Consider the following 132,042-nt stretch of genomic DNA (forward strand, 5'->3'; position numbering starts at 1 on the left):
GTGGCATCAGGTAATTTGCGTCTAGTATTGAGGCTTCTGCAAAGAATGCTTTTATTACACGTCATTTCGCCCTATCTTCAGCGTTACCTTGTTGGAGTCGGGATTTATTACTCGAAGCACGCATGTACGCATGTACTCCGTATCAGCGGTTACGAAAGCCACAAATGCAGTACAGTACGCAATAACGCCACTATTCGCAATACTTGGACAACCCACTCTTACCTAGTGCTTAGGTGGCTTGGGATGGCATCATTGGCCTAATTAAACCCGGACTTGCCAGCCTGCTTACCTACCTAGGTACCAATCTACCTCCAGCCGTGCTCCAGAAATGACTCCTATCGCACACCACCAGCGGGAATAACGATGCCCTTGATACACGAGTTCCGGGTGATGGAAACGATCATCGAATCCTACCAGTTATGCGGTTCCAGCCGCAACGGTCGGATACACAAGTATCCTGCAAAGCATACCTACCTACTTACTTGCTTACCTTAGGTAGGTACATACCTACAGGTAGTTAGTATCTTGAACCAACATGTTGAGTTCGCTACCCAGGTACCAAATAGGAAAAACATTCGTAGCCAGCCGACACATTTACTTACCGTGGACTCGCAGCGGATCCTAAGACGCCTATTACGATATGAAAGCCGTGTTATGAATATTATTAAATATGCTAATACATAAAAGATGAGGAATAATAATGCCTCGGTACCGAGTGGTAGGTACAAAGGAATTACGAAGACACCCACTAATAAGAATACAATAGCGCGACATATACCCTCGCTTATGAGATGATGCTGGGAAATAAATGAATAAAAAAAATCAAAAGGTCCTAGGTTGTCATTTAAGTTACCCAGCAGTCTGGGCTGGTCCCCTCTCTGCCGAAGGGTTCCGTATCTGGATCTGGAGATTGAATTGGTAGGGGGGATGGGCTGGTCGTTCTCGCGTGTTTCCCTTGGAGAATCCTTCTAAGATTCTGGAAAAATGTGTCATGTATGGCATGCAGAGCATAGCTGCAGCTCATAATGGATAGGCTGCAGCCTGCAAGACCGGGGAACAGGGGTCAAAACATCACAGTACGGCTTTCGTTGAAATATGGCTTCATAACCGGCTTCGCCCTAGCTTCCAAGGCTTTGAAATGCAACGTAAAACCGACTCGTCACTTTTCTCGTCACTTTCCTCGCATACGTTCCCATCCACTCTTCAAAGACATGGGGTACGAATTTTCACTAGTCTGACCGGTTGAGGGCTTGAAGAGGAGGAGGGAGGAGGAGGAAGTTAGGAAGAGATGCAATACAGGTCCAGATGATCTGCTATCCTAGGCGACATTGGCATCAGCGGTGAGCCACTAATCCACTTCACGCAACCGGGTTTCCTCATACGCTCACAGGTTCATACGGAGTGCTAAGTACCAGTACGGGAACATGTCACGACGATGTGTACCACGTAGTACTACTTGTGGTAGTACTAGTCGCAGCTTGCACGATTCCGCTTCCCTCGTGTCTCGTCGACACATGGCTAGCATGCCTCCTCACCCTTAAACCCCCACAGTCGAAGGATGTCTCGTGCTACGGAGCTACGTGCACTCCCTATAATATCGCTATTATTATCACCATCATCAGTGCCGATGCAATGATACACAGATTGTCGAAGACAATCGCTACCGAACCTACGCACGGTGATCCGCCTTCTATGACTTTTGAGCTATTATTACTATTATTACGAAGCTCTGTCAGTCTAGAAGCCCAGGAAATACATAATCGATCAATCACCGCCCCCCGACCGGTCTTGACAAGGATTTCGCGGTGTACAGCCAACCATTGTTATGGCACTAGAAGCTAAGTGGACCGTTCTCGCGCGTCATTTATTACTTTTAACTTCTAATAAACAGTGCCTATTACCATGGTTATCTCTCTTCCTTGTCTTCGATTCTGCTTTTTTTTTTTTTTTCCTTTTCTACGAGATGGGGTGTGTGGAACAAGATTCTGGAAGACTTACCCGCATCAGTCTATGATCATGTGGTTCGTCAGTTATGGCGGCTTTTGCAGCATACAGATGGCCGAGCGGAACGGCTCGAATCCACACATGCAAACATGTCAACCTCTTTCTTAACTCTTTCAAGTTCGTCAGTTCGTCAGTTCAGCTAAATTGTCTTGGCTAGATCCATCGTTACCGCTAGCTAGCCAAGTCCAGATCTCCAGAGTCTGTCGTCTTCGTGGACGATAAACGACCGCTTGTTGGATTCCGGATGGGGTGCATATTGCATGCACATGACGCACCCGACGCCTGAAGCTCTCGTGAACAGACTAGTGGACTTACTGTCCCAAAAGGAAAATCCGTTCCTTCACGATGCCTACACCGACAAGTTTTTGCTCGCATACCTTGCCTCCTTTTTTTTTCTCTCACCTGCATCCCTAATCCATCGTCCCCTCAATGAACCCCATTCCCTATCTACAACCAAATAGCTTCTTCCACGCACTTGGTTGTCGTGGATCCTTGCGATTCGTAACAAGCGGTCACCAACCCGCAAGACGGGTCTGCTGAATGCGGATTCTACATAACTAATGACAGCAATCGCCTCCCTATTTTGGGCAATTGCTCCTTTTTACAACCACCCAGAAAAAGCTACGTGCGTAGACTGGACCACATCGTGTGGTGGCATGTCATTTTTCTCTTTTTGTAAAGCGAAAAAAAAAGTAGTCGGCTGGGCTGCCGATTATCGCAGCGGTGCAGGCACATATGACAACTCGATTCCTTAATATTCATATGTCAAATAGGATATTGGTTTTTTATCTGCGTTAAGTAGCGTGGAAACCAACACTTTCATGCAGCACAACATTTGGAGTCGTTCCCGTTGTATGTCGTCTCAAGTGAGCTGCATCCTAGCTTCTTTAGACGATATGCATCTAAATTTCATCACAATCTCTAGTTCAAGAACGCGTCATCTATCCGGTATTTACGCACATTAAATACTAGTATACATTTATGTAGGTAAGTATATGTCGTATTCGATGACGGGTCATATTCATCCGTTAGGCGAGGGGAGTAAGTTGAAAGAAATAGCCGCGACAGAAAGCCCCTCGAAATTTAGAACCATGAGGCCTATTAAGCCGTAGAATAATTAGACGAGGACATCGACCTCTGTTCTTGCGGTTAATAGGCCCGCCTTCCGTAAATTTCGCGATAGAGTCTAAGTTTTCGTAATGTTCTTTATTTACTTTTTCTAACTATCGTAGTTTGTTTAAAATGAGTTGGGTATTTCTCCTACCCATCAGTAATTATCTACTGATAACTAGTAGGTAGGTAGTTACCAAGGACATTGCGTGTAATACAGCTCTGGAGCCTCTGGTAACCTTTCACGAACCGCTAGAGGTATCACTAAGAAGGAGCTAGCAGCAGCTAGCTACACCACTATAGTTCCGAACCGAGTCCCGCTATAAACGCCTGTACCGACCCGGTGCGAACGAATCTCCAAACTCCTCATTAAATTCCGAGACACGCAAATCATCTAATTCTCCGTCAACCAACACGCAGCAGCCACACAAGCAAGGGGGCCTCTCTATCCTGATTCCTCAAAGTCCGAGCGCCTAACACAACAAAATAAAGAAATAAGAGGAAAAAAAGAAAGCTGGAGATACGGAGAAACTCCCAATCCTAGAAATGTCTAGCACCGCCGAGACCAACCCCTCTCTGCAGCGATGGCGCGTGACGGAGCCGTACCTGAACCTGCACTGCGGGCTCGGCGAGGGTCCGTATTATGAGTCCGCAACACACCATCTGCGCTTCGTCGACATCAAGAAAAAGCGTGTGCACATCGTCGACCTCTCCAAACCCAATCCTGAGTCCGCGGTTGAAACCATCCAACTCGACACCCCGGTGACGGTCACAGCGGACATCGACGGAACTGATCCCCGCGAGCGCATCGCCATCGGCGCCAAATACGGGGTCGCGGTGCTGGACCGGCGTTCCGGGAAGTACGAGTATGTCTCACGCTTTGGCTCTGCAAGTGATGGTGGTAGCGACGACGAGCGCATACGCAGCAACGACGGCGCCATCGACCCCCACGGCCGCTTCTGGCTCGGGACTATGACCGACATCGGTCTAGACCTTCGACCTGAAGGTGAGTTCTTTTCTCTTTCAGTTTAGTCCTTATTCATAAATTTACTGTGGTTCCCATCCTGCGTCTTCTTCACACCAATCATTGTTAAGATTATTACCCGCATACTCCCTATTCCTCCAGTCTATAAACAAACACTGCAGCTTTCAGCTCCAGGGGTCACAGGCGCCTCGTCTAGCCTAGCCTAGCCGGCTAAGGACCTAAGAGCGGAGGGACCGCCGCGGGGACGCTTAGCGGAAGGATCCCGCGCGCTTGCTCATTTCGCGCCTCACGAATTATTTATTTTTTTTCTCCTACCTCCGTCCGCTTCTTTTCCAAGGGTACCGTCGATTTTTTCCGTCTCTTCTAGAACCCATAAGTGGTCCTTGCATTACATGCCCGCCTAGTCCGCCGGAAGGGGAAAGGAGCCCCGTGGACTATTGATTTTTCGTGTTTATTCCCGGCGGGCACCCTGCTCCTCTCGCAATATGCCGGACCTGGCCTCCGGCAGCCGCGAATACTCTCCTCCAGCTACGTGCCGGGGAATTTTAAAAAACCAGAAAAAATTTTAATAGTCCTGGTCCTTTTTTGTCTTATATCGTTACAACGTCCGGTGCTACATATCACAAAACCTGTCTCCGTCATATGGATGTGATATGCTAGCGCCTTGATCCACACGGGGACGTGACGGCAGGAAATAGTAGTATGGTCTAGCGTCTATACTACGATACTATGTAATATACGCGGTATATCACACACATACATACTATGTACACCCACACAAACTCACGATGGTAGCAAAACCCAACAAAAGGACATGAGTGGACTCACTAAAGCCATCACTAAAACCACTACGCGGCGGAAGTCAGCCGCGGAATAAAAAAAATCACTTAAACTATAAAGAGTTAAGGCCAAGACAAACCAACCAAACTCACCTAACCAATGCACACACAGGCTCCCTCTTCCTCATCAACGGCACCACGCGCGCGGTGCAATCAATCCGGCACCCAGTGACGATCCCGAACTCAATCGGGTGGTCGCCGGACCAGCAGACGCTGTACTTCACGGACTCAGTCGCGCGGACGATCTTCGCGCGGACATACGACGCGCGCACCGGCGACGTCTCCGCCGAGCGCGTCTTCTACGTGCACTCCGGCCCCGGCGAGCCCGACGGCCACCGCGTCGATGTCGAGGGGAACCTGTGGCAGGCCGTGTACGGCGAGGGGCGCGTGTTGAAGATCTCGCCTGAGGGGAAGTTGGTAGGGGAGATTACGCTGCCGACGAGGAATATCACGTGTCCGCAGTTCGTGGGCACGGAGTTGTTTATTACGACTGCGGGGATGGAGGAGGGGGAGGGGACGCCGGAGGAGGTTGAGCTTAGTGGTGCGGTGTTTAGGGTTGATGTTGGTGTGAAGGGGTTGGAGCCGTATTTGTTTAAGTTGAGTTAGGGCGATGGAGATGTTTAAGTAGGAGCTGGTATGGGACGTGAGATGATGTATTTTCACTTGTTGCTCTATAGGTACATAATGTATATAAGACCGACACACCAATATCAATATCAATCTCAATCAAATATTCAATTGTTTTTTTTTTTTGGCATTTTTTGCTGAATTACGTCGTCTTGGGTTTAAGTGCGTACATGCGCACCGGATACAGGTCGTGAGGGAACCCGTTCTGTAGCTCCGTTCTGACTATACTCAATCCCGCGTCCTCAAAAATCCGCCGAAACGTTTCGTCTCGCCTATAACAATAGCTTGTCAATCAAACCTTCCACTAACAAAAACATTAGGAATAACATACCTCGTAACACTACTATCCATCTCATCGAACAGATCCACAGTAGTAGTACTCAAGTTCTCCTTGACCACAACAACGCCCTTCGTCTTTCCATCCTCGCCCACGCTCAGCGCAGCAGCACAGCGCTTCAAGTACGCCACAAGCTGCAGGTCGGTCAGGTGTCCCAGACACCACTGGTTCCAGACCAGATCATACGCCACGCCGTCCTCGGGCCGCCAGTCTTCGAGCCCGACATTGTACACCCGGCCCACGCCCGCGCGGCCCTCCAGCGCGGCGGTGAACTTGGCGATCGGCTCGACTATGTCGACGCTCTCGGCGACGTCGAGGAGGAGCCCTTCGGTTATGCGTCCGATGCTGTGGCCGGTATCACTTAGCTACTATGTATGTATGTATGTATGTATGTATGCAATTCTCGTTTCTTTATTTGGTATTCCGGGCGCCCGCATATACACCTGCGTCATCGTGCCTACCGCAATCCTGAATAACCCTGTTGGGGATGTGCGGGGCAGGTACACAGGCGCTTAGAGCGAGAAAGGAGTGGTGAAAATAGATTGACCGGTGTAGGGTTGGGGGTTGGGGAATGGGGGTAGGGGGGGGTATGAATGACATGATGCGGTTGGAATATGTATGTTCGCACGGGTATTGGACGTGAAAAGTAGAAGATGAAATGAGAAATGGAGATATAGAACATACCCAGCACCGCCTTCTAACGCTCTCTTCACGTTCTTCGCGCCCTTGGTGCGGCCGAGCCCGAGTTTGGCGAGGAAGCTCCCCGATGACCGGAGGTCGATGCGGGAGACGGCGGGGAAGCCGCCTAGCATACCGTTGACGTCGGGTTCAACACCCGACCAGTACCGGCGGCCGTCATCGGCGCTGATTAGCGAGTCTGGCACTACGGGGGGTATTCCGGAGCTCGACATCTTGTGGCCCATTTAATTCCGTCTTTACAAACTCTTCGGTGATGTCTCCCGCGGAGTAATCGTCTAGGGGAGCGGGAAGGGTTGAGAAGAGAAAAAATTGAGTAGCGGGGTTAAACAGAAACGCAAGATCAGGCAGCGAAGGAGAAATTATATATACAGCGATGTGTTATTGACAATCCATGTTGTTTCATCTAACAAACATGATTTCCGCGACGTTTTCGTAATGGTGGTGAGTTTTTCTACAAAGGAGGGAGCCACCAAAGGTTGATGTTCTCTTGGTTATCACGTGGTTGGCGTCCTTTTTTTATAGTGGGAACTCTCCAGCAGCTAAGCACCTGTATACTTTAAGGGTAGATCTGGTGTAACCCTACCCCTTGATGTGCAACTCCTAACTCCAAATTAACGTCGCAGTTCCTGTCATTTTCGATCCCGATTTCCTAATGGGGAATGTACCTACGCAAATCTACCAACGTCGTCATCGATCACTGGATAAGGCTGAAACCCCTTTTAGGAAGGTGTTTTGCATATTCTGCTCTATAGACGGCTTAGGTAATTATCAAGTGTAGCTCATTTGTAAAGGCTTATATCTTCTAATTGAAAAAGTGAGAGAAATAATCCATAAAATTTTTTAAAAATTTGTCAGTAAGTGAAAGAATTAAGGGGTGTAATTTTCTCGTCAATTATTAAAAATTTTCGATGCTATGAGGAGGCGATGCACAGGAGGAACGGCATTATTTCATTAAATACTAGGTATGTAGGTAGGAATATGACGTATGATCAATTGTGCTGTTTAGTCGCGAGGATATCCCCAACCAGGTCCGTAGCGGTGGTGGTACCAGTCGTTGTCTGGCCAATATCCACCGTCGCCTCTCTTGCTCTTGCCCCAACCGTTGCCATATCCTCCGCGGTATCCGCCGTAACCTCCACCGTAGCCACCATAGTGCTGGTCTTCTGCTTGTCCATCTTCATTCATGTCTCGACGGGCCTTGACGCGAGGTTAGTATTAGTGTCCTTACGATCCTATCATGTCTGAGGCGTGTTGGAATACATACTTTGGGGTGGTAACCACCGTAGCCACCATATCCACCATATCCGCCATAGCCGTGGTGGCCGTACCAGTCTTCATTAGCCTGAGGCTCATCAGGTGACTTCTTATCGACGACATTCTAGATGAAAGTTAGAGATGATATACTCATGTAGGAGCATTAGGATCACTAACGTCAGGTGTGTCACGCTTGATAGCGGGCGCTGCGGTTTCTGGTGCAGTCGGGGCAGCTAGAACCCCTGGACCGACTAGCAGGACTGCTGCTAATAGAGATTTGACTTGCATCGTAACAAGATAGGCGTGGATGTATTAAGTTATGTTGTATGATACTGATATGAGTCCGAATTGAAGACTAAAGTTCTCATTTGATAGATATATTGTAAGGAACTGTTTAGAGAAGTGAGATTAGCCATTGACGAGGACCGGATAGGCATTCTTATATCCATTCCGACTCTACGGTAGAAGAGCACGCGGCAAAAGGCTCGGCTCTTCGCGTTTATGATCGAAACAGATTGAGTTCGTTATTGACGACAACGATATTCTATCACCACGGCGTTATTCACATGTATCTGCTTAAGACCGGGACGCCAATGCAAGGAGCACCGTTTATTCCGCACCATATGACGCGACCTCTATCTCAAGTCCATCGAGTTGATGATGAAATGAGGTCGATTACAGTAACGGCAACATGGCCACTAGGTCGCATACTAAGGGGACTTTTGAGGAATCGGTTACCGTCATCCGAACGGAAGGAACATCAGAAAACATGGCAAGATACCAAGTCCAAGGTCGCGGGAAAACACGCTTTGCCAGTTGGGACGGTCGGTTGGGTCGATTAATAATACGAGACAAGTTTCCGAAATATCCGCCTCCTATTAGAGTTGATTAGAGTTGTAGATTTAAAGCGATGTGAAGTCATCACTGCTCTGCCACGAGGAGGGACCCTGCGTCCAGGTAAACTTAATATATTAATTGGGACGTTCGTCCGGCTGGATCTCAGGTCTCATCCAGAGAGCTGGGCTCCTCACATATATTGTGACGTGAGTATGAGGTTATAAGATGAAGACCAACTTAGAACGGACGCAGATGACGATGAAAATTAGCTTATAAATCACGAAATGGCCTAGATTTATCATTTTCGACTCTTCCAGAAACCTTGATGGAGAAAATATCTGCCAATTTAGTTTGAAACTTTGCTTGTCGTTCATTAATTCCCACTTCTTTATTGACCACCGAAACCACCAGTGTTGCTCCAAGCCAATCACGAAGTACTTGAATCATATTGAAGTTCGGGTCGTTGATTTATGAATAAGAAGAGACTAAGTACGGTGAGCTCGCGCGGCTCGCATTGATAAGCAGTGAATGGTTGTAACCAGGGATCACCTTTCGAATTGAGTCTATAAATCATTAATATTTCTTTTTAAGAACAAAATACGCCACAAGAGGGTATCAATCCTGGTTTAAGAAACGAGGAACCCGATAAGGGTATCGTCCTAACACAGCTGAAAAATACGGCGTGAGCCAACAATGACGTCCGCGACAGAAGCAAGTCTTTTGCGCACCGGTATATCCGTCAAATCCCCCATTAATCGCCAATTTTTTGTCTTCCGAGCTGCATATCTATGGGTGCTCCGTCCATCGGATGAGGAATTATCGTATCCGTTTTAGGGTGCTTGAGACGCTGATTAGGTAGTCTATAGCACGTAGCCGTTGGCACTGACACAATTCCATTCGCGGGCACCCATTCCCTCTTCGAGCTCCACACACCACCAAAGCACATCTTTAGCTTTATCTGGCTGCCCGCTGTCTTCGTGTGCCCTAGCTAAGGCGAACCATGCGTCTGAGTAATTCCATCCTGTGCCTAATTTAGTAAGACCAGACAACAATCCATAAGCTCTATCCCTGGCAGCGAGTCGATCAACAAGAGGCAAAGAAACGGCCTTGTAGGGGGGCGGAAGCTCTTCCGCTGAAAGGTCGTTGGTTTCATGTAGAGGGGTGCCGGGCTTATCGGATTCTAGCGAGTTACCTCCTAGCCCCAATGGTGTTGACGGTAGTGCTATGATGTCTCCTGTTTTATTAGAGCTGGCCCGGGGCCTCTGAGGGCTAGAACTTGCTGGCATCATATTGGTTGATTGCCCATCAGGTAGAGTAATGCTAGGAATTGCGGCAGGTGGCAAAAGCGTCTCGTTATAGACGTCAAGAAGAATGTTAGATAACCCAACAATAGCTGAAGGGTGATCTGGGTAGTGCATTAAAGCTTCCTCAAAGTGGTCCCTTGCTATGTCATGTGCATTTTCGGCGAGGGCAAGATAACCCAGCTGTATTGTGTTAGCAAGCATCGTTTAACTGGATATTCGACCTCATACCTCACTCTGAACGTCACCCCAAAGTTCTTCGACAGATTTCTTCCCGCCCCAACCGGGATCCCGCAATGTTACAGAGCCGCTTGTGTCTTTCGCGACCTCGCCTTCTAGGCCGTCAACCAAGCTGACCGCCTCATCGATTGCTCCCTTTGCATCACTATACATCTTGGCACGGCGGTAGAATGTGGCAATCATCAACCATACTTTAACAAGCACAGTCTGCCTCTGTCGTTTGACCTGTTCCTTCGCAAATAGCACCACGGGAAGCGAGCTTGGCGCCGAGAGCGTATTGAGGCCCTCGGCAGCAGATCCAGATCCTCTTGTTGAAGAAGCAGAAGAATCAAATCGGAGGAGTCCACGACCTTTCGAAAAAGATTGTTGCCTAGCCACCTCGCCTTTGCTACTCCACGTGAAGAAGTCTGCGCGTTCCTGTGCTGTACCATCCACTGCAGGGGTGTAGAAGTCTTCACCATCCACGTTCGTAGGTGTATGCGATGCGCTTGCATTACTAGTGGTTCGTTTTGGTTGAGCGCTCGGTTCCCGTTTTCTTAAACTATTTCGTCTTCCTGAGTCACTACGTCGTGAGCGAACACTCGATGACCTCCTCGACCGCCGCGAATCACCAGCCTCTCCATTAACTTGTATAGTGGGGGCTGTCGTAGCAGTAGTAGAAACGCTAACAGCTGTCTGCGTGGTTTGGGGCCTCTCTGGCACAATAGTAGCCCTGCCGCTTTCTCCTGTGCCAACTCGGGCTAAGCCGCGAGGAGGGGTCTTTTCTGACTTGCTGCCAAAGATACCACCACGCACAGTCCTGATTGTACCGGCTGAGCTCTTGGGAACTTCCATTGGTGCTTTTTGAGTTGTGGCGGGCGCTTTGGGTGGTTGGGTGCCGCTAAAAAGTCTTGCATACAGCACTAACAATTCGTGGCTTGCATTTACCGCAACCTCCGGACCTTCTAATAGTTCTAAAAGAGCAAGCTGGGTCATTTTCACTTCAATCATCCCCTCTTTTTCGAGATCGTCCATTTCGTCGACGAGCCCCTTTGCCTGGGCCTTTTCATCCCTAGCCTCGGCCTCGTTCAGGTGTTCGCTGCGGAATGTGCCCTGTAGATTTTGTGAGCCGAACAGAACGGTTGGATCATCGAATTGTTCAAATGCTCCCTCACAAGCCCTAGCAGCCATTATGAAATCCTGTCTAGCGCTTAGAAGGAGTGCAAGCAGGTGCCATAAAGGTATCAGTGAGCGCTCTCGCCAGTATGACCCAGATTCAGCCTGTTCCGCGGTTTTCTTATTAGACATAAGCGCCGCTTTAACAATGTCAATGGCTGCAGCTAGCTCTCTTTGCTCAGCTAATAAGAGACCGAGAGTGAACAGAGTTCTGACGTCCGTAGGGTTCCCATTATCTGGCGACAACGATTTCTGAAAACTTCGAATGGCCTTTGACTGAGATTCTGTCCGGACGGGGGAATCAAAAGTTGTTCGGGACCACTGTGCTTGCGAGATACCGATTGCCTGCCATGATAAAGCGTAGACCCTGGATGATATTCTTGGATGTAGTATGACACCATTCCCATCCTCTTCATCCAGTGTAGTGATATTATCCTGAGAATTAGGAAGCGGCGCTGGCAATTTTTGCAATATTCCTTCTAATTCAACTCCCAGGCTGTGAGCTTTTTCGGCAGCGTCCCCGAAGCCATATTTGCAGAGAGCAGTGATCGCTTGAGAAATAATTTCCAAGACTGTCGCATCGTCATCCAGGCTTGGCTCCGGATGTCCGGTCTTGTCAACTCGAGCCTTTCCTTTCTTAACTATCTCTAGGTATGAATCGAAAGCATGGAAAGCTAGATCAAATTCAGCAACCGAAAGATGAACCGTAAATAGATATCGCAATATTGCCGTAGAATGATATGTTTTAGTGGCGGCTCGGTAAAGGATATCCAATATCCCACGACTAAGGCCTTCTTTACCACCAGGCCCGAGGTCTTGTTCATGCCAAAAACGACTATTCAAGACACTCCAGTTCTTCATCACAGCCGCAACAAAGTCTTCTATTTCCTGCCTTTGCTCTTCTGCTCGTGGGAAAGAGGTTTCGTGTAGAAGCAATCCTTCGTAGGCTATTTCAACCTTTTTTAGCTCGGCCCGAAGCTGATTGTAAGCCGATGCTTCGTTAGTGACATCTACGAATCCCGTTGGAAATGGCAAGTCTTGTTGAAGGATTCCCGATATAGCAGCATAATATTCGTTCCACACTCTCCTTCTCGGTACGGCCCCGCGAAAACCATAACCGCCAGTAAGAGCAGAGCCTTGGGCCTTGGAAACTTCCCAGTACTTTGCCCAGGAGCGGAAGGGTGCCAATGAGTTAGGATCTTCGAGAGTTTTCTCGCCTTTTTCTAGAGCCTGGGATTGCAACATGCAAAATTCGGTCAAAAAGAGCTCGACCCAAAAACGCAACTGCTTGCGACCCTTCTCGCCCGACCATACATACGATAACGAAGCTAGTGCTGATTCGAAGATAGCAAGTGCAGCGATCCTCTCATTATTCCGTGCAAGACAATTTGCCTTCAAGTACGCAGCCTTGATAGAACATACTCTTGTCCATTCCGAAACGCTACTCGGTTGATCACCTTGACCTAATTCGTTCTCGAGATTCTGCGGTAACCGGACAGAGGCTTCGGTATAGTCGCCGACAGTCCAATGAAGCCATCCAACGCAGACTTGGGCTTGGTATTTATCTTCGCTAGCTGATGTCTCGGCCTCGATCGCACCAAGTAATCTAGGTACCAATTGTGCAACGTCTAAGTCTTTCAAAGAGACGGCGGTAGCTGGTCTTGAACCGGGACGCTGCTTCTGAGAAGCTTTGATGATGGCATATTCGGTCTCGGCAGTCGTCGTTAAGCCTACAGATAAGACGGGGTATTAGAAGTGGCTTTGGTGAAAGCGAGGCTAGTCGGGATCATACATATCCTATCGGTGGCATGTTTTCGGATTTTTCGTACTAATTCTGGCACATCATCCCATTTACCATCACATCTTGCATCTTCCAGTCTTGCCAAATACTGCGCTGCCTTGCCCGATCTCTATTGCATGTTCTGTAAGCAAATATAATGACATTAGATTGGGTAAATAGGGGGGTACCTACACTCATCCTGAGTATTGCTCTCCTAATACGAGCCTACGAACCAACGGAGGTCTGAGCAATCGAGCTATTGATCAGTAGGACTCTCGTATATCATCTCGGACGCATGCGTAATATGTGATAGAACCGTCGGCGTCATATGCCAGAGCGTTGGAAGTATACCCGGGATTAGGTTGTTTGGAAGTAAACGGTCCCAAGCGTCGTCACGACCGCCAAATAATAAACTTCTTGGCGAAACAGGGGAAACTATGTCATGACCTCGTTAAAAACAATTTGTTTCATCTAATTTCCATAATATGCTTGTACAAGGTATATAACCTGCAGGTCCTATAAAAGCTGCGTTAAATGCATGGGTCCACTAAAAAGTTAATCGATAATGAAAAGTTCATGAAGCCTTCATTCTGTTTCTCATTATAATCTCTTTACTTTCGAAGAAATATCGATTCTATGATCGACAGCTCATTTTAAGTGCTCTAGTATCATATAAACTAGGCCCAGCAATCTGATATAAGAGACTCTTTCTCTCAACTTAACCACTCCTTTCCTACAGATCCAATTGATCGCCCGAGAACTAAGAAGATTTATATAAGACCGTCAGAGCTACAAACCGTCCAATAAAACTTCAGCACGGAATAGCTACTTACGAAAGTTCTTCTCAATATTTCAAATAATTGACAACGTCTACACTACAAAGAGACAGGTTACAAGAAAGACGTCTCAAAACCATGGCATTTTCCTCTCTTCCACCCGAGCTACGCAGTCTATGCCGCAGACTGACGGCGACCAAGGTAGAGCAACTTCCAGCTCTGCTACCTTCCCTTCTCAAAGATTTATTGCGTTGCCAAGAACCACTTTCAAGACCCCAAGAAGTGAAGACTTCTGAGAACTCCTCGGAATCAGCTGTGCTCGTACATAAGTTGAAGACTCAAATATCTACGCTTCTAAATAGCAGAACCACCCAAGGTCGCTTTGTCGGAGTTGCACTGGTAAAAGGTGTGATAGAGACTGGCGGCTGGGAATGTCTTCGAACATCTGAGTTGTGGGTCCGTGGGATACTTTCTATCCTTCAGGTAAGATTTTTATTCCATTGAGTTGAAAAAGGTGTTGCTTACAAAAAGTAGAGAAAAGACCCTGCTGTTGTCAAAGACTTGTGTATTGTAATCATAGTCAAGATATACACATTAATGCATGCGTATCCGACTTTGGTACGAGAGATCGTTACACCTACCCTTCCTACGTTTGCGACAGCATGCCTTCAGGGTTTGAAGCCACCTGCGTCTAGCAAAGCTGCCAAGATACCTAATAGTCTCGTTGAACACATCTTCGAAGCTTTTTCTACGATAATTCCATTGTATCCAACTACTTTGCGCCAGTTTGCATCTAAATTTAGGGCCGAGATACGACCCTATATTGCACCGACCATCTCAGATGGCACAATAATACCTGCATCTTTACAGGCAAGCAGTCGACGTCTAGCCATAAAATTGCATATGACAGCTGTAAAAGGTGGAGACTCGTCTGAATGGGCGAAGCATCTAGATGGGCTCATCAAGACGTTCCATGCTACAGCTGACCAAGTTTTCCGAGCTGTCCAAGAGAGCTGGGAGTCAACATCTGGTCATATACCGGGTTCTATGCTTCAACAGATAGACTTCGACAAGGAACCTCAGGGTGGTAGTACCAATCCAGACCAATTACCACCATGGATTGGCATTTATGCAGGCAGCGAAAGGATCATTGCCTTGCTGGATTTTATCGGGGAGTATCTTCGCTGCCGTACAAAAACAGTCGTCACTATTCCAGTTAGTGCGATTGTTGATATTATTACAAGAATATCTTCAATTTTACCACCAGGTCAAAGTGGGGAGAAATCAACGTCAATTCAAATGAATCCGGCTGTCGGCAGAGAAGAGAAGGACGAATTATGGACAGTATTTCCGGATATCCAGCTTGCAGCAATAAAGTTGCTGCATACTGTAGCCCGACGTCTAGGAAGAAATTTTATGCCAGTAGCCCAGGAGTCACTTGAGCAATTACTTCGGATGTTTGAATCAAGCTATCGTCTACCTGATATTCGAACTGCGACATTCCTCTTGACAAAGGATATACTTCAGCTCTGCGGACCAACAATGGCAAAGCTTACTGTTGAGAGCCTAAGTCTCGTCGCCAAAGCGTGTTGTCGTGACCTCTTGGGATCCTCAGGCCATCTTAAGCGTCCTAAGCAATCGGCTTCCGCTACTCAGGTCGGGCAAAAGAATAAATCCATCAGCCAAAACGTCGACGCGTTTCTCAGCAACAAAGCTGAAGATGAGTCTATTTCGACTAGCCTAAGCGGAGACCACATTTCCGCGGCGGTGGCGCTCTTAACCGCTCTTTTCAGCCATGCGCCTCAACAACTGTTACCTTCCTCCCTTCGAGCTCAAATGCTCAAAACGGCCATCCTATGCCAAAGCAAAGATGCACAGGTCGCAAGCGTGCTGCATCCAGCACGAGACAAAAGCGGCAGAACACCACAAGTCATATTACCCTACCTCACCCAGCAATTCCCTCATGACGAGAGCGTGGAAATATTACGCTTCAACTTCCGACCTATGGCAACCGGGTCTAGAAATGACATTATGGACGTAGACGACGATGAACCTACAGCAGATGAACCAGAGGACCAACCCTCAAGCAACGGACCATCATTCGGCCAGCCATCCGCTTCTGGGCTCACGAGTTTCTATGATTTCCCAGCCTCCAAGGCCACCGAAGCTCATAGAAGTCCTTCCCCCGCACGAGCCGTCGAGACCATAGCCAAAATCCCTAACCCATTCATCCCCAAGCCAGCGTCAGAAACAGTCGTTAGGTCTGAAGAGGAACGCATCACTACAACCCAACCGTCGCCGCCGACAATACCCCTCAAGCGAAAGAACGAAGACGCAGATATCGCCGCATCGAAACGAATTGAAATCGACAAAGCTCCAGCTATCAGAGCCCCGGCACCCCCCGCGCCCACCCCCGCAGCAGACAAGGCAATAGCCACAACCCCCTCCGAAGACGACTCGGACAGCGACGACGCGAGCGTGCACCTAAACATGGACCTCGATTCCGACGATGATGACGACGACGACGAGTAGGGAATCTAGGGGTCCCACGAATGGGAGTCCGAACCGAATACTCGCGTACGCGCCGTCGCACTCGGTAAGCCGGCGAGCCCGCCGCCCTGTTCCGGATAAATAGATCACACATGGCCCTGCACCTGCTCGCGTGGGTAGAAGCGAATGATACATACATACGTACATACCCAGCACGTAGTTAATAGTTGGAGAAAGGGCGTTAATTGACTTGCCTTGTCGTGCAGATGCAAGGCACGTAGGTCGCTTCGGTGTAGATATAAATTGCACAAGAACCGACCGCGTAAGCTGGTTTATATTAGACTCCGTGGGGGTTTTGGTCGATACCTATGTATGTAAGGGGAATTCGGACGTCACGCGAGCGTGGGGTGGAGTCTTGACTCCGTTGTATATTTCGAGATAGGCGCTTCCTTGGTGTTTTATGTGTGAATATATTGTGTCAGCCAGACTTTGCAAAACTCTAGATCTTGATATGTGTGGTTTCTTGTTGTGATATACCCTATCTAAGCGAACTCGGTGAGGTCCAGTTCTGAACCTAGATCATCCCGTAGACCGAACGGGAGCGTTCATTCATTAACTCGGCATCAGGATACATCGTACGGTATCTATAGATCAAGACGGACCGGACAGCCCTCAATACTCGAAATAGCGACGGAAGTGGCTCCTAACAAATAGGATAACCCGCGACGAACCAGCCACACACAATCAATCCCATACCAAAATATTTTTAAGAAGCGATTTATCATTTGGGGTATATAATCCGAGCGAAATGCAACGTAAGAACGAGTTTGATCTAGGCAGGCTCCGTCCAAGCTCACCTAGGATGAGACTTCTAGAACAAGCCGAGCCAACGTCTCCAGGAAAATGCAATGCATCCATGCTTTCATATGCCATCTACCTTCCGTCTTCCCCTGTACGCGAACCGCAACCAACGCCGTTTACTCGATGCACAATGCAGCCCTCCGCCCCTTCAATCCGGTCTACCGGTTTCCCCTCTTCCATCAAACACGTGGTCCTACTGCCAGCGAAGGTAGGTACCCAGGCATGTAGTGACTAGGTTATGCTAGTCTCTCAACCACGCCCGCCGCTTCTCCTCCTTCTTCGCTCGACGCTTCTCCTTGAACTGCTTGAGCTCGGCCTTCGTCGGCTTCTTGCCCGACCGCTCTGCCTTCAAGCTGCGGCCGTCGTGCGAATTAGCCGCGGCGTCGACGTCGAAGAAGGCGTTCATCTGCCGCCGCGACTTCGCCTCGTCGTTATACCGTTCCGTGGTCTGCTCCGCGGCCTGCCAGCCACCCGTGAACCGATTGAATGTGCCCATAGACGCGTACGCCGCCGACGGGTCTACCGCGACTGCATCTTGATCGGATTTCTTCTCGTCTGTCTGCGCGTACCACGCATTCGGGTCGTAGTCGCCGTGTATGGCAGGGTTGTAGCCTCCAGCGGGTGGTTTCTCGTTTTTCGGAGGTTCGGGGGCGCTGGAGGCGGTGATTTCCGATTGCGCTGTCGAGGCTTCTGTTGCTAATCGGGGATTTTCCCAAGTAGTCTGGTTGGTATATCTGTTGTGAAAAAAGTATGCTTGGCTTGTCGCATCCCAATGGAAGTCCCAGCCGTCATCCTCGGTCGCTGGTGGTGGTTCGTTGGGTAGCGGTGGAGCGCTAGACTCGGCAGCTGCAGAGTCAGCAGATGGGATAGGCGAAGCCTCGCCGGATTCTTGCGATTGAGATGATTGAGAAGATTTCGGAGATTCTAGCGCAGCGCTATTTGTCTTGTCCAGAGACTTGTGCTCGACGGATTTCTCCTGATTGACATCTTGAGACTTCGGTTCAGCATCAACCGACAGGGATTCGTCGCGATCCTTGGGCTGATCGGCAGCCACATCGGACGAACTAGGTGACGTAGGCTGCGCCGACATGTTTTGCGACCAGAATAAATATTCGGAGCCTTTGTCTATTAAGAAATGTTATTAGGAATCGCTACGGCTGAGTCGATAAATGGGAGTCGAAAGGATACATTTTGGCTGGAGAGTCACGTCACGGCTAATTCGGCTTTATAAGGGGGTTACCGTCAATTGAATCGATTCTGAGACGAAGCCAAGTCTGAATTGTAATAGTAACGATGCATCATAAAGCTCCTTACCAGCTGATGCGAGTTCTCTTTCCGGAATTCTGTTATCGGTTATCGGAACGGCAAATAATCGGACAATTTGTTGTCTTCTTCTGGAAGGTTGGGACGAACAAATGTATCTAAGTACCTAAGTACCTTCCTTTGTCTACTCCGGATTTATGTTCATCCAAGGACCAAAGGATATCCCGGCTTTCACGTGCACAGACACCTGGCATGATCAGCGATCTACAGATCCGTCCCGGTGTTCGTGCTAAACTGGCTATGAAAAAGTAAAGTGTTACGTTCGGAAGTTTAGGTAGTAACAAGTCATCACTCACTATTGAGAAACTTGTAGCAATATTTCCAATATTACGTTGAGGTGCTTACTAGGTACCAGTATAATCGATGTCTCTAATCAAAAAGACTTAATGGGTTAATTATTGCTCTATTATGTCATCGGATATTTTAACGTTTCGCATGAGCTGATAATTTATGTAAGGATCGATGCGTGGGCATTCTAACCTCTCGTAGCCCTAACCTTAAGCATTCTATATTTACCTAGGTATGATATATGACAGCTGGAACCTTGAATCGAGTTTGACCCAAAACCATGGCATCAATTTCAGTTTGACAACTAACCAAGCTCAGCCCGGCGCTTGAGTTCCGATCAAATGAGAATTCTAAACTTCAGCTAATTTTTTAAGTCTATCCCAGGCCATGTCTTGAAGCTAATGCAAGGGTAGGTACCTAGATCCTAGGTAGGTATTTTAAACTCCAGTGTCATTTGAAGTTTAACACATATGGAACAAGCTCATGGCTAACTTCAAACCTCTAGTCAATACGTAGCGTACTCTTATTTCAACCCAAGCAATCAATACATATGCATTCTCCATGCATCCATATGTTTTTATTCTTTTTACTTCCCATCTTCTCGTCTTCCACGAGCGGGCATAAGCGAAGAGCTATGGAACGCCACGACACCTAGAAGTCACTAGTCAATTTATCTCATTCGTCCATTCGCTGACCATAATGTGGCTTAAGATGGCGGTTCATTAATCCCGCTGTTGTACGACATGCATATATTGGCCCTCACATAAACGAGTTAGGCCTCCCGTTCCACTTTTGTACCTACTCGAAGCCCTCCAGAGGCTCTTGGCTCTCTTTTTCACAATAATAAATCCTCTTGAGCATGTTGCCAAGCGAGCACGCCACAACTGTCGGCCGAATGCTACTTTAAGGAACCGTAGGTAAGCGTTGTCTGTGGATATCATGGATATCGTGGGTAGCTCACCGCGATGCAACTGATACCTCACGATACTACCTGAACACCAGGTAAAGCTGTATCGTCGCACGCCGGCCGCTGTCAGATATCTCCTATTCCCTGCCCCCTGTTTTCTATATTATTTGTGATCCTCCGATCCAGTCATTCTGTAAGGGTTTCGCGGACATCAAAGTTGACTTCACTCGAAGCCTAATATGAACACATAGTTTCACTTCCCAGTTTAGTAACTCAAGTGCTCTTCTCTATCTCTAGGGAGACTATGGGCGTAATACCTAGTGGCTCCTTGTTTCTTACGGAGGCCCAAGAGTCTGAATTCAAAATAATAATATAACAACTTTCTCTCCAACAACATGCCACAGCGTCGCATTCGTACTATTTACCCACGGAGGAACCTAGCGGTTATTATCTAGACACACATAGGCTAGAATATAGCTAGCCTGGTGAACCTCGAGTTTTCAGATGTGCATTGATAGCATATGCTGCTGATCCAGCATTCCTTTCCTCATTTAGCCCTACTACCTTAGACCATACTCACATCATTGATCATAGCACCGCTTTCCCGGGTTCCTCTTCCGCAGCCAGTCGTAATCACAACCTTTTATTCGGCCCTGCATACATATCTCAAACTCCTGGATGATCTTATCCTTGTGTCCGTGTCACTCTGGGCGCGTCTCTTTCTCTGGGGGAGATACCTATAGTCCAGTCGATACATAATTTGTGTCTCTGTCCCCTTTCTCCTTCAGCCCGATTTTTTCGCTTCCAGGTCTTCCTTCGCCATTGGGTCGGTTCTGCCATGTTTTTCTCAGATATACGAGATCTCAACCACACGTGATCATCACTACCGGACCACCCTTTCCAAATCGAACCTAGCTCCTTTGAAGTCGGCGCATACACACGCATATAATATTGGGCATCTTAGTTTTCAGTAGTGGAATAGGTTGAGGTTGGACCGTACGAAAACCAGGGATAAGAGACGCCGGGATGGTTCACCTACGGCTCCTTCGACCACTCGTGGTCGTTTCCAGTTTAGTTCCGTTAGCCTTGGCCGATTACCCTGAGGTTAACAGCGATCAGTGTAACTGCTATCTCACCAACGGAAGTAGCGGCCACTACTTTACAACTCACAAATTCTTCGATTTCCGAGACAAGTCAGATGTCGCCGGAGTGCCAGCTCTCATTCCTGACCCCGAGGAGAGCGGTGAATCGGGGGTGTCCAGCGAGTACTTTTCTTCCGACGAGTGGTCAGACTATTGGACATTACAAAGTTGGAATAACTCTGCCTCATTAAGAAGCAACGAGAGCGATTCTTCTGTATTAATGATTCATTCGCTAAACAATGTCTATATCGAGGAGAATAGGGACCCCGATGCCGATTCACAAACATTCCTAACCCTACGGACGGCTCGTCTAAGGGACTATCAGTCATCATGCGAGTTCGAGTCTGCTATTCGTGATTATCACTTCCTATCAGTAAGAATGTACGCAAGAACGTTAGGCGCGCCGGGTGCCGTGACAGCAATGTTCACATATAAGGATCCGAGCGGCGATGCAACACTGGCTACGGTACAGGAATCCGATCTAGAAATCAGGACAGTCGACCCACCTGATCACATTCAATATACAAACCAGCCCTCGTATAGTTCGATGGGCCTCAGTGTTCAGGATGCCACCCGCAATGTCACTATCCCGAATAAAAGAGACTGGACGAATTGGGCGGCGTATCGAATGGATTGGACCCCGGATGACACGACTTGGTACATAGATGGTGATCAAGTAGCCTCCATCTCCTTCCAGACGCCCCGTGATCCTAGCATGGTCATATTTAACGCGTGGTCAGAGTAAGTTTTTACTCTTGAAACTTGATATGCAAAGAAACTAGCTGCTAACGTAACACAGCGGCGGATCTTGGACTGGCAACATGAGTGTAGGGACGGAAGCCCGTCTCCAGGTCCAATGGATCGAACTCGTCTATAATACGACCGGCGAGGCTCCGCATAAGCGCGATCTGAACGACATGCCGGGATATTTCGAAAAGAGAGGTGATGATTCCTGCGCCAACATCTGTAGTATCGACCAGACGACGAAGACAGGAACCGTGGTTTTGTTGCAAGGTGGCGCGTCAAGAATGCTAGGCCAGGACGGAGTTTTCGGCGGAATTTGCTTTTGGGTTTCTATTTTAGCTATGGCGTTGGCCTTTTGGTAAATGGCGGCTAGCCTCGGAGTCTTTTAAAAGTAGCAGAACTTGGGCCTATCGATTTTGATACCCTAGATGCCCATTCTCTTGAACCTAGAGTTGTAATAAGTTGTTAGTTAATATCAGAATGTATATTCCTTTTAATATCACTTCAACCAGTTGTTGCCCATATCCCTGTGAGCTATAGCATGCTAGGTACCTAGTCTCGTGGCATACATAGCAGCTCCAGCGAGGTAAGCTCGATAAACAATCACAACTCCATCGCATGCTCTAACTCTTCTCCTAAGCTCAAGCAACACATAAGGTACGGGGATGTGAAAGCTTGTTCCGAGGAAGCAATGAGAAATCGTGTGGTTCCAGACGTCGGCTTCCTAAATCCGGGGCGCAGCGTGAAGACGCCACGACGTAGAGCGGTACCGGACAGCATGAACTAGGTGGACGATGGCAATGCAATGCAACATGTACGAAGGAACTATTGTTTACAATTAGAACTTGGTAAATTATGTAATGAACATGAAGTTTTGAGGGTATACCGGTTATGAAAATCGACGGTTACACGGCATTTCAGCTTCGGTGTGCTGGTCCTGCTGGACTAGATAAGTCAGGTCATTTCCTATATGGGTTAGCGGAGCGGTAACGAATACTTGTGATTGGCCATGCCAGCCACGCCGGGCGGGAACGGAGCATCGTGTCCAACCGGACATGCAGAATCAGAAGGAAGGCGCTGGTGATGAATTTTCTTGACGTCAGATTACGCCCTGGCGTTTCTGTCTAGGAAATACCTAACGGAAGAGGCGCTGTAGCCAGTACCTACCTGTAGCTATCCACCGGATCTTAGGCTAGGCCTTGGCAAGTTCAAGCAAGAGCCTTATTCGTTCCTGTTGTATTATTGCGTTATGTGAATACAGCAATATCCCATATTGTATTTCAGAATACTAAGTATTCCATCACAATTAGAAAACTTGGCCTCGTCAACAATATTGCGTTAGTGAAATACCAATATATTACAGATCTAAATCTCTTGCAATACTTCCTACCATATGTATAGCAGGGGTTCTGTTACATCTAGATTGACGTTGCAGCTGTAATGTCATGCATACCAGACCCCTGCCCTCGAGGTCAAAGACCACACCTGCCTCCGAACATTGCCTATTCCGTCCACGACGATGCCTCGTTTCAGATCGCCACAGGGTTGTCAACCTTGTTTCCAGCTCCGCAGCCCCGGATGCGAGGTTGACATCCGGGTAAAAAGCTAGTCTACCGTGGCCAAAAGAGCTCCTCAACCTCCTTAACTACCCATGAGAAGGTATGGGTATATAAACGATCAGCAACATATCGTCTTGCCTAGGGGCTCCTAGATATCCTATTCCAACGGCCCGAATCGAAGCATTGGCATCTCCGCAACAAAGATCAGCAAAATGAAGGTCTCAACACCCCTCCTCTTCGCCTCAGGCGTCCTCGCAGCCCCGTCGGGAGACCTAGAAACCCGCCAGTCCTGCGCCAAGGTCCACGTCTTCGGCGCGCGCGAATCGACCGTTCCACAGGGCTACGGCTCATCGCAGGCCATGATCCAGTTAATCCAAGGGGCGTACTCAGGCACGACATCCGAAGCCATCGTGTGTAAGTCAAGAATCTTTCACACCTACCTACCCAACATAGCGCACGCTAACCAGCACCACCAACCCCAGACCCCGCAGCAGGCGGCAACGCCTACGGCTCCTCAGTAACAGCCGGCATCAGCGCCGTCGTGAACCAAGTCTCCGCGTACGCGAAGAAGTGTCCGGACAGCGCGATCGTGATGGTGGGGTACTCGCAGGGCGGACAGATCACCGACGATGCGTTCTGCGGGGGCCCGGATGGGAGTAGTATGAGCGGGAGCGCGTCGCCGTTGCCCGCGGAGGTAGGCACGCATGTGAAAGCCATTATTCTGATGGGCGACCCGCGTAATGTGCCGGGTTTGGCTTATAATGTGGGCACGGCGAAGGCTGGTGGTGTAAGTCTGCTTCCTTTCCTCTTTCTCCTTTTTTTCATACTACCTCGTCTGCTCTTCTGAAAAGGGTTTAAGGATGTGGACGATGAGAGACTATGCTGACCTGGCCTAAATAGTTCGCCGCGCGCCCCTCGGGCTACACGTGCCCCGTATACGCGGACCGTATCAAGTCGTACTGCGACGCCGAAGACCCGTACTGTTCCAACGGCAACAACGCGCAGCACCACCAGCAATATGTCCAGATATACGGACAGCAGGCTTTGTCTTTCGTCAAGTCAAAGGTGGGATCCGTATAAAAAGGGGGTTTCCCGAATCGAATATCCGATCGAGAGGCCGACATGTAGTTACTATTTAGGATCCTGTATATATAATATCAAAAATAGGAGTGTGGTAAAAAGTTATTTTGCTCATCTATATCGCGATATCCACAAGTAGAACACGTCGTGTACAATGTTTAAACAATTGCTAATAATATAGTCTATCACTGCTTCCATGTCGACATTACAGGCTCTATAGGTACAGCGTTATCCCCCCTTTCTCTTTTTCTTATAAGACAAGGCTGCCTGGATTTACCTCTAGTACGGCCTTTACTTTTTGCAGGAAAGCCTTGGCTCTAAGCTCCTCGGCCTTCGGTACGGTAAGACTAAGCGTGCTAAAGCTACCGGTAACCTTGGGAGAAGAGCTTATCCTCGGCGCTTTTGGTGTGGGCTTCGCCGGGCCTGCAAGGAAATCGATTATGTCGACCTTGGATTTCGGCTTGGGAGCAACGCCGGTGAAAGACGGTGATGGCACGGCAGTCATTTGTGGGATGTAATGACCCCGAGAACCTTTCAGTGTAACATTTTTCAGCCCTAAGACCTCGTTGAAGAGCTCATCAGCAGTCGGCTTGTAGTTTGCTGCTAATGGTAGGTTGTCATTGGCTAATTCCGCAGCCCTCTCGATGAACACAGATAATGGAATAAAGGTGTCGAACGTATCTTGGACCTTTTTCTGTGCCTGGATCACCGACTTCAGGAGGATAGGTAATGATATTGTTAAGTCTTCTGGAACAGGGACCTCTAGCGCTGCAGCCTTTTCCGCCTTCTTCGGTGCCTCCTTAGGAGCAGCGATCTTGATGTTGGATAGATCGAGATGTGCGTTGTGGTCAAAACGTGCCTTAATCTCTTCCGGTCTGCTAGAAGACACGCTGCCGAGATAGGCGAGTACATCGCCCTTGAGCAATCGTCCAGCTGGACCCGTGGGCATTATCTCGCTAATAACTGACTCGTCCAACTTGTGCTCCTTTATTAGGTGCTCAACTGACGGGTAGAGAGGATATTTTTGCGGAGGTGCCTTCTGGCCAGTCTTCTTGGGTCCACTGGGTTGTTTCTCTGGTGCGCTTCCCTGAGAAGCCTTCTGCGATGAGGGTTCCTCCTTCTTAGCATCTTTCTGCGCAGGCTTCTCGTCTGCGGGGATCTCTAGTGTGCTAAGATCGTCTCCTGGCTCGGCAACGACACCGATCCGAACGCCAACTTGAACATTTTTGCTCCCGTCGCCCTGCATTATTTTAAATAAAACACCATCGTCTTGCGCCTCAACATCCATAGTCGCCTTGTCGGTTTCGATCTCGAGCAGGACATCTCCGGCGGAGAACGAGTCTCCTTCTTTAATTTTCCAGCTTGCGATATTGCCTTCCGTCATGGTTGGCGATAGGGCAGGCATGGTAAAGTTTTGCGCCGCGAACGAAGCAGCGGATGTGCGAAAACCTGAAGTCCCAACATTAGCCAAGCCAGACCTGGTTGAATTTCAAGAATAAAATAGCAAAATACCTCGAGTTGTGGCATCTTGGGCAGCCCGTCGGCTTACGAGCCGTGTGGATAGACGGGTGGCTGTCGCGAAAGATGCCATTGTTCGCTTTCGGAGTAGAAAAGTGAAGCTCAATTGAGCTTTTTTCTCTCGTTAAGGTTCGATCCCTCAATTCGGAGCTTATGAATAATTACAACGGTCAAGCTTGTTGGGGATTCTCCGGTCTCAACCGAATAATCAATTTCCATCGGAAATAGAAGGGACGCTGTAAAGTTTTACCGTTTCCAGCTCCGACAACTGCCCGGACTTCCAGGGCGGCTGGGCAGTTACAAGGGTCACAATTCTTATTTAATGGGTCTCGAAAATACCCACCTTCCCACGATACACTATCGATAAGAACTCCACCAAAGCTCTATCAATTTATTTTAAGTCTACTCCAGTTGTGGACCCGATACATGATTCTATACTTTGAAGACCATGATCTCGTAACTATTCATTTTACCAGGCCAATTGGCTAGTGTTTTACATTTGAGCTTGTAGGATATAATGTCGACACTAACTCCAATATGTCGAGGCTGTTCGCGCCCTATATTGTTGCTTCGAAACTCCTTGCAATCTATCAAACCATATAATCAAACAACCCGAGTCCCGCAATGGCTACAGCCAAATTGCGCTCGAATAAGCCGTCGATCGTACGCGATGAAAGTCCCGCCGCCGTATAAAGCGACTGTCGGTAAAATCCCACCCAAGTCCACGAAGTTGAAATCAGGGCAGGAAACCGCCAAGACTCTTCCCCAGCCTATCCGCTCTGAGAAACCGACCGTTGTGTCGCATCCAGTAGTTCCACAGTTGGGCTTTGCGAAAGGGCTCGCGAACAACCCTAAGCCAACGACATTATACGAAGCAGCGTCTCAGAGGATGTTCTTATTCTCTAGCTACTTGGCCGGTTTTAGTTGCTTACTAGGTGCTGCCACCAATATCATAGTGAACGTGTATAATATTCCGGAAGGAATGCACTTTCTCATGCCTGTCGCATTTGGTGCGGTGGGGATAATAATGGCCATCATAGGCACCAGGTTCGCCTTGATTCCAGCAGGTGTCGTACGGTATATCAAAGTGCTGCCAGCCCAATCCATCAAGAGCTCGAACCCGGCTATGAAATCAACTCCAGTGTCAAGCCTACCTGTCCGGCTCGAGATCGAAGTACGTCGTAGCTTGCCTTTCATGTACCGACGCTTCGAAGTCGACCCTAAAGACGTCGTTATGGTCGCGCCCATGTATTACATGGCAGCACATGATCAACCGGACCAATCTCTTCTACCCCGTGACGGCCTGTTCAAAAATATCCGTCGCGGGATAACGGGTGAGGGTCTCGCGCCTATCATGATTAACGATGTCAAGTATAAGTTGGATATCACATCGGCCTACGTGCTGGATGAAGGGCGAGCTTTAGACAGGATCGTAAGAATCGAGAAGACTCCCGCAGTAGAGCGCCTACTTGCTCAGAAGAAGAGTCCCTGAATTACCCTGTTATATGATATGAGATTCAATGGCTGGCCTTGCGCTCTTTAAGGTACAGCACAACATTACAGATCAGCAAGCTTCGAAGCAGAATCCCTATCATCTTCTCCATCCACGTGGAGAGGCAATCTTCGGCATATCTAAGCGACTGGAAATTTTATCCTACGGCAGCATTAAGCGCCAAGAGGACTTATACTCCTGAAGTTATCTTGTCTTGTTTGGTGGTTACTGGAATCCTCAGATCCAAAATAGGCAAGAGAAGAGCCAGGTCGGATGATTCCGGACTGAAGATCGGGGGAAATCGAATCGAGCGAATTATATCCCTATAGAGACGATTCTTGCGAAATAAAATCTCACATAGGTTTAATTGTATATAGCCGTGAGGCACCATATATATATGAATACTATATATTTATCATATTTCATCTTTCTTTTCTAAATCTAGGGAAAGTTACGGCTCATAAGATGAAGGTGCTAATTTTAGGAATGCCTCGCACAGGCACCCAATGTGTGTTCATCCATTGACCCTTGATCCCTCACGAAAAGAGACATACGAGCTTACACCTAATTATATCTATAAAGCCCTCGCGGATGCGCTTGGACGACTAGGAATCGCGCCTGTGTATCACATGCGCGAGGTGGGCAAGAACAAGCACCAAACCCTCTGGATCGATGCTCTGGACTCCAAGTTTGAGGGTAAAGGAGAGTCTTTCAATCGCGAAAAGTTCGATCGGATCCTTGGGCCTTACGAGGTACGCCTTCCGATGCTTCAACTCGGTCTAAAACTGTATATTATCTATTCTATGTATACCTACCAGAGAATCCCTCAACTGGATTAAATCGTTTGGTTTGTAAAATAGCTTCTCACAGAGTTCATATCTCTAGGCCCTAGCCGACTACCCAGCAGCAATCTTCCCAGAGGAGCTCATGGCTGCGTACCCAGAGGCATCCGTCATCCTCTCAGTACGGCGCTCAGAGGATCAATGGCTGGCTTCGATGGAATTAACACTCGTATGTGATGGCGAAATTTCCCTTTACCACCTCGTCCTCACTACTAATACTAGGAACTAACCCTAAATCTCCACCCAGTGGCACGCCCACACCCACGCTCCTTCCCCTAACCCTTCCCCCATGGCCCCTTTATCTGAGAAATATCACCGCCACTGCTGGAACAACGATCTCCCCGCTTTCGGACGTGCCGCTTACCGCGCCCACAACGAGCTTGTGCGCCGGCTAGTCAGTGATCAGGGACGGCGGTACCTCGAGTACACTCCTGGGGATGGGTGGGCGCCGCTTTGCGCATTTTTGGGCGTGGAAGAGGGGATGGTGCCTGGAGCCGAGGAACCGTTCCCGAGAAGCGATGATTGGATCGAGTACAAGAGGGAGGTGATGAAAGAGCAGGGGGGAGAGAGGAAGGGGGGCTAAGAGAGTGATTACTATACAATAAAAAATTTCTGGCAGTGTAAAAGCTAATCTCTAAGTGCTCGACGGCGGTGTTTCAGTTCTGTAGGACGACTCAGGAGCTTAAGGGGGTACTCTAGCTCTCTGATGAAAGGCTTAGGTGAGTAGGAAGGAATATGGATGACTCGACATAATCCGACTTCGGTTTATCTATTTTTTTATATCATAGGATACTATGTAGTATACGAAAAGCAAACCACAACATGATTGGGTCGAGTTATTTCACATGGCATTCTAGAATTAGCTCAGTAAATATTTTACAGTATCCTAATGACTTACGACCTCCTGAGATAAATTCAGAGTATAGTTTCAATAATGAATCTAGCCTCAAATCGAATATATACTAAAATTAATCTCCAAGATATTATTGTGATGGAACTGCCATGGGAGCGGTCGTTCTAGACTACCAAGCTCTTCATTAACTGGAGATAGTACCTACTGCTATTCTAGCAAGTTCCCAATTTTTCATTTCAAACTATTCCGTGTTATCATTATAGACTCATATCAAGCCTCTTAATATGCAGCAATAAATATGTACTTTATCTAATACATGACTACACCATCCACATCAGCTAAGACCCTGAATCGCCATCCCTCCTGCATGGCTCCCGCAGGATTAGTCAGGGTCAGCGTGAACGGGAAAACGGCATCATGTGCATCTAAGCTTAGAAGACGGCCGACCACCCATAAATATTTATGATAGATAACTATTACCTAGTCAGCATCGAAACAAGATATTTTTCGGCCGGAGAAAAAAACTTCGAGATAAGAGCTCTCCGATCTAGAATCCCGCTGTCACTGGATAAAGAGGCTAACAAACAGCTTTTTCTAGCAAACAGGTCTAAATTAAACCGAACGAGCGCTTAGCTTTAGATTACATTGCTAGGTAAATGAACGGTGGCTGTCTGGCGTATCCGCCACCTTGGGTATTTCAATATATTTTTTACTAGTACCTGACTAGGGGGATGCTTTTTTCTGGATATGCGCTTGAGGCTGGCTGCTAACGGCTCCCGTCGGCGCGGTCTAGTGTGGTAGGTAAGGATAGCTATAAGTAGAGAGACGGGCTATGCAAGCCATCTAGACTCATATCCATAATTCCAAGCCCATGGGAAGTCCGAATTACTAAGATAACGATCAAGGCCACGAAACACCTCAGAATGTGGCAGATACACGAGAGCGCGCAACAAAGCTTCTCGAACCTGCTCGATTCCGCATCACGGAAACTCGGCATCTACGCCTGGGCGACGGATAGTAGCACGAGGGGATAAGATTTCCCAGTCGGTTCGTGGCGTTCGGCAGCCAGGCAACGAGCAGAAAAGCCTCATCAGATCCCGGGCATTAGATAACGGTTGGATTACTCCGTAACACAAAGTGTTTGCATACGTCCGGTTTCAGAAGTAACTAACACCGCGGAATATCTGAAAAACTACTCGACAAGCTGCCCAATCTCAAGCAAACATTAATCGCCCGACATTTAGGATGATGACGCCGGTTGAGCCCAAAAAATAACCTTGAAAGACACGTGTATGCAGAGCCGCTGCGGGACATCGTGATGGTATCCAAATTGTCTGAAATGACAAGTATCTGGGGTAGCACGCAAAGTCAGCGACACCCCGTCAAATACATGTTCCTATACATAGACACTCGTGATACTTGGAATTTAGTAGCATTCTAGACACAGATAATTATATCCAATTATCTGGTACCACTTCACACTCAAAATTCTTCTTGTGATAAACAGATTGCCGATAACATTTATGGATCTTTGCCCCAGAGGAATGGTACGAAGATCACGCGACAGCATCGAGCATTGAATCCATATGAGTGAAAAGGGGAATACCAAAATGGGCTGATACGCCCAGAGAAATTCCAAATTAAGGCGTTTTGATAAGTTGCCAACTCACATATCGCCGTTGACCGGACCTGCCACTACCTCCTTGGTGCTTATAAGGCGGCAACCTACATCAAAAGCCGACCGTTCTGGCGTAATTTTAGGAGTCGTAGAACGGAGGCCTTTCTCGGTAACTTGCCGACGACAGCCTGTTGCGGATTGTCCGACGGACCCAGGGCGCCACACTTCGGCGTGTAACAAGTGAAATTTTTTTGATAGATTTGACTGTTCGACGTGAAGTCTTCGAGATGACCATGTCATCAGGACATTTACCCTCACGGCTGAACGTTCAAGTTGAACCTCAGCATACAAATATTAAGGCCGTATAATCCAATTGGGTCAAATTTTCAACTCTGACCTACCTGAATAGCCCTAGGATGAAGTATTGCCTCTGATTGTAGAGCTCTAGACGAAAATTGAAACAAACTGGATCGAAATAAAGGATACAGCCTAGACTTCTTGGCGCCTAAGAGAGTAGTCGAGGTCGGCACAAGCACCATGCTGTATAACAACCGGCCATGATCGAAAGTTGTGTGTTTCGTAGCACAGCATATCTTCTGTGTTGCTGGCGCTGGCGACTGAGGAGGTGAGGTGAGGTCCAAGGCTGCCAAACATATCCATCAATGCGGTCAGCCGCGCATGTAATGTTCGTTATGAGTGGTCAGATGATTCCCCCACGCGATCGAAGTTGAGATCCAAGTGGTGATCCTTGTCGCCCCTCATTTTTGGCATTGCCTTTGCGGCCTGCCTCATTAGCCGATATGTATGTACGAAGGGATTAGGGATTGGACCGACTATCGCCTATCGTATTGACAGGGATACCATCTTAAGGTTGGTTTACGCAGTATTAGTTAGGTCTTATTTTCTGAAGTGACCCTCTCTGCATTACATACGACGTACAATCAACAACACCAATGAGGAAGTAGTATCAAATTTTTTAACGTCTTCACCGCAAGATAGATATCTCTGCAACGGCACGGCGAAGAGGAAGACGAAAGAGAGAGAGATCGACATGGGTGTCGGACTCTCTCTTTAGCATCAACTTACCTGCGGCATCTGAATCCCATGGAGTTGCAGAAAATGATAGATTATCGGACGGATTGCCAGGGTTACTACCCTTGGCTAAATGCGAGTGAGTAAATCAGTAAATCAGTGAATCGATGAACATGCAAGCCCGAGAACTGGATGCTGCAAGTGCAATCTGCGGAAGAAAATTTGATCGAAAGAAGTTGAAGTTCGGCGAGGCGGTGAGCGTCGAATTGGCGTATGGTTATCCGAGAAGACAAGATGCGACAGTGTTTGGAACGACGAAGCGCCAGGCTCTTTAGCTGCGAGGCAAGGCAGTCAAGGCAGGTCATCCGTTTGGCCGTCAGGGTTTCCAAGGTTCCATCCCAGTATCGGATATGGTTGGGGGGGAGTTTATGAACGATGAGCAATGAACGGATCGGTGTGCCGTTTAACTGGTCAGTTGATCTAAGGTGTCGTTGGTTGAGAAGTGGGCAAATATTCAAGGTGGGGGGTAAGGGTTATTGACAGAAATGATGGAAATGATGGAATTTGGAAAGAAAAGGAGGGGGAGGGGTTCAAGAAAGACATCTGGATAAGGGACGATAAGTACTAAAGATACAAGAGATACCCCGGTCCTTTTTAGATTTCTATTTTTGCCCTAGTAACTTGGTGTGGCTCGAACGACGTAAGGGTGCAGATTTAAGCACCAGATAAAGTCTACTGGTGGGTGGTCTGTGCCAACTTCGATTTGTAGAACAACCGCAGATAGCGCAAGATAGTGCTCTCCATTTCTGTTATCTTTCAAAAGTAATGTTATCAAAATCTAAAACATTTAAACTTCAAGTCTCTAAGAAACGAAAGACATCCATCTTTCAATGCGCGGATTCGCAATCATGGTGTTTTACATTGTGGCTTGCTGCTCAATGCCCAATTCTGAAGATTCTAGATCACGATTCTACTACTCTTACTTCTATTAAAATCTAGACGTCATGCTGTGCTTGCTGCAACTTTCGAGGTCGTTCGCCAATAAAGTCTTCGCAACTGCGGATTCCGCGCGGTAGAGATGCATTCGGCACAGCCCACGGACCACATATACCACTGGCCATTAACATCATGGGTATAAGCGGACAATAGTAAGAAAAAATTCTCCTCGATAATACTATGTATGCAGAGGATAGGTCTTATAAAACCTGCATGTGTAAGTAGCAACGAGTATGGTAACACGACAGTCTGATTAAGGATGTTACCACTCTGGGGATTCCGGCATTAAAACATTGGATGGCGTACTGCTATTAGAAGGCTAGCGAGTCCCAGCCTTGGCCGGCACTATCTTGTTAGCTGCCAACCCCAGACACTGCTCAGACAAGCCTCTCAGATCTTTAAGGTCGCCCATACCATTCTTGTAATAGGCGTAAAGGGATTGCGTCGTCCACCGCCTTCTCGCACTTTCTTTTTCACCCATCTCCGAACAGAGGTTCCTGCAGTGCACCCAATTTAGCGACAGCAGACAAGGAAGGGACACCTTAGCCTTTTGACGCTGATATCTACTAGAACTAGTCTTGTCAAACTAGCATCGTGTAGGATGAGCTAAACGTCTCACCAGACTTGTGATGACGAAGGGTATCAAGACTGAGGCTGACGACTTGGAAATGTGGACTTGTCACATACGCATAATACTCTCAAGTCGTTATCCCACGTGAAACTAGATCTGCTACTAGGTACCTGGTAGTTGGGTGTCTAGTGTATATCTTACAACATTGAAATGTTGAATTCTCTACAGTCAGCAAGGTCGCCCCCAAGCGCTAGGAATCGCGCCGGCGCTACGATCTAAAGCGGTGTGAGACATCAAGTAAGAAGAGAGGGAAAAAGTTGGATGTCGTCCTCAATTCAAGAAGAGAGAAAGAAAAAAAGACGGACGAGCATGTTGCGAAGCGGTGTGACTGTTAGATTCCAGTTATTCTGTAGCGCTTCTCAAAAGATGATTGAGGTTGCCGAGAGACATGGTCTATACCCAGGTGGTCTTTTTAAAATGGAGGTATAGAACCTGGGAAGTACAGTACGCCCGTCATCAGTAGCACACATCCCACAGATTGTGGCACACCAGCAGGGTTCTCTACATTGCCTAGCATACCCAAGAATGTCGTTGAAGGGATACAAACTGCACATCATACTTGATGCCAAACAGAAGAGATCTATCGATTGCCCTCTTATAGACTTGCTCTATCCAGACTGAGTCAGGTCGTGTCGCACTAGAGGCGGAGCGGCACGCCATATTACTAAACTCTCGCTCCGGAAGTGAAGTTGCTGAATATCATTGCCGTGAGAGAATAAGTCGATAGACGGAAGGGATCGTTCTAGTTTTCTTCTTTCGAACGTGCAATCAAGCCTCCCCCCGCCGACATTACCCCTCTCGTCGATTATCCCCAGCCATCAAATTCGACATGAGATAGACCGACCAACCAACCATCCCATACGATTAGCACGCCACTCGGGAAGTCATTCACATTATCTGAAACACATGCAAAAAAGCAGCCACGCGGTTGTGGTGATCTTGGTGATCATGTTCGTATGTAAACGTACGTAGTACGGTAGTATAGAGAGTAAGTTAGTGGGGCCGAAAGCCACGCCGCGGGGTCGTTTCGAAAGCAGAATGACATTTGCTCTAAGCCACTACACCTATGAACGGTTCACGATGCGATCGTGGTTATAGTCCGGTGGAGTCCATGACATAATTTCTCCCCAAGCTCGGGGAGAACATACACTTGGTAAAGAGGGGTCTTCGGGATCTAGATACCTAGCCATGCCAACTTTGGTGTGTGATAGATAGCTATAGATAGCTAATCTTATTACTTTAGTTCGGTGTTGTTTGATGCACAAGGTATGAGGGATGCAAGTCTCGGGAGACCACCAATCATTTAACGCCATTGTTATAAACGATATCTACCTACTACGTAGTCGAACAGAGATCAACTCGACTCCCAGGCGGCAACATGGTTTTCTGAAGGGGTATTGTTGGCAATGTTGAATCGAATGAATAAGAGAATAAAGGGGCGAGCGAGTGAACGGGTAGTTTAAATGGAGCGACACCTAAGATCAGCGGATAACTAGCCGATTCATCAGTATCAAAATGTCCTAGAAGTAGAAATGAGCTGCGGATAAGTTGTGTACCTAGCTACAGTGGCGTGCATATCTAAATATTTGATTATATACCTATAATATAAGTCTTTGTATAGGCAGTCGAGACATGAGGCTATTCAGATATGCTTGATTGACTTATACATATGCCATATGTAGGTCACTACCGATACAGGTTTTAAGGAGTTGATAGAGGTTCGAAAGTGGAATGGCCTTGTAGCACGAAGCATCCATGGAGTTGCACAGACAATTAATGGCCTATGCTTCACCTTTGTACTGTACCAAAGGCTAGCGGAAGTAAACGGGTTGGGTTTATGACGATCAGATACGAAGGATGCGAGATGAAGGAATGACAAGGGTCCCATGAAAGGACCCTGATATCTGAAAGTGGGCAAATTCAATTCGAAGAGCCTAAGGGATCTAAGGGACTTTATTACCTAAGCTCGCCTAACAGTTTCAAGGTCCACAAAGGAATAGGCGCTGACCTAACGATATATCACTTGGGCAGCTGCGACCGGCAACCCTGATAATACATGTGTACCTAAGCATATACACAGTAAGTCTAATGTCCGAGAGAGGCGCTTCGCTGAAGAAAGTAAACAAAACACAGTACACAGTAAACAAATAATATAAAAAATAAAAGGGGTACGGCTGCAACACGACGGAGTTCGATAGGTTAGAGATTTAAGAAAGGATAACTTAATTTTACTTGTACTGCATGTCACGGAGGTATATGTGAGACCTGTTGGATATGATATGCATATATGATTGGGAGGTAATTGAATGTGTAAAAGTGGCTGTAAAAAGCACATTCGGACTGATAAACTTACAGCTAAAACGGACCATAATAAATACATCGCAATTGTGCAGTCTCTATTTAAAAAGCTTAGATTATGTTTCAGAACATGCCCTTTTGAAAGAGGCAGTAAAAAAGAGGCAGTAAACCATGAGATTGAAAGCTGCACTTACGCTGTAGACGGTTCATCTCATAATTGAAGCTGTTGACAAGCTGTAAAAATTGCTGCGCTACCAAAACGAACATTGATGCCAAAGTTAAAGTTTCCACGATATTGACAGGGGGGCAATTAGCATACCCAATGATTAGAACCCATATCCTTGACAGAGTCTCGAGCACCGGGGCTAACCTGGCCATGTTCGCTGCATGGGGGCGCATCCCTGGTTTGTCGATACGCTCTGACGCTTTAGCTGTCGTTGCTGGGCATCGACGACTTATTCCGCAACTTTCTATGGACCTCATTTTATTCGTGATGGTATCCATTGTCAAGGCTTGTTTTACAATACTATGTAGTTTTAGTACCGTCTACCATCGCCAACGAGAGCTGCGTGCACTCGGATAGTTGTTGGGAGTGTGATATTATTTGTTCGGATTGAGAGTAGGCCTCTTCCCCTTATTCCCCTTAAGGGCCTCCTAGGCACTCCTTTAAAATGATTGATCGGTGCATATGGAAAGGAATCCCATACATATGTAAGCCATGCATGATTGTCTCGTAGCGATGATCGATATCCTGGCTCGGTCGATCATGAACGGACATTCCGTACACGGTTAGGCTACCACAGCTACATAGTACCAAACGGCGAAGGACGGATGCTGTGTTGCAACTAACTTGTATCGAGATTGTATTGTAGGTCGCGATTCACCTATTGCAAAAACAGGTAAGTGATGTCAATGGTACTTCGAATATACGGACTCTGCATCTTTTCGTCTTCTCTTTTTCGTACAGAATATTAATAGTCAATCTTAATGCAGACATCGCCCCGTAAAGCATAATGCAGCTGTCAAACGGGCAAAGACCGAAGATGAGAGAGAAGGAGAAAAAAAGTTGTGGTTGGCCATCGCACATTGGCTGAATGGCTGATCAGATCAAGTGTGACCTATTGACTGGTCAAAAGGGCATTAAGTGAAATGAGTCCACGCCCATCTGACACTGGCGCCAAAATCTTGTCTGAGCCGCGCCGGTCGAAGAGAAGTTGCGGAACATTGTTCTCCAAATGTTTGTGAACGGTTGTAGAAAGGTAGTGGGGGGATTTGGTGGAATCGAGTGCTATATCACTCGCTGATAGATGTTCGATATGCTAGAAACACGCACTAAGATTTCCATAGCGCAGTGACCATGAGAGAGCCACGAGTACCTATACCCAGCACGTAATTTTGCCCCAATTCGCTTGTCCAGGTGGACACCAGGTATCCACACTTGACCGAGAACACCCCAGCAGTCGCTACCCACCATACCAATTTTGGATGGGGACGCAATGGCTTGGCATTTTGCATGTGGGCTGAGTGGGTACTTCCTAGGGAAAGTGAAAGTCTGGTAAGTCAGGAAAGTTACAAGGAAGTAGCACGGAAGTTGCAAGGCAAGTGGGCAGTTTCTGGCCTACATCAAAGTACATGGCATGGATGTTCGTAGTAGCACCAGTAGCACCAGTAGTACCCATTGACCACCAATTTTAATATTTTGGTATATCTCTTGACATCTCCCCGACAATCGCGCCAAACTTCCTACTCCCTCCTTTAGCACTTTGTTCGACACCCTCTTCAACCTGGGTGCAGTGCCGAAAAGTCGAGGGTTAGGAGATAGCTTTGCCGTTAGCTATCGACTCTTCTTTTTTTCTCTCGTCTCCAGTCTCTTCTCAATACTCCCTCCAAGAGAGACTCGGATCACATTCTCCCTTTCTTGCTCTCTTTTTAATAATAATAATCATAGTGTTTTTACACATTCCTGAGACGACCTCATTTTTTGTCTCGAGGAGGAATTTTATATTTATAATAAAGAGGTACGTATGTATATTACCATATACACTTCTCATTCATACATCCATCCTACGCCCTGTTATGTCCCGCTCTCTCAAACACAAAACACCTATCCTGTCCGAAAATGCCTTGTCCACATCATGCTGCTTTGTATTTGCCCGGACCGTGACGCACGTCTTTTTGACCGAAGTTGCCTTGTTATCTTGGCCCTGATATACTTACTCATATGTGCTGTGTTATTATCTCTGTGACTCGATGCGAGAATCTCTTCGTTCTATCGAAGTGGCTTAATTTCACATTGTTGGTTTCCATGTGGAAATATAATATCGAGATAACGAGTCAACAACCTTGAATTTCCCCTACGAGTCATTAGCACTTCCATCCTCACCACACCACTTGTTTCACAGCTAGTTAGCTGCCTGACCCGCGGACATTGTAGATAGACTACTAGGACGCTTAGAATAAATGCACGTTTCAACTACCGGGACTAACACTACTCAATACAGTCTAGAAAGGTCGTTGGACTATAGAGGCACTTCTCGAAGTCCTCTTCTAAATACAAGAATCGGACGACCCGAATTCTCAGAAGACCTTCGGCAGTCTTCCGAGATAAATAAAACCGAGTTGTATTACGAATTCCTACCTCAAACTAACCCCATGTCTCCCTTCCGATAAAAGAAAAGATGGATTCAGAAGACGGGGAGCTGTACATCAAGGTATGATGATATCTGGTATTATAATGGTTAGGATGATGGACTAACATTGAAAAGCGCCTGGCCGTCTATGTGCGAACGCACGAGAAGGCGCTGGCCAACGCCATACAAGTCCGAAGGTCGCCCGGCCCTCGACATGGCCCTAGTCAAAGTGTTTCCTCTATACAGGTCCCGAACTCGCCGACCGCCTTACCGGAACGCCCTGCTACCTCTGCCTCAGCTGCAGGTCCTCTCGCGGCAGCTTTATCGCTTGGCTCGTTAAGTTTAACATCTAATAATATTAAATCAGCGAGGTTAAGTCTTACGCCGCATCATCTATTCTACTTATTATCTCGCTTTGAAGAGCTAGGAATACATGTTGGGCCTATGAAAGTACGTTTGGAAAACTTACACGATACGTCAGCCGCGGCCAACTACGTATCATTCTTGAGTTCGTCTCAACATACCAAGAGTCGAAGTTCCGATGCGATATCGATCCGTTCCGTATCCAGCATTCGAAGTGTGGTTTCGGGGATGTCCTCCCTGTGGAATAGTTTTGGGATAGGGTCAAGTATATCTGCCGCTCGGATGGAAAGACAAAAAGCTGCCCTCCAAGCGGATATGAAATATCTTTACTCGGCATTCACAAAGATACCGTGCCTCCGACTTGCACCGGACTGGAGGACGAAGCTGATCAAGGGATTCGAGGAGTTCCCCTTCGACTCAGCAGTACCATTATACGTTTTTAAGAATCTGCAATCATTAGAAGTCAATGGTGTCGACTTCAGACAGTTCTTCGGCTGGGACCGAGTGGCGGACCAGATTAAATCTCTGACCCTCAAGCGCGCCAGCATCGAAGACCCCGCCGATATATTGATTGATATCGTATTGGATGATATGGACAAGAGGCGACGTCGATCTGCGAAGGCACAATCATCCCCTACTGGCACATACTCACGCGCATCCCATCCAAGACGGAGTCCTTCTACCCCCTATGGCGGTTCACATGGATCTGGAAGTATGCTACCGCCAGAGATCCCGGGACGTCGATATTCGGTAGCAGACATTCTTGTAGGATCTATGAGTACCGAATCGACTGAAAGTACGTCGGCTCAGGATTCTCGCCGCCCCTCCGTTTCTAGGATCGAGACGGACGAGCCAAAGTCCAATAAGTCCTCTCGACCTAGGAGTCATTCTCCCAACCGCCCTGCCACCGCTCGTAACCATACATCCGCTTCAAGGGGCTCCCATAAAGTTAAGCGTTCTGGCTCCGGTAGCTCACAATCAAGCTTATCCGACTCGTGGCATAATCCAAGAAATAGTGCTTCCAACCTATTGGCAATGGGTATAATCCCGCCATCCAAGTGGCGATTCTTAAGACATCTAAGCTTGGCAGACAACTCTCTCACAGTGATACCAGCGGCCAGTCTTTCTCCTTTGGCCAACACCTTAGCTTCCCTGGATCTCTCTACAAATCTCTTCACACAAATCCCCGATAGCCTGGCAACTCTTACCGCACTCCGTGCTCTAAACCTTTCGCATTGCATGATAGATTCTCTCCACTCCCTGCTTCGCAATCCTCTACCAGCTATCAGCGCCTTGAATCTCCGAGCCAACCGCCTTCAATCGATTGCGGGGATTGAGAAGCTCTATCCGCTTGAAAGATTAGACCTCAGAGATAACCGCCTGACTGATCCGATGGAGTTAGCTCGCCTAACTGGAATTCCAGACATCCATGAAGTATACGTCGAAGGGAATCCTTTTACACGATCTCATCGAGACTACCGAATCACCATTTTTAACCTCTTCCGCAACACACCTGGGTATACAGAGGATATTGTCATTGACGGTTCCGGGCCATCCATGTCCGAAAGGAGATATCTCGTAGACCGCGTTGCTGTACCTGCCGCTGTCCCTGTAGTGAAGCCTGCTGTCCCGGAAATGCCTGCGGTAGATGTAAGCAAGCCAGCTATCATCCAAGAGACTCCAAGGGAGCCTGCAGTTCTGCGCAAGGAGAGGCCGTCACGTCCTACACCGAAGGCAGTCGCTAGCGAGATCAACACAACATCCACAAGGCGTCGGCGTACCCCAAAACGCAGGATAGTTGATCTGGCTACAAACGACCGTGTTGGAGACAACGAGCACCAAACAGCTGGCGTCGACAAGACTGTTCTTGACTCGTCTCCAACAGTGGTTGAGTCGGAAAGTAGTTACCGTGTCTCTCAGCCCCCAGAGATACGAGATGTGCCTGTTAGAGCGTTCTCCGAGACGAAACTTAACAACACCTCCAACCCACCAGAGGTGCCGCGTATTAATACTAGCGCTGTCTTGCAGCCTCCGGTGTCCTTCCTTGGTAGTCCAGAGACACCGGATATGTGGAAGGAGGCTCAAGATTGGAATGTCAGTGGCGAAATCTACCGACAAAAGATTGAAGCACTACGAGACAAGGTTGGAAATGGTTACCTAAGCGTCCTTAATGAGGAGAGTTGGGAATCATCTCGTCCGACATACGTCCCCGGAGACTTTAGTCCCACCTCGACGATCCGACCTAGCTCTGTTACTCGCACCCCAAGTGCTCAAGCTATTCCTAGCGCTGGCTCTATGTGCTGATCAGAACATTCATATGAATAGTCATATTTTTCTTTCCGCCTTAGAAGCAGCCTTCTTTGGCATTATCACATACCCCTATTGTCGCTGTGGTTTTCGATATACCAGTACCCATTGTAGGGTATCAGTTTAGTCATGCCTGATGTCTTATGGAGCATAGCGTTTCGGCGTTCAACGGAAGGAATTCATGGTCTTTTGCATCGACCAGGTCTGTGATACCATCGCAGCTTAGGTCTTTTTTCAGTTTTCCCTTGATGCCGCGGAGGCGGCGGAGAGGATTCTGTCTTGTGAATCACGTTAGTGCATAGGAGGAGGGATGGAATACAGGTACACCTGTAAAGAAAGAGATTTCGGATCGAGCAACCTTTAGACCGAACACCTGAGATTGGAACGGAATAAGAGCATGGTTATGAAATGGCTTGTTATTTTTCTCCCTTTTATATCCCTATTCGCGATTCTTGCTTTTGCGCGCATGTGTTTTTTTGGTAGGCGTTTCGAGGTTAAGAGATGCCGGAACCATCGGCCGAGAGGGATTTTTATTTCGTTGTTCATATCATACCTTTTTTCCGACGCTTCCTCTTCCTCGTCCTCGTCCTCCATTTTTTTCTTCTTTCCTCCGGCTCCTCTCTACTCATGACGGGGGTCTCGCGGCATCGGAGTGCGCGTCCGTCTTCTGCATTTCGAAAACGGGGGTTGGTGACGGCGGTGGTGGGGGTGGTTCACGATAGAGGGGGGAGTGCTGGCGGTTGGGGATGGGGATGGTTAATGAAAAAACGTGCATTTTCCGCTGTCTTCCTGAAGATACTGTTTTTTATGACTTGTGTTGTGATTTGTGCTGTGACTGTTGTGTTGTATATCCCTATGCGTACCTGTTTGTAGATTAGATGATTCGGATACGCTGTAAGATCGGGGCCTGGTGGGCCGTAGGGATTACGAACATATTCCAAGGTTCTCATGAGGCCTTAAAGGGTGTTGAGGGCTCTTCCTAAATATAACCTAGGTAATCAGCAATGCTTCCTGGTGCTAGTTAGATAATGCGAGTCCGCTTCATGCGAGTGCCTAGACCTATCAATGTGCTACTTCTCAGATGTACAATTCGTACCATAACATGATATCTGATAAACGCACTAAGTACTAAATTTCTCTCGCTCTTTCAGGAATATTGCCGAGTACACTTATGGCTCTTATGATGAACAAGAAAGCGAGTGATTTCTGCGCACTATCTGGTAACTCGCTCGGTAGTCTAGTTTTGGAGCAGGTCCGGCCGCCCGTAACACTAGGGGGAAACGATGGTTCTACGAAATAAATAGCGAATCTAGCGTACCTAGGTATACAAATATCATAGCAGGTTATTTAAGTTGGAATATCATACGAATAAATCCGATAATATAGAAGAAAGTTGTTGTTGCGGTGTGTAGTTCTGGTGGAGTGGTAAGAAAGGTTGAAGCCGCATTCAAGTAAGCAATATGTGGAGGTCGATTCTGCCATTGATATCAATGAGTTTACATACAAATTATATCATTCTAAACATGGTTTTCATACGAAGGATAAGATATGATTTATATATAGGTAGAAAGAGAACATACTCTTTCAGCGATGATATTGGCGATAGTCTCCTGAGGGACAACCATGCAATGAAAGCAGTGTGATTCTAATGAAATACCTGTAAAAATGTCAGCGGATAAAATTGTATTCCCTCCGCTGAAGATGAAACGTGATTTGACGAATGCGAAGATGCTCTAAGCGCCGAAGATGGCAGTCAAGTCAGTATGTCGATACTTTGACAATATTATCGGTGAAGCTCTGAGGAGATACTACAACTGGTCCGAGTACAGTCTGGGCACTTCTAGATCGTCAACTTAGGACGTAGGGATATATGAGAAACATTTAGTTGCGTGAAATGCCCCCTTTTGAGCAAGATCCGTGAATGTTCTATCAGATATAGTTCCGGTTAAGTTGGTTGAGTGTTGAGAGTCTATGTTCATCATGATAGGATACGATATGCTCACCGAACACTGTGCGACGTACAACCGGTATATAAAGATCCCGATAGGACGGATACGCGAACGTAGTGAGAATATCTTCCTTGAAGCAGGCATGATGTATGATTTGGACAAGTCTCGTGGGTATGTGCATTGATCGTTGATTTCCCTAGCCATACACTTGGCGCCCAATTCAGTCACTATGTAAATGTAATGCTTGTAGACCGTAGGATCTCGACCGGAAAAATAGTTGAGAGTCAACAGGTGGAAAGCTGGTTAGAGAGACCCAGTCTGTGAAATACAGTGTTAACCGGGTGTCTGGGGGGCTTCGTAAGCTGATGCAACCCAGGTAACGTATAGTTACGCCTCGGATTTCGGTGATTATAATAAGGAGCAGGCGTTGGCTTGTTTATAAGCTGCCGACCTGAAAATGTGCATACTAGGCTAGGTGTCCCGCGATAAGAGCCCCTTAGAACTAGCTGCTATTATACGGAAATTTATTCGGAGGAATATATGAGTGTAGAAGTTTCTTGAGACACAAACAGTTTGCTTCTCTGCCCCCGTGAGTGACCTCACACGAGCCTTGGCTTTTTACCGAGTCGCCGTCCAGTCGGTCGGGTGTAAGAAGGTAGATAAGCATCTAAATACTCTCTGTAAAGTCAGTAAAATTGTGCATAGGGCATTGATATGGCAATGCTTTGCGTACATACAACGAATCAAAGGAAGGGTCGTGTTCTACGTAGAATCTGATTCGACGCGAACGGGATAGATCGTAGGTCTTGACAGGAACTTTTGAGGACTCCACATTTGGGATTGTCGCAGGATCCCTTCGACAAGTCCGTTGTAGCAAATACTACCCAGAACCTGGTATGACCTCAAAAATGGCAAACTACTTGGAATATAATAGAGAAATAGAATGTGAATTCAATGATAGTCATTTTATGTGCGATGTAACTGATTAAAGATGCTGTATTGGCGAGTGTCTAGTCGGCTGAGAAAAAATCGGAAGTCGTGCAAAGGGGGACATTTTCGCAGATCCCGAGAAGCCTTTCGGTGTAGATTCCCTCGCACTAATGCTAGACAACCTAGTATATCATGATAATCATTGTCGCTGCTGGTAAGAAATATCTGAACTTATCAAGATACGCTGGACACGATAATATACGTCCAATGGGATTCAATGAATTTTCGCCCCATTACAAGACAAATGGAAATTCGGTAATATACCTATATATAATTACCATGGCTGCTCGATTAGAAGTTTTTAAGAATTAATTGTAGCGGATTCTTGGTGATCAACACGAAATCATATGCATCGTGACCTCATATAGTAGGTAGCATGCGGCGTGGGCTGTAAGCCTAACGTGGCCGCCGACCTCGAGGCCGATATTCTGCCCAACGAAGTGCATCTCGGTTCGCGGATCCAATGGGTTCCTAGAAAGTCAAAATATAATATTAACCACTTCTATAGACTAGTGAACTAGTGGGATCTCGAAAAACAATTCCCACTAGAGCAATCCAAGGGATTATCTACCTAGGCAGTTAGATTAAGTTGACCGATAGCCGAAATCCGGTTGACATGATCAAGATCGATGGTCTAAGACTCGAGATAGATCTCGGGCAGTCACTCGAATATCGCGATCTTGCGGTATACACAAACACCAAGGACCCGAATGGAGCGAGGATTGGATTGGCTCGATGGTGTGATTACTTAGAATGACGAAGGGGGCCAAGCTACCACGATGGGAATGCATGCAGACCCGGTAGACCCGATAGACCCGGTATGACGGCATTTGCGAAATGTTTGATCGGGGAAAGATCTAGATCGTCAGGAACAGCATTGGGAACAAGGGCGCTACCGAATTAGCAGATTGGCTATGACTTGGTAAACTCGGTGTTCGCCCGGTAGGGCTGAATCTAGAATCTAGAAATAGAAAGCTACCCCTTGGTCTAATGGGCCAATGTGTGAGACCCCACCCCTTTTTGGAATGTGTGTCTGTGTTTGATTGGTGCGCAGAATTGTAGATGTCTTCTCGAGGAGGACAATACCTTACTAGTTACTTTGTCGAATAATACCAGATCATCCTTTCCTTTCGCAAACAATCCTATGATTCAATTGATTGAAGGACAAATTCGAAAGTACAAATATGTGAAAAAAATCAAATGTATGAGTCACCCTCGTTTAATATTAATATTCTATACGTCGAGTATTCGTACTGGTAAGTGTTGTTTGTGAAAGTAAAATATATTTCAAAGGTTCAATGCGCACATGACATAGATTCATCTGAAGGAACTGTGATAAAGTGGATACGATCTACGCAATATGACTGGTCCATCCAAGGATTCGGGGTGTCACAACTGATAATGGTCCGGGGTGGGGAGGGGCTACTTTAAGCTTACGTAACTGTGGCGCGTTAAACTTTTCCTTTTAGGGGCTAGGGCCGACTTCTCCAGCCGACTTCAACAGCGCGTCCTGACTACCTTTTCGACCTTTCTCAACCATCTTTTCTCAACTTCAACTGTAGAAAACGACACTTTTCGTTAAGCAAAGAACACTCCGACCACCCAAGTGTTATTGCGAACCATTCGTTTTATCTGACTGATACTTCTCAAATGCCTGTTTGCCGACTTGATCCGCATGATAAACCCCCTCGCCTCCTTCTTGCGACGCGCTGATTAGGGCCATCTTATCATCATATTATTCACCTTATAATTCATCTGAATACGCTAAAAACGATGGCACCGAGTCCAAGGACACCGAGACAATCAGCCCTCTCACGCCCGCGCGGTCGACCCAAAGGCTCTTTTAACACTGTGCGACGCGTCCGAGATGGCAGCATTGTAGCCGCCACAGAGCCTCCTTCGAAGCGAAGACGATATACGACTAATGGCCCTGGAAGTGCTAGCAGATTCGCCGATCATGCGAGCAATGAAAATGGCGACTTGACTATCGCGACAACTAGCCGCTCGAGAGCGCGACACAGTTCGCAAAACGGTGCGGCATCCCCCGCTATCTACCCTAGACGCGAGCGTAGTACCCGAACTCGACACGCAACCCGAATTCAGCCAGACGACGATATGCAGATCAGTTCTGCAGCCGCAGTAGCCGCGGTCGTCCAAAGCGAGGGGTATAAGCCCAGAGAAGAACGAGGCTGGGAAGAATTCCACCCGAATCTCGATATAGATGGCACTTTCATGATGTTTCATGCCGAGGATGTCGATGGAACCGCAAAGCCAATACCGGATACACCGTTAGCTAAGATAACTGGCGTCGATAATAACGATGTTGGCAGTCCTTCCAAGGACCCCAATGCTACAGGCTCTTCTCTCCTAAATGCACCGAACGCTATAATAAGTACCGTCACAACTCCCACCGCTCCATTTACCACTCCAAGGAGACGTGGTGGCCGATTACCACGAGGGGAATCCCTATATGCAACTCGTGGAGATCAGCAAATGCCGCCAAATACACCTACCCCTCTCCCCATCCATGGCCAGAATAATAAGGAGAAACTCGATCTCAAGCAACCTTCCTATCGAAAAACAGACCGCATATTGCTTTTCGAGAGCAAGACATTTGGCCAAGCTCGATATGTCGATAAGGCCATGATGAATGTCGGGTACCAAGAGAGCGATAATTTCATTCGGCCGGATAGAAAATTGATCAAGGCGAGCGATGCAAACATTGAGGACGAAGCAGATCAGGCAGCTGTTGTCAAGGTCGATGGAGAACCGATGCCGCAGCCAAATATATTGGGTCGTGTCGAATATGACATGGATGAACAAGATGATATGTGGCTAGAGGCATATAATGCACATAGAAAGTCGCAGGGTTGGAATCCGGTTACTCGCGAGGTTTTCGAGATCACCATTACAAAGATCGAGAAGGAGTGGCACGCATTGGAAAAAAGAATTCCGAAGCCCAATCCAAAGCCACCGCAGACTCACCGACCCCGATCTAGTTCAGCTGCAGCGGTGAATGGCGAGCCTCAAGCGGGTGAGGAACAAGACAGCAAGTGCGCAATATGCGACGATGGGGACTGTGAGAACACAAACGCAATTGTTTTTTGTGACGGATGCGATCTCGCGGTCCACCAAGAGTGCTATGGCGTTCCATTTATTCCGGAGGGTCAATGGCTTTGTCGGAAGTGCCAGCTCATTGGTCGTGGCATCCCGGTCAGTTCCTTTAGTCCCGCTCTACTTAAAGCCCTCGTGCTAACAACAGTCAGACTTGTATTTTCTGCCCCAACTCAGATGGTGCTTTCAAACAGACGAATTCATCGAAATGGGCACATTTGCTCTGCGCCATGTGGATTCCAGAGGTGACATTGGGCAACCACACCTTTATGGAGCCGGTCATGGACGTGGATAAGGTCCCGAAGAGCCGCTGGAAGTTAACCTGCTACATCTGCAATCAGCAAATGGGTGCCTGCATACAATGCGGCAACAAAGTATGTTATCAGGCCTTCCACGTAACATGTGCCAGACGAGCTCGTCTGTTTTTGAAAATGAAGAATAGTTCGGGGGCTTTGGATGTTCTTGATGGGAGCACAAACCTGAAAGCGCTTTGCGACAAACATTGTCCCTCCGAATATGCAAAGGAGAATGACGTAGTTCGAGCTACTAAAAAGGCCAAGAAATTCTACAAAAAGACAATGAAGGATCGCATATGGGCCAATAGTCAAGCTAAAGCTATGACTATTGCAGCGTCGCACCGGAATGCGATAACTGAACACCCACCAGACGAATCCCAGATGACCGGTGCTAAGCTCTCTGCTGTCCTCGGGGATAAGAAAGGTCAGGCTGGAAAATCCATATGGAAGTTACCATCTGGAGCTCCCGTCATACCGCAAGCTGTATTCGAGAATGTTGAAGCCTCTCTGCAGCGATTCAATTTCCTTAAGCGCAAGGAATTTGTTAGCGATGCTTGTCGTTACTGGACGTTGAAACGCGAGATGCGTCGTGGTGCTGCATTGCTCAAGCGCTTGCAGCTACAAATGGAATCATTTTCCTCCATGGAGCTCACCCGACGTAACTTCGCGGCTATGGGTCCCTCCGGAAAGGCTCGGCTGTCAAGACGAATTGAATTTGCACAGACCCTTATCGAGGATTTGGAGCAGCTCAAGGCCTTATCGGAGTCGATAGTCCAGAGAGAGCAGAGCAAGCTCGAGGCTGCGGAAATGGAACAAGAATTCGTCGATACGTGTTACTTTCCGATTCACAAGATGCTCCCCCCTATCGTGGAGAAAGCTATCACGTAAGTCAACGAACAATTAGTCATGGTTCCTATAGGGTGCTAACTATATCATTAGGCTAGACAAGAACCTGTTCCACGAAGGACTGCTGAGGCTGTCTAATAGAATCGATGAACGATTTTACACCACAACCTTAGCTTTCACTCACGACCTCTGTGAGGTAATCAATATCGGAATCAACACCGAGCCTAAGTTGCAATCTGAAACACAACAGAAAGCAGGCCTTGTCGCCCCGGCCGTGTCCAAATCTGACTTTTCTGATTTTCGGGATCGGAAGAAGCTGGGTAAAAGAATTCTTAAGTCGGTTCAACCACAGCTAGAGACGGCACTTCGTCTCGAGTCAGAAGCTGCTCACAAGCCGCCGGAGGCGATGAAACAAGAACTAGAGGCTATGATGGAAGCTAGCCTCGAACTACGACAACAAGTCGTTAATCAAGGCAATGGGGAATCTGAGCGAAGCCGGGACGTGATCATGGTCGATTCGTCCGCCCCAGAAATTACCGTTGGCGGAGAAGCGGACGGCTCCGTTGCCACAGGAGAAACCTTGGCGGATGTTCCTATGACCGGAGTTGGCATTATTGGTGGTAGCGGTAGTATCGAAGTCAACACATCTGGTTTGAATGGGGACGAGATGGATGGCGTTGAAGCAACCACCAGTACTCTGTCCTTCCGAGAAGTGCCAGTCGCCGAAAGTAAACCAGAGGCATTGTTAGCTGATGGTATGCAAGAAATAGACACACCACCGGCGACAAACGGTTACGTGGGTGCAACGCCTTCGTTGCAGCCTACTCCTCCTACACCTCCGCAATCCAATGGGAGTTTAGGACGCCAACCACCTGATCCGTTAACCGATGGCGGCGTCGTGTGGTATTTACACGACTTCGAACCAGACGGAACCTCGGCTACTCAGGAACAGTGGCAAGGAAGGGATGCTGTCCGTAGCCTTAGCGAGGAGCTTTCTGAGATTGACGAAGATGAGCTGAAGGGTCTCGGTGTGGAGATCAACGAAGATAGTATCACGGCATCCCCAGCGAACACCGCCGAGACGGTAGAACCAGCTCCTACCGTCACCGCTAGCCCTTCGAAGAAGGCGACACCTAGGGCAAGGAAGCGTAAGGCGACTGCCAGGAGACGGTAATGCGGAGGACCTTTAATAATGTATTCATATTCATATTCTAATCCCCCTTTTTTGCTTTTCTTTGATTCCCCCCATACACTGTATTTGCAAATTCGAGGACCCGGCTCAGGCTAGGTTCATTCGTCAAGTTCATTATATCGGCTATTGCTTTTTTTAACGCAGCACATTTCACGCGGTGGATTATAGGAAGGCCGGATGGGAATGTGCTTCGGAGTTGGGGGGGAGTCGGCGCGACTTTTCACCACAGACATGCTAGCCTTGTTGATCGATGGGCGCTTTTTTTTACCAGGTACTAAAGGCGTAAGAGAAGTGGATGGGTTTATTAGTGTGTGCGTGCGTGCGTATGGAATTTTTCGATTTTAGAGAGGCTCTTCTGGGCTCGTCTCGGGTCTATTACAGTGGTTCACTATGTGTGTTATGGCGAGAGCCCGTTTAAGAGACTAGTTTAAGTACCTAGCTTAACTACTGGTTCATTGCTCTTAGGAGTTTTTGTGTTGAGGTTGAAGTGATTTGGTTGGAAAAGAGGATAGATTGGTAGGCAATTGCATGTCTTGAATGTGTAAGTGGTTACCATACAGAAGTGGCTATGGCCTAGTAGGTATTGCAAGGAGTCATGATGATCTAACATCGCTATGGGGGCTCAAGCTACACGCTAGGTATAGGTTGACTCATCCAAACCAGCGTAGGCAAATACACGCTGCCTACTCAGACTACTCATCGCACCTAATACCAAGCCATCAGAGGTTTATGTTTCCTCTCATGATCTAGTTAAACTTGCATTCATCCGACACACACATCCCCATTGGAGTATTTGGCAAGACGTTCCAACGTACCTATGAGTACCTACATACCTATATTGCTCAGAAGCTCCTGCTTGGGCATTTCCAACATCCGAAGTCTAGACCAACAAGCACCCAGGTTCTTTGCTCTAGGTAGAGGCAGCTCCTTCCTCAAGATGTCAGTGTGGATACTTCAACCAACCGAAGCGAAAACTCATTTGCTCTTTAAGTTATAAGTTATTATTAAGAAGTGACTAGTATCTATCAGCATTGCGATACTGAACTCAACGCAAGATGAGAGTCGCGTGGTCTAAAGGTTATGATTTCTCGTTTACAGTCTCCTGTAAGCTCCGAGACGGTTCCGTGTTCGATCCACGGCGTGACTATATTTTTTTCTTGCCTACCCTATGTAGCACGGTGGCTAGGTTTTTTGAAGGTCGTGTTGATTATGAGATTGAACAGGGTTGATAAAGTATATTGGTTTAAATAACGAGTCCCCGTGGCATTGTCGCCTAATATTTTGCGCAGGTAAAGTATCTTTTATCAGGAGAGGACCTATGCTTCATAACCTCTTCTTCTCTCTTGGGATATTATTTGCGTAGGGCACGGCACGGTTTATCTATAGGGATTTAGCGTTGTCAGTCACAACTAAGTTACATGAACTACCCCTAGATAGAAATCGTGATAGACAGGCAAAAAATAAGTATTATGGTCCTGGAGAGAATTGAACTCTCAGCCTTCGCATTTACGTAATATTTCTATCAAGCCTAATATTAGTACGACGCTCTAACCAATTGAGCTACGAGACCTAGCCATTAAGCCTTCATGAAAGGGTGGGTAGGTAGTTAGGTGTTAAGTGCGATTTAGATACCTAGGTATCTATGAGACTGATAGGTATAGAGGCGGTGATTGAGTTGGCTTGTTTGTCTACCTAGGCATCTTGCCTCTTTGACTGTGTCTCATATAGGTGAGAAAGAGTAGATGTTTGTTTGAAGTGATATACTTGCCGATGTAAGAAGAGCCTATATACCATACATATCATCATGTCGGTTAAAGGAGAGACTGTAAAATAGATACCAGGCAAGTGTGTAGAAGCTAAGATGGGCATTACGTATAACTAGAACCAAAGAAACGAGAGATGATGACACTTAGCTATGGCCATTGACCTAGATAAACTGAAGAAAGGTTGACCATCGATAAGGGTAGATTCAAGGATAAAAACACGCTGAGGCTGCCCGATGAAAGTCTAGCTATATATCTATATATTTATCTTCTCTGTACCTCTTACTATTGAGGTTATCACTTCTCTTGTTACTGGAAACCATCGCTTGTGCTATATAGCCTCTCCACGTGTTATATGCCAAAAGTATCAAGAGGTCCTTGAATCCTATTACCGATTATTGGCGCCTATGATTGTAACCGTAACGCGCAACCTACTGGTTTCCGCCAAGATACCTGTCCTTCGAGCAGTCGTAAATGCTTATCTTAGTAAAAGTATAGGTTGGTGTTATCTCCACGAGAAAAATCATACTCACAACCGTCCGCAATAGAATGCCGTGAAAGGAAGACTTGAAGTCGAGACCTAGGTCCCCGATAACCTGATATTCCCCAAATTGAACACACGGAGTACGCAAATGTATATTCTATCGTGAGATAGGTAGAAGGAACTGGGCCGACACAGCTCATTTCCAATCGTCAACCACTGCCGCCATCGAGAGAGCGGTTTTGCTGAATTAGAACGATCACAATATGTTTGTGGAAAGTTTGTTTTGAATGCTTGGGCCAGCTTCGGAGTCTGTGCCGGAATGACCGGATCCCCTAAACGGAGGTATATCGGGTTCTGTTCTGCTCACTCGCTTTCCGTAATTCGAAAGCTCCAGCTTACCTAGGTAGGTAAGTTAAATCCACACTAGAAAGGATACTTAGAATGATTGTATCGCACACTGTGATAATCAATCCAGACTCTCCTTGTGCGAAGACTAGAGCGCGACATCACTAGACATATGCACTGTTGGGCGACGACTATTTGGCTCACTAGACTCTAGCACTGAGAAGTCACTCCCGGTCGGATTCTAGCCTAAGTATGTGCTCTAAGTGTTCGGTAGTGAAAAGGCTACTTCTTGGTAGGGCTATGAGGATCGTCGCCGAGACATGTTTTGGCGACCTGGCCAACATGTTTTCTATGTCGGCGAGTGGAGCCGGAGGCGGTATATCTCAACGCAAATTTCCTTTGGCAACGTTGAGAAAAACTCGGACATTTCGCCTTCGGTATCAGAGGAAGGGCCGTTGGCGGATAATTCTCGTCTAATATCTCTTGGGAGCGGGAGATAGGAAAATACTCATTAGGTAGGGAATCGTGACTTACGGAGTTTAAGCGAATGTTTAATATCATTGGTGATATGTTCTATCTTGACGCGTCGGCTGTGCTAGGCATGACAAGACGGAAGATGATGAATTATCGATAGCCGAAATTGATTCGCTTCTGCGAGTACTTATTAAATCCCCAGATGGTAGGGAACCTACAACGTGTCATCCAGTAACCCTGGATTGGTAGGCTGTAGATGTAAGCTGTTCTACCTGAATATTGGTTTATTCCCACGGTGGGAATGTGGCCTTCTGAGATCTAACAAAATTCATGTCGTCGCAATGATGACACGCTTTAAACCGGGGGAATGGGGGCGGTTGAGTCGAGTTCTATGTTACCCGGTCTGCCGGCTTCCCGTTACCTCGGTTGGGTGCTGATTTACGATAATTACAGCTCGGTTTGCTTCGCGGATAAGTGACATTGATTAGTACCTTGTCTTTTATGCGTAATATCTGTGTAAAGACCCTTTATCGCGGCTCGGTGTCTTGAAGGTTGCTTCATCAAAAGCTGACGTCACCGTGGCACTTCTCGGGTTCAAGACGTCTATGCGCATTCAGTGATGGCTGAGTCATCATACTTGTCAGGAACCGCAAAGACACGACCAATCAGCAATATCATGACGAACCTACAACAGTAACATGCTTGAGGCTGACGATATCTTGCGTCCAGACCTCAATCATGTGACTTGGTCGCGAGATGACTCCTTAAAAGGCTAACAGGTTGTCGCAATCAGAGACAGCAAAACGTCATGCTGCAAAAGGGTTCGTTGTCGTATAACCCAGCTATAATATTCCACGAATTGTGAGCTCACTGTAGCTTACAAATGGTATCAAACGGTACCTAATTCGAGGTTACGGTTGTGGGCTGTTGCACAAGCGATTCTCCTCGCTTATAAATCAGCCACCACTTGACGACGGCGCTGTAAGTAATGCTGTAGTTTGCGCCATATCCTGGTAGTGGTTTCGGTTCTAGATGAGGCGACCGGTGTGGGATACTGGTTAGCCACAGGCGGCTGAGGGGACGAATGAGAAAATAAAGCTGGCGTCGGCAAGGGGTTGATCTTGTAATCTCTTATCTCTAACAGATGAGAAACGAGAAGCGAGAGATGTAGAGCTGAATGATCGATACGGACCAAAAGCTTGACCTGCCACGCTTTCACAAGGGCGTTCAAATCGCCGACCCGAAACGTAGACGCTGTGTCTGGAAACCGACCTCGCCAATGTTAGCAAGGAAATGAATTGGGGCATCGTTAAAGCCTACGAATTACTTACTTCGACGTCTGCTATTGGAATCGGGTATCTTCTGCCCACCTGCTTATACGGGTATCCACGTCTCCACGTCATTGACCCCTGAATGCATGCACGAATTGACCGAAAGCTGTTTATAACATCCTAAAAATTTGATACTGCAGCGTGGTGGTTGTAGTCGATGCTGCGGCCGGCTTGGGAAGGAGAAGGGGAAAAAAGATTCTTACATATAAGTCGACTTGCATCATCAAAGTGCCGTACGGCTGTTGTCCTTGGCAGTTTGAAGTTTAGCCAAACCATCAAATCTGGGGGAAAATCATACCTTCGCCAGCTATACAGTAACGTTGCGTACATATTATAGAAGCCGTGATGCTTCGATGCGTAGTCTCTAATGACAAAAATGACAAGTTGACAAGAATGGCAGAATTGATAGAACTTGGCGGAGACACCACTGGAGTGGATTAAGCAAATCGTGGGTATACTGAAGGCTTCTTGGGTTGGAGACAAAGCGGTGCCAGGTCCCATCTGCGGAAGGCGACAAGCCCCCTTTTCCGAACACCGTGTTGAACTCCCGGTGGGCTAGTAAAAAACTTAATAAATGCGTGGCTCTATGGAATAACCGCCAAATAGGCGTATGGTACTTTGAACGACATGAAGCTAGCTGGTAGCAGTTTGTAAGAAAACATATAAAAGACGATTTAAGTGGGAGACACGGCCACGCGTGTCTGGAGTATACCTGAAGATCTGATCTCTTTAGTATCTCTTCAGTAACACCAGCCAATCTTCTTCTTATCCAAATCCGTAAAATAGGCGATCTGTATGAGTATGGAGTGCAAGTGAAATGAGCCAGTTAAACGAAGGAGAGTGAGACCAAGAGAATAAGACCAAAGGTTTAGGCATTGCCATACATATTAGTACTAGGTGAGGTAGGGTTGGTACACAAATCGGCTCGTGGGAGGGTTAGGGTATCGTGACTCGAACATACTACCGAAGAAGAAAAAAAACAAAGAGATCGCTCGGAGTTGCAGTGACAAGAGACAAGAATCAAGCGAAGGAAATTGGAGCAATATATAAAGTCTAGGAAATGTTGGAGTTGTTTTAATAAATGGTTGACGAGAGTTAGGCTCAGAATGTTTGATATTGAATGTACCTACCTACTCAGTGCTCCTGCAGTTTACGACATTAAGGTACTAGTACCATACTAGTGAATTGGTAAAATGTACCGGGCAGTTGCCGGATATGCGATCTAATATCGAACCTGGTTGGACAACCGTACCTTTCGTATCGTGCCTTCCTTGCTTTTCAGCGCGTTGGCGGTTGGTAATTGCCATTTGAGATGGATAGATACCCAAGTACCATTGGGTATCGAGGTAGGTACGGATTTTCTCAATTGTCCCTAGCGCTTTTAGCTTGCACTGCCTCAACCCCGCCAATCAGAATCTCAAATCTGAAACCCCACCTGCTCACCTGCCTAGCATTCTTCTCCCCTTAGACCTACAAGATACGACCGTATTGACACTCGAGCCCCCCTTAGCCTGCCCGGTCTGTTCCTTCTCCTAGACGCCCCCCAGCTTGGTTTAGCAGCTCTAGTTTGTTTAGGTCTCTAAATTCCTTGAACATTTAGATATTCCGGGTACCTGTCGAAGAATAAACCACAGCTCTGGAGAGCCCTGAAGAGCCCGTAGAGCCCGATTAGCACCAGGGCAATTCCATACACGCCCAGGACTTTTTTTTTCAATGCTAAATGCACTCCACTTTAAGGACTCTAACAATAGTAGAGTCTGCTTCTGGCGGATTTGATTGAGCCGGATTGGATTCTTCTGACGTTTCCATCGGCTTTGACCCTTTTTCATCTCCTTCCCTCCCTTCATTTTTTTTTTCTTGTCCAGGACACCCCGCGACAACGGCGACGCATTCCGTTACATTTATTTTTTCCCCCCCCAACCACGAATTCTAATCGCCATTTGTATTTTTGCGGCCTGCATAACCTACTTACGGTGACCTGCGAGCGAGAACAATTCTAGTTCTCCTTCACATCCAAACTTTACATCACGACGAAAAAAAAAAGACGATCCGGTTTTCCGCGTTGTTTTGAAACTCGCATCAGCCAACGCCTATTAAGACACCTGTTGGTTCGGGTTGTCTCCATTACCGTACCCGTACAATTTGACAATCGCCTCCGACTGGCAATTAGAAAACACCTAGAATTGCGCGCTTTGTGTTTTTGCACCAACAAAAACAACATCCCGTGCAGCCATTTTTACGACACCCCGACGATTTATCCATCGCGACGAACGACACCTATTGTCAACTTCCTCTTCCTAAATCCTTTCGCTATCACTCTTCATCTCCCTACGGCTTTTCACACGACCTCTGATACACACAACCGGCGAAGCATCGAGTCCTAAAATAGGGCCGATCAATAACAATACGAGTATCTTGAACTACGATTTCTTCTTTTTATAAGAGCGACACAACGACGATTCAAAATAAAAAGATTGCATATCCTTTAATTTTCCCTCTGCCGACCGACTTCGATTCCTCTACGAAGCACCAACGGGATCATTTTCGCAGCCAAGCAAGGCGCATAACAAGTAGGAGACGAAGCACTCTCGGTTTCATATCGAGATTGTAAAAACGATTTAGATACCAAAGTAAAGGATCACCACCGGACTCTTTGTACCTGAATTTAGCAGGGAATTTTTTAAGCTTTCTCTTTAGAAAGCTCCGTCACTGGTTGAGATCACTTCATCGTGAGTTTTTTCCGTCTCCCTTTTTTGGGGTTTTGGTTTTTGATAATCCACCGCGGCCCCTCTTCCCCACTCTCCTTGTCGTCACCTCAGCTTTAATCCGTCGTATTCTGTACCTTCTCTACCAAGATCTCCCCATCTTATCGACCCCAAACCGTTTAGTTTCTTTTCTCTTTGTTCCATGTATCAATAATTATCCTTGTTTGCTAATACATCGAGGCACGAGTAGGCCTAAGAAGTGCATCATTCTCTAATATCGGGCTCCACCGTATTTCCCTAGATCCCGGCCCTCTACAACCCTAGGGCCCTGATCTCTCACAACTTCCGAGTTTCGCGGCCAACTACCTGGCAGGTCTGGAACCTACAATGGCGGACCAACACGACGTCGACTTGGACTCTATCATCGACCGCCTCCTAGAGGTGCGCGGTAGCAGACCTGGAAAGCAAGTTCAGCTTTTGGAAACCGAGATCCGATATCTCTGCACGAAAGCTAGAGAGATCTTCATCAGCCAGCCAATCTTACTCGAGCTAGAAGCTCCTATCAAGGTATGCAAATCCCCTGTCCATAATATAATGGACCCTCCACTCGGTGGAAATCGAGCCACTGATATTTTTGGCTTTTTTTCACCCTCTAGATCTGCGGTGATATCCACGGTCAATATTATGATCTTTTACGTCTCTTCGAATATGGTGGCTTCCCGCCAGAGGCAAACTATCTCTTCCTCGGCGACTACGTAGATCGTGGCAAGCAGTCGCTAGAGACCATCTGCCTTCTACTCGCCTACAAAATCAAGTACCCCGAGAACTTCTTTATCCTAAGAGGTAACCACGAGTGTGCGTCCATCAACCGTATCTATGGTTTCTACGACGAGTGCAAGCGCCGTTACAACATCAAGCTATGGAAGACATTCACCGACTGCTTCAACTGCTTGCCCATCGCCGCTATCATTGACGAGAAGATCTTCACCATGCACGGTGGCCTAAGTCCCGATCTCAACTCGATGGAGCAGATCCGTCGAGTCATGCGCCCAACCGATGTAAGATAACCCCTCTTCCGAACCAATACCATTCTTGTTCCGCCTGCATTGGCACGAGCCAATACTAACATGATTGCTCCAGATTCCTGATTGTGGCCTGCTCTGCGATTTATTATGGTCCGATCCCGATAAGGACATTACAGGCTGGAGCGAGAACGACCGTGGCGTGTCATTCACGTTCGGTCCCGACGTTGTTTCTCGGTTCCTGCAAAAACACGACATGGACCTGATCTGTCGTGCCCATCAAGTCGTTGAAGACGGGTACGAGTTCTTCTCGAAGCGCCAACTAGTTACCCTGTTTAGTGCGCCCAATTACTGCGGTGAATTCGACAATGCCGGTGCTATGATGAGTGTCGACGAGAGCTTGTTATGTTCCTTCCAGGTTTGTTTCCCCCCAACCCCTATCTGCTATATGCAGTGTTGAATTATTCGCTAACCGTGCCGCCTTTTAGATTCTCAAACCTGCTGAGAAGAAACAAAAGTACGTCCATGGCGGCCTCGGAGGCAGCGGTTTCGCATCTCCAAGAAAGCAATCATCCAAGTCTTAAGCAGAAAGAGTATTCATACCGACTTCCTCGTCTTCTAGGTTCGGCCGCAACCGATAAATTGCTACGACGCACACCTCACCCGGTACTCGAGCTTCGATTTTGTCCTCGCCCAACGATCCCATTGGAATCTTGCTTGCGCCTTCGACCGTCGCCAACGGCACCAAATACCCTCCGACCGCCAACGGGCGTTTTGATGATGCAGACCCTCGAGTACAACCTTTATGACCCGCCGCTTCCTCCGCGAAATACACATGCCCTTGTGACCTCACTTTACCTCAGAACGGATGACACACACAGAAGAGATGATGATGGATGGTTGTTGTTATTACACGAGAAAAGAAATAAAATCAGGTTTTTCATTTGGAATGGTCTCCACGAGTGTCCTCAGCCCACCTCAGCGTGGCCATGGTGACAGGGGAGAAGTCTAGACAGTTAATTTTGTTTCCCCGAGACGTGAAACTTACGAATTCATGCAATGATCTGCTCTCACGGTTCGTGCTTTGCTGCTTTGCCTTGTTTAGTTGTCAAGTGAATTGATACGACTAATAAATTTTTATGTTGCTTTCTGTACATTGCGTGCAAGGGTACTAACAGTTGAAGAAGCTTGACCTTTAGTGTTAACTTTCTATAGGTTCCTATTTACTAACCCTTATATGTAGCATTGACTGTATGCCTAGGTAGGCAGGTTCTCTAGACATGCCGTTGACTTGGAGTATGGAATTAGCTCCTCTAGAGATAGTGTAAAAATAGGGGGGAGAAGGAGGTTAGCTGAATCATAAATATCAGGGGCTTATCTAAAAGGGGACTGCTTTAACTGGATATTTTGTTTGACGATGGTTATATATTACACCTATCCTACTACATCACCTAAATAGCAGTTCCTATGTCACCCCTAGAATATAGTGGAGTATTGCTATCTGTACACTTACCCAAGTCCTTACCCAAGTATATCCAGCTTCTCAACGACCTCTTGTCAGATGTGACAGCTATCCTACAGATCGAATCGATCTTGCTATGTAGCCTCTCCCTCCACATTATAAGAGGGGAAGATACATAGGCGATCATGAATCCACGGGTAGGTTCTCTCATTTACAGTCCTCGCACTCAGCCTCTATCCGCACATTCGTCGCCACGCTCTCCGTCCCCGGCCGGCACGCCCCGCCGATATTCTCGTCCGGGTGCGTGTTCAGCCCCAGCGCATTGTCCTTCTCGATCTTCGCTAGACTCGCCCGCCGCTCCTCTTTCGCCCGCATCCGCGCCGCCTCTTCTTCTCCCCGCGTGGGCGAGGGGAGATTGGTCGGCGCCGGCGCGGCGTAGTCTCTGTCCACGTGCCCGAGGTTCCGCCCCGGCTCGATCGCGTCACGGACCCGTCGCTTGAGTTCTTTGGTCTCGGGGAACCCGCCGTCTGTCTTGCGGTCCCAGAGAACGCGTTTTTGGATCGTGGGGGTGGGGGTGGTGGAGGAGGGAGAGGGGGAAGGGGAAGGCTGCGCGAAGACGATCGAGACGATGAAGGTCCCGCCTGTGGAGGGCTGCAGCGCTACTTCGCCGAGGGAGGTCGAGAAGGTCGAGAGGAGCTCCTGCGCGAACTGAGGCGGTTTCGGGGCTCGTGTTAGCTGGGATGCGTACGTAATCGCCGTGGCTCGACGTAATTCGTACGTATGTAAGAAGAAAGAAAAAGCAAGTGTGAATAGGTAGGTAGATAGTAGTAAGCTATGGCTGGACGGGACGGTGATAAGAACGGATGGCGGGGTTCGTGGGGTGGTGGCTGATGTGATATGCCACTAGAGCAAAGACATGGTCTCGGGAACGACGAATCCCGGAAGGAATGTGCAGAGGGTATAGGAATTGGGGGACGACGAGGGATTATAATACGAGGTTCTTGATATAGACGGAAGACGAGCTGATGGGATAAGACTTACGTAGGCGGCTCTGAGCATCCATTTACACTGCGTACAGAATTGGATGGTGACACGGGGTAGCGGATATGGAGAGTCCGGAACTGCGCCGGCTGAAGTCGTGGTGAACGTCTCCGCCATGATTAGGTAGTTAGGTACTAGGTAGAGAATAGAACCTTGGAAACAACTACCTGTATAGTATCGCTTTAGGTAAGTATAACAATTAACTATGCTTTTTGGATCGTGACTGCAGACAGCTCACTAGACGTGGGGTGCTATGACGATGTTCTGAAGCGAAGTACCTAGATACATGAGCTCAATGATATGAGCTAAGATAAGATCAAACCGAGCTCTGCGACTTGCTGTTCAAACTTTCGCGACTACCATTGAGTTAACCGGTGCTGTCAACGCTGATTGGGCGATACTTTCCAAGCCTACGGTTCGCGGCGGTCTTTCAGCTCTGGCACCTACCCGTTTAGAATATACCACGCCGTATTAATGCCTCTAAAACTTTTCCACGCATATCGAAGTTTTCTTCAAAATTTTTTTATATATAACGACCTTTTGTTTCCTCCTTAGCTCCTTATCCACCTTTGAAGATCCTCCTTTAGATATAATATTAGGGGGTCGATTAGGAAGCTACTAAAATCTAGATCCGCCCTCAGATTATAATGGCGAGACCCGCGATGTTACATCGACGCCTTGAGTCTTCGGAACCGAATAGGTGATTTGCCGTTTCTGCGGCACGCTAGATCCGTAAGCAATCGCCTGCAGATTTTAGCACCCCAAAGTCCATAGGCATTTTCAAGTATGAGCGAACCATACTGGGTAGGTCAGCAGCCTTCTGGTCAGACCGCTAGTTTATCTGCACGGTAAAAGTTGGAGGCCATAAACTTGTGAATTGGGTAAGATATGAATGGATGGGAGAATGATTAAAGGTCCCAAAGGGAGAGATGGGAGGATCCTTCATGCTAGCCTCATTACCCGCGATCTACAACTAGGATCGCGGAGAATGAATTAAGTAGATACTGCTGCTGTACGGACCCGAATGAACTATTCTTAACATGAAACTTGGAGCACAATATCAGAATCCAGGTTGGACGATCACTCGTTCTGTTGAAATGCGAGTCTTATAAATAGACTGTAGATGGTAATCGTAACAAGGAAATATTGTCATTCATCGAGTACCGACAGAGTCGACAAAGGAAAACGGAAGAACAATACAGTCATGAACGAACAAATATTACATGTTGACGAGTTTCTTCCCAGGACTCCTTTTCTTCTCCGTAATGGACCGCCCGTCCAGAAAAAACCAACCAACACATATACGGATTGAAGTATTGTCGGTTGTTGTATTATCGTAACACGGCCGATAGTGATCGAGCCTCGGGTATTGTAGTAGTAGTAGTGTAGTAGTAGTAATAGCCTTTTCGGTTTCCATCCCCCGTTTAGCTTTTATCTTTCCCTTCAAAAGCTCCCGTTTTCAGCAGTGTGCGTATGAAGAATTAAGTTCTGCGCGGGGCGTCGATGAACGAAGCAAAAAGGCTGCCCATCGCTGAAATCAGGTTCCAAAGTTTACAAGCCTCATCGCAACGAAAACCCCACAGAACACGTTATTACACACGATATGGGCCAGGTAGTGCGCTCCTATAGCAGGCCTTGCTGGCTTGTGGTATCCCCAATTTACATTACCAGGCAGCATCCGCCGTTCTGAGGAGGCGCGTACGGGTCCTCTCCCCGGGGGACGGCTCCCCATACCGACGGAACCATGTAATCTCTTGTGCTATTGCAGTATGCGATGATGCTGCGCGACGTGTTAATTAAGCCATCCATGATTAGATTTTCCTATTGACTGTGTCCTCTCACCTTCTTGCTGCCTGCGACACGGGAATTCGCTCTCGTTCTAAGTCCTCCCGTAGCCTGCTGTTGAGCTCGGTAAGGCGTCGTAACTTGAGGTCGGCCATAGATTGCTTGTTTTTCTTGATCTGCGACGGGTCGCCGACGTCCCGAGAAGTGTATTGAGGCATATTGATGGCCGGGTTGGAAGAATCGATGGAGTCGAAGGTCCCTGATCGAGTTCCTACGGGCTGTGGCTGTGTGCTTGGACCACTTGCAGCGCCTCCCTCAGTCTGAGAATCGTGAATCTCTATCGAAGACATAACCTTAGTCAGTACAGAAAGCTCCTAAGAGTCATGTCTCATTGGCGATTGATCGGCTCGCGAGCGGTAGAGATGGGTATATTCTCGTTCGCGTCTCACTGCTCCCGTTACCCCCTATCGGAAGGGAGGGATGCAAGGAGCTAAGCCAATTTCCAATTCGTCCGTATCGGGGATCAGAAAATCGGGAACTATTTCAATCGAGATAGTTGGCGATGAAGAGGCTGGAAAAAAGACTTACAAAACAAGGCGATCTTAAGAAGAAAAGGTTTTATAGATTAAACTTCGAAGGCGACGAAGGGGGCGCGACGTCAGGACGTGGTTGGTTCGTCGAGTAAGAAGACGTGAAGGAGAGACTATGGGCTGGAAGCTGGGGAATAAGGTAAAAAGAAGAGTTGGCTGGGCGAGTTAAGGTTAGTACGAAAAACGAAAGTACTGAACCACGGCGTAGCACCGGGCAAAGTCCTATCTCGCTCTCAATTGGCCAGAAGGATTAGAATATGGGGTTCTTTCCAGGGCTCTTCTTGCAGGCTGGGAAATTGGGAAATTGGGACCCGTTTCGAAGGATGGTTCGCTAAAAGTGAATAAATTTTGGAGCACTGGCCACAGGATTTCAATGAATCAATTGAGCTCTTTCCCTGGTTGTTTTGGTTGTCTTCTTCACTAAACTTTAATGACAGCGGCCCTTTAGGGCTCCCTTTTGCACGGCCAGGCCAGACCTGTCAAGGACTCAGGAGGTACATGCGTACTAGGTACCTGGTATTCTATCCACATCCACTCAGGCATCTTACGTGTAGGCCTCGCTGCAATTGGAAACCCTCTAGAATCCAAGCAAGGCTTACCTTACACATGCATATTAAAATCTGTATTATTCATTGATAGCGGGGCTTTATTTAAAATCCCCTAAACAAGACAGCAATCGCAGCATATCATTCTATGAACTATGAACTGTTCGAAATAATCATGTCACGTTGGGTATATGCGTCGATATTCAAACCAATACTATCTACTAGGTAGGTATGCATTACTACCTGGGCTCCAAGTAAAAGGACTATTCTGTACCCCCTAATTCGGGGACTAACCTGTCTGATCCCGGGATTGGTGGACTACTACCTCACGGACTCGTTATCCAGGCAATCGGGAAGCTTTGTTTTTTTTTCTTCTTTGATCGGATGCGCTGACGTGAGAGGATTGTTAGATTGTTATTCGAGTAAGTTGAGGAGGCAAGTAAGTTCGGGAAGTCAAACAATTGAGTAACGACTACTCATATAGATGACTGCAGTATTATATGTTCGGCAGGTAGGTAGTTACCTACTCAATAGCCTACTTATGCCTAGCAGCCTAGTAGGTGTTTAGAAGGTTTCGATCCGATTGTAACATCAACGTGTAATTGTCAAAGTTCGCTGGTCATTTAAGAACCAGGCATATGGTGTATGAGGATGTCATTTCGTATACATCATTACATATGATGGCGAATATCAATGAAAAGTGAATCGATCCTAATTCCTAGCTTTAAGCATAACCTTAAACAACTTTAACGGTCGGCTCGTTGCGAGATAGAGATAAGAGTACGATAAGGCTTTGCGTTATTTGGTACGTGCACGCGTCGGGAGTAACGGATTTACGTTGTACTATCCCTAAAAATTTAGGCATCCCATCCCTCCTACGGTCCTACCCTTCAAACTAAAAATCATGTGACTGCGAAAATTAGCCCGTGCCCCTCGCCTTCCTAAACCCACACAAGTGGCACAAATCTAAAATCTTCACATCATCAGACTTTCTTCGCGGTTTTTTTTTCCTAACCCAACGTCACCCGGCCGCTTCGATCTCCTCAAGCCATTTTTATCTAGGAGATTGCCCAAGATGCCGCCTCCTCCGCATCAAAAGCCTGAGAACGTTCTCAAGCGTGCTCAGGAGCTCATCGGTGTCAATCAGGCTCCTGCCGCCCTCAATCTTCTTCATGATCATATTACGTCCAAACGTTCGCGAAATGTTCCCATCGTATCCTTGGAGCCCGTGATGCTCCTCCTAGTCGAATTATCTGTCGAACAGAAGAAGGGAAAACTAGCCAAGGATGCGCTCTACTCCTACAAAAATATCGCCCAGAATACCAATATCAGCACCATCGAGCTCGTTCTAAAGAAGTTTATCGAGTTAGCCGCGGAAAAGGTTACAGAGGCACAGAAGAAAGCGGATGAATTGCAGTCAAGCATTGAGGCAACTGCAACCTCTAGTATCGATGATTTAGAGGCCAGCGAGACGCCCGAATCCATTCTGTTGGCCACAGTCTCCGGCGAGCAATCTAGAGATCGTACCGAGCGTGCGGTCGTCACGCCATGGCTCAAGTTCCTCTGGGAAGCTTACCGAACTGTCCTCGACATCCTGCGAAACAATGCGAGATTGGAAATACTCTATCAGAGCACGGCCATGCAAGCATTCGACTTTTGCCTCAAGTATCAGCGAAAGACAGAGTTCCGACGACTCTGCGAACTCCTACGTAATCATGTCCAGACCGCTGCCAAATATTCGAGCCAAATGCACGCTATCAACCTCAACGACCCAGACACCCTACAGCGGCATCTAGAAACCCGCTTTCAACAATTAAATGTCGCCGTTGAGCTTGAACTTTGGCAAGAAGCATTCCGAAGTGTCGAGGATATCCACACTCTCCTCAATCTCAGCAAGCGTCCTCCAAAGAACATTATGATGGCCAACTACTACGAGAAACTCACTCGTATCTTCCTTGTTGGTGAGAACTACTTGTTCCACGCTGCTGCTTGGTCCCGATATTATACTCTTCTTCGACAGTCCGCGGCCCTTGTAGCTACCGGCCAGAGCAAGAAATCTGATAACCCATCCGCCACGGATGTCGATCTTCAAAAGGCCGCTTCCTTCGTCCTTCTATCGGCTCTCTCCATTCCCGTCATTAGCACTTCGCGATCGCGGGGTGCCATGGTCGATTTCGATGAGGCTAAAAAGAACAAGAATTCTCGTCTTACTCATCTCTTAGGCATGTCTACTGCGCCTACTCGTGCTGGTTTGTTCCGCGATGCACTCTCTAAGTCACTCCTAAAGCGTGCGCGCCCGGAGATCAAGGATCTCTACAATATTCTCGAAGTTGACTTTCACCCTCTCTCTATCTGTCAGAAGATATCCCCCATCTTGACCAAGATCGGCGCCGACTCTGAAATGGAAAAGTACATCTTGCCTCTCCAGCAAGTCATTCTAACTCGACTCTTTCAACAACTGTCCCAAGTGTATGAGTCTGTTGACTTAGCATTCGTTGAGAGTCTCGCAAAGTTCCCAGACCCCTTCCAAATCACTCGTGGAACTATAGAGAAATTCATTATGAACGGTAATAAGAAGGGGGATCTTTCTATCCGCATGGATCATGCTACTGGAATCCTCAATTTCGATAAGGATGTGTTCGCGTCCTCGAAGGCCGTCCATGCCGGATCGGCGGCTGGTTCTGCCGAAAGCCCGGTTGGATCTGTGCAACGCCTCCAAAGCACTCCTTCGGAGATCGTTCGGTCGCAGCTTAGTCGACTTTCGACTACTTTGTACACTACATGTTTCTATGTTGATCCAACTATCCGACAACGCCAGCTAGAGGCCCAGCAAGCTGCGCTAGCCAGAGCTAAGGCTGGCGCCGAGCAGGAACAACGTGAAACCCTAGCTCGCAAGGAAGTCATTCAGAAGCGAAAGGAGGAGGCTTCTGAGCTCCAAGCAAAGAGAGAAAAGGAGAAGGCGAGACAGAAGCGTCTACAGGAGCAAGCATTGGCAGAGGCCGAGGAGCGACGACTCGCTCAAGAGCAAAAAGATCGCGAGGAGAAGCGTCTCAAAGATGAGAGAGATCGTGTTCGAAGAGAAGAGCTCAAGAAGCAGATTGCTGATCTCAAGATTGGACCGAATGCTCTTGACATTGATCTTGAGAACATCGACGATCTTGATAGCAACCGACTTCGTGCCATGAAGCTTGCCCAACTCGAGCGGGAAAAGAATGACATCAACGAGAAGCTCCGCATTACCGGAAAGCGCATTGATCATCTTGAGCGTGCTTTCAGGAAGGAGGAAGTCAAGAAGCTCGCTGACGACTATGCTAAGCAACGTGAGCGTGACTTGGCCGCATACGAGCAAATGAAAGAAGAGACTCTCCGTGAGTCGAAGGAGAAGCACAAGGAGAGCGTTGAGTTGAAACATCGCCTAAGCCGTCTCATGCCGCAGTATGAGACGTTCAGGAAGTCTCTACATGACCGTCGTCGCGACGAGTTTGAGAAGCGCCAACGTGACGCGGAGAGGGAGCTTGAGAAGCAAATCACAACCCGTAAGAAGGAATACCGTGAACGCAAGTTGCGGGAGAAACGAGAGCGGGAAGAGAAGGAGAGGGCATTACGAGAGGCAGAGGAACGTGCTGAGAGAGAGAAGAAGGAGCAGGATCAGCGTGCCGAAGAGAAGCGCCTGGAGTCGGCCAGGCAGAAGGAGATGCGAGAAAAGGAGCGCCAAGAAACTCTGGAGAAGGTTGCCCTCCAGCAGAGACGAGAAGAAGAGGCGATGGCCAGAAAGAAAGAAAAGGAGCGCGCACCAATCAAACGCGAAGCGGCCCCCGTGGACCGTACGGACTCGCCCTCCAACGACCGGCCTTCTGGAGCACCGCGTCTTCAACTTGCCGGTGCCAAACCGTCTTGGCGTGATCGCGAGGCATCGAAGTCCTCCGCTCCTCCTGCCGCGAGCAGCAACGGGCCACCAAGCCGCTCCAGCACACCCATGGAGCGCACGGATTCCAACGAGCGCTCCTCAGGGCCGCCACGTCTCCAACTTGTCGGAGCCAAGTCCTCCTGGCGTGACCGTGAGGCTGCCAAGGTGGCCCAAGGTCCTTCTGGTGGTGGAAGTGGTTCCAGGGACGCTAAGGACTCTCGGGATACCAGAGACTCCCGTGATGCCAGAGACTCTAGGGACACTAGAGACTCTCGAGACACTAGAGACACGAGGGGCCCCCGAGATTCTCGGGACAGGGATAATGCATCGGCACAGGCTCCCGCTGAGCCTCTGAAGCCCTCCGGTGCTCCTGGAAAGTGGGTACCTCGACATCTCCGAGAGAGTAAAAGCTAGAGGCATTGAAGGACCGGCGTTTAGGGGGTTTCGGGTTTAGTACGTGACTCGTGTGTAACTTAGTGAAGCACAGGAAGTAAAATGCTGTTAATTTGCCACTACAGCCAGAGTCACAAAGCTGAGTCTTTAGTTACTAAAATTCTACTTGTCTATGCTTTCAACTGCACGTATCATGAAGCTGCAAGCTACTAAGTACATGTGCAATAGTATGCCTCTAGAATCAGACGATAGTTGTGATTAGTTTCATTATCTACCTCGGCGAAGTTCGTCGTTTTCGCAGTTACTATCGCCAACCTTTCCACAACGTCACCCGGCCCCGGCTCACGTCCATACATAATATACAATAACCAGTAGTTCATGTCTACTGTAATTCCCATCAATCGCAACTTAACCACCACCCCGATAAGGTTAACTCCACCTCCATCGAACTGCTCGTTGTCGGCAATTACTTCCATTTTGCACCTCTATCCCGTCTCTCCTATAGCCTTTCTAGTTTCGGATGTGGTGTGCCATCTCACGAGTACTCCATAAAACTCGTAGAAGGCTTGATCCTTTTAGATTACTAGAAGAGAGCGATTTAGTGGATGTTCATTGAGGGCGCGTTTGGGGCTTATATTACGTTCGGGTCATTGTCCGGGGATATGAGCCGTTCAAGTCGTCGATCCATCGATCTTCGAATCGGCTAGCCGTGTATATGCCGCTCAATCGTAGGTACTAGGTAGGTGAAGTGCCTATAATATTCGGAAGCCCCTTCTCTCTCTCTCCCCGGCACTTTTATTGTATTATTTACTTCTGGTCTTCGACAGACCTGCATATTCCTATGACCATCATCACCTCGACAGCGCACGAGGCAATATCGGGGTCTCGATGTCCGCATACCGCGGCAACGCGTTGGCGCAGAGCTCCGCGGGCCGCTCTTGCGTCGGCAGTTCTCTTATGCGCTCGAATCCCGATAGCGTGTACTCGGTCGGCAGCTCGCTTAGCGGCTTGCCTTCTAATTGCACTTTGTCGGCCTCCGCCGTATTATTAGCCGGAGAATCAGGTTTCGGCCCCCCATTGCCGCTGCCGCTTTCTTGCTGGCCCCCCGTCTCCGCCTCGGCCTCTTCTTTCTTCCGTTGCGAGTGGTTCCGCCCGAGCCGGAAGGCGAAGAGTAGGAGACCCCCGGTGATTGAGATCACCCCGATCACGCCGCCGACGGCTATTCCGGCTATGGCGCCGCCGCTTAGTCCGCTGTGACTACCGCCTCCTGAGGCTGGCGCGTTTGGTGAGTTCTCGGCTTCGCCTGTGGGGGCGAGGGTTGTGGACGATGTAGTCGCTGTTGACATGCCGGTTGCGGTGCTCGCTACGGTTACCGTTACGCTTGATCCCCACGAGCCGCCCCCGAAGCCCCCGGCACCCCATCCGAAGCTCGGTATCGCGGTCGCCGACGGCGCCACCGAGACATCGGCCGCGCTGCAGTATTTTACGTACCCGGACCGGAGTTCGGCTGGACGTAATGGTTTAGTTCTGGGGCTGTTGGTGTTGATGATGTGGTGGAATATATAAGTAACTCACTTGCGACTTGCTCTGTGGAGTTGCCACATGCTGCTGATGCGCAGGATACCGACCCGATCCCGATGGTCCGCATGTTGTTGCATAGACATTGCGAGTCTTCCGGCCCGGCGCAGGTCCCGTTTAGGGACTTCGTGACGCAGTCTTGTGCGCATTCTGGGACGTAGGTTAGGAGGCTCGTGGCGGCGATGGTGAGAGCTAGACATCCGAGGATAGGGAGGAGGAGTCGTAGGGACGCCATTATGCTACGCTGGTTTTCGTCGGGCGTTTTCGTCGAGCCAACACGGAGTGAAGCACTACGTTTTGTGGCGTTTTTGCGTGAAGGACATAGGTTAGGACGATCGGGGTGATGGGGGGCTCGACATCGATGGGTAGGAGACGGGAAAAGAAGTTTTTTTTTGTGGGAGATGGGGGCGGGTTTGGCCTAGGCGTGCCCGGTAGGGCTACCCGGAGGATCAAATAACATCGCGATGGCAGGTTAACCTTAAACGGGCGAATATCTATATGATCTGACCTGACATCTGATCTAACTTGCCTTGGAGGGAAAAAATCTGAGGTCGCAATATGCCATGGGTTTCCTCGGGGGGTAGCGCCTATGGGTGGTGATTACTGGGGCTATGAGAATCTACCGATTGGAAAGGGGGCGGAAGGATCGTAGTATGGCCGGGACACTGCGCCGCTCTGATACGGCGGCTGCTCCTGCTCATCTTCCTATTCCGGGACAGGTGGATAGGAGGTTCCGGATTAGTATCGGCAGCGCAATTATGTATGTGTCATCACTCGCTCGCGAGATTTTTGCAGTTTCTTCTTCAGGGAGTACGCTGGCACACTGGCTCCAAATAGAGCGATTAGCATGAAGATGCTATCTTACTACTGGCTCGTCTAGAACGCCACCTTAATGGAAGTGCAGGCATTAGACGTAGCCTGCTTCTCTTCATATGTCCAGGGTTGCAATGGGGCTGCAACGAGGCGGGGTGTGCAGCAAGACTATTTGCGTCGCTAGAAATACTACAGGGCACCGTAGTAGCCTGTAATGTATTTATCCTTGGGTTGCCATGGATTTGCTTATGGGATCGACCCTGGAACGTATTTGATATAAATGACAGGTCAGGTCTTTTGACCGCTGACCAAAAGAGCATTTGTGCGACGGTACCGAAGACTCGACTCAAGCCCGATAGCAGCGAATGCTACTTCGACATATATATCTATATTATTCAGCCACATGTGCAGTTGTTTAGGAATGTTGATCGATGATGGCGTCAACAACCTCAGTCTGGTCCTTCACATAAGGCGGAATCGGCATGTTTGTACGATCGTAATTTAATGACTATATTTACTTATCCAAGATCCTGATTATAATTATCTCAATTAATGACTTAAGATGCCTCGATGGAGTTACACAAAACGTGTTAATTAACCCTGATAGTTGTCAGTTTGTTTTCAACGTAGGCAAGTGTACCACAATAAAGTACCTATCTAGGCATATAAAGACCAGCAACTCACATGATTACCTAGATACAGTCTATCTTGAAGTCATCATAGTTACAATATGATATCATCCATGAAGACCCCTAATAGCGAAGAAATGGACACTCATGGAAAACGAGTGATTGAATAAGATGCCCATAATGTTTGTAAGGCTGGTACTACAGTTAACTACAGAATGATACAGCCATTAAACTTGGAAATCCCCAATTGAGGATACCTCAAGTTTGACGGCAAACTAACCTAGGTATCCAAGACCTGCCCTGTTCACTTCCCAGGCGAGCCTATCCCAGAGATACTGCTATCAACTGTGTGGTTATACATGACATAGACAGCAATCAGCCACTCTGTTAACTGCGTAGCAATCAACTCTGATGATACTCCCTACAACCATATGCGATGAGTTATTCACCCCTCTGCCAATCTACGTATTCACACACACGTCTTGAATACGTGTATAGTTGACTGCTATGTTTAGATAAACGACATCAGGGACTGTAACTCATCAAGTTTTTAGTTTTGTATTTAAACATGCTTCGGTCAACATTCAGAGTGCTCTTCGCAGATGATCAACTCACCATTAACTTTCACTACAGAGACAGACCATTATATGATCATATTTTCTTCTACCCCAAAATGAAGTCTCTCACTGACGAGGAGATCTCGGAATTTATCGCACACGATGTGGAGCCATATACAATCTTTGTGCTCCTGACAAACTGCCAAGGTCAGTAATAAAAAATATCGAAGCTCTTGGGTACCTAATAAATGTTAGGAACGAGACAGCAAAATAGCAATAAGATATAGCAAGATAACAACTAACAGTTGATGGTATCTAGGAACATGGCCTGATACAGGATTGGGGGGTGTTCTTAAGAGATCCTATCCGGCTGCGTACGGCCGGTACAAAGGCCACTGTGCCGAGAAGAATGGTCCGGATGGGCATCCCACAGAGGCTCTAGCGGGATCTTGCCATATAAGTATGATATCCGAGTCTTCCCCGATTAGCTTGGAGCCATCTCCCTTCCATTGGTAGTATTCCTAACTGCGAGTCTTAGTTCCTCCAATTTCCGTTGATCACGTTAATCGTCCCGTTCCGCCCGCCTATATCGCTTGCATATTCTCTAGCTTCGGGGACGGCCACCGAAACTGGTTCAATACTGACAAGCCGGGCCGGAGCTCCAAGGCGCTGATCCGATTACAGACTGCCGACGGTTTTGGCGAACTGAAAAAATTACTCAGGGAAATGGGATTGAACCGTGCCCAGGAGACAAGCTGCTCGGATGAAATAGAGAGTACAAGTGAAAGCCCACAGAAACCCAACTGGACGGAGAATGGCCTGAACATGAAAGTCTGCCTATATGAACAGAATGGCAAAGACTTCCAAATGCAGTGGAAAGAGGTAGATGGTATAAGTCAAGGGGGGGTGTTTTCGGATGCCCTTAGTTATCGGCTCCCTGCAAGGCTTTAGCTGTTTCGGGTATGGCGGGGGCCGCTTTGGGTATAACGCGGTACATTCAAAGAATGACAAGAAAGATGCTAGCTCATGATTGGCTAAGAGTGTCCGAGTCACCACTTTGAGCATAGCTTGGCCGGACTTGCAAATTAAGCTATCCTCTAGCTGTAAATAGGCTTAGTCGCTGAGCTAGCTTTATCCTAATTGGCCAGATATAGTTAAGGTCGGGCTCGGATTAACTTTAATTCGCTTAACCGAAGCGCTAACTACTTCAGGCTTTATAGCTAACTTATGTAATAGCTACGAATATATTAATATTTGAAAAGTAATAATTTAATTGGTTAATAAAATTATACTTTTATACATCTTTATGAATTATGAAATCAAATCGTCCAGTGAGAAGACTTTGTTTCCACAAAAAATATATCGATAAGAATAAAATTTCTTGATTGGTTCAAAACGGTACATCAGACTTAGTCTCCAAAAGGTCTGCGCCATACCAGAAACAGTTAAAGCCTTGCAGGGAGCCGATAACTAAGGGCATCCGAAAACACCCCCCCTTGACTTAATCAAAGACTGCTTCCGGGGTTGGCAGGGTCGGTGGATTTTCCCAGAGAAGCGGCCTGAACCTCTCCCCAAACCTCTCCCCAAACCTAGGCCAGTCTCCAGTTCTGGTCACAAACATAAGTACGAATATGATAGTACGCCTCATGTTCACCATTCCAGTCATCATGGTGGTGGGCATACTGGCAGTGATTCCCATTCTCATGGGCATTCATCTACTAGTCACTCGATGGGTGGGGGTGGCATGTAATAATAACACGATGGGTACCATGTCTTGATATATATTTCCACATTTTTATCAAATCGTTGAGTTTTGAAAGTGGAAGATGTTTATCATCTGCTCCTAATAGACTGATAAAAAACCGTTTGAACATATAAATCTGCGTAGATACTACACATAGGCACTAAGAAAGTAAATATATGTAGCGTCCCCACCCCTATTTCTAAGCTGATGTTACCAATCCAGACAAGGTCGTTGTTTCCTTGGACGGACTATTGACTTTATGATTAGTCGATAACTTTAAATAGACCACGGGATCTCAGCTGTCAACCTAATACTGCGGGGCAAGTCAACTTCTTCCAACTTTCTTCATTCCCTCAATCTTCAAGATATATTTAACAGTACCTAGAACTACCTATCAAGCATGACTGTTGGGGTTCGGAACACCGACGACGTCGACCCATCCGGATTTGCCGTTGAGTGACTGGTTGATCGATATCTGAAGAACAGGATGCGATGGCTATTATTCCCGCCCTATTCCCGAGGGGGAAATTCACCTTCTGGACGGAAACAGCTGGCTTCCTCAACTCCGGGGTAGAACAGAGTGGACATTCAACGGGAACTGGCATAAGGTGTACATTCGATACCGTAGTCGGTCAGCGTACCGACGTTGGAATGTCTGAGAAGACGGCAACTCGCACGATTCTCTTACCTACCGGCCGAATCAGCTCACACCGTGGATATGCATGTCTCAGATATATCTCACGTAAGCTGACCACATGGACAAGACATTAGTGTCTATTATTGCAACTTAAACAGGAATAGTTGAGTAACACAAACCAATGCCGTGTTCGAATGCAACATCAACTCAAATTCTGCTGTCAGGAACTCTACTAACGAGACCCCCCTAACATAAGGAACATAGATAGCTACCCGTCCGTCTAACGAGATGTTGCCGAGAGGACATGGGTATGTATGAAGCGAAGTAGTTCAATGCTAACTATATTCCTTATAGTTAAAAAAAAATAGATATCAACAAAGTATATATCCTGGAAGCAAGGTACAAAACCCCTCGCGAATACCCGCCACGCTCGACGCCCGGACGCCACCTTTTTAATGCTATGCCGTGTTGTGAGAGCTCTCTATTTTATGGCTGGCTATCTTCGGCCGCTTGCCAATTTCATCGAATATCATTAGTTTTATTATATTAGTCCCCCGCGGAGATCTCCGTGCTTCGACCTTCTCTCAACAAAGGGAAATCATCCTGTTCCGTGGTGGTGCGTATATCCGTGTTCGTGGTACGGGCTATATGACATCGGACTCACAGTCGGAGTGGGAGGCGATCTTGGAGGATAAACTACTTCGGCCGGTAGCTCGACGGCGTATGTGGGTATAGGTGAGACCGGGGTATTCCCACGCGTCTCCTCGTGTCCTAGTTCCGCCGCCAGGAGTGGGACGTCGGATGTGCGTTTATGGCTTCCATCGTCGGCCTTCACATGGTCGTAATTGTCTGCCGGAAGTTCCTTCCACTCTTGGTGCGTGTCCCCTAGCTCCGCAGCTGCAAACTGTGTGTTGTGGTGCGCGTATGCGACATGCGGCGATGCCATCGACGAAACGAAGCTTTGGTTGCCGGGCATATTACTGTTCGAAAGCTCAACATCGTGGTTTGTCCCGTTTGCCGAGGGAGGGGGAGGGGTTTGTGATCGCCGCCTTTTTGAGTATAACCATATGAACCACGCTAGCAACCCCAACCCGACGGTACCGATGCCGATGCCAGCGCCTAACCCGATCTTTGCGCCTGTCGAGATGCTGCTCTGTGCTACGGGGCTCAGACTTTGTGTCGCTTCGGGCGAGCTCGTCGACGTTGGCGATCCAGGTGATGAAGTAGCTGCCGCAGCCTGTGATAAGAATGCTTCCTTAGACACGGCTATTGTTACACCAGTGCCCTGACAGTTATTTTGCATGGTATCATAGACAGCATTTAGATCGCCGGGGCTCTCGTTTGCGACACACATGGCCGTGTTATAAATGAAATTCCCCTTGTTCCTACACAAGCACTGGTTCAACTCTTGTCCCGTACTCCCCGAACATTGTGTCTGGTTTGCCGCGTCGGTAATGCATTCTTGCGAGCCTTCAGGGTATGCCGAAAAGTCATTCTCGAGTTGGGCCGCCGAGCTCCGTGCCTGGAGGGTGATGCTGAGAAGCAGCGAGGTCGGCAGCGCCAGGAACTTCATGCCGGGGTTTCCCTCGTGGGTAGACGACAATAGGGGATGCTTAAGTCTTCCAGAATGGGCTCACGTCTATAGGCAGTCGGCTGTCCAGAGGTATCCGAGTTGGTAATTACATTCGCCCTCGATGGTGGTGGTGAGTTGCCACTTGGTCCCGGATGATTTACGGTTACGGATGAAGAAAAAAAAAGGGAGGGAAAAGAAAAAACCGTGCACGAATTTGGCCAGAAGGCCCATCACAGACGGAAGGGTACATTATGTAATTTGCTTTTTGATCAGCCTCATGGATCTCCCGCCCAATGATGGACAGGATCCTCGCATGATCGAAACAGCACCCCTGGGGCTAGCAGAAGTTCAAGCCTGGAACACTAGGGCGGTCAACATTTTGGGAAATCCTGGGCAGCACGGATTTTTAATGCTATGTATAATCGGTATGATACCTTATGCTATGGAGGTCTTTCAGGCTCTCGTTGTGTCCTGTATAAATTCGTCTACGAGTCTTACAGCGGATTTCGCTTCAGACGCGCTTGTCGTGTGAAGATTTGATAGCACTGCGGCACGTATCCAGCTCTACGGTCGAGGGAGCCGGCTATCCCATCAGCCCAACATGACAATATCGTCTGCCGTCTGGGGTCCTCGTACGCTAGATCGTTGTTAATTTGTCGATGCTACGACAGGTCCCAGTGCCGGGCACCAATGAAAACGCGCCAATGCCTTGTCGTTAGAGATTTGCACGCCCAGACCATGCCACCATCGCGGTCGATGTATGCAAAATGTGGGTTATCGTTCATTAGCACTTTTCATTAGCACCCTTCTGGCACTTCGTTTTATGTATTCTATACAATACAGACCGGGGGAGCGAAGATTCCGCAATACGAAGTAGCCTATTACCCTAGCCTAGCCCCCCTCCATCTCCGTCGATCATTCCCGTCGGATTGCGGTGTTTAGAAAAGGCTGGAACTGGAACGGGCAGGACGGAAAAGAGCGACGAGTTTTAGCGTGAAGAACACTGATACATACGTTGAGCGGGAAAAAAGGGAGAAGAATTGGGAAGGAAAAAAAAGTAAAATAAACTAAGACTCGTACACGTGTAGCTACATACATACATGCGCAGCTGGGACGTTGTTGTTTTTTTCTTTCTTTTCTCGTACAACATGTGCCGTGTCCGTGTCTCTCCGCCGCGCGCGCCGTGGCTAATCCAACACTAGGTACTAATGACACTACTATGTACGCTGTATGTACACAGCACCAACACCGACACCGACACTAAAGCCAACACTAATAATCAACGTATCTAACGGCAGCCACGCGCCCCGATTCCTCGTCCATACGTCCTATTAGGAAAGCGTGCGGAAACGGTTTGCTGTTGTTTGCTATGCTATCCTTTCTTTTTCTGCTTATCTGTCCTTGATTATACATACAATGTACACACATAATATGTACACAGGACTTCCAGATTTCCAAAGACGTGCGCGCTCGCTGGCGGCCTCCACCGTTAGGGCTGGTTTTGTATGGTCCGGTTATGGATTTGTCTTCGGGCTAGCGTGTCGTTTAGCGTTATCAGGGTTAAGAGTTAAGAAGTCTTGGCTGGCTAAGGGGTGCGAAAAAAAAAAAGCGCGAAGGTCCGATATGCGATCTGCCGCCGCCTACTATTGGGTGACGTGAGATTCCTATCTGACGTCGTTTATCGTATTGATGCACCACCGTCGTCATCTATCTCCTAACGTGCATTGTGACCTAGACACTATCAGGATGAGAGAGAAGAAAGACTCGAGTAAGGTCGTGTTATAATAGAGAGTCGTAAAAATAGACTGTGTTAGGTGTTAGGTGAAAGTATCGGATCATTTCGAAATTCTAGGTCTGATCACTGTTTCGTATGTGAAGTATTGTTCCTCGAAGAATGTGTCACTTCTTGAGAATAAGAGATCCCTGATCAAGCAGTTTGTTGGACTTTGCTGAACTAGCTTCAGGGGTATCATCGAATCATACAAATGTATTCCACACGAGATCTCGAGTGGTGTTATTTTGGTTGTGGAACACTGTTAAGCGTTCCGGTCATAAATGTATATACCTGCAACTGGGGAGTATCTAGTCGTAATCCGCATTCCTCTCTCGACCCCTCTTTCTGGCACCGGCATCTGCAAATCAGAACAAATACGCCGACATTGGAAGAGCAAATTCTTGGAGTTGGAATCCAAGATCGAAAGCTTCCGTTCACATTGCCAGCCAATCGAAGAGCCAAAAATAAACTCCATCCATGAAGCCAGGTGATGATATACGTGAGTATTTGCCTGTTTTTTTCAAGCCGTCCTCGTCAATTCCGTGACAAAAAAAAGAAGCCCATAACTATGGGAATAAGAATCATTTGGGTATGAGTAAACTCGACGTCGCTGAAATCGATGCCTTAATATCGTAGAAGGACAAGGAAACGCGAAGATGTAATGACGAGTGATTTTACGGCAATGATGTGTTAATTAATTGGTTAATGACCTCCTAAGCTATCCCCGTTAATCCCGTTAGTCGGGTGTCTATCTGGGGAGCCTTGGGTGCTCTTGACGCCATTAACTTGTGTAGTCCGCGGTGATTTGGTAGAAGGGGACAAGTTCTCGCTAGTGTAATCTAGAGGCTCATTCGACACCATGCTCCGGGGTGTCAAGTGAGTAGCGTTTTGCATAGCTAATTTTTGTTCGTCGTTGAGAAGGTGAACTAGACCTTGCTCGAAGCATATGCGCGCATAGTCGGGGTCGTCCGGTGAGACCGCAATAAGGCCTCTTCTTGGGACACGGTGCTCTGGAAATGGAGTTTTGCTTGGCTGATATCGTCCCGGCTTGTCTTCGCCTACCAACTGCCCATTTATATAATGCTTGGATCTCGGCGCAAATCCGCCTCGGCTGTCGGCATCTGGATCCTGTCTCCACTTTGCTGGAGTGCTGAAGGTTGCTAGAGCCGATTCATTTTCCGGGAGCTCGCAGTAGCAAATTGACAATTTGACGTTGCGAAGATGGGGTATGGTGGGTACAATGTACAGGAAGTCCGATTCCTTTTGTTCAAGTTAGTTTTACTTCAATAGGATTGGTTGTACTAAGGAATTTAGTAAACTTACTTTGACAAAGAACATGTTATCCATATCGAAGAAAAGTTTTGCCGCTTCACCACGAAGCTGTTCAAGTCTCCTGTAACCGACTGTTCGGGGATTACCTCCGTAATAATCAGGCATTTGTTCACCTAGATGGTAGATTTTGCTTTGCGTTAGAGAGTATCTGTCTTGTTCGAGACGCCAGATAACTCTTTTCGCTATTTGCGATACTGGAAGACGATCCCACGCAGTGTCTGGAAATTGGTTAGGTATGATCATACCCTCGTATAAATTTTAAGCAACTTACATCTGGAGAGTTGAGTGTCCTTCTCGCCCAAAAGCAGTGCAACTTGCGTATTGAGTAGCCACTGTTCACGTCCGTTTGGGTTCCTAGTCGCCGACGGATTGATCGTGTCGTATCGAACCCCTAGGGCCTTCGAAAAGAGCTCAGCTATGTCCTTCTGCTTTGGGTCCGGACACGCATCGAGCCATCGTAGCAAGGGAGGCAATTTGGACACGCGAATTCTTTCCAACTCTTCCTGGCGGGCTCGATGTATCTCCGCTTCACGTGCGGCTCGCTCTACGCGTTTTCGCTCTCGCTCCTCTTCCTCTCGCAGGCGTCGAGCTTCCTCTTCAGCAGCCTCCTTTTCTCGGCGGATTCTAGCTTCTTCCTGTTGCTTGAGTTCCTCCTCCTTTCGTTTCATTTCAGCTTCTTGTGCTTTTCTTTCTCGTTCCTTTCTTTCCTGCTCCTCCTTCTGCTTCCGCTTCTGTTCCTCCTCCTCCAGGCGTGCCTTCTCCTCCTCTTCTTTACGTTTCTTCTCTTCCATCTCGAGGCGAGCTCGCTCTTCTTCCTGGAGTCGCTTCTTCTCAGCCTCCTGTTTCTTGGCTTCTGCCTCTTGCTTCTTCTTTCTTTCTGCTTCTTGCCTCTTCATTTCGGCCTCTTGCTGTTGTCGCTCGGCTTCTTTCCTTGCTTCTTCTGCGGCAATCGCATCTGCTTCAGCTTGTCGTCGCTTGGCTTCTTTGCGCTCGCGCTCACGCTCACGCTCAATTTGAGCCTCGCTATGATCAGCAGCATGCGATTGAGGCGCGTCGCGCATCTCAACATCAATGTCGTCAGAAGCCACAGTGATACTCTCCTTGCGGTCGCGGTTTGCCTTCTTGGCTTTGGGAGCTTCCTTGCGATCGGCTTCTAGAGGTCGCTGCCGCTTAGTAGAATCACGTGACACATCTCGTTTCTGTTGACGATTCTCTGGAGAAGAAGTGTGTAATTGACGTCGTTCTTTGCCCTCTTGGTCAAGTTTTCGTCGTTTGATAGGAACCTCGCTATCGTTGTCTCCTAGCCCGTGTCGAGGTGGCGTGACACTAGATCGATGTCTCTTGGCTGAGCCTTCGCCAATAGATAGTCTATCATTAGACTCATCACGTTTAATGGCCTTTGTCCGGTCATGGTACTTCTCCGAAAGTCGATCTGGCCGTTTCTCGTGTCCATCGTCATTCTTCGAATCACCGCGATCCGTGGTAGAATTATTTGACGCCATGCTCGCACGTCGCTGTTTCTCTCGGTGTCCCTTCAAATCTTTACCCGAGATGAGTTTCCTTCGAGGCTTCACCGCTTCGGTATCAGAAGAACCACCAGCAAGATCGGAATCAACTAGTTTTGACCGTGTTGGTTGTTGTTTGGCTACGTGCGGAGACGGTTCTCGATCTGATGTGGTAATGTGTAACACTCGTTCTTCCTTCTTCGGACGACCGGGCCCACGTTTCGGGGAAGTTTGTTCGTCGTGATTGCCAAAAGAAAGCGAGCGCCTCTTTTCTTTGGGACTTCCTGAAACCTTAGTAGGATTAGGTTTCTTCTTGGCACTGGCGTCAGCATCACGCGAGGGGCTCGATTGTCGACGCTTGAGTTGAGTTTTGGTATCTAGGTTAGATTCATTGCGATTAGCACGTCGGGTTTCGTGGTCGATCTCACGATCACGCTCCCGTTTGCCAGGGGACTTCGTCTTAGAACCTTTGGGTGCCTTCTTAAATTCGTCAAAAGCGTTCTTCAGAAGATGTTCCTCATCCTTCCACTGAGGCCCCTCTCGACGCCTAGCTATTTCGTAGTACGTCTGTCCCTTAAAACGACGTGTCGGGTCGAAATTAGATGCGTTGAGTAAGAGCTTGATAACCTCAATATTCTCCCCACCAATAGCTGCCAACATCGGTGTGCCATATTCTGTTGGGAGGCTAGGGACCGGGCGCGGGTCAGGATTAGCGCCTCCTAGGGCGAGAAGAAGCTCGACAACAAAACTATGGCCGCCACGAGCCGCATTAACTAAAGCCTCAGGATCATCACAGCGTTCCTTGACCTGGAGCACACGAGTCACCGTCTCATTATCGCCTCGCGCTGCAGCTTGTCTGAGCGTCTTGTCATCAAGGTTCATATACAGTAGATGGTTACTGGTCTTGGTCGATCGCACAGCACCACCGCGGCGTTGTGCGGCCAATGAACTACTGCCTGGTGCCGTGGGCGAGCGTCGGGGGCTCTCAGGTCCGTGAGACGAAAGAGTATCTGGTAAGTCATGAGGCTGGTGGTCTTCAGACGTTCGGCGCAGCTCCCCAACTTTCTCCTTTGCTTCCCTTAAAGCGGCTCGGATCTCTTCTGCGTTCTCTAGGTCGTCGGGTACTTTCTCAAGTGGCTCGTGTCCTTCAGCATCGGCTTTGCGAGGATTTACACCGGCTTTCAACAATAGCTTCACAACACCCAAATGTCCATTCTCTACAGCATCCAGCAATGGTGTCTCCTTGTCGCTGTTCCGACAATCTAGATTGCATCCCGCATCGATTAGAAGTTGAACAATTGGCTCATGTCCGTTTAGCGATGCAACTTGAAGTGGTGTGTTGCCAGCGTAGTCAGCAAAATTGAGATCTTCAGGTCGCTCAGTTAGTCGTTTCTTAGCGGCATCATATTCGCCTTTCGCACAAGCCTTGGCTAGCAAAGTCTGCCCGTGGTTGTCAACGTGTTTCTTATGAGCTGGCATCCTTGCGGGAGATATTGTCGATTCGCCAGTGACTGGAGTGGCGATGCTTCTCAACTTCGAGCTGCGGGGATGGGGGCTTCCACTGGCGGAAGAATCGTCGGAATGATAATCGGTAGACTGAAGCGGGGCAGGGCGTCTTTTCTTGATACCATTTGAAGACTGTGATGGAAGTTGAGTGGATTGGCTTCGCCGATGAATACGGTTGTGCGGTGAGAGTGAGCGATTTCGAGACGTTGAATGTTTATCGTGGGGTATTCTAGCAGATGCAGATTTGGGGTCTTTTTCTCTCGCGCCAGCAAGGTGTTCGAGGCTTGTATCTGAGATGCGTGGACGACGAATTTTGCGTGACTCACTCTCATCATCAGATTCAGCTTTGGGTGCCTTACGTTTACCTGGTAGCAATCTGTCTACAGATTTTGACTTGTTTTTTATGGGATCTTTCGAGGATTTGGATTTGGATGACTCTGACCCAGACTCGGAAGGGACATCACCGGACCTGCGACGCCGATGGAGCTGGTCGTGGTTGCTGCGACGATGGGGAGGCGGAGATGCGGGTGCAGAACTCAGCCCACTCGAAGCATCTTTATTGCGTGGTTGCTTCTCCTTAGTAAAGAGCCGTTTTTTCTTCTCCAGTGAGGAAGCAACAGCAGCAGCAGCGTCGGAAGGTACACCATTGCGATCGCCATCTTTACCATCTTTACCATCCTTCAAACTCTTCCTCGAGGGCGGTAACGCATCAATCTCACCATCGCTCTTATCTTCGTGCTTGATCACCTTACGTGGTTTTGATGGAGAGACGCCATCTTTCCCTGGAAGGACGATTGTTTCAGCATCTGAGTGCTGGTCAAGGTCGACATCATCATCCCGCGCGCTAATAACCGTCGTCGCAGGCCGTGACTCTTTGGATGAAGAAGAGGTTTTGGCGGTCAAAGGAAGTTTAACGTTATTCGTCGTGTTGTTATTCGCTGTCACCGTTGTCTTTGGATCATCAGACTCAGCGACTCCCCGCTTTGGAGAAGCGGCCTGTTTCGTGTTTGCGGACTCGACAGCATTCTGCGCATCCATAGCATTCAATTCATATACCGAAATATAATACAGTGCACCATGATGGCCACTCGTGGGTGACTTTAAGGAAGAAGGTTCGTGGTGGAAACGCTATACAGACTTGGCGAATACCTAGGTAAAGTCTACTCTACGACGAGACGAGATGATACGATACGAGTACGAGTTTTAACGGTCGGTCGCGGGTCAAACAGCTGGAGTGGATGAGCTTGACGGGATGTGAGAGGCGAGTTCGGACGGGTTTGGATTGGATCTTGTGGACACTAAACGGGATTCAAACAAATTGAGTGTTTGCTAATATATCGCTTATGAACAGAAGTCGTCGCGAATAATGACCAGAATCAATTGTGAATAATTTTGAATTTTGGAGTAGGGAAATTATTTGCAAAAATTGAATGACACGGTAAAGGTTGGAAGGATGCAGCAACCAAAGCACAGTTTAAGGGAAAATACGCTAGCTAACGAGAGCAAGAGCAATAACAATCCATGGATCCTAGAACCTAGTACATAGCAATAGATAGGCAGATAGGCAAGCAGGCAAGGCAGGCAATGGCAAAGCGCATAACGAAGGAAACGACACTGAAGACTTGACCCAGCAAGCCCAGGTGGAAAAGGAAGGCCAGACTGCCAAATCGCCTACACAAAAAGGAAAGAGAACGGGTACGAGAGTACTTGATGTAGGCTATGCTCAAAGATAGACTAGCGTGGTTTGTTAGTGTGGTGACACTAGGACTGGTTTCCCTGCGAAGCCAGTGACGATCAATTTCAGAGATCAGTCTAACAAGCCGCGAACGTGTCTGATTGGTCGATAGATTGGATACGGATGGGTCGGGTGGCCGGTATTTCCGCAAATTTGCAGAGTGAGCAAGAGTGAGCCAGTGAGAAGGCGGGTGAGATGAGGACCTAAGTTTTCTCTTCGCCCCCCGACAGCGGCTACCCCTGCTTGTTTTGCCCTACTTGCACTCAATTATGCTTTATTGTCTCGTCTGCCTATCCAACCTATCCAGCCTATCCCAGGCAGGCTATGCAGCTACTGTGCAGCTACTATGCAGAATGTACGGCGTACTACTTGTTTAATGTTGTTTTCCGCCCCTCACTCCCATTTCTTTCCCAGCTTTTCCTTCGCTACGACTCGTCCAATTTTCTTCTCTTGTTCTCTTAACAGGACTCAATTATTGATTGTTACTAAATAAATTGCACATCTCCTGCGAGTCTTGATCTTTTCAACCCGAGATTCTTTCTGGCTACCCAGTATTATCCAGCAATCAGCAATCAGCGACGCAGCCTGACCATCCTACGGTCTGACCACTCTTCTCCTTTTTAAACGGATTGCTCAACCCACCTTCTTGTCTGATAAGCCATCCCACGTTGATCGGCTTTTCCAGGTCCATGAACCAACCCGTCTATTCTATTTATCTCAAACGAGTTCGAAATTATTGATGCGCAGCCCTAGCCTTATGTATTGCTCTGTGGATTAGTTACACACGCGATCACTTTTCGCTTTTCATCTTCGATGGCGAATCGTATCATATTTAATATTCTCTAACCAATCTTTTGCAGCAAAACTTCGCTACCATTAGGCATCTCTAGGTTGACGCCCAATTCGCCAGTTCTCGACAGTATTACAAGTACTGTAGTTTAGATCTTGCAGTCGAAACCCACCGAGCCTGTCGGTGGCCACTCATCATCTCATCATGGCTGGAGACTTGATGGATTCCACATCCACTAATTTGACCCTCCCCGAATCTCTCGACCAAGTCCGAATTGCAGCTTTACCCGCAGCGGCATATTACATTTCCGATTTTATCACGCAGGATGAAGAGGAAGCAATTCTAGAAAAAGTGCGGTTGTCATTCATTTTGAACGTGATGCTCTTGTGCCGGTTGCCTGACTATCTTGCAGATAGCCTCGGCACCGAAACCGCGGTGGAAGCAACTCACTCATCGCCGCCTACAAACTTGGCCATCCGATCTGGTGAATAACAAATTGATGGACGCTCCGTTGCCGGCTTGGTTGAACGATCCGATCGTGCCTCGCTTAAAATCCATCCCACTTTCGAAAACCCTTGGTTCATCCGACATATTTTCCGACAGCCCTCACCAGAAACCGAATCATGTTTTAATCAATGGTACGTGTAGACGCATATCCGTGTTGGAACTTGATATATCCTCCTTTTCTAGGGGGTTTTCATGTTCTCATCGTTGCCATCATGTTCGTCCGAGAAAGTGACCTATAGTTGTAAGATTCTTGATCGGCCTAGATGATTAATGTATAGCCAGAATACCCTCCTGGCATCGGAATAATGCCTCACAAGGTAAGAAGTTAGAGTCTGGGACAGTCGTGACGAACTGCTCATCCTGTTACAGGACGGAGCTGCGTATCATCCCGTTGTGTGTACTGTGAGCCTTGGTGCTAGCCTCTGTCTCAATATCTACAAATCCAAGGATGACGGTAGTCTAGATCCTGAGCCAGCTTGGAGAATACTACAAGAGCCTCGAAGCTTACTCGTCACCACATCTGCTTTGTACACGGAATTCCTACACGGTATCGAGGATATTACGGAGGACGTTGAACTTTCAAGGGGTACAATTGCTAACTGGGAACTCCTCCGCTCGCCCGACGACTTTACAGACGGCTCCAACATACGGAAGACCCGTACCAGCCTAACTTATCGAGACGTGATGAAAGTGTCGAAAATCGGCGGCAAGCTTGGATTGTTCCAGAAAAAGTGATTTTCAAGCATACTCAATTTTCAATACACACCGGGTATCATTCTCCATTTTCCCTGCACCTTTTCGAGACCGAACATTTCACCGTACCAGTTCTTAGTGCCTTTAGCGGTGACACCAAGATTAACCGTGACAAACAACACCGCACAGATCAGTGTTCTGTTATACAGCTGGCCTTCGGGCGCTGCTACTATCGCCAGAGAAATATACAATATGCATTCGCATGTATAATGCGGGCACACCAAATACCGGAATAAACCATCGTCTGGTAGCGAATACTTCTTGAGTCTAGACAGATAGCTATGGCATCTGTATTGCATGAACCACGAGGTTAGGAACATAGAGACACCAACGACCTCTTTGAACGATAGAGTCTCGTTATGAAAAGACCTCTCAGAAGACCGGATTGAATCTATGGCTACTTTTTAGAATGCTGCAAAATCGAAAATCACCGTAGTACCTACTAGATCCTTCAACCCAAACGGAAATGTTTGTGCAGAAGTAAAACGCGGCTCCTAATAGCCAATGAACGACCCACATCTTGGAAGGTGAAGGTCGGAGAACAGCGAGGTATTCATAAAGACGTCTCACGCCTTGTAAGCTCATCAAGAGCCAGGCAAGGATAACCTGGTTGATCGTCATCGACGACCTCTCGCTCGATGCTTGATTTCTAACGATGAAATCCATGATCGATCCATGCTGAAGAAACTGGACTGCCCAGAAAGCGGAGCAGGTCACGGAAAGTATGTAGAAATGAATGAACCATGAATGAGGAACTTTTCCAACAGACGTCGCCCAACTGGTAGCCTTGACGAGAAGCCCATTCCCGGCTCTCTTATCTCTACCGTTCTCGGCTGAGCTTCGAGCACCGTACCGAGTGAGCAAGCTTTGTATAGATTCTGGAGTTGCTGCGATGGCCAAAACTGTTGCGGCCGCAAGGACGTAGAAAAGCTGGCAATACGTTGCTGGGTTGATGTCGGCGGCGTATGCAAGCAGATCCGTTGCTTGCATCTTGAAGCAAGGGAATTAATTCTCTATGCTCGATGTTGATAACGTAGTGAATTGAGAAGCATGTGATGAAGTTCCGAAGTCTCATTTTAGAAACCTTTTTCGTTAGTGTTGTTTATACGCTTTAATGCGATATTCCATTTACGAATATGCATTCAAACAATATATAATGTCGACCAAGGTCGTCGGCTACTCCTCTCCCATTTCTTTTCTTTTCCAAAATCTTTACCTGAAAATATCCAGATTTACACAAAAAACAATTAGATTAATATCTAATACCCCACTAAAATACTAGGTAGTCTGAACACAGATTCGGACCATCAGCAAATGAGTTTTTCCTGCCTCATGACCTGCAAACAGCGAGGCCTCAGCATTTCATGCACCTATCAAGCTGTTACATTAACATAGCGGTCTTCGATTCTTGAACTTCCTCTAGTATAGACTCATACGTGGTTTTTGCTACTTATGTAAACGACAACGGATTGTATTCAGCCGGGGATTTATCTTCATGATCTACAGTGAGGTTGTTCTAAAGAACCCGCTGTGGTGTACCTAACAAGGTAAATCGGATATCTAAGCCTCTCACCTCCAACTATGAGGCTCTAAACGACAACTCAACCGTCGTAGGCCGCCTTATTAGCCAGTGACAAGTTAACACAGGCCGTAGCCTTAATTGGTGGTATAATGATGTTGGTTACATTCCAAGCGACGCTAAGGCAATGTAAAATGCCGCCATCATTTGGTTGGTACTGCTGAATTGGCCATCATTGTGCATGAGGTCCAACGAGGTGAGACGTTATTCCGCCCGATCGTCGTCACAACTCGCACTGAGAAAGTAGGGCAACAATCGATAAAAACTGTGTCTCAATCCAAATCAGTTGGACTCCACGCGATATATCTGCTTCGACTTTCGAGTTATTCTAGATGTCATTGCACCTTGCCAAAATCTTCCTTGCTAACATCAGAATCCTACCTCAACGTTAACCACGCCAGAGACAAGTTCACTCTCCACACAATGCCTCCCAAGATCAGGTGCACTGAAATGGAAAAAGACGACGTTGTGTGGCGGAAATACGAGGAATACACCGACGAGTGGCGTAGTACCATTGGAAAAGCTGATCTGTACCGCGCTATCGCCGACTTCATCTTGAAATTCAAAGAGGGTAAAGCAGTGGAGATGCATAGGAGATTCGCCGGCGGATATAACGTTATCTATCGTCTTGAATACAAGGATGGCTCATCTGCTATAATGAGAGTCCCAATAAAGGGTAGACCGTGAATTACACACATCGATACTACAGATTACTGACTACCAAGTATATCAGGCTGTTTCCCGTATCCGGATGAAAAAGTTCGTTATGAAGCGGCTACAATGCGATATATCGCTACTCATACTACTATACCTATCCCACATGTCTACCACTACGGAACCGCAGCTGAGAATCCTACTGGCATAGGCCCATTCATCATAATGGACTATATAGACCATAATCAATCGATGTGCTATGAAGTTCTTGACAGATCTCTCCCGGCTGATAAGCCACCTATCCTAGATCCAAACATTAGCGAGGAGAAACTAGAGTATCTATATGCTCAGATGGCCAACATATTACTTCAGCTATTCTCCTTGAAATTCCCTCGAATAGGTTCTCTCGTTGAAGAGGAAGACAAGACTATCTCCGTCAAAGGACGTCCTTTAATCGCAAATATGAGCGATGTAGCCGTACACACAAATATGCCAGTAAGCGTCCTGCCAAAACCATCTCAGACGTTTGCCACTGAGGACGAGTGGTACAGCGCTCTCGCCGACCTGCACATGGCGCAGCTCTCATACCAACACAACGATGCCATAGTGGATGAGGACGAAGACGACGCCCGCGACAAATACGTCGCTCGTCAACTATTTCGGAACCTCGTCAAGGAGAAACGTCTCTTTCCGCGAACATCGGAATCGGACGGCGGGTTCAGGTTGTTCTGCGAGGATTTTAGGCCAGTGAGCGCTCTCCTGGACGAAGACTTAAAGATCGTCGGCGTCATAGACTGGGAGTTCACGTACGTCGCCCCGGCACAGTTCAGTTTCGACCCCCCTTGGTGGCTACTTCTAGACCATCCGGACCATTGGACCCTGGGGTATGAGGATTGGATGAAGACCTATGAGCCTCGGCTCCAGACCTTTCTACGTGTTCTAGAGGCCGAGGAAAAGAAGATGGCTGTTGCGAGTTTAGCTGATAAAGTCGAGGGCTTGTCGCTTACTACGGATGGAAACACCGACACAGAGATACCGCTTTCTCAGCGCATGCGGGAGAGCTGGGAGAAGCGGACTTGGATGGTTAGTCTCGCGGCTAGGAAGAGCTGGTCGTTCGATTACATATGGTGGAAATACCTCGACGAGAGCTACTTCGGGCCGAACGAGGATCAGGACCATAAAGCTAGACTAGAACTCCTTTCCGAGCCGCAGAGAAAGCTGATGGATCCATTTGTAGCACGCAAGTTGGAAGAGGGTAAAGACGGTGAGAAAGTTAACTTCGGAGACGAAGATTCGCCAAGTTTACTGGAGGAGCTGCTGGTTTGATGGCCATCCCGAATGGTGTGATTATAGGGCGGGATAACCCGGGGCATGATTGTGCCCTTTATCTTTCAATGCTATTACTGATAGACCGCTGTGGTAATGCCGCCTGGCACATCCTACCCCCTCACCCCCTTTTACTGATAGCTAAAAATGCCGGGTGAAATTTATGAGAACTTTGGAACTTAGTAGGGCATATATCTTAGCAAATATAACTAAAATCAAATATAATCCATGACCATTGTACTTATACCGAGCGTTTCTATACTAATTTGTAAGGCAATGTAATTACTAGAGTATAAGCTATGATTGTAGATATTAATACCAACCTTAAATCTAAATAGGAAAATGACACCAATATCCTACCTACTTAAGTATAGATACCTAGAGAAGAGATATCGGCAGTATTGTGGTTTTTAAGTGGCGATGAATGATACCTACGGTAGGTCGGTATTTTTCTTCTCCTCGTGGCGCGATTTAGAGGACTAATATGACACTCACTAGGCTGATATAGCATCAGGTAGGGTATATGTGACAATTAATATGTGACCACTAGAAACAGGTAAAACTGGGTATATTATCATGGCGTTCTGTGAGATTGTATCTGGACGAGTTAGATAAGGGTAGACAGGTATATAATATGAAATATTTACATTAACATTCTTCTCCTTTCCGCCCCATCGCTTCCTATGTCTGATCTCATAGCGACGTGTGAGACTTTCATTGTATTATAGTTACATAAGAATACAATATCTTACCTTCGCAGATATATCCTGAAAAAACACATAATTCGTTCGAAAATATTTCCTTAATGTGGAAGGAAGCTGTTGGAGTTTTCCGTTGTGGCTTTTGTCGACCAACATTTCCAACGCTAATGAACGCCTCTTTGTAAGACAGCATATATGCACCTCCTTACATGATAGGCTTGGACTTGAAAGAATACATAGTACCCCCCTTGCATTATCGTGTATCTGTAAGTACTTGCTTTTCATCAACTACCGGCGTCTTGCCTCTACTTGGTTTCTCGACTTGCAAATGTTGTTAGAAATCGATCCCTTAATATCTATCATTTGTTTGTTTATTGAGGTCGTGATTTTTATTGAAGCCCCTATTATAATTTACCCGCCGTACTTTGTGGTGGCAGAAAATCTAATATATGAGGCTTACGTACGTGGAAGGGATTGGTGGTAGCATGTTTTTCTGGGAACTCAACTTGTCACAATCTGATACAACTTGTGTAACTCTGTTACGCCTCGATAAATATCAAGTGACTAGAATATATTGTCACCGCTCATGGGCTTCACGGGATCTTCTTGGCTGTGGCTTGTGGCTTGTTACATATGTACGGCTGATCGTAGACCAAAGCTCAACTAATGGATAGTGAATAGTACCGTATACAACATAGTGAAAACTGGCTACACTCTGAGAACACTTCCTGACTAGTGGTGTAGATGCTATTGGAAAGGCGTGTTTCTAAGAACTTCACAAAATATAGGAGGCTGTTGGTCTGGGTTACGGGTCAAATGTTGATGACGGATACTTCCTTTGATCATGTACAATGACATAGTTCCTAACTGTAGCCTAGCCGCTCGGTAATATGGACAGTATTAAATTGTCTCACTATGTTAACGTTTAAGCCACTCGTGAGGATGGGTAAGACATTACATAGAATTAAGACACAGTACCGATTCGTCAAGTAGACGTTGGATTATTCATATATTTATTTACAGAGTATTCTTATATGTCTCTAATCAGCTACAGAGGAGTTGCATATATAGGAGCTTTCGGGGAAATTACGGCAAATAGTGGGGTTGACATCACCAGCAAAAAAAAAGTCGATTATTCAATTTTGCCCCGCTAAATCTTTACCTAGTACGCTTCGAAATTCATCAGAACAAAGATTGAACTTCGTGCTGTGAGAAAGACTGAGAAGAAATATCGCGTACACTCCGAAACTCACTACGAAGCATCTTGTTAAAACCGCCAAGATGTCGACGACGGTAGAAAAGGTAAGTTATCTAACGTCTTATGAAGGAGCAAACTACTAACTCGTTCGTAGATTAAGGAGATCGAGTCCGAAGTGGGTTTGGAGTCTTGAACGGTATACAAAATGTACTAAATTCTGTGATAGATGGCTCGAACTCAAAAGAACAAGGCGACTTCGTTTCACTTGGGTCAACTGAAGGCAAAGTTGGCGAAACTGAAGCGAGAGCTCTTGACCCCTTCATCAAGTGGCGGAGGCGGTGGAGGTGCTGGTTTCGACGTTGCCAGAACTGGTGTTGCCAGTGTTGGTTTTATCGGCTTCCCTTCCGTCGGGAAGAGTACTCTGATGAGTCGATTGACTGGTCAGCATTCGGAAGCTGCGGCGTACGAGTTCACTACTTTGACGTCTGTCCCTGGACAAGTCATGTATAATGGTATGGCAATCAAACCTTTCTTCCCCCTATCTCCACTATCTCAGGACCTCTCGGGTAGTTCTTTTTATTGTTATTGTGGATGATTCATCTGACGCCGCGTCGTGTAGGAGCCCCTTTACAAATGATTGACCTTCCGGGTATTATCGAGGGAGCCAAGGATGGAAGAGGTCGTGGTCGTCAGGTGATTGCTGTCGCTAAAACTTGCCACTTGATCTTCATCGTATTAGATGTAAACAAACCCTTGACAGACAAGCGGGTTATTGAAACAGAATTAGAAGGATTCGGCATTCGTATCAATAAGGAGCCGCCGAATATTACCTTCAAGAAGAAGGACAAGGGGGGACTTAATATTTCAAGTACCGTACCACTAACCCACATCGACAATGACGAAATCAGAGCCGTCATGGCCGAGTACCGTATCAACTCAGCAGATATTGCGATTCGCTGTGATGCTACGATTGATGATCTGATCGACATCCTAGAAGCCAAGAGTCGCAGCTATATTCCAGTCATTTACGTCCTCAACAAGATCGACGCAATCAGCATCGAGGAGCTAGACCTGTTGTACCGAATCCCCAACGCGGTTCCTATCAGCTCTGAGCATGGATGGAACGTCGACGAACTAATGGAGGCTATGTACGTCTCGAACCCCCTATACCCTTAGGAACCTTTACAAGTTACGAAGGTGTGTAAGCACACATGGCTAATCTCCTTTTTCCTGCAGGTGGGACAAGCTAAAATTGGTCCGGGTTTACACGAAGCCAAAAGGGAAGATGCCGGACTATTCAGCGCCTGTTGTACTCCGTTCCACCAGGTGCACCGTCGAGGACTTTGTAAGTACCTCGCTTCGGTAACTTTTGACCGGTGCAAACCCGCTGACCAATGAACCTCAAGTGTAACGCAATCCACCGGAGCATTGTCGAACAGTTCAAAACCGCGATCGTCTACGGAAAGTCTGTAAAGCACCAGCCCCAGCGCGTGGGGCTTTCTCACGAACTGGCCGACGAGGACATTGGTATGATTGCCTTGCCAATATTTCACCATCTCCGCAATAAATCGGATACTAACCTCACCCGTTGCTCTAGTTACTGTTGTCAAGAGATGAGTGGTCAGGCGGTCCACCCCCAAAAAAGCCAAAAAGGGGGTCAGAAACCCCCCAATTGGCCTCGGCCTACGCATCATCGTTCAGGGCGTCGAGTCCTGAAGGAGATTGGCTCTTTCGCGTGCGCATTTCCGAGCCTGAGATTTGTATTTAACACGATGGATGGACAATGATACCCAAGAGGCATCATAATCTTACGACGCTAATGGGCAGCTTCAGGAACAGGGGCAAGAGGGGATACGGATGTTTGCAGATTTGCGGATCAAGGGACAGACCGTAGCCGATGCGGCGCACCAGTAACGGAAAGTAATGTTTGCTTTTTTTCTGGAAGGGCACCGATCATGCAAAGAATGGTACAGTAGCGGACGAGTTTGCATGCGAGGATCTGAAAAATACGCAGGTCCAGGCCGGTGAAGTGGCAGTTGGGTTTCCAATCTCGAGATTGCTATAATCCCTTTTGCGGGGGAATGCCACGATGCATCAATAGATAGATAGGCACCTAGAGATAGTAAGCCGCAGCCGCACGTTGAAATCATAAATGCCTGAGCGCACTCCGCATATACTCCAGAGACCCAGGGCTGCAAATCGTCAAGACCTGCATAACCGAAGGGCCTCAGTTGATGCGACCAATGTTTCCGACGGGGCGGGGGATGCATAGCGGTGCCTTACTTTATTCTTCAGAGGCCGTTTTAAGGCACGTCTGCACGTTTACACGTCTTTTAAGGCAACGGTCTATACGTTCTATGACACCCCTCCCCCTTTTTTCCCTCTATTATTTCTTATACATTACCTACCTACATACATACCTAGTACATATATACACACGCACACACACATACATACATATGCATACATACATACAACACGTACATACGCCACAATGATGAGCTCGACAATTTATTGCCGGTCGCTGCCTTGGCCTTGCGTATCTGTCGTTGCACCTTTAAACGACCGGAATATTTTTGGACCAGTCAACGGTCCAGCATAGAAATTATCCACTCCCCAAAGTGGCCGAACGGCAAATTGGTACCTGCTTCCAACCTTTCACAACGCTTCTCTAGCCGCCCACGGTACATCTGACAGCCCCCTTCGTGGAGAAAAGTTCTCGATCGTCTGGAATTTTGGGGGTCATTACGGGGCCTTCTGGGCAATAATATGTACCTTTCTCGTAACCCAAACTTTTTCCCTATAGTTACCTAGTATGTATGTATGTATGTATGTATGTATGTACATACTCGCATCCAACGAGATGTTCGTTAATCTCAGATTATCGATTTTTCTTTCCCTTTCCTTTGGTTCATTATTCCATCTACCTCATGGCCTGGCCATGCGGGACCCAAGCCAAGGCTAGTTCCCAAGTTCCTAAAGCCATGCGAGACTAACCTTGCTCGACCGCCACACACAACACGTACATTACCACATACAACATACAACGCACACACATAGATACCTACACACATGGATGCGTTTTCGTGGGTAGCTACTAGGTAGGTAGCTGACTGATGACAAATAACGCCATCGCTTCCTTTCCTGTTACCATGTATAGGTCGGTAGGTAGGTATTTTTATTTATTTGTATTATTTGTTTTCTTCTTTCGTTCGCAGGCAATTCAAAGCGAATCTTGGGGATGTTACCGTACACACACACTCACATTCGCGGTTGTCACCGTAGCTTTTCTGGGAAATGCCGGGTTGCGTTGTTCCAGCAGCCTCATTTTTGCTCGAGCTGTGCTAGCCTCGGGACATCCTATGGCTATTCCCCTAAACCTTTCTACTTCCCAAGGGGTAAGGTTGGCTGCAAGGCAACAATATAGGGCGGTCTAGCCTATGTTGGACTTTCTCCTTCTCGTCCTCGGATTTCTTTCTCTGACGCGATGATGGTGTAGGTAGGTAGGTATGTATGTAGATTGATATGATATCGCGTCAACTGCGGGTTTCGATATTTCGTTTCCAATATTATTTTCTCTCGTGATCGCATTTGGTAATCCGTTCATCTCTCTTCGTCAATGCTGCTTTTCCCAATTAGAGGAATTAGTAGGAGTCATCGTGACCGATGAGGAGACCCGAGTGTCGTATGTAATAGTTTATGCTTTATTATCATCGTCTCTCTGTTCTGCTCGGGTCGAACTGCTTTGCGCCGTTACGCGACTCACTAACGCCGAGGTTTGCTTACGGGAAACTGGTATGTCGTCTTAAGTGTATGGGTACTTAGCCAATGACTGCTGCTTTTAGGGACGAAGATGTATCGCGGCATGACGTTACTTCGATCGCCAAATAGTGCGCACTGCGCAGGGTATTGTATCTAAACTCCACAGCCGCATTGTCGGCAACGTACCGCCGCCGGGGTCGGCTAAGGTTCATGGCTTATTATGGAAGACAGGGTGAGTTCGCGAGTCGCGACTTTTAAAGGATTCTACTCTATGAAAATCATATATGGGAGGAGTAGCCGAATCTCGAACTGCAACGACCCATAAGGCATGAGGTACGTATGGAGGGGGGGTGTTGAGCCTTGCATGAAGCCGAAAGAAACAAGTTACAAGATTAAGAGCTGCACAGACGCCTCGCAGCTTTGTACATACAGAATACCTACCTACTGTAACACAAATCTCGGCCTTGTGGCAACAACTGGTGCTTTTCGTAAGGACGCTAAGCTCGAACGAGCCCTTGCTTTCTAGGATTCAAGCCTCTTCTGAAGAGTTAGGCATGGATAGTCCAGGATATAGATAGAGCTGACCAACTGGAAGATAGCCCGGCCGACGGAAAAGAGTATTGTACTCGCTTGGACCTCCTGACCATTCATGCCCAATCGCCCAACGGACCTCGGTGAAGGCCTCGCGTCTGACCCGGAAATTATGTCCAATGGTAATTCCAGGCTGCGCTTCTCGACCTGTTGTTGGTTGCTCTGCCTTTTGGATCCAAGGAGCCGGAATATTCAGACCTATCTAAGCCCTTTGCCTACCTACCTCATACCATAGTAATAGTAGGGAAATCTGTTGGTGGCCTGAGAGAAGCAATAACTACTCGCGGTCGAGCCGCTGAAGAACAATAGTTTCATAATGATGTGGAAATGAGATGTAACAGAGAAAATCCTCTTACCAATATTTGAGTGTTAAAAATGAGTGAATATGTAAATGCGTAGGTAGGTAAATGCGTGAATGTGAGCGTTCTCACCGGCCGACGAAATAGTGAGGTATGTCGAAGCACGTTGGAGGCGATGTTGATCCTAGGTAGATATCATCCCGACGGCTTGGGGGTCTAGATGCTACACAAGGCTTGCTTGCCGCGACAGCTTGATAGAACAACCCTCACCGGTTAAGTGAGTGAGTATTACAGGAGTAAATTTCAGACGAGATCTACTCCTGAATGAACTGGCGTTCCGTTGCATTGCTGGCATTTCGTCACGAGGCCGTAAGAGGCTCATGAGAGGTTTCCAGAAACACTGCGCTGTCTCATAGTATGTAGTGCTTAACATAGACAGTAGTATACTTTGACCTATGTATATCGTGTACGTCAATGGCTCTAGCGAGACCATTAATAAGGCGTAGACTCTTAAGAGATCTCAACCCCGGTTTGCATGACATCGATCTTTTAATGGCCTGCCATGATCTGCCCAAGAAGTATGAGGCTTTCCGCTTTCCGGCATTGAGCGGTAGACAACCGATGAAAATATAGGTGTGGAACAGCTGGGGGAAGAAAGGAACAGAGGTCGTGACCTTCATTAGAAACAGAAATGTCAAGAAAAAACTCACAGACTTTGGGGGGACCCCCGGCACCATCGGCCTTGGGGCTGCTTGGGGGGGAAAAAAACAGACAGGGGCCCCCGTATCCATATGCTGCTCATCTCAATTTGACCTGGTCGAGGTTGTCTCACAAACGGAGATAATGGGCATTACGCACTATGAAGGAAACTGGGAGAGTCGCAAGAATGACCATTTCGCTCGGCTCGGCGAGCACGAAGAAATCCTACCAGGTAATAACCCCTCCTTTGTCATCATATGGTCCGATTATGGCCGGAAAATTGGCAAACCCAGACGAGAGAGCTGTTAGCTTTCGACCCCGACCTTCACGATGATGACGCTTCGTACTCCTCAATTCCCCAACCCATCACCTAGATAGATAAACTAGCAATGAACTAGCTACCTACTGGATATGGGTTGACGTAGGAATATATCAGGTGAGCTCTAGTAAATCCAAGAGGAATGAATAGGATTTCTTTATCTTGCTGTCTTGAAAGTAATACGCGTTATTTCGAAACGTCGGGCTTATATACTAGGTAATTGGACGTTCTTCTAAGCTTGTTTTGAGAAGGTGAGGGGCTCACATGAAGCTCTCAAGGCTATGGAGAGATCTGGCTCGCTAGCGACCGTCAAATAAGATAGCAGAAAAGCTAATATGACGATCCGTCATGGACGGGGGGACGGAAACGGTGGTAGAGAGTGGTAGAAAGTGGCAGAGAGTGGCCCATGTTTGCCCTATGAAAGGGCGATACGGACCGTTTTTGACATGGGGATTGTGGACCATGGTACCCTGCTGAAAAATGAGAAAGTAACTACGTACCTTCCCTATCTTCCCTGCTAGGTCAGCCCGTTCCTGCCCGTTCTGCCCGTCGAGGAGTTTCCGCTAAGACTAAAAAGACTCAGTGGAGAAGAGAAACGAGGGCCAAGCTTTCTACGAAATACCTCATTCAACTAATTCAACCCATTCGTTCAACATTCAACCTCTTACAGCCTACAATCCACTCTGCGGCACAGGGTTTTTACTAGACCTCTGCTGGGCTTTTGCTGGGCTGTTGCTAGGCTTTACCTACTATGTAATGTTTTGCTGACCTTTACTAGTACTAGTACCAAGACTTCTCCGAGAAGGTCGACTTAACAAATGCTTGCAATCCTTCCCGCCGAGTTACCTTTGTAGGTGTCGCAACGGCTCACCTGGTCCGCCCGTCTTAGTCTATTCACTTCTGTTTGGTCCGTTTCTGGTCCCTAATATTTTCTTAACCTGGTTTGGCTAAACCCATTCATCTCAACTATCGTGAGTCTAAATAAGTTGGTCCAGCTGGTCCGTGACGATGGGGATGGATCTATTCGATGCCGTTGTTTCGATCTCCTTATTGTCCTGTCTGGTCCTGTTTGTTTTACATATTTTAACAGGGCAGATATGGCAGACATGGCAGAAGATTGGAAGACAGGGCAGGCCAGGGTGTGATGCTATCGAAACAACTTACAGGCCATACATGCTAGGTAATATGGTAATAACTAGGTAACGACCAAGCTGACAACAGGTGAGAGGCAAAGAAGCGCGCTCTCCTTGGCTGCTTGATCCAACTGCATGTGGGGTTTTGCTCAGGACTCATAATCCCTAATAAGAAATAGGGCAAGATTTGCTATCATCATTCTCCGAGAAGTATTCATAATCCATCGACCTTATTTTACCTTACAGCCTACGCATTTCTTCATTTCGATGATCCCCATGCCTTAGTTCCACCTCGGGAGCATCCAGTTACCCGCACTTTAGCTAGATTCGGTTGACCTTGGACCAGCTAGATCGGCTACTTCCTCCTTGCTCATCTTCTCTCCCCTCATCAACGCCAAAAGAACTTTCGTCAAGAAACATTCTCAACTAGGAAACATGGCTGACAGCCACCCGGACGGGAGCAACTATCTACTACCAAGGTATGTAGGTAGGTATCCTAGAAGTACCTAAGTTACCAGAGTTACCAGAGTTACCATAAACTAACTAGCTAGTAAAATTATGGGTTTCCCTTTCTTCTTCTTCTTCTTCTTGTCTTGTCTTGTCTCTCTTATTTCGTGTTCTGAAATTGCCTATCTAAAGAGTTAGATAGTTCTCGAAGAAGTCTTCTAAAAATCTCTATCAGTCAGTATCTAGCATTTCATTCGGTTTGTCTCATAATTCACTGCTACGTTCTACGTGTACGTACGGCTTGCCGAGTGCCCCGGGGGTGGCGCTCTCAGTTGCTTTTTGCGGCCCTTGTCATTCCCGTCTGATGGGCATGGCTGTTGTGTCCAGGATATGAATATAGCTCTCCAGTTTGTCGTTTCTCTGACATGTTAAAAAAGCACGGTAGCATCGTGGTTCTCTCTCCACACACCTTGAAGATTCGACCCCGGCTAGCCAGCTCTCTTTAGACGCACATCCACGGGCCTAACTACATTAATTCATCTGTACCCTCTTAGAGGGACCCTCGTCCTGTCAGACCTGTCATACCACATCCTATCCCTCGAGGGTTACCACACGCACACCCCCCCTCTAAGTATCTATTGTAATTCAGGGCCCCCGGACTCGAAGGACACACTCACATCCCTGTTACTGCATAGACTTACATATGTATCTATGTACGGTCTCCTCCACATGTTCTGTGTCTAGCATCTAGCCCTACCTTCCGCCGTGCGTCTGATATTCCTATCTTGAAAACCCAGCTATGAGACTGCATTGCGGCGTCTTCTACTAGGCAAGCTAGACCTTCAATCGATGGTCAAGCTGGTGAAAGCCACCACTTCACTAGTTCCTAGTCGACTCTGTTTGCTACCTCGTCCACCCTGCTACGCTCTTGTCAACCCTTCGGCCGTTTCCATTTACACCAGACGGCACAGGCCAAGTTCTTCCTGCTCTTCCTCGATGCAGCAAATATAGAGAGGGGAAAATAAGAGACAACCACCAGGGCAAAAAAAGAGAAAAGTCCAAAATAAGGAAACTAGATCAACTCAGGAGAAAAAGAAAGCAAAGAGTTGGACCAACTTGATAGGAAACGGTAGGCCCCCAAAGGTGCTTGTTGGTTGGTTCTTAAAAATTCGACGCCCTATTGTTGCGCATGAGATACAACGACAACCAGACGACTAGTTACCGGAGTCGAGATTTGCGCCTCCTCATCCTTCACTACTACGGGAGACATACCGGTCAACATTTTGGCAGACCACCGACTTTTACTGCAGCTCCCAACAGCTCACGAGGACAGTGAACTACACACCACCGGTCACGGCACACTAGCCCTTTTAAAGGACCAATTGGTTGACTAAACCTGAGTATGCATGTTGTTTTCCGCCCGTAATTGTCGAGTTATCAGAAAATCTGTCCCGGCAGATCTCCATAGCCGCCAGCGCCAATCCCACCTCTCTATCAGATTCTAACTGCGGCTCGTTGCTAAAACCTACATAACGGAGACTCAAAGTACCAGTCTATATCGTGACTGTCAGTCAATGCGGGCTATATCCTACGGATCCCACCAACTGTTTAGTATAGCCGATTCAGTTGGCACGATAGCCATGCACAATACAATAATCGGCTCAACTGGTATAGGCCAGGATAACCATCTGGCTCATGACAATTCGTACTCGAACGAACAATGGGTTGATATGACTGCTTATAATAATATGGGCATGACAACCTACGGAGGTGATTATTACATCCCTCCGGTAACTCATGGACTGCCGTCAGAGTCCATCGGCATGGCTCCGCCGCCTGTCCCGCATCAGATGCACAGCCAGCCGCATAATAATTACGCGAGCCATCTACCTCATCCGTTGATAATACCAACACAGCAACCTTCTCAGGTTCCGTGGCCTAGCCTACGGACGAACCCCTCTCAAAACTACCCGGCGCCTCCTGTACCTATCCCTCCGGCCTCAGCCCCCATGAGACAACCCCCGAGGTTGCCGACGATTAACACGTCGCAGCCGAGGAAGACGTTAACGGACGAAGATCGCAGGAACATGTGTTTATTTCACGAGGACAACCCTCACGCCAAACAAACAGAGATTGGACAAAAGTTTGGTGTCGAGCGAAGGTAAAGTCGACAGGCGACAAAACGGATCTTGATTGCTAACGTTACCTTGGCAGCACCGTATCGAAGGTCTTGCGAAGGAAGGAACTCTACCTCAATCTGGATAGTCAGGGCGGCTCTCCTGTGAAAAAGTCCAAGGGAAAATCCCCACCTGACATTGAGCGAGCTCTGGCAAATTGGGTCAGGGGCCAGCAGAAGAAGGGGGTCGTGGTCAGCGATTCTCAGATGGAGGAGAAGGCAAGGGTATTTTGCACCGGCGCAGACAGTCCTCTGAAAACTATCACGGCCTCCTGGATCGAGAAGTTCAAGCAGAAGCACAATATTGGTCCTGGAAAACTTATTCGCAGAGCATCCGAGACTGCTATTCCCGACAATGCTCGACTGGACACTGGCTCACCGCTATTATCTACCTCGCAGACACCAGGAGGTATCTCACCTGCTTCACCGATCAACCAAACGACCTCACCGCAACCTACTTCGGCGATCGAAAAATCCGAAAGCAAAGAATCTCTATCTACGGGTTTCATGGATTTCGAATCCAACGGATACCGACATCCACACTCGCAGAGCTCAACATCGCTTTCCAGTGCCGTCACAGACCCTCCAAGTTCAACTTTCTCAGCAGGTGCTTTCAGCCCAGGTTCGCAGTTCAACTTCTCACCGGATCCAAACTCGGGAATGTTTGGCGATCGGAACCAAATACCCGGAAATCCCAACTTCCAGCGCCCTCGAAGTCAGACAGTTCCCGACCTCGGACATCTCGACTACATCAACCAGTCACAGTCCAGCGAGCCACTGACACCCAAGTACAGCCAATCCGGAACGGCACCCTCATCAGCTCTCGAGTCGCCCGCCCACGAGATACCGGCCCCGCCTTTCGGAAACCTAGACTCAGCTATATCCCCACCTACACCGCTACATCACGTAAGTAGCAACAGCAGTTTAACCGGAAGGTCTAGCTGCTCAGGGGTTGCGGTGTCCGGGACGACATTGGGATCTTCACCGAGTTCACCGACACAAGAGGACGCTAGACGGGCCGCCGATACTCTTCTCAGCTTCATGCAGCAGTTCAAGACCACGGGTTTGGTTGATCAGAACGACTTCTTAATAGTCCTCGGACTTACAGAGAAGCTGGGATTACAGTCGCAACAGCAGATGGGGATTCCTCAGTCTAACTCGGCTACTCAGGGCTTCGGAGGATTATCAAGGATACCGGAGGGCGATACGGAGATGACCACGGCCCCTTCGCCCCATATCAAAAATGAGACGACGATGAGTGTATGACAACCCATGAGCCCGTCCATCTTTGGGAAACCATCTCCATGGACACTATACATATCGACAGTAGCTTGAGCTCTTATCGACCATCGGATCCCTAGCTCTGGAATTCTGAGGGTTATATCTTTTACGAGATCGCCGACAGCATCAGATTCGGACTAATAAATCCTCTAAATTGGACATATAGGAATCCCCGAAACTGATCTGTATGACCTGACGAACCAACAACTACAGACACCGGCCGTATTCGACCCCCTAAAATTATTCCATTTCACCCAACTTTTCACGCTCACTTCCGACTACAGTATCTATAACAACAGAACGACCCATTCATTCCGAGTCTACAACAGAAAACGTCTCACGACAGGCACAGGGGATAAGGACAATGTCATCATATCCATGCTCATATTCACACAGGCGTCACCAGGGCCGAGGGGAAAGGGGGGAAACAAAAAAACCACACAAAAATTACAAAAATTGTCCAAACTAACTAACCAAACAAATACCGAAACAAAGCGTATCTAATTATATACACTATATTTCTCACGAAACATCAATTCATATACGTACACTATTATACCCCCGTCGCCCCACCGCGCGTTTAACCCAAAGCGAAATATACCCGAAATTCGAGCAATGGACGAAGGGAGGAAGAGGGAGGGAAGGGCCAGGGAAAGGGAAAGGGATGGGAAGGAAACCCAGGGAGGGTAAAGGAAGAGGAGGAGTAAGACGGAAGAAAAATTCTTATATTGATTGGACTTAAATTGGGCGCTCGTTATTATTCTCCATCCTCTCCCTTCGATATCATCTATATTGATATCCTATACTATACTGCTATACCATAACCATCGATTTTCGATCTATCCGTCTATTCGGCAACAAGACTTTGTCCCGCTCACGCGAACATTACTACCCTCGATAACCAGGAGTCTCCAACATCGCGAATTTTTCAAAAAATCTCAAAACGGCTTATTATTATTACTACTATTACTACTTCTTTTCTCTCTCTTCATCTTCTCGGTATTTTCTATAAGGTCCTCCCCGTATATACACCTACATAACAACCTAAATACTCATCTGTCTATCAATCCGAAAAACCCGTCCTTTTTCCTCCTCGAACGCCCCTCGTTACTATCCTCGACGGAGTTGGGAATATAGGGGGAAGCAGGAAGAAGAAATACCACATTCGCTGATATCTAACATGGACGAGGAGAGGCGACTTTCCCTCCGTTCACGGGAGGCCAAGGAGGCGAAGGAAAGGAAGGGGAGGGGAGGGGGTCTAAAGGGGAAAGGGGGCGCGAAGGTGTTCAAAGGTGACCGGTGTTAGAGTCTCTGAGGAAAGGGGAAACGTGTTTTCGGTTCATTATTCCAATTTTTTTCTCTCTACATAGCAGCACTATCAGGCGTATATCCGGAGTGATTTGTTTCTCTAGGTATCTAGCTGACACTAATCTTGAATTTCACTGCTCTACCATATCCCAGCAATCCAAACAATCAATCAATCAATCATCCAAGTGCCCTGGAAACAAGAGACAGCGAAAGCCCAAACGAGTACACACGTCCCTCGAGCCTAACCTGCCTCAAAACGTAGGGGAGAGAAAGGGGTCTCATACAGCAAACCAGCCAAACCTAGCAAACACCAGTCATCCATTCATCCATCAATCCAGGGGAATCCGACGACGTTACACCGTCCATAGAAAGGGGGTTCGAATTCGCTATCCGAACCCGTCCCAAAACCACGACCGAACGTTTATTTATTTTTATTCATATTCTTGGAGTAACCTTCTACATACATCCATAGTAATACACAACAAGCCCCCTTCCCCCGTCCGTCCCCTCCCCCCCCCTAACCACAAGCCGGCCGAACGACACCAAGGTAGGTAGATGAGACACACAAGAACACATGTATGTATGTATGTATGTATATACGTATGTAGGTACATATCTATGTAAACAACGAAAGCGGAGCCTGTCGCGGCTCTGTAACTAGCCTTCCGGAACATCTCGCCCCTCGGCCCCGTCAGTACTCTATTGCTGGCTTATGTTGGACTGAGTGCGTTGCGTTGCATTGCATGACAAGAGGGTGCCACCCGATCTGGACCAGGGCGGTGCATGAGAAGGTTTTGAAACTCATTTTTTTCTTAACAGAAGAATTTCCTTTTTACTTGTTTCTCTTAATGTCGTGTCGTGTCGTGTTGTCCGTTCTAACGGTAGGCCGGTTGGTTGGTTGGGTATCAATCATTATTACATTACTTATTTCGTTTACGAGACAAACCGACTGTCCGGCCCCCCTCCCTTAACTTAAACGCTCTTCCCATAATTCGATCACCCCCTTCTCGGCTAGTTCGGGCATAAGGCGCACAAGGACGAGCTCTAGAATGCCGTACACTAGATGCTTGTTACAATAGGCATCCGAGAAGACATCGAGGATGCCGGTCTCGATCTCCGATAAGATTCTGCTCTCCTCCTCGTCATCGCCCTTGTCACACATGTCAGCCCGATTGTCGCCACCAGCCTCGGTCGGCCGCACACCGGTGTCTCCAAATTCCCGCTTTGAACCTTCTGGGGTCAACGTTGCATGGTTGTCTCTAACAGATTTGCCCTCATCGGTAAGCCGCACGCGTGCAACTTCCTCTCCAGTGTTATTGGTATTATGTGCTGTGTTATTACCTTTGACTTTAAACGGTCCGGACCGCGAGCTCGGACTCTTCTGAGTGTTAGTCGATCTAGTAGAAAATAGCCAGGTACTGCTACCGTAATAAAGCCTGCCCACCCCCTTCGGAACAAGCGCCAAAAGCGCGCTAGCGCATCTGCGACGCAGGGCGGCCAGCTGTTCGTCAGATGAGGGAGGGATCAAGCTAGATACTCCTGGGGCGTTATTGGGGAATATGGCGCCGCGCACGGCTCGAAGGAGCGGGGGAAGACGGGCAGGATCGAGAATATAGGCGTGGATATGATGTGAAAAAAGTCTGTGCGAGATCAGTACAGTACAGTGCAAACCATGTACCAGCGAACATTAATAGAAGCTTCTAAGGAAAAGGCGTTGTAGGGAACGTGGGGGGTTTAGTGGTACAGGTGTTACCGTAAGCGGGATGATTCGAGGGGGATTTGGGGATTTGGGGGGATGAACGCGAGTTCGAAAAGAGTCAGATTCTTAGGGCAGATAATCCGAACGGTTCCATAATGGAATCTCGCTGTAACCATGGCTTCACGGTTAAGGTACACACGACCAGGTGTAACCACACCTAATAATCTAATAATGATTGATAATGCAAAGTCTACCACGCATGACTGCATCAAACGGACAAGCGATGTGAGGCTTCAAGGGACCGTGAGCTTTGCCTGGAGACGAGAGCTCCTACAGGGGAGCTAGAAGCTGCATAAGCCCTGGAGGGGGGTCACCCCTGGCTCTATCCGATCGGGGAAGAGGTACGTCGATGATGGTCTTTTGGGCGCAAATATGCGAGGTCGAGACCTAAAGAGCTCAGATCGATTAAGTTTGGACGGAACGGCCAAGATGGTGTATGATACATGCGTATCCCGACGCCAGGGTATTGAAAGCCACATTATCGCTCTCGGAAAGGTTTCAAAAATACCCCGGTCTAAGCTACGCAAGCTAGTGCCATCTTTGGCCGATCACATCTGACGGCATTCGGAGCTGAACATAGTCGTTGTCGTCCCGCCGATCGAACCAAGAGCGGATGCACATATTGGAATATAGTGGGATGGCCGTGAGTAGTACGGCAGGGACTAACATCGAAGTAGAATAGCAGAGCCTGCTAAGATATCTAGGTTCGAGATAGGATCTGTCGTGTAAAAGTCCCTAGCTTGAACAACGCGCGTCGGAGAGATGCCCGTGCGTGCGGGAAACGGTAGCGGTGGGGTCCAGCGGTACGAAGCGAGAGGGAAAAAGAGTTCGTGGCGTCGTACTGAATGGAGGAATCCTTGGTCGAGGATAGGAATCCCTGCAAGTACCAAGGTTGGGCGCGTAAATAAGGCTCGCGGATGGCCAGGTAGACCTGCTAGACTCAGCCCCGCGCCGTTTATCGTGCAATCGGATGAAGGATATCTAGGTTTACCCGGTCATTGGTCGTGAGTAAGGACAACCCCTGGAATGAAGTCTTTATTGATGACCCTGGCGAATATCGGACTTTGGGTGGCTTCCTGTTTATCCGGCTGTGAAACCAGAGGATGGTAGCGTCGTACAGCACCTCCCTCGACTAGAGGGTGGCTTTACTGAAAATGGCCTGGCCTAAGTATCCGTGCCTCGTTTCGTCGATTTGCCAAGCCGATATCCGATCGTCCATGGAAATTAATCTTGTGATGGAAAGGCAATGCCCGTCATGCACACTCGCGAGACAGGACAATTCTGAGATGTGAATGGACGACGTCTGGTCCTGTGACCTGAGACGCATGCGAGGTGACGAGATAAGTGCTTCCGCGATGAAGAAGAAAAGAAGATTGATTCGCCTACCTATCGATCATCCCGTCAAACCCTGCCAAATTTCCAGGGCCTCTAAGAGCTCCCCATTGTATCATGGAGAAGGCTCCGCTCATCCAGGGCATGCGAGCGTCTATTTCGAGAAGGTTGCCGGCGCAAGACCATATTTTGAAGTCCGCAATGGGGATCTTGACTGGCTGCGAATGGGTCTCCGAGACCGCCGGAGGGTGGTATGATTCTGCTTCGTCCTCGTCAAAAGTTGGCTTTGCGAGGCGGGCGAAACTAGGAGTGGATCTTGGAGGGAGTGCTCGGGAAAGCATTAACGTGTTGATCATTAATCGTATCGAGTTTACTATAACGAAACCCCATTGGATTACGGACCAGAATGCTTCCTGAATATGCAAGCTAGTCTTGTTCGTAGTTGGCGGAACTATGCCGGAGCCCGCTTTTAGATTGATGCTCGGCGTGATGTCTCTAGTTTCAGAAGCCTTCATGGCGCCTTTTGCGCGTACTAATCTCGTTAGCATAATCAGACTTTCCAATATGAGCCATGGCTCCGAGAGTTTATTGACAATTAGATTGCCAATAACGAGTTCCGAGAATATCTGCCCAACCAAAGCTGTTAAGCACTCATTCTCGAGATCCTCAGTCGGAAGTAGAAGTGCGAGAACACCCCGAACTAAAAGCTGCCGGTATTCGCTTTCGTTGCTTGCCTGGACCTGGGCACTGCCAGATTCTGATTTAGGAACAGGGGACAGAGCAGGCAGAGGCCAAAGCGAGTGATAGATCTCGCGCGGATTGGCTTCAACCGGTGGACGGGCCACGGAGCTCTTCGCAACTCGGTACGCTGTACGATGTGGTTAGTGATGATGCAATCAAATATACGAGTTTCGTTTGCCAGATAATAAGACATGGCAGCCAACCTCGGATATGCGCATCTAGCAACTCTGGGAGTTCATCAAACAATAAACTCTCAAGGTCTACATTCCGCAACCTTTCCTCTAACGCCCGAGTGCAATGTGCAATGATGTGTACAATCTCGGAGACGAAGGTCTCATCTGGCGTAATCCTAGCATACCAATTCTGGACAAATTCCTTGATGATGATCGCTATGAGAGCATATAGCTGGAGATCCACATCGTTGCGACTAGTCAGAGGCGGCAACAGATCCTGAATCGGAGCAGGCGTGCTCCTTCCCCTATCAGCCAAATGTTGGGCGCACAATACTCGGCGTATAAAGGCAGCGGTGGCCTTGTCGGAGAGAAAGTCGGACGATATGGGACGAGTGGATCGACGAGGAGCCGAGGGCGGTGGAGTCACGGCAGGTGAACTAGAAGCCTTATTTACAGTGGATGATGTGACTGATTCGGGATTGGTGCTTGATGTTGCTGGCGCCTTTAAACTGGTCGGAACCGGGCTACCTTTGGGCGGGAGGGTGCCCGATGATGGTGTCGACATCCCCGGTCGAGAGAGGATGGGGCATTTACCGGAGTATCGTCATGGTATTTGAATCGGGTAGAAGATTCTCTCGTCTTTCGATAGTATGTGGTTGGAAAGGAGTTGTCGTGGAGTTGAAAGTGGGTTTAGTTGGTCATCGCGCTAAGTTCGTTGCCGTTTTGCTGCTGCAGGAACCATTATTTGCGGCGACTTCCCCTTGTAGGCTTGTACTCTTTTTTCAAGGGACGTCGCACCTGCAGCCGCAGCTTACGGCAACTGTAAGACGCTCGTGCCACCTGAAATGACGTTGACAGGTGCAGCGGAGCACCCCGAAGCATGCGTAAATCGTAAATTTTAGCACCTAAGCACAGGCCTTCAACTACCTGGAACCTGGGCAGCTGGGTACCATCGGCTCTTGACTTGCATCCCATGTGTGAGCAAGGATTACCATGTCTCGTTTTACAGACAATTATTGAGCCTCATGATAATGATACAATTATCAGCAATTATCAGCAAATAATTATATTCATACTTAAGCACGCTGTTAAACATGTCAAGAATGTAAGTTGTGGATTGACTCATTTCCACAACCACGATCACGATCACATAAATCGGACATAGGCTAGGTGATTTCATGGAGGTGCATCTCATCAGCATGGAGTGGTGCGATTTTATACACTCGGTTAACGCGGTTATATATAGGGGTACATATGCAAAGTCGTTTCTTACTCGGCATTTTTTGTTGTTGCTTCGTATCTGTGAAAATTGTTAGAGCCGTAGAATCGAGTGATTTGCCTGGCATCTTCGATGAAGAAAACACATACCTCTTGCCTCGGAAAGCCCATACTCCCCAGTTGCCGCAGCTAATGTCCTGCGGGTCGAGATCGTTGAGATCCCACCGCAAACTCCTGAATGTATTTTCCCCAGGTTCCATCAGCAAATCAAACTCGCCCTTGCAAGTCTTTCTAACCCACTCTATGTCCCTGTCCATGTCATACTGTGTATAGCCGGTCACGATGATCGGTGCCTTCGTCTCGAGGAGTAACGACACCGTTTCCGCCCACTCGTGGGAGCTGGCCGGATGTCCCAAGCCTGGATGGAACATGACAAAACAGTCAAAATAGGGATCATATGGGTAGAATTGTCCAGTTTTGTGGAGAGTATGATAGTAGTCCACAATAGTGCTAATCTTCATCGTCGGCCATACTCGGTCTTCCACTATAGCACCAAAAGGGTTGGAAGGAGTTCGAGGCGGCAATGGGAACTCGTCATCTCGATTCGCCATACTCTCAGGTCCAATGAAGATGAGATGGAATTTTCCTCGGGGGAAAAGGTGAGCTAGCTGCACCCAGACATTCCGAGGTAAAGATGACTCTGCTCGGGCACCTAGTATGAATATTCTCACCGGAGGTGCTTCAGGCCGTAAACCTTTGATATCCTCTCCACCACCAGTCATAGGAGGGTGTAAGGTATATCTAAGAGCGCTTAAACTCTTTAAGCCTTCGGGTGTGAGTCTGCCACCCTTCCTAATGTTATAGGGGCTAAGCTCGTGGAGGATACTGCCAATTGTCACCGGATATGTAAGCAGCCTAGTGACTTGCCGCATATTTCGGTCATCGTTGATAGCCTCAAATAATCTCGTGTAGAGGAAGGTATCCCAATTGGTCATGTTAACAGCAGCTTCTTCCATTTGCGGCCCCGCGTATTCAAATTCTGGGAAGAATCTTCCAGATCGAAGATCGTGATCATCTTCGTTGATTTGTCGCAATGTATCGCATATCTTTAGATGAGCTTCGTAGTCTTCGGCCCAGTGGTGGTCGCTACAATAGACCGGAATCCCGCAATCCGGACATTCAAAGTCGACATGGGCTGGAGCCCCGGAACCCGTGGGACTATGATCCGGATGTGGGCAACGTCCATGTTGTCTTATAAATGCGGCACGACGCCGTATCTCTGGAATGGGTGAATTGGTGAAGGAGTGGAACAAGTCGTCGGGGCGCAGGATAGGTGGTCTCGATTGGTTCTCGTATGCTGCAGCTGGTCCTTGTCCAACCGAATTATCCTCGGCTAACTTGGACTGTTCACCAAATAATGACAGAGACCTTGATAAATTCCCCTTGGTTTGAACCGGCGGAATAGGACGCTTCGAATGGATAAGTCGGTTGGAAGAGCTAGTCTTTCGCAATGGGCGCGGGGAGGTGCTTTTAGAGAATGCTCTCGTCATGGAGGGACGAGATGCATGCGCCGCTGAGGACCTTAGGCATGCCCGGCAAGCATTCGAAGCTGCCAGACGCACTGAAGGTTCCATATTTCGGGATTCGTATAAAACAGCCTCCTCATATGATAATTGCGAATTCCGAGGTTGCGACTGGGCTGGGTAACTTCATGGCTGCCATTGAAATTCTCGGAATTGGAAATCGTCAGATCTAAGGAGCTAATGCAAAATAGGCATAGCGCTTCAAGTAGGTACACAGCGATGTACTTTGTACAATACAACAGCTTGATGAGTCGTCCCGCCTTCCAAGTTCTAAAAATCATGACGGATAAAGGTTGATCCCTTACTGTACCCCACAAGAGCTCTCAATGTCCAATGAAAGGGCGATGTTACAACGAGCAAAATGTCTAGCAGATACCTTCTCCAATCAGCACAGAGCTCGATAAACCTTAACAAAAACTTTTGGAGCTCTACATTAGCTTCTTCATACGCGACGACACCGCATTACAATCGACGCGAAAATTAAAAAGATAGAGACAGAGGAATTCGAAGAGTCGCGCAGGCTTCCTGCACGTTTGCTGCGAAGATGGCGACTACTTCTAATATGTTTCTCTATTCCCTTACCATCCAACCTCCTACAACGATAACTCAAGCTCTTCTTGGCCAGTTTTCTGGAACTAGAGAACAGCAAATCGTCACAGCCTCGGGTTCCCGGCTCACATTACTTCGTCCAGAACCATCCCAAGGAAAGGTTATCACCCTCCTATCTCACGATGTTTTTGGGATTATTAGATCCATAGCCTCGTTTCGTCTGGCGGGAAGCAATAAGGGTAAGTTCTGTACACACATCCTACTTGTGAGGCTTCACTTAGTGATATTGAAGCTCGGTCCCTAGAATCGTAGAATCGCTCGGGTTACCGCCTAGATACACGGTGCGATATACAGGCGCTTAAGGAACCATTACCACCAGAACTTTAGCTAATTCTTCTATTGATAGATTATATCATACTTGCTACCGATTCGGGACGCATTGCTATAGTCGAGTACATACCACAGCAAAATCGATTCAAAAGGCAGAAGCTTGAAACTTTTGGAAAGTCAGGTGTACGCCGAGTCGTTCCAGGCCAGTACCTAGCTTGCGATCCTAAAGGCCGTGCTTGTCTCATCGCGTCGATCGAGAAGAACAAACTAGTCTACGTTCTAAACCGCAATGCTCAGGCAGAGCTTACTATCTCTTCGCCCCTGGAGGCGCATAAACCTGGAACGGTCGTGCTCTCTATGGTGTCTTTAGATGTTGGCTATGCGAATCCAGTATTCGCAGCGCTAGAGGTTGATTACTCTGAGGTAGACCAAGATCCAACAGGTCAAGCTGTTACCGAAATCGAAACCCAACTCGTGTACTATGAACTAGATCTGGGACTGAACCATGTTGTCCGGAAGTGGCACGAGTTGGTCGACCCTACGGCATCAATACTCTTTCAAGTTCCTGGTGGCAATGACGGACCTAGTGGTGTTTTAGTATGCGGAGAAGAGAATATCACGTACAGACACTCGAACCAGGAGGCGTTCCGGGTCCCGATCCCAAGGCGAAAGGGTGCCACAGAAGATCCCCAGAGGAAACGCTCGATCGTATCCGGAGTCATGCACAAACTCAAAGGGAGTGCTGGTGCGTTTTTCTTTCTTCTCCAAACGGAAGATGGCGATTTGTTTAAAGTCACCATTGATATGGCTCAGGACGATGACGAAAAGCCAACTGGGGAAGTACGTAGGCTCAAGATCAAGTATTTCGATACCGTTCCAGTTTCTACGAGCCTCTGCATCCTGAAGAGCGGTTTCCTGTTTGTTGCTAGCGAGTTTGGTAACCACCACTTCTACCAATTCGAGAAGTTGGGTGATGACGATAATGAGTTGGAATTCAGCAGTGATGACTTCCCGACAGATCCCCAGACATCATACAATCCTGTTTATTTCTATCCAAGACCAGCCGAAAACCTGAGTTTAGTTGAGAGCATCGACTCGATGAACCCCTTGGTTGACTGTAAAGTGGCAAATCTAACTGGCGAAGATGCACCACAAATCTACTCTCTTTGTGGAAATGGCGCGAGAAGTACATTTAGGACCTTAAAGCACGGCTTAGAAGTCAATGAAATAGTGGCTTCGGAACTTCCCGGGGTCCCATCCGCTGTTTGGACTACGAAACTCAACCGATCTGATCAGTACGATGCCTATATTGTGCTCTCTTTTAGCAACGGCACTTTGGTGCTCAGTATTGGCGAAACTGTGGAAGAGGTAACGGATACTGGATTCCTCTCAACAGTCCCGACGCTTGCCGTCCAACAACTTGGCGACGACGGCCTTCTCCAAGTTCATCCCAAAGGTATCCGACATATCATTAATGGACGAGTGAATGAATGGGAAGCACCAACTCACCGGTCTATTGTTGCGGCCTCCACCAATGAGCGCCAAGTTGCGGTTGCTCTAAGTTCGGGTGAAATTGTTTACTTTGAGATGGCTGAAGATGGGTCATTGGCCGAATATGATGAAAAGAAGGAAATGTTTGGAACTGTTACTTGCTTAAGTTTGGGCGAGGTTCCTGAAGGTCGCTTACGAAGTTCATTCCTGGCTGTTGGATGCGATGACTGCACAGTCCGAATCCTAAGTCTGGATCTCGAATCCACACTTGAGAGTAAATCTGTGCAAGCTCTGACCGCTGCTCCGTCATCATTGTCTATCATGGCTATGGAAGACTCTTCGTTTGGTGGCTCGACCTTATATCTTCACATCGGTCTGCATTCAGGCGTGTATTTGCGAACAGTCCTAGATGAGGTGACTGGTGAACTTACCGATACCCGCCAAAAGTTCCTTGGACCTAAGGCTGTACGACTTTTCCAGACCTCCGTCGAGGGCAGCACCTGTGTCCTCGCTCTCAGCTCAAGAACCTGGTTGGGTTATTCAGATCCGATTACGAAGGGCTTCATGATGACGCCGCTAGACTATAGTGATCTAGAATGGGGGTGGAATTTCAGCAGTGAGCAATGTGAAGAAGGTATGGTGGGAATCCAGGGCCAAAATCTCAAGTAAGTGAACTCTTTAAACCTGTCCGATCTGAAGAATGATGAAAAAAGGATCCGATGCTACGGCTATGAGGTCTTTACGCATATACCAATTGTTCCTACTGAACTTCAAATACTTTCTACGTAATCTTGAGAAACATGGAAAAGATAAGCTGCTAATAGCAACAGGATTTTCTCCATCGATCGACTAGGGGACACCTTATTGCAACAGTCGATACCGCTTACGTATACCCCTAGACGTCTTGCTAAACACCCTGACCAGCCTTACTTTTACACCATTGAAGCCGACAACAATACATTGCCTCCCGAGTTGCGCGCCCAATTACTAGCGGATCCAGCTGTCGTTAATGGCGATGCAGCTGTGTTACCACCAGAGGAGTTTGGGTATCCTAGGGGACGCGGCCGATGGGCATCTTGTATCAATGTCGTAGACCCTTTAGTGGAGAAACGAGTTCTGCAAACATTAGAGCTGACCGACAACGAGGCTGCCGTCAGCATGGTTACGGTTTCCTTTGCAAGTCAAGACAACGAGACATTCCTCGTTGTTGGTACCGGAAAAGACATGATCCTTAGTCCTCGCCAGTTTAGCGCAGGGTTCATACATGTCTACAGGTTCCGCGACAACGGCAGAGAGATTGAATTCATTCACAAGACAAAAGTGGAAGAGCCCCCAATGGCGCTGGTACAATTCCAAGGCCGTTTGCTAGCGGGCATCGGAAAGACTCTTCGAGTCTACGATCTTGGACTCCGTCAGCTTCTTCGAAAGTCGCAAGCTGAAGTTGCCCCTCAACTTATCGTTTCGATACAAACCCAAGGTAGCCGTATCGTCGTTGGCGATGTGCAGCAAGGAGTTACGTATGTCGTCTATAAATACGAAAGCAACAAGCTGATACCATTTGCCGACGACACCGTACCCCGCTGGACAATCTGTACAGCTATGGTGGACTACGAATCGGTTGCCGGCGGAGACAAATTCGGAAATATATGGATTGTGCGATGTCCACAGAAGGCAAGCGAGGAAGCCGACGAGGACGGAACCGGCGCGCACCTACAACACGCCCGAGAATACCTACACGGTTCTAATCACCGTGTCAGCCTCATGTCGCATTTTTTTACTCAAGATGTCCCCACCAGCATAAGCAAAACAAACCTCGTAGTAGGTGGACAAGACGTGCTTCTTTGGAGTGGAATACAAGGCACTATTGGCGTATTGATTCCGTTCCTGAGTCGAGAAGATGCGGATTTCTTCCAAAGCCTCGAATCGCATATGCGGACTGAGGATCCGCCTCTTGCCGGAAGAGATCATCTGATATATAGGGGTTACTATGCCCCCGTTAAAGGTGTCATTGATGGGGACCTATGTGAGAGGTTCACTTTGCTCCCTAGTGATAAGAAGCAGATGATTGCGGGAGAGTTAGATCGCTCGGTCCGTGAAATTGAAAGAAAAATATCTGTAAGTGAAGCCTCAAATCCCTGAATGTAACCACCAGACTAACATGATTAGGACGTACGAACTCGATCGGCATTCTGATGAAAGGCTTGGGAATGGCGCATGGAGTAATAAGGAGTCATATTATTATATCCGCAGAGATTTCCTCGGATTTTGATACCAAATCAAGATAGCTTAATGGTCAGTGTTGATGTCCATTAAAACTTGAAACCCTCAGGTCTTATAAAAGTGCCTAAGTAACCCCCAGATGCGAGATATGCACATGTGATACTTATATGTACAATACAAAAGGCCAAACCTCGTGGTCTAACCTACTTTTACCAATTAGTTGATGAATCTTCTATTACCTATGTCCTCTCCGAAATGCACTCCTATTATTTGCATATTTAGCAACCCGTTTGCCTCTCTTCGCTGCTTCGACGGGGTGCGCTAGCTCCCACGCCTCGTCTGCAAAGAAGGCCTCCGTCGCCATGTCGAGGTCGTACCCGGCTTGCCCTAGATATAGCACCGCGACGTCGTATTCGTGCACTTTGCACGCTACCATCCATCGTCGTATCTTGGATTTCCGAGCTTCCTCTTCCTCGCCCTCGATCGGCCGCGGCGAGAGGCTCACGCCCCCTTTGTAGTATTCCCCGGGTATTATCACAGTCCGCCGGCCTAGGATCAGGTGGTCGCTTGTGATGTTGTTCGCTCGTCTGAGGGCGGGCGCGGGGACGCCGTAGCGCAGAGAGAGCGAGGAGACGGAGTCGTGTGCGTGGTCTAGGAAGTGCAGGGTGTCTTCGGCTAGTTCGGAAGAGCCAAGAGGGACGGACTTCTCGTCTAATAAGTCTGGGCTCGTTTGGTTTATCGGAGGCATGTAGGGTGGCGGGGCTGCGGAGACGGGCTTCTTGGAACTGGTTGCGATTGAGGATTCGTATGATGGCGGGTCTTTTAGACCTTGTGGGAGACTCGTGTCTGTTAATGAGATTTGGCAGTAGGGGCAGTAGGTGTTGAAGCGGGGGTTGGTCTGTTTGGGATGGTCAGTTGACTTGTAAAGTCATGGACTCGTGGATATGTGTGTTTGTATCTGATCATTGCTCAACGCACATTACGACAGTGTCCGCATATTATTCTCCGGCAGCACTCTAAGTGGCGATCATGGGGTAGAGGCTTCTCCGAGTTGCTATATCGGGGGACTTTGCTAAGGAGAGTCGCACAGGTGCAGCAAGACTCGACTGCCGAAGACGTCTGCTTGATATTGAACACGGTCATATTTAGGGAATTGGAACTGGGGGAAGGTTGACAATATAGAAAGAAGAATGTGTATGATATTATACAATGCTAATTGATTAGGAGTAGTTATCTTAGAAATGTCCCGGAGGCTTATTTTGACATTGGTTGATAGAGATAAACAAGAAATAAGAAATTGTTAATCGTTATACAAAGTATCTATCTAGTAGTTAACTTTATAATTGTAACTGGTCGCTGTCTTGAAAATAGGCCAAGGTGGCGTGCCTGGACGGCGTGCCTACTGGTAGATGGCGCCTTCATCCCATGACGTCTTGGTTATCGATAAGATAAGGAAAGTCTAAGGTCTCCACTGACCAGTTTCAAGGAGCAAGGTTTGAGGCTAGAGCTCAGATAGGTTAGTTTAGCGCTGTCTGTCCCATTCATTGGAAGTAGCGGGCTTAATTTACAGCGCCGCTGGATTGGCTTTAAGGTTTCTGATGTCAGCGCTTTGTATAGCGCGGATCTAAGACGTCTACAGCGTTTGTCCCCTATCTGTCGAGTATCTAATCCAGGCTGCCATGTTGTTAACCAACTCTCAACACCTTCTCTTGTGAGGCTCGGCATCGCATGCCCAGAATGCTCAAACTGGAAGGGATACAGAATTAACACAAGTTTTATATATACAGCGTACGAAGCTGTTGTATGACAATTGAACGGAAAACATCGGTTAACTAACTTGGGGGCGCGTCGCCTTAAACGCTTCAACGAGTCGAGTCGAAAGCTTCAACTTACCTATAACGACCGATCCAAACCGCCATACAAATGCAAATTCAAAGATTCTTTACGACTTTATGATACTTGTCTATCCTTTTTTGAAACCACTAATCAATACCCTAATGCAATAATTACACTTACACCGAATCTTTAGCTTCGTACATACATAGTACAATACCTCATGTCAACAGAAAAAGTAGCCACCACCGCTCCTGCGGCGGTGCCATCCACGCCGACACCTCCCTCGATCAAACACAAGAACCCTTCCGTTCCAGTTGTCCTCCACGAAGCAGGGCTCGATTCACCCTCATTCCGATCTTCTGCCTTATACTTTTCCGAACAAGTAGATGCTATTGAGCGGTGGCTAGAAGGCTACGTGAGGACAACCGCGAAGCTATCCCATGACTTGCTAGGTCTGGAGGAAACTATCCATACATACCTAGCTAAGATCATCCCGCCTCCTTATATCAACAATGTGGACAACGACTATGCCGCACTAGCGCTTAAGAGGTTCAGTGAGGGCTCGAGAGAATGGTGGGTGCAAATCCTAAACGCTGCAAAGCAAATGGATTCCATGTCAGTTGAACCGATTCGGAACTTCCTCCAAGGCGATTTAAGAAACTTCAAAGAAGCTCGGAGAATATTGGAACAGACACAGAAGGCATTCGACACTACCCTAGCTCGGTACGTGAGCCAGTCTAAGGCAAAAGAGCCCTCGTCGTTACGTGAAGACGCTTTTGCCGTATACGAGACTCGCAAGGCTTACTTGAAGGCTTCCATGGACTTTTGCTTCTATGCGCCCCAGTTCCGAATCAACCTTGACAAGTTGATCGTACAAGTATCCTACGACCTCTGGCGCGAAATGAAAAAATCACGAGATGCCGCAGGAAGTTTTGGGAAACATGGCCATGAGATGGATCGAGTGAGAGGATGGGCAAAGGAAATGGAACTGTCCGAGCCCACATTCAAAAGACAGTTGCAGCTAGCACGCAGCGATATTGGAGAGAGTGCACTAGCAGCGGTTAAGCCATCACGGGAGATTGAAGACTACAGCGCTTCAACTGTTCCATTTTTGGGATCTAAAGGCCCTTTGAACGTTACCACGGCAGGACAATCTGCGGCGATAATGGAAAAACAGGGTTGGCTCTATCTACGGACATTGACTGGCAAGCCTTCTCGAACCAATTGGATTCGAAGATGGTACTATTGTAGGGACGGTATCTTCGGTTGGCTTGTCAACAGTCCTCAAGGAGTCTTGCAAGGCGATGAGATTGGTGTTCTTCTCTGTAATGCGAAACCCGCTGTCGGAGAAGAGCGTCGGTTCTGTTTCGAGGTCAAAACCAAGAACCAGACATTACTACTCCAGGCCGAGACACAAAGTCAGTTGATGGAATGGCTTGAGGTTTTCGAAGTCGCAAAGAAGAAAGCATTTGAAGCTAGCGTCAGCAGAGACAATTCATCTTTACCGGGTGGTGTCGATCCAGCTTTCTCTATCACGCCTCCTTCGCTTCCGGAGTTCTCGGCTAAAGCATTGGATGCGCAAATCGAAGACAGTGCCAATGCCGAACGGGCCGGAGCTCTGTCAGTCCCTGCACCTGAAGTTGGACTGATACCAAGGCCAAGCTTTGACCTAACGACAGCTCCTCCTAAACGATCTGTCACCTCCTTGGCCCGTGAGGAAGGTGAGAGTAGTCGAGAACATGCGGCAAGGATTATGCAGAAACTCGACCTTCACAGGAGGGCTTTTACTTCAGGTTTGGATACGGGGCCTGTGCCAGCACCTGGGACAAGTGGAGGAATTGCTGGTCTTATATCTGCTAGTCATGGGTTACTACCAGGATATACCGGGGCAGGTTCTAAAACTTCCCAGCAATTGCCGGGCTTGTCTGGTCCGGAAGCACAACCTGGCAGTCTTGCGCCGGCAACTTTAGCAAAACCACCGGCAACGACCAATCTTAGTAAGACGGCCGTTGTTTATAGTGGCGATAGAGTATTCAGCTCGAATTCTTCACAATACTTACCGACGGCGATCTTGGCCAATTATTGGGGAAGCAATGCTTGGGGTCGAGAATACTCCAAGGCTAGCCGGAGCGACGTGGAACTTGAAGATCCGTTTGGGCCTAACTCGCCCACTATCAAAATGGTTCCGGTCGGCGATGGTGAAGAGGTCAAAAGCCCGTCTTCGCATAAAAAGGCCATTAGTATGGATGCTCGGATGAACCAAGCGAAGAATGCTCAACCTGCCATCGAGAAACCGCCTCCAGAAACCTTCCCGGCCAACTACCCCATAGAATTGAAAACGAACTCGGCTCAATTCCGACTCCTTTTCCCAAATGTTCCATTGGATGAAAAGTTGGTTCTCGTCTTCCGCGCTTCTTGGATTAGTAATTCAGAAGACGATCGTGTTGTGCCTACAATGGCTGGTAATGGACGAATCTACGTCACGCCGGATAATATGTACTTTTACGGCCATCAGATGGACCTCGTTGTGACGTATACGATCAGTCTCGACACCATCTCGGAGGTGACAGCTGCCCCTGGCAGAGACTGCGATTTTATTTTCCTTCATCTAAACCAGGGTACGGATGTTATCGGATACACCCGTGTTACAATCAAGACTTTCCTTGAAGATCTTGATCTTTTGCACTCACGTTTGAATCTTTTGGTTGATGACCTGCAAGCTGAAGAGCCGATGGATGTGCCCGAACTCATTAAGGCGCTCATCAATCTGGAGAAGGAAGAACAAGACCGGAAGAGCCCAAGCATGGACAGCTGGGAGGAAATCTCAGAACATACTCCTCTTGACGACGGCACCGCGGCGGGTAGAGCAATCAGTCCTAGGAGCTACGATAAAGCCTATAAGTCGCGACGAAAAATCTCACGAAAGCCGCTTCCAAAGTTCCAGCTTCCAACTAACCCAGTAATCTACGAACCCGAAGGCATGCAAAGGAAGGGCGCCGAGCGGAATTTCGAAATTAGTGCTAAAGCCTGTTTTCACGTCTTATTTGGAGACAAGAGTTTCATTTTCCCCAAGCTTTACTTCGAGAGCAGAGCCCAGCATATCACTCAGAGTCCTTGGAAGCTAAACGAGGCAGGGAACATGCAGAGGCAATTTCGTTTTAGCGTCAACTACACGACGAGAATGGGGCGCACAAAAGCAGAGGAGTATACGGACGAACAGACAATCGATTTATTCAGTGATCACGTCACCTACGTCGTCACTCATGTCAAAACACCGTGGCATCTTCCCCACGCCCACGGTTTCAAGCTGGTGACCAAGATCGTCATCACTCACGTCGCCAAGTCGAAATGTAAGCTCGCCATATTCACGAAGGTGGTATGGACAAAACCACCGGCCCTCGCCAAGAACCTAGTCGAGCAACAGGCTCTCGACGACGCAGGCCAGTCGGCTGAAGATCTCGCCGAGGTCGCGACCGACCAAGTGCGGAAGCTCGGCCACCACAGCCGCACGAAGCGCGCGATCCAGGTGTACGGAAATGTCGGACAGCAAACACAAGCGTTGGTGTTTACGCCCAACGAAGCGGACATGGCGAAGAAGGCACTGATTAACCCGCGCACGCTAAGCCAGATGCTCCTCGAGACGCTCCGGTCGTTCGCAGATAGCGTGGCGAGCTCGCTGATGATGTGGGCATTCGCGGCGATCAAGAAGCTCTGGGACGTAGTCACGGCGCAGTGGATCATCCTGGGCCTACTCGCCTTCAGCATGTTCACCAACGTCGTGTTCTCAGGCCAAGGCACATCGACATGGTGGAGCGAGCGCCGCGCCGTCGGGTTCATGAACCGCATCGGCGTAGGCCCGAACGTCGTTATGAGCAAGGCCATCTACATCGCGGACCTCGACGAGGCGGCCCACGGCTCCGCCGGCCTCCAGGACTGGCCCGAACACAGCTATTGCTACTCGACTTTCAAATCCATCGCGAACGGCACCGACGCGGATGCGCCGAGCGAACAGGCCGGCGCGGCGATGGCGTGGAGCTCGAGCCGCGCTACAGCGAGACGGTTACGTCAGACGCGGCAGAAGCTAGGTAGTTATCGACATGATCTCCTGGTCGCGATGCGCACAGTTAATAGCGTGGAGAGGGAGGTCGTGCGCGCGGAGTGGGAGAATTGGTTGCTTGATGAGAATCATCGGTGCGAGAAGGTTGAGGCTGCGCTTGCGAGGTGGGATGATGGGGGGGTGGAGAAGGGGGCGAGTAATGGGGCTGGGGGGATTAGGGGGTGGATGAGTAGGGGTGAGGGGCAGGAGGTGGTGAAGGGGGAGAAAGGGGAGAGGGAGAGAGATGAGGCGAAGAGGAGGGGCTTGCAGGCTTGGTATGAGGAGTATTGTGGCAGTTGTAAGGCTGATCGCGAGGCGCTGATGCGGGAGAGGGAGAGGGAGAGTTTGGGGGGTGGGGGGGTTGCTTGGTGAAGTGTGTGTGAAGTATGTGAAGTACGTGTAGGTGAAGTGTCGGAGAGGGGGTGAGAAAAGGAGGAGGTAATGAAGCGAGAAGAGACGAGGGAAGAGTGCAAGTAACAGTGTATAGGGAAGCATACGTAGCAACGAGCTCCTCACGGAGCGAGGGGAGTGGGTATACATATACATATACATATCTGATAGAAGGGAGTGGAGGAATTGTTGTACTATATGTATGAAGCACGCATATTGTCTAGGAGGATGTTGTAGGGGCTCAGTATAGTTGTGGTAGAAATAAATACCCCGGTTAGCTCGTTTGTCATATTTGGTTTGTTATGTATATTTTGTGGTGTATCTAGAGCTTGAAGACTGTATATAGTTAGTTATATAAGTTTTGGCGTTGTTGGGATTGTTGTTATTGTCATATACCTACTCGCCGAGTTAGAAAAGTTTGTGATTTGTTACCGTATCCGAAAACAATTTTTCGGATGGGACTCAGATCGAGAGGATGAAATAAGAAAGTATGAGTTATCTATTATGTATCACGTGACTACCCTGAAGTCGACCATCTCCTTACGCCTACAAGATGGTAGGAAAGGCGATGCACGAAATGGAACTTATCTCATCATGTTCATCCTGTTAGAGGCGCTTTCAAAGTGCCTAGTACATATTCAAGATGGGCTAATACTAGAGACCCTAGGTATCAGATACATCAAACCACCATAATTAGACTTTCACTCCTGACTAAAATTTGCGAAGTGACAACACAAAATATTCCCCTCCTTCGCGACCGATAAAATGTCAATCGATAGGGGAAAAAAAGCTAGTAGCAAATGTAGACTTTCCCTAATTATCTTCTAGATGTAGTATAAGTAAAAAGAAAACCAAAAATGGAATGGTCCCAGAGAGGCTTGAACTCTCGGCCTTCGCATTTACTTAATATTTCCTATACAGGACAGGAGAATATTAGTACGACGCTCTAACCAACTGAGCTATGGGACCGTCGAGCCTAAGTGAGCTGTCCGAATGATACTGAATTCTCTGTGTATTGCGTTATAAACTAGCTGAGTTGACTAAGCGACTGTAGCTGGCTAGTCCCGGTCAGTAGGATATGATTGGACAATACTATATGCAAACTTGGAGGTCATATCTCAAGGTGAATTTCGAGTCGTTAAACTCAAACATTCGATTGCGTAAGTTTGGGTAAACGGGATGAGTATAAAAATGTCTTAGAACCGTTTGTCTCGGTCCCGGATGAGATGATATTGCCGTGTGTAGTGAGCGCCACTTACATCAATCAGACGCCCACATCTTACTTTTAAGACAACATGAACTGCTGCAGATTCATTGCTCTGCCGTTAATGATAATACTATTAAAATCACATACATGCCCCGCCAATAAGGACATTTGAATAATTGTAACTTGCGAAACAGACTTTATAGAGGCCTCCATCAATCGTAACGATGAAGAGGCTTCCGAAGGCTTAGAACCGAGATCTTCAGCTAAGCCTCGGCAAACACGGTCAAAGAATAGGGGTCCATCTCCGTTGCAGAGTGGAGATACGTAATTCTTATCGCACGTGGTTATCCCTGTTAATGGCAACTACGAAGTTGTTAATATGTGAAATATGTATTTATGAGACCAACTTAAACGGTTAGAACGGCGTTTTCTCTATCATTGTGTAACAGTGAATCAGGGACGAGTCTGGATAGATGCAAGTGTGACGTCAAGGATATTTTGCTGGACTACGAAATACATTGAGTGCTGTAAATGATAAGAGCTTTTAGAGCCTACTGAGCCTAGAACGTAGAAAAGTACAACCTAGTAGGAACTAAAGAAAAGACCATTCTAGTAATTCCTGAGCCCTGAGCCCTGGAGATAATTGCTAACCTCGTATTTCTGTTGCTCATTTCCCAACCTCTCACTCAGCCAATTCCTTCTACTCCTATGTACGATGTATTATTATTATCTTCGTCCCTAAGAATGCTTTGCGCGTAGAACGGGTGTCTTAATTCCCTAATCAACCTTGTCGTCTTGGAGCTCTTAGCTACTTTCTTGGCTGTTTACTGTACCTCAAATTACACCGTGTCATTCACTTTTCTAATACCTCAACACATACGAATACTACCCTCGTCGACTACTACATATCGGTGCTTAAGAGGAGGAATTGATTATGCCGAATGCCCACGAGGCCTTCAAGGCCCTCGCGCCTGTCAATTGGGACGATATCGCTCATGACAGTCTCGAGACTTTCTTGGAGGAAGTGTTCAACGACGCCCAGTGTATTCTCGATTCAATACCGGTCTCTTCCTCGCCCTCGACGCAGAAAATAGGCAGACCACGGTCAGCCACTGATTCGAATATACCCTCCCTATCTAGTAGCTCTTCGAAAACGTCGGATCGTGCGTCGGAATTGAGGAAGGATTGGAAAGAGGCCAAGGTGAACCCGCGCGAGAACCCGCTAGGTTTAGACGTCTATAAACTCGCTGCGAAGGACGGAAAGGGCGCTTGGTTTGCGAGACGCAGCGTCCACGATATCCTTACCTTTGCAAAATGGAAATTGGGAATGGAAAAAGAGCTCGACGAGAGCATGAAGGTACAAGGAAAGCCTGGTGACGGGAGCATCAGGGGAATTGGTGCCGATAAAAAGGTGGTGAACCAAATTGTCGAAGGTCGCGGTAGGATGCAAGGTAGGTTAACCGTTATATTGTCTGATCATCGGATAGTTTTTGCTTTTGATTTGAAGCACTGGTCCAGCTGACGAATCAAACCAGTTTACCAACTATCGGCACAATTCCCAGGACCAACAACGCCACGAGACTTCATTACTTTATTACTAAGTTCTGACTCAGCTATCGACATCCCTGGCACACCTAAACACTACATGCTCGTCTCGAAGCCATGTATACACCCGGAATGTCCACCACGTCAAGGCTATATCCGTGGTCAATATGAGTCTGTCGAATTTATTCGTGAAGTCAGGGTCGAGAAACCTCTCCGCAAAACTCGGTCATCAATAGATCTACCAAACGATGAGTCTGCGGCGTCAATACGGAATACTGCAGAGAATCTCGGTAGACAGGCTTCTATTCGCTCAGCTCGTCTAGCAGCGGACTCAGCTTCTCCTGCGAGAGACGGAGACGGAAGGAGACGAGGTAGAACTATCGGACATGCAGATATCGGCGATGTCATGGAGAATGATGAAGACTACGATACCATGGTCGAATGGATAATGGTTACCCGAAGCGATCCTGGTGGCAGTGTACCACGTTTCATGATCGAAAGGGGTACACCTCCCGGTATTGCCGGTGATGCTAACAAATTTGTCAAATGGATCTCGTCAAAATCTATTCATGATTTTACTGAGTCCGATGGTGAAGATACGAAACTCATACAAGAGGCAGAGAAAGCTGAAGAAGGGCTAGCTTCTAAGAAGCCAGCTCCAGCGAATATCACGCTGAGCCTTACTAAGTCTCCTAGTGCTCCAATCCTATCAGCTATCGACGAGAAAGAAGAAGCAGAGGAGGCAGCCAACCCTACTGGATTTTATGGCATGATATCAAATGCTCTAAATTCTGCGGCTTCGGCGGCTGCCTCGCGCCTCCCTAATCCTTTTGGATCCGTTAATGACGATAATATGAGCTCTTCTAGCCTCTCCGAACCACCTGTAGACGACGACGATGCGTCGTCAACTCGCAGTTTCCATAGCCTGGAAGCCGAAGAAATAGAAGAAAATGACGGCTCGTCATCCAAGCCGGAAGAAAGCTCAACACAACTCACGCCTTCAGTTACAAACGGTGGCGCAGAATCCATGCGCTCAACCGACTCTCTTACCCGCTCAACGGGAACATCACAACACGACAAAGAGCTTAAAAAGCTCGAAGAGCGAAAACGCAAAACAGAAGAAAAGCTCCGGCGCGCGCAAGAAAAAGCGCTCGCGAAGCGGGGCAGCACGGCATCGGACACGACGTCCTCGCAGCGCGAAGAAACCGCACTGCAAAAGCTGCGCGAGAAACACGAGCGCGAAGTAGCGAAGCAGCAGGAGAAATACCAGCGCGAGCTCAAGAAACTGGAAGCGAAGCGCGTGAGCGAGCAGAAGAAGACGGAAGAACGGAGGAAGAAGACGCTCGAGAGAGAGGAGAGGAGTACGATGGCGATGGAGCTGGATAAGGTCCGTGCGGAACGCGATATTGCGCGCAAACAGATGGATATTCTGAAGGAGCAGGTTGGGGAGTTGCAGGCGCAGAATACGATGCTTGTTGCGCGGTTGGGTCGTGAGGGGGTTTTGTTGGATGCGGAGGAGGGGATGGGGGTGGGGACGCCGCCGAGGATTAGGAGGGCTATGTCGGAGAGGATGTCTGAGAGGGGTTGAGTTCGTGAGGGGGGTTGGTATGAGTTGGTATATATGGATAGGATGGATGGATAGGAGAGGATGGGGATCATATACGATACGTCGGGACGGAACGTGGATGCAAGCGCGCACGATACCACTGCGACGATGCGACTTGAAAACATGACGTCGCTATACGAGTTGCATTGATTGGTTGATTGGATAAGCCAGAACTTGGATTAGCAAAAAAAGGAGCTAGTCGCGAGCTCATTTACCTACCTACCTACCTACCTAGGTACTTACTTAGAATTGGGTTTTCGTCTTTGGATGGCATACGAGACGAAACGATGAGATTGACGAGGTTACGAAGTGTATCAATATCATAAACATTGTTATGAAATGGAACGCTGCAGATCTATCGAGATGAGAAAACGGGGAATTTCTATGTCTAGAGTGATCGATACAATGAACACCCAACAACCAAGTATCCTGTGGAATCCCAACCTCTTTTCACGGCTTCTTTTTTCTTTTTATGCATCCAACCCATTGCACATCCCAAGCAACAAGCCATGAACCTCAGCCTTGCGCCCCGCATCCCGGAACTTCCCCAACTCCCTCCGGACCTCCACGTCCCTCTTCTTAGCGAGCGCAACGCCACCGACTAGGATCCGCGCGGAGATAGCAAACACCTCTGGTTTCGACATCGGTCCCAATGGACCGTCTCTTCCCTCCCGTTCCGCGAGATCGACTAGCGTCTGGAGACCTGATAGGATCCAGCTGGAGAGCGTGGCTTCTACCAGCGAAGATGGGGATGGGGATGGGGGGAGGGAGGAGTATACCTCGCTCCACCGTCGCGCTTCGCGTACTTCGTCTATGTACAGGTTCGGCTCCTCGATGACAAATAGCGAGTCGTCGAAACGCATGGCTTCTGAGATCTGTGTTGTAGCGGGGATCCAGTTTGAGAGGGAAACGGCGCCATCGTTGCCGGGGGCGTCGTTTGAGGTGTATCCAATCATGCGACATGCGACGCGCGCTCTGAATTCATCGATCTCACCATACCACAGTAGGAGAAGTCGCAGGAGCCGGTGGCCTGCCTCAATGGAGACGAGTGGCTGGTTTGAATGCAGGGGTGCCGCGGCCTGGGCTGCGATGCTACGGATCTCATCGTCGTCGTCGTTGAGGGCGTCATAAAGAGCGAGGAGCCAGGGTAGGTGTGCCACGTCGAGAGGGCTGTCAGATCTGCCGAACCTGATGATTGTGCAGAAGGATTGCATCGCGTCGACGGCCGCTTTACGTGAACCAAATGCCTATACGTGTGTTTATTAGTATGATGTACTGTGTAAAGCATATGGCATAATGTGAATACTATTAGGAAATTCAACTTACCCTATCCGCCATCCCGGCGTCGTGAATCATTGCGCCCCAGCGCCGAATTTCGCATTCTTTACCAGGATAGCCTGACTCTTCCGATCGCGAGAAAATCGCCATCATCGGTCCGGTCAGGCGGACGAAAGCGTCGCATAAACTTGGATTCGAAGGCTTTCGGCGGTAATCTTCAGAAAGCAGGTTTATGGTCGTGTTTGAGGGAAGATACTTATACCACTTAGCCTGGGTATCGCGCATCATATCGTCTAGAAGATCCGCGAGGTTCCTATAAGCAATTATGCGCGGCTCAGTAGCATCGGTCCCGAGGGACACTCGTATATATGCGTTGACGAGACTGGCTCGCATTTCTTTGGACTGTGATGGTTTAAGAGTAGGTAAAGTCTCTAGTATGGAGCAGGCAACATTTATATCGCCTTTCAGACTGGCCATCAGAATCTGTGCCAGGATATCTCCTCCTTCCGTACTAGATTGTCGCAATGCTTGTTGAGTCACAGCTTGCCCCAGCGCGATATCTAGTAATGCTGATGGCCCTACGCCTATCATGGCCGACTGATCGCTAGATGCAAAAGCCTTAGACATTAGATTTTCGAATGGGTCGATAGCTGGTTCCGCCGAAGGCAGATTTTCAGACAAGTCTAGTCGAGTAAGGAAGCCAATCACATCGACGCATACGACTCTCACTTCCGGACATGTGTTGACACGCCCATCTCTTACTAATGATTCGAGAAGAGTCTTTACGGCTCGAACCTCGCGACCTGTAAACTCTTAGTTTGCGAATAGGAAGAACGGATACTTCAAAATACTCACTTGAAAGCTGATCGGGCATCACATCGGCGAGTCTCTCTAGCAAGAACTTAAGTGTTAGAAGTGTGCCGTGAAGCTTGTTTGCGGAGCTTCCGCAGCTTTCTAGAAGGTTGCTAATGGATTCAGTCCAGCCCGGTTTCAAAAGAAAGGAGCATAAGGTACGGGAAGCAATTTCCCTAACATGCCAAATTCGACTTCCTAGATACCATGCAATGATATCATAAAGCTTGTCGCGAACCTCCTCCGGTGGTCCAGCTCGACGGATGATATCCAATGCTGGAAATACAGATTCCGCAGTTTGACTTCCGATCAAGACGCCTGTGGATTGTTGACCCATCTCCAGAAGGCTCACGAGGAGGGCGGGGAGGGCTTTAAATTTGTGATAGGATATCTTGGTAGTTCGCCCATCCCAACCTGCTTCAATAGATGATTTACTCTCACTTGTACCGAAGAGGCAATCAATGAGACTTCGTAAAAGTAGGAGGCCACAGTTTCGAATTGCCCATCTATTGACCCATATTAGTTCAAGAATAATTATAAGATATAGATATTTCTGTACGTACACCTCAGATTTAAGACTATCTGCTGCTAATTGGAGACAATCAGTGAGGTAGGGCTCTGCTCTCTTACTAAGAAACGAGCTCTTGAATATATCCTTGATACAATTCAAGGCGTGTACTTGGGGTAAGTTCGACCCATCAGTCTCGGACACGAGCGCCGGTTGCCGACCGATGTCTTGTAAGTTATGGATGACATCTTCAAAAGACGGGCGTTCCGCATTTGAAGAAAGTATGCCTACGATGAGAGCTGGGATACCAGCTGATCTTCGGGTCGTCGACGCTTGTGTATTAATGCAAGCCAAAGCCCCCTAATAGATATCTTAGAAGATGCACAAAATTTGATGGTTCTGAGTTTAACTAACCGTATACCACTCGTCTAGGAGGCTAGAACCGTCATTCGACTCGAGTGGGAAGTATTTCACAAGCTGACAACAACTAGTGAATGTCTGTGATACAGTCGTAAATGCTCCTCGGTGTCGCAAATTTGATAATTCATCAAATGTTAGTCTTCCAATTGCCTCGAAATTCTGCCTTGAAGGTACTAGAAGCCCGCGTCCTTGGCCTTGACGGGCACAATTTGCAATCGTGCGCATCAAATTGCTAGTGGTGGTTAAAAATTAGTCCATAATACTTAGTAAAGAGGTGTCTCACCTTGATTCATGAATCGCCCGGAAACTGTAACTGAGTAAGTCTTTGGTATCAAGCCCTTCTACTTCTTCAAGCTCCTCGGGAAGATGGCCTTCGGGAGAATCATCACAGAGGACGTGTCGCACAGCTCGCCATATTCTCTGGCAACATACAATAGCACGGTCCTGCAACTCTGCCAATGTCCTTAAATCCGCCTCGGAGAACTTGGCGCTTGAGAGCGAGCCCCATATGTAGCTTTCGGAGTTAGCAAATTCTCGTTTCCATGTACTATCGGCAATAAATCGAAATGCTTACCGAAGAGAAGCAAAACCGCCATGCACCGGGGCTTGGAGAACTGCGGTGGCTAAGTCTTTTTCAGCTGCGCTGAGCTTGGATTCGAGATTAGATAAAACCTCGAATGGAATTGATATTTGTTTCTCCGTATCTGTACTCCAGCGATATAGAAGCTCAGATGATCGAGCAGCACCGTCGGAGTGATCGGCGCGAGCTGTTCTCCGCGCAAGCTCATCTGCTTTGCGGCAAAAACTCCGAAGTTCTTCAATAGGTGTTCTCCCTAGTTCACCAATCTGTTTTTGAAGACCCGAATCTCTGTTCTGAAGCGAGAGCGACATCACTAGCGAGGCTGCAGTCTCTCTTACATCATCAAACGGGTCCATTATGAGATCTAAGATAGATCGAAACCACGTTGTATCGACGAGTAGATTCCTCAACTCGGAAGATATATCCGCGCCATTTACTTGAGGTGCGGTTGATTGAATTATATATGCCATCGCTTTCAATGCAGTAATATGTCTCTGGTAGGATGTCGTGGGAGAAAGCTCGTCCTTAAGAAAACCTACGTACCAGGAAACGAAGTCTTCATGTCGTTGTAATGTAGCACGAAGCTCTACAATTGCGTCCTCTTGGTGTTTCTGAAGTTGACTCTCTTTGATTCTAGAGGATACTTTAGGGACAGCCTTGCTCGCTCCCGTTTTGTTAATCTTCTTCGAAAGTCGCTCGACCTCGCGCCTTAACGATTCGATGGTACATTGAATTCGTTTAATCATATTTCGCGAATGACCCAGGACATCATAGCGCATCTTCGGGTCAGAATCTTCGTAGAAAGATGGCAGATGCTTTTTAAGTAGCTCTAAAGCTTCTGTGGTGTATGGCTTTGTTGTAGACGATGAGGCTATGAGAATAGAGACGGCCGAAGACCGTGCTTCGAAGGAGTCATGGCATAAGACACTCTCAAGTATGTCTGTTTGCAGTTGAGAAGCTGACTGGGAATTCTGCTCGGGTTCTTTGGCGCCATTAGCGAAGAATATTTCAGGTTGGGGCACTTATTATGGGCAACTTACGGCGACCCGGCTCATCCACTACCCCGACCTTCTTTCCTGCCTCAAGCATAGCAAGCCATAGCATTGAATTGGGATCTAAGCCATTGCTGCCATGACTAGTAAGCGTCTGCAATGTGAATAGATTTTGAAGGTAGATTAAGGAGCTAGTTCGATCAGCCTTGAATAACGGCACGAATATATAAAGTTTGATTGGTTCAAGATAATCGGGATTCGTCTGCAGGGCCTTATATATGAACCCATGCCAGGATTCAGGGTTATGTTTAACATCTTTATCCTCAAACCAGAAGTTAGTGAAGATGGTAACAAGAAGTTTTCCGGCTACGGAGCATATGTGATGCAGCTCCATCCAAGCGAAAATCTTGGCGACGAAAGTATCCCAGAGAGTGATATCATCTGAGGGGAGATTGTTAATCTCTTTATATATCTCTAAGACACCGTATAATTCAACTAGTTTCTTTTGAATAAAGTGATCTAACGCGGCGATAGCAGATTTTACCGATGGTCGAGACGACTTTTGTGTAATCGTAGATATGGTGTTATTCAATATAGTATTCCTGACGGAGACACCAACGTCTGCTGTAGGATTATTGGATATGAAATATGCGAGGAAATCGAGGACGAGCCTCATAGATCTATGAGAATCTTGTTCATTCCATTCCATAAAAAAGTCGAAAAGCCTCAGAGCAGTACTCTCTGCGAAAGCAAAGTTTCGCAATGCAGGTTTGAAAGACTTTGAGCATTGCTCAACAAAGCCATACAGTTTCCCACAGGTATTTCCCGAGGATTGTTTCGGCTTTGAAGCACATAGTATAAGTTCTTCGAAGACGGCTTGCCTAATGAATTTGCATAAATATAAGACGAGATTTGTTGAATTGGCCTAGACTCACCATAGTTGTAGTTCGTCAGGCTGTTCTTCGAGCCAAGAAACAGCATGCTTTGGATTGAAGTCGGTCTTGCCAACACCAGCAAGTATTGAGGCTTCCATTTTGATTTCAGTTAATGGTTCTGGATGAATATGTGCTTTTTTTCTCCTTTTTTTCACTACCCTCTTCTCAAATTTGTCATGTCAATGGCTGAAGGCTAGAGGAGTGAATATGAGTGGATTCGCAGCCTAACTGCCACATCAGAAACCTTGTATGACATTTAAGTAATCCTCAAAGAAAATTTACTTAGAAGGGACTCAAAAAAAAGAATCTCTGGAATCTTCAAAAGTCATGAAAAGTTGAATTTGATATCTCATAAGTCCCCCAATTCGTTAAGTTGTGATATTTTATTATGCAGTTACTGAGGCGCGGGAGGAAACTTTAAACCCTGTTGTATACATAAATAATGATGAAATACTGCATATAAGAATATCTTCAACGCACTTCCATAATTAAAAATCTAATTGTTTAATCCCATGAATTAAATCCACAAGAATTTATACCATGATTGAAAATCTAGGAAATAATTGCTTTATATACACTTTTTTTTTTTTCAAAAAAAGAATCTTGAAAGTTTAAATTTTAACTTTTCAATGGTGATAAAATGTCGCATATAAGAATGACCTTTCAGCGCAAATTTTAGCTCAAGGTACGTACCGTTAGGCCGATGCACGGACCACTCGCCAGTTTTCTATCCGCCTCTATCTACGCAATTGAAACTTTTTTTATCTGCGAAAGCTTCAAATCATTTTCAACCCACTTTAAGAATTGCGATCCCGCACCTTGCGAGAAGTGACGCGGTGACGAGCGCTCCTGACCCAGCAATTTCTCTTTTGTTCTATCGTACAAAACCGGAATTGTACTCAGCAGCATGTCAATTTGGGATGCACTCACCGGACGAAAGTCCTCTCAGCAATCATCGTCTTCTACGCCAAGTTCCACCTCGTCGTCCGCGCCAACCGATACCTTCACCCCAACTGCCTTTAACCCACAAGATGCGCAAGGTGTAGATTCTTTCTTGAAAAGTTCCGCCTTTGCCGACCCATCTTTATTACATCCTCTAGCAGGTTTGGACAAGGATGGTCTCGAGTACTTGGTTTTAGAAGATTCCGCCATATCAGATCTCCCCGGCGCACAATCGGCAATCCCCTCTCGAGGCTTTAGCGACGACTTATGTTATGGAACCGGCATTACATATCTGACAGCATTGTCATTGGGAGGTGCATGGGGACTTCAAGAAGGCCTGAGGAGATCGGCTGGTCAACCGCCGAAATTACGTCTGAACTCCGTCCTTAACGCCGTAACACGAAGAGGTCCATTCTTAGGCAATTCTGCTGGTGTCGTCGCCATTACCTATAACTGTTTCAACTCAGGCATCGGCTATATCAGAGGGAAGCATGACTCTGCGAACACTATTGCGGCGGGTGGTCTAAGTGGAATGTTGTTCAAAAGTACACGAGGACTCCGACCGATGTTGATATCAGGAGGTATTGTGGCTTCGATAGCAGGAGTATGGGCGGTATGAGACCTGAACTTTAATTGATTGATCACCGCTAACTTGTATTAGGTTACTCGAAAAGTTGTGCTTTCCCCGGAGGATAAGGGGCATGAGCTACACCTTTAAACTAGCAACATCCATCCATTAAAATGCTAGAAAAATAATTTCCCACCCGAATAGGGAGTCGGGGGACCGGGAAATCGGGTACGATTATGTATGATACCACACTCGAGAATGAGGCCATGTGCCCTACGATACTTCGATATAATTGGGTGAACAAAGTCGCCGAGTTAGGTGCGAAACGATAGATGATCTCTCCTCCGGCTGGACAAAGTGTATAAAATAGGCGGTCAAGTGCATAGAAAGCATCTACGGTAGTGGATTGGTAGGCGTTCAAGTCAACTACGGGACGGAATTGAATTTTCAATTTTGAACAAGTCTTGGTTTTTTTTCGTCGTTGATGACCCATGTCGTGTGAGTAGTGATAGAAGGATCTGTCGCCACTATTGGTGTAGAAATAGGGCTGAGACTTGCACCTTTAGGTACTGGATTTATCTACCCTGCCTATCATAATCAAGATGATGGTTGATTGTCTCTGGGTAAATAAGCGTGAAAGATGTCTTGTGTGGATTTACTTGGCAAGCTTAGGTAGAGCAACAGGTTCGTGAAGAACGCACTCGCTAAACTACAATCTAATCAATGTGAGGGATAGGATAACTTACAGTCAATAGAACCACCGATAAATCGATCTCAGAAGTTTGGCCCCTTACTAGAAATCTGCCCCCAAGGCTTGCCTTGATACACCAACT

The 132,042-nt window shown here is 47.8% G+C and overlaps 32 protein-coding genes and 3 non-coding genes across 35 annotated transcripts; 19 read left to right on the top strand and 16 right to left on the bottom strand.

Annotated features, from left to right (window-relative positions):
- The first annotated feature begins 3,218 nt into the window (after positions 1-3,218).
- Positions 3,219-5,670, top strand: GGS22DRAFT_156894 (uncharacterized protein). The gene is made up of 2 exons (XM_047960436.1): positions 3,219-4,120; positions 5,051-5,670. The coding sequence occupies exons 1-2, from the start codon at positions 3,661-3,663 to the stop codon at positions 5,542-5,544; spliced, it is 954 nt and encodes a 317-aa protein (XP_047821205.1). The 5' UTR covers positions 3,219-3,660; the 3' UTR covers positions 5,545-5,670.
- Positions 5,671-5,679: 9 nt separating this feature from the next.
- On the bottom strand, positions 5,680-7,064 carry GGS22DRAFT_156895 (alpha-N-methyltransferase NTM1). The gene is made up of 3 exons (XM_047960437.1): positions 6,587-7,064; positions 5,897-6,247; positions 5,680-5,837 (listed from the first exon to the last, which is right to left on the bottom strand). Exons 1-3 carry the CDS (start codon positions 6,823-6,825, stop codon positions 5,708-5,710), a joined length of 720 nt encoding a protein of 239 aa, XP_047821206.1. The 5' UTR covers positions 6,826-7,064; the 3' UTR covers positions 5,680-5,707.
- Positions 7,065-7,603: 539 nt separating this feature from the next.
- GGS22DRAFT_186202 (uncharacterized protein) lies at positions 7,604-8,143 on the bottom strand (the record flags this gene model as incomplete). Its single annotated transcript, XM_047964421.1, has 3 exons — positions 7,604-7,798; positions 7,866-7,979; positions 8,033-8,143. The coding sequence occupies 3 exons, from the start codon at positions 8,141-8,143 to the stop codon at positions 7,604-7,606; spliced, it is 420 nt and encodes a 139-aa protein (XP_047821207.1).
- Positions 8,144-8,980: 837 nt separating this feature from the next.
- Positions 8,981-13,564, bottom strand: GGS22DRAFT_156901 (TPR-like protein). Its single transcript, XM_047960438.1, has 4 exons — positions 13,361-13,564; positions 13,181-13,298; positions 10,225-13,118; positions 8,981-10,176 (listed from the first exon to the last, which is right to left on the bottom strand). The coding sequence occupies exons 1-4, from the start codon at positions 13,364-13,366 to the stop codon at positions 9,553-9,555; spliced, it is 3,642 nt and encodes a 1,213-aa protein (XP_047821208.1). The 5' UTR covers positions 13,367-13,564; the 3' UTR covers positions 8,981-9,552.
- A 518-nt stretch (positions 13,565-14,082) lies between these two features.
- Positions 14,083-16,827, top strand: GGS22DRAFT_198694 (uncharacterized protein; the record flags this gene model as incomplete). Its single annotated transcript, XM_047966168.1, has 2 exons — positions 14,083-14,427; positions 14,479-16,827. The coding sequence occupies 2 exons, from the start codon at positions 14,083-14,085 to the stop codon at positions 16,474-16,476; spliced, it is 2,343 nt and encodes a 780-aa protein (XP_047821209.1). The 3' UTR covers positions 16,477-16,827.
- A 624-nt stretch (positions 16,828-17,451) lies between these two features.
- On the bottom strand, positions 17,452-18,635 carry GGS22DRAFT_108405 (uncharacterized protein). The gene is made up of 2 exons (XM_047957872.1): positions 18,484-18,635; positions 17,452-18,420 (listed from the first exon to the last, which is right to left on the bottom strand). Exon 2 carries the CDS (start codon positions 18,383-18,385, stop codon positions 17,537-17,539), a length of 849 nt encoding a protein of 282 aa, XP_047821210.1. The 5' UTR covers positions 18,386-18,420; positions 18,484-18,635; the 3' UTR covers positions 17,452-17,536.
- A 1,708-nt stretch (positions 18,636-20,343) lies between these two features.
- On the top strand, positions 20,344-22,182 carry GGS22DRAFT_108416 (glycoside hydrolase family 16 protein). The gene is made up of 2 exons (XM_047957873.1): positions 20,344-21,696; positions 21,755-22,182. The coding sequence occupies exons 1-2, from the start codon at positions 20,840-20,842 to the stop codon at positions 22,059-22,061; spliced, it is 1,164 nt and encodes a 387-aa protein (XP_047821211.1). The 5' UTR covers positions 20,344-20,839; the 3' UTR covers positions 22,062-22,182.
- Positions 22,183-23,385: 1,203 nt separating this feature from the next.
- GGS22DRAFT_108433 (carbohydrate esterase family 5 protein) lies at positions 23,386-24,463 on the top strand. Its single transcript, XM_047957874.1, has 3 exons — positions 23,386-23,672; positions 23,741-24,045; positions 24,159-24,463. Exons 1-3 carry the CDS (start codon positions 23,471-23,473, stop codon positions 24,336-24,338), a joined length of 687 nt encoding a protein of 228 aa, XP_047821212.1. The 5' UTR covers positions 23,386-23,470; the 3' UTR covers positions 24,339-24,463.
- A 22-nt stretch (positions 24,464-24,485) lies between these two features.
- GGS22DRAFT_108436 (pyruvate dehydrogenase protein x component) lies at positions 24,486-26,038 on the bottom strand. The gene is made up of 2 exons (XM_047957875.1): positions 25,851-26,038; positions 24,486-25,787 (listed from the first exon to the last, which is right to left on the bottom strand). The coding sequence occupies exons 1-2, from the start codon at positions 25,927-25,929 to the stop codon at positions 24,589-24,591; spliced, it is 1,278 nt and encodes a 425-aa protein (XP_047821213.1). The 5' UTR covers positions 25,930-26,038; the 3' UTR covers positions 24,486-24,588.
- A 183-nt stretch (positions 26,039-26,221) lies between these two features.
- GGS22DRAFT_156910 (uncharacterized protein) lies at positions 26,222-27,733 on the top strand. The gene has a single exon (XM_047960439.1). The coding sequence runs from the start codon at positions 26,374-26,376 to the stop codon at positions 27,346-27,348; it is 975 nt and encodes a 324-aa protein (XP_047821214.1). The 5' UTR covers positions 26,222-26,373; the 3' UTR covers positions 27,349-27,733.
- Positions 27,582-29,006, top strand: GGS22DRAFT_108444 (uncharacterized protein). Its single transcript, XM_047957876.1, has 4 exons — positions 27,582-27,856; positions 27,931-28,100; positions 28,234-28,359; positions 28,438-29,006. Exons 1-4 carry the CDS (start codon positions 27,814-27,816, stop codon positions 28,771-28,773), a joined length of 675 nt encoding a protein of 224 aa, XP_047821215.1. The 5' UTR covers positions 27,582-27,813; the 3' UTR covers positions 28,774-29,006.
- A 9,111-nt stretch (positions 29,007-38,117) lies between these two features.
- Positions 38,118-41,153, top strand: GGS22DRAFT_156936 (uncharacterized protein). The gene is made up of 2 exons (XM_047960440.1): positions 38,118-38,329; positions 38,384-41,153. Exons 1-2 carry the CDS (start codon positions 38,297-38,299, stop codon positions 40,913-40,915), a joined length of 2,565 nt encoding a protein of 854 aa, XP_047821216.1. The 5' UTR covers positions 38,118-38,296; the 3' UTR covers positions 40,916-41,153.
- Positions 41,154-45,369: 4,216 nt separating this feature from the next.
- GGS22DRAFT_108511 (bromodomain and PHD finger-containing protein) lies at positions 45,370-49,385 on the top strand. Its single transcript, XM_047957877.1, has 3 exons — positions 45,370-47,070; positions 47,124-48,151; positions 48,207-49,385. Exons 1-3 carry the CDS (start codon positions 45,631-45,633, stop codon positions 49,285-49,287), a joined length of 3,549 nt encoding a protein of 1,182 aa, XP_047821217.1. The 5' UTR covers positions 45,370-45,630; the 3' UTR covers positions 49,288-49,385.
- Positions 49,386-50,365: 980 nt separating this feature from the next.
- Positions 50,366-50,452, top strand: GGS22DRAFT_t34. The gene has a single exon. It is a non-coding gene; the product is annotated as a tRNA-Val (tRNA).
- A 323-nt stretch (positions 50,453-50,775) lies between these two features.
- On the bottom strand, positions 50,776-50,875 carry GGS22DRAFT_t38. Its single transcript has one exon. It is a non-coding gene; the product is annotated as a tRNA-Ile (tRNA).
- Positions 50,876-56,515: 5,640 nt separating this feature from the next.
- GGS22DRAFT_156990 (Serine/threonine-protein phosphatase PP1) lies at positions 56,516-58,583 on the top strand. The gene is made up of 4 exons (XM_047960441.1): positions 56,516-56,974; positions 57,064-57,465; positions 57,548-57,847; positions 57,918-58,583. The coding sequence occupies exons 1-4, from the start codon at positions 56,795-56,797 to the stop codon at positions 58,011-58,013; spliced, it is 978 nt and encodes a 325-aa protein (XP_047821218.1). The 5' UTR covers positions 56,516-56,794; the 3' UTR covers positions 58,014-58,583.
- A 501-nt stretch (positions 58,584-59,084) lies between these two features.
- Positions 59,085-60,473, bottom strand: GGS22DRAFT_108622 (Rdx family-domain-containing protein). Its single transcript, XM_047957878.1, has 4 exons — positions 60,380-60,473; positions 60,164-60,288; positions 59,933-60,099; positions 59,085-59,599 (listed from the first exon to the last, which is right to left on the bottom strand). The coding sequence occupies exons 3-4, from the start codon at positions 60,047-60,049 to the stop codon at positions 59,099-59,101; spliced, it is 618 nt and encodes a 205-aa protein (XP_047821219.1). The 5' UTR covers positions 60,050-60,099; positions 60,164-60,288; positions 60,380-60,473; the 3' UTR covers positions 59,085-59,098.
- A 1,118-nt stretch (positions 60,474-61,591) lies between these two features.
- Positions 61,592-62,067, bottom strand: GGS22DRAFT_186215 (GGL domain-containing protein; the record flags this gene model as incomplete). Its single annotated transcript, XM_047964422.1, has 2 exons — positions 61,592-61,712; positions 61,775-62,067. The coding sequence occupies 2 exons, from the start codon at positions 62,065-62,067 to the stop codon at positions 61,592-61,594; spliced, it is 414 nt and encodes a 137-aa protein (XP_047821220.1).
- Positions 62,068-63,818: 1,751 nt separating this feature from the next.
- Positions 63,819-67,335, top strand: GGS22DRAFT_156998 (uncharacterized protein). Its single transcript, XM_047960442.1, has one exon. The coding sequence runs from the start codon at positions 63,928-63,930 to the stop codon at positions 67,171-67,173; it is 3,246 nt and encodes a 1,081-aa protein (XP_047821221.1). The 5' UTR covers positions 63,819-63,927; the 3' UTR covers positions 67,174-67,335.
- Positions 67,336-69,513, bottom strand: GGS22DRAFT_157003 (uncharacterized protein). Its single transcript, XM_047960444.1, has 2 exons — positions 68,728-69,513; positions 67,336-68,659 (listed from the first exon to the last, which is right to left on the bottom strand). Exons 1-2 carry the CDS (start codon positions 68,963-68,965, stop codon positions 68,004-68,006), a joined length of 894 nt encoding a protein of 297 aa, XP_047821222.1. The 5' UTR covers positions 68,966-69,513; the 3' UTR covers positions 67,336-68,003.
- Positions 69,514-70,845: 1,332 nt separating this feature from the next.
- GGS22DRAFT_186218 (uncharacterized protein) lies at positions 70,846-71,680 on the top strand (the record flags this gene model as incomplete). Its single annotated transcript, XM_047964423.1, has 3 exons — positions 70,846-70,936; positions 71,049-71,189; positions 71,268-71,680. 3 exons carry the CDS (start codon positions 70,846-70,848, stop codon positions 71,678-71,680), a joined length of 645 nt encoding a protein of 214 aa, XP_047821223.1.
- A 2,028-nt stretch (positions 71,681-73,708) lies between these two features.
- Positions 73,709-74,683, bottom strand: GGS22DRAFT_186219 (uncharacterized protein; the record flags this gene model as incomplete). The annotated part of the gene is made up of 1 exon (XM_047964424.1): positions 73,709-74,683. The coding sequence occupies one exon, from the start codon at positions 74,681-74,683 to the stop codon at positions 73,709-73,711; it is 975 nt and encodes a 324-aa protein (XP_047821224.1).
- An 8,262-nt stretch (positions 74,684-82,945) lies between these two features.
- Positions 82,946-85,026, top strand: GGS22DRAFT_157033 (uncharacterized protein). The gene is made up of 4 exons (XM_047960445.1): positions 82,946-83,676; positions 83,738-83,963; positions 84,115-84,149; positions 84,202-85,026. Exons 1-4 carry the CDS (start codon positions 83,530-83,532, stop codon positions 84,565-84,567), a joined length of 774 nt encoding a protein of 257 aa, XP_047821225.1. The 5' UTR covers positions 82,946-83,529; the 3' UTR covers positions 84,568-85,026.
- On the bottom strand, positions 84,203-85,619 carry GGS22DRAFT_108816 (uncharacterized protein). The gene is made up of 2 exons (XM_047957879.1): positions 85,029-85,619; positions 84,203-84,976 (listed from the first exon to the last, which is right to left on the bottom strand). The coding sequence occupies exons 1-2, from the start codon at positions 85,573-85,575 to the stop codon at positions 84,588-84,590; spliced, it is 936 nt and encodes a 311-aa protein (XP_047821226.1). The 5' UTR covers positions 85,576-85,619; the 3' UTR covers positions 84,203-84,587.
- Positions 85,620-86,849: 1,230 nt separating this feature from the next.
- GGS22DRAFT_157041 (phosphotransferase family protein) lies at positions 86,850-88,333 on the top strand. Its single transcript, XM_047960446.1, has one exon. It carries the CDS (start codon positions 86,945-86,947, stop codon positions 88,142-88,144), a length of 1,200 nt encoding a protein of 399 aa, XP_047821227.1. The 5' UTR covers positions 86,850-86,944; the 3' UTR covers positions 88,145-88,333.
- A 1,682-nt stretch (positions 88,334-90,015) lies between these two features.
- GGS22DRAFT_157046 (P-loop containing nucleoside triphosphate hydrolase protein) lies at positions 90,016-92,217 on the top strand. Its single transcript, XM_047960447.1, has 7 exons — positions 90,016-90,147; positions 90,198-90,218; positions 90,270-90,555; positions 90,663-91,191; positions 91,280-91,388; positions 91,450-91,570; positions 91,641-92,217. Exons 1-7 carry the CDS (start codon positions 90,127-90,129, stop codon positions 91,658-91,660), a joined length of 1,107 nt encoding a protein of 368 aa, XP_047821228.1. The 5' UTR covers positions 90,016-90,126; the 3' UTR covers positions 91,661-92,217.
- A 6,175-nt stretch (positions 92,218-98,392) lies between these two features.
- Positions 98,393-101,389, top strand: GGS22DRAFT_157052 (uncharacterized protein). Its single transcript, XM_047960448.1, has 2 exons — positions 98,393-99,454; positions 99,508-101,389. Exons 1-2 carry the CDS (start codon positions 98,868-98,870, stop codon positions 100,733-100,735), a joined length of 1,815 nt encoding a protein of 604 aa, XP_047821229.1. The 5' UTR covers positions 98,393-98,867; the 3' UTR covers positions 100,736-101,389.
- Positions 101,390-102,878: 1,489 nt separating this feature from the next.
- On the bottom strand, positions 102,879-106,716 carry GGS22DRAFT_108890 (PXA domain-containing protein). The gene is made up of 3 exons (XM_047957881.1): positions 106,094-106,716; positions 105,204-106,017; positions 102,879-103,698 (listed from the first exon to the last, which is right to left on the bottom strand). Exons 1-3 carry the CDS (start codon positions 106,626-106,628, stop codon positions 103,026-103,028), a joined length of 2,022 nt encoding a protein of 673 aa, XP_047821230.1. The 5' UTR covers positions 106,629-106,716; the 3' UTR covers positions 102,879-103,025.
- A 469-nt stretch (positions 106,717-107,185) lies between these two features.
- GGS22DRAFT_108888 (zinc-finger of mitochondrial splicing suppressor 51-domain-containing protein) lies at positions 107,186-109,117 on the bottom strand. Its single transcript, XM_047957880.1, has 2 exons — positions 107,432-109,117; positions 107,186-107,363 (listed from the first exon to the last, which is right to left on the bottom strand). The coding sequence occupies exons 1-2, from the start codon at positions 108,913-108,915 to the stop codon at positions 107,333-107,335; spliced, it is 1,515 nt and encodes a 504-aa protein (XP_047821231.1). The 5' UTR covers positions 108,916-109,117; the 3' UTR covers positions 107,186-107,332.
- A 165-nt stretch (positions 109,118-109,282) lies between these two features.
- On the top strand, positions 109,283-113,558 carry GGS22DRAFT_108916 (pre-mRNA-splicing factor rse-1). The gene is made up of 4 exons (XM_047957883.1): positions 109,283-109,652; positions 109,820-111,899; positions 112,065-113,349; positions 113,401-113,558. Exons 1-4 carry the CDS (start codon positions 109,409-109,411, stop codon positions 113,425-113,427), a joined length of 3,636 nt encoding a protein of 1,211 aa, XP_047821232.1. The 5' UTR covers positions 109,283-109,408; the 3' UTR covers positions 113,428-113,558.
- Positions 113,401-114,828, bottom strand: GGS22DRAFT_108909 (uncharacterized protein). Its single transcript, XM_047957882.1, has 2 exons — positions 114,433-114,828; positions 113,401-114,352 (listed from the first exon to the last, which is right to left on the bottom strand). The coding sequence occupies exons 1-2, from the start codon at positions 114,595-114,597 to the stop codon at positions 113,690-113,692; spliced, it is 828 nt and encodes a 275-aa protein (XP_047821233.1). The 5' UTR covers positions 114,598-114,828; the 3' UTR covers positions 113,401-113,689.
- Positions 114,829-115,510: 682 nt separating this feature from the next.
- On the top strand, positions 115,511-124,116 carry GGS22DRAFT_178533 (uncharacterized protein; the record flags this gene model as incomplete). Its single annotated transcript, XM_047963585.1, has 6 exons — positions 115,511-115,742; positions 115,773-119,684; positions 120,839-120,843; positions 121,936-122,087; positions 122,124-122,434; positions 122,519-124,116. The coding sequence occupies 6 exons, from the start codon at positions 115,511-115,513 to the stop codon at positions 124,114-124,116; spliced, it is 6,210 nt and encodes a 2,069-aa protein (XP_047821234.1).
- GGS22DRAFT_t37 lies at positions 120,640-120,745 on the bottom strand. Its single transcript has one exon. It is a non-coding gene; the product is annotated as a tRNA-Ile (tRNA).
- Positions 124,117-124,604: 488 nt separating the features above from the next.
- GGS22DRAFT_186232 (putative death-receptor fusion protein-domain-containing protein) lies at positions 124,605-129,797 on the bottom strand (the record flags this gene model as incomplete). The annotated part of the gene is made up of 9 exons (XM_047964425.1): positions 124,605-125,381; positions 125,461-126,215; positions 126,268-126,770; positions 126,828-127,132; positions 127,187-127,424; positions 127,476-127,706; positions 127,767-128,754; positions 128,813-129,645; positions 129,700-129,797. 9 exons carry the CDS (start codon positions 129,795-129,797, stop codon positions 124,605-124,607), a joined length of 4,728 nt encoding a protein of 1,575 aa, XP_047821235.1.
- A 682-nt stretch (positions 129,798-130,479) lies between these two features.
- Positions 130,480-131,647, top strand: GGS22DRAFT_108971 (Tim17-domain-containing protein). Its single transcript, XM_047957884.1, has 2 exons — positions 130,480-131,254; positions 131,303-131,647. The coding sequence occupies exons 1-2, from the start codon at positions 130,607-130,609 to the stop codon at positions 131,357-131,359; spliced, it is 705 nt and encodes a 234-aa protein (XP_047821236.1). The 5' UTR covers positions 130,480-130,606; the 3' UTR covers positions 131,360-131,647.
- The last annotated feature ends 395 nt before the right edge of the window (positions 131,648-132,042 follow it).

The sequence above is a fragment of the Annulohypoxylon maeteangense genome (genome assembly GCF_022496945.1).
Source record: "Annulohypoxylon maeteangense strain CBS 123835 unplaced genomic scaffold GGS22scaffold_4, whole genome shotgun sequence".
NCBI lineage: Eukaryota > Fungi > Ascomycota > Sordariomycetes > Xylariales > Hypoxylaceae > Annulohypoxylon > Annulohypoxylon maeteangense.

Coding starts and splice junctions, on each gene's coding strand:
- GGS22DRAFT_156894 (XM_047960436.1), top strand. CDS start 3,661: ATGTCTAGCACCGCCGAGACCAACCCCTCTCTGCAGCGATGGCGCGTG. Junction 4,121..5,050: donor TCTAGACCTTCGACCTGAAG/GTGAGTTCTTTT, acceptor ATGCACACACAG/GCTCCCTCTTCCTCATCAAC.
- GGS22DRAFT_156895 (XM_047960437.1), bottom strand. CDS start 6,825: ATGGGCCACAAGATGTCGAGCTCCGGAATACCCCCCGTAGTGCCAGAC. Junction 6,248..6,586: donor GCGTTAGAAGGCGGTGCTGG/GTATGTTCTATA, acceptor TACCGGCCACAG/CATCGGACGCATAACCGAAG. Junction 5,838..5,896: donor ATGGATAGTAGTGTTACGAG/GTATGTTATTCC, acceptor CTATTGTTATAG/GCGAGACGAAACGTTTCGGC.
- GGS22DRAFT_156901 (XM_047960438.1), bottom strand. Junction 13,119..13,180: donor ACATGCCACCGATAGGATAT/GTATGATCCCGA, acceptor TCTTATCTGTAG/GCTTAACGACGACTGCCGAG. Junction 10,177..10,224: donor GGGGTGACGTTCAGAGTGAG/GTATGAGGTCGA, acceptor AACACAATACAG/CTGGGTTATCTTGCCCTCGC.
- GGS22DRAFT_108405 (XM_047957872.1), bottom strand. CDS start 18,385: ATGTCGGCGCAGCCTACGTCACCTAGTTCGTCCGATGTGGCTGCCGAT.
- GGS22DRAFT_108416 (XM_047957873.1), top strand. CDS start 20,840: ATGGTTCACCTACGGCTCCTTCGACCACTCGTGGTCGTTTCCAGTTTA. Junction 21,697..21,754: donor ATATTTAACGCGTGGTCAGA/GTAAGTTTTTAC, acceptor AACGTAACACAG/CGGCGGATCTTGGACTGGCA.
- GGS22DRAFT_108433 (XM_047957874.1), top strand. CDS start 23,471: ATGAAGGTCTCAACACCCCTCCTCTTCGCCTCAGGCGTCCTCGCAGCC. Junction 23,673..23,740: donor GACATCCGAAGCCATCGTGT/GTAAGTCAAGAA, acceptor CACCAACCCCAG/ACCCCGCAGCAGGCGGCAAC. Junction 24,046..24,158: donor GCACGGCGAAGGCTGGTGGT/GTAAGTCTGCTT, acceptor TGGCCTAAATAG/TTCGCCGCGCGCCCCTCGGG.
- GGS22DRAFT_108436 (XM_047957875.1), bottom strand. CDS start 25,929: ATGGCATCTTTCGCGACAGCCACCCGTCTATCCACACGGCTCGTAAGC. Junction 25,788..25,850: donor CCAAGATGCCACAACTCGAG/GTATTTTGCTAT, acceptor TTGGGACTTCAG/GTTTTCGCACATCCGCTGCT.
- GGS22DRAFT_156910 (XM_047960439.1), top strand. CDS start 26,374: ATGTCGACACTAACTCCAATATGTCGAGGCTGTTCGCGCCCTATATTG.
- GGS22DRAFT_108444 (XM_047957876.1), top strand. CDS start 27,814: ATGAAGGTGCTAATTTTAGGAATGCCTCGCACAGGCACCCAAT. Junction 28,101..28,233: donor GGATCCTTGGGCCTTACGAG/GTACGCCTTCCG, acceptor TCATATCTCTAG/GCCCTAGCCGACTACCCAGC. Junction 28,360..28,437: donor CTTCGATGGAATTAACACTC/GTATGTGATGGC, acceptor ATCTCCACCCAG/TGGCACGCCCACACCCACGC.
- GGS22DRAFT_156936 (XM_047960440.1), top strand. CDS start 38,297: ATGGATTCAGAAGACGGGGAGCTGTACATCAAG. Junction 38,330..38,383: donor ACGGGGAGCTGTACATCAAG/GTATGATGATAT, acceptor AACATTGAAAAG/CGCCTGGCCGTCTATGTGCG.
- GGS22DRAFT_108511 (XM_047957877.1), top strand. CDS start 45,631: ATGGCACCGAGTCCAAGGACACCGAGACAATCAGCCCTCTCACGCCCG. Junction 47,071..47,123: donor TCATTGGTCGTGGCATCCCG/GTCAGTTCCTTT, acceptor AACAACAGTCAG/ACTTGTATTTTCTGCCCCAA. Junction 48,152..48,206: donor ATCGTGGAGAAAGCTATCAC/GTAAGTCAACGA, acceptor CTATATCATTAG/GCTAGACAAGAACCTGTTCC.
- GGS22DRAFT_156990 (XM_047960441.1), top strand. CDS start 56,795: ATGGCGGACCAACACGACGTCGACTTGGACTCTATCATCGACCGCCTC. Junction 56,975..57,063: donor AGCTAGAAGCTCCTATCAAG/GTATGCAAATCC, acceptor TTCACCCTCTAG/ATCTGCGGTGATATCCACGG. Junction 57,466..57,547: donor GAGTCATGCGCCCAACCGAT/GTAAGATAACCC, acceptor TGATTGCTCCAG/ATTCCTGATTGTGGCCTGCT.
- GGS22DRAFT_108622 (XM_047957878.1), bottom strand. CDS start 60,049: ATGGCGGAGACGTTCACCACGACTTCAGCCGGCGCAGTTCCGGACTCT. Junction 59,600..59,932: donor GGATGCTCAGAGCCGCCTAC/GTAAGTCTTATC, acceptor AAACCGCCTCAG/TTCGCGCAGGAGCTCCTCTC.
- GGS22DRAFT_156998 (XM_047960442.1), top strand. CDS start 63,928: ATGCCGCCTCCTCCGCATCAAAAGCCTGAGAACGTTCTCAAGCGTGCT.
- GGS22DRAFT_157003 (XM_047960444.1), bottom strand. CDS start 68,965: ATGGCGTCCCTACGACTCCTCCTCCCTATCCTCGGATGTCTAGCTCTC. Junction 68,660..68,727: donor CTCCACAGAGCAAGTCGCAA/GTGAGTTACTTA, acceptor CATTACGTCCAG/CCGAACTCCGGTCCGGGTAC.
- GGS22DRAFT_157033 (XM_047960445.1), top strand. CDS start 83,530: ATGGCTGGAGACTTGATGGATTCCACATCCACTAATTTGACCCTCCCC. Junction 83,677..83,737: donor AGGAAGCAATTCTAGAAAAA/GTGCGGTTGTCA, acceptor ACTATCTTGCAG/ATAGCCTCGGCACCGAAACC. Junction 84,150..84,201: donor TCGGAATAATGCCTCACAAG/GTAAGAAGTTAG, acceptor ATCCTGTTACAG/GACGGAGCTGCGTATCATCC.
- GGS22DRAFT_108816 (XM_047957879.1), bottom strand. CDS start 85,575: ATGCAAGCAACGGATCTGCTTGCATACGCCGCCGACATCAACCCAGCA. Junction 84,977..85,028: donor CGTTTGGGTTGAAGGATCTA/GTAGGTACTACG, acceptor AAGTAGCCATAG/ATTCAATCCGGTCTTCTGAG.
- GGS22DRAFT_157041 (XM_047960446.1), top strand. CDS start 86,945: ATGCGATATATCGCTACTCATACTACTATACCTATCCCACATGTCTAC.
- GGS22DRAFT_157046 (XM_047960447.1), top strand. CDS start 90,127: ATGTCGACGACGGTAGAAAAG. Junction 91,192..91,279: donor GACGAACTAATGGAGGCTAT/GTACGTCTCGAA, acceptor TTTTTCCTGCAG/GTGGGACAAGCTAAAATTGG. Junction 91,571..91,640: donor ACTGGCCGACGAGGACATTG/GTATGATTGCCT, acceptor CCGTTGCTCTAG/TTACTGTTGTCAAGAGATGA.
- GGS22DRAFT_157052 (XM_047960448.1), top strand. CDS start 98,868: ATGCGGGCTATATCCTACGGATCCCACCAACTGTTTAGTATAGCCGAT. Junction 99,455..99,507: donor AAGTTTGGTGTCGAGCGAAG/GTAAAGTCGACA, acceptor TTACCTTGGCAG/CACCGTATCGAAGGTCTTGC.
- GGS22DRAFT_108890 (XM_047957881.1), bottom strand. CDS start 106,628: ATGTCGACACCATCATCGGGCACCCTCCCGCCCAAAGGTAGCCCGGTT. Junction 106,018..106,093: donor GCTAGATGCGCATATCCGAG/GTTGGCTGCCAT, acceptor CACATCGTACAG/CGTACCGAGTTGCGAAGAGC. Junction 103,699..105,203: donor TTTGACGGGATGATCGATAG/GTAGGCGAATCA, acceptor GATCTCGCACAG/ACTTTTTTCACATCATATCC.
- GGS22DRAFT_108888 (XM_047957880.1), bottom strand. CDS start 108,915: ATGGAACCTTCAGTGCGTCTGGCAGCTTCGAATGCTTGCCGGGCATGC. Junction 107,364..107,431: donor TGGGCTTTCCGAGGCAAGAG/GTATGTGTTTTC, acceptor CAATTTTCACAG/ATACGAAGCAACAACAAAAA.
- GGS22DRAFT_108916 (XM_047957883.1), top strand. CDS start 109,409: ATGGCGACTACTTCTAATATGTTTCTCTATTCCCTTACCATCCAACCT. Junction 111,900..112,064: donor ATCCAGGGCCAAAATCTCAA/GTAAGTGAACTC, acceptor TAATAGCAACAG/GATTTTCTCCATCGATCGAC. Junction 113,350..113,400: donor AAATTGAAAGAAAAATATCT/GTAAGTGAAGCC, acceptor TAACATGATTAG/GACGTACGAACTCGATCGGC.
- GGS22DRAFT_108909 (XM_047957882.1), bottom strand. CDS start 114,597: ATGACCGTGTTCAATATCAAGCAGACGTCTTCGGCAGTCGAGTCTTGC. Junction 114,353..114,432: donor TATGCGGACACTGTCGTAAT/GTGCGTTGAGCA, acceptor CATCCCAAACAG/ACCAACCCCCGCTTCAACAC.
- GGS22DRAFT_108971 (XM_047957884.1), top strand. CDS start 130,607: ATGTCAATTTGGGATGCACTCACCGGACGAAAGTCCTCTCAGCAATCA. Junction 131,255..131,302: donor CGATAGCAGGAGTATGGGCG/GTATGAGACCTG, acceptor AACTTGTATTAG/GTTACTCGAAAAGTTGTGCT.